The 144,179-nt window shown below is 39.0% G+C and overlaps 1 long non-coding RNA gene across 1 annotated transcript; it reads left to right on the top strand.

Annotated features, from left to right (window-relative positions):
- The first annotated feature begins 24,091 nt into the window (after positions 1-24,091).
- LOC148776181 (uncharacterized) lies at positions 24,092-138,058 on the top strand. Its single transcript, XR_016038694.1, has 3 exons — positions 24,092-24,152; positions 32,669-32,704; positions 137,660-138,058. It is a non-coding gene; the product is annotated as an uncharacterized LOC148776181 (long non-coding RNA).
- The last annotated feature ends 6,121 nt before the right edge of the window (positions 138,059-144,179 follow it).

Here is a 144,179-nt window from a genome sequence, read left to right as displayed (position 1 = left end):
TCATTTCCCAACACTTCATAATATGAAAAGACCTGATATGGCATGAAAGTGGATTTGTTTAGCATTGTCTCTTCTTTAAAAATTATTCAATTAGACTAAGTGATGTAGCTTATCTGTGAAATAGGTCAGGGACTGAGATGCAGGAAGTCCACACTTGCAGGTCTACAGTGCTTTACCCAAAGCCCCAGAGGGCAGATGTACTTCTACATTCAGAAATGTTGTTTTAGAAAGGTAATATGGTGTCTGTACTGCAGATTCTGCAATACCTCTAGCTGGGTCTGGGGCAGCACCCTGTAATCAAACAGTTCATATTTCTGCATTGCAATGTATGAATATTCCACACTGAGTGGAATAAATAAAGACTGGAAATAATCTCCTTAAAATTAGTTCAGGTCTAGTTTTGCCACCATGTGAGTTATGAAAAACCTTTCAGAGTTGCAAACGGGAGATTGTGGGCCAGTATTTCTATACTCACTTGAGCATCGCAGTTATTTTTGCATGTCAGAGTTTTAATTTTCATTTCACTTGGGTCATAACATATTTGCTATAATGAAACAAGCAAATAGGGACAAATATGGTGAGAACCTTACTAGTAGATCGAATGTTTTATTTGTCATAAAAAGTCAACAAATATGTATTGATTAATAAATATGAGTTAAGCACTGTGCTGGGTGCTCAGGTTTATGCTAGAGGTAGGTTTATGCATAAACCTAGGTTTATGCTAGGTTTATGCTAGAAGCTTGGTTCTTGCCCTCAAAGACTTTGTAATGAGTTTAGTCACCTGTGACATTTTCTGTCTCTCTTACACACACACACACACATACACAAACTTACACATGTAATAATATCAGGAGGTATATTCTTGTTGTTTAGTTGCTAAATCATGTCCTACTCTTTTGTGACCCCAGGGACTATAGCCTACCAGGCTTCTCTGTCTATGGGATTTCCCAGGCAAGAATATGAGTGAGTTGCTATTTCCTTCTCCAGGGGATCTTCCCAACCCAATAATTGAATCTGCATCTCCTGCATGTCCAGGTAGATTCTTTACCAAAAAAAAATTTTTTTTTTTACCATTCTTTAGATTTAGAGCCACCAAGAAAGACCCTCAAGAGGTATATAAACAAGGACTGTACTGAATGTTCCAGAGAATGCATGCTTTAAATCTGAAATGGCAAATGGATTTCAAATCACCTGCCAGATCTGATTGATTGGCAGCGGCTGTGTCCCGTGGTATATGGAGACTTCCCAGATGAGTCTGGGATTAGCTGCAGAGTCTCCTTATTGATTATTGATATGTGCCATAGTAGTAGAAGCGTGGCATAACTACAGACATACCATATATTTGCCATCTCTTCACATCCAGGTCATCAAAACCAGGAAGGATTTTTTTAAATGGGATGTTTTGTTACTGTTATTGTTGTACAGATATAATAATAATAGTAATTATTATTATTTAATCATTTCATGAAAAATTTTTAAAGTGCCATGAGAATTATTTTCAAAAATTTAAGAGCATATTCATGGAGTCATGTGGTTGTAATCTGAAAACTCTTTAAATAATATCTTTACTTTTTTGTGCATAGTTCTGATGTAATTTTCTGTGAATATGGAACAATAAAATTTGATGTAACAAATTAGATTATAGTCATATTGATTATTAATTGAGAATCTCTTCAGCTTAAGTTTTAAAAAAAGTTTTGTTTTGTTGTAATATAAGTAATAAAAATGTAGTCATGCTGATTAAATGTAAACTTCTCTTCCAAGAAATAATCCATTTGTGGTTGTTGACCGTTTTTATTTCTTTTTCTCTTCCCTTTGTTTTTTTCAGGAGCCTTATTTGCACTTGCTGTGTTGGGATAGGAAGACTTTAGAATCTTATTGCTAAGATTTTTGGCTCCTTAGTTCACTTTCTGAAATGTTTAATTATGATGAGAGCAGAATATTGGAAAAGACCTTATTCCAATGTGATTATTATGAAATATACATATATGCATTTGTGTATATATGATGTATGTTGTGTATGTATAGGGGTATGTGTATAAAAATGGCAAACATTAATTAAAAGCAACGGTGTAACCTTCCATGGAACTTTCCTCTGCTTCCCTTACCCCAAGCAATCTCATATGACCTAATCATAGAAAAACGTGTCAGATTTCTCCTAGCTCTGGTGTTTGACCTCTTCCCTTAAGAATTGGGTTTTGACATAAGCTTTCTCCAGTTCTGACTGTAATATCTTGAGATCTACTTGAGAGATTTTTTTTTTTTCTCTTGAAATTGTATTCTCAGGTTGAGAAGGAAACGGATTCTTTTAGTCTTGTAAATTATTTCATTTTTCACAGGACCCTGGTAAAATCTGTGGTGATATAATTTTATATCATTAACAAATAGTGAACTGAATATTTTTAAATGAATTCTGAGAAGTTCAAAGTTCCCTGCTGCTTGTGTGAAAGGTTAGGCCATCACATTTAAAACAAGACAAAATGGAATAATAGAGGAGCCACAGGCATCTTTTATTTCTATATCTTTGGGAAACAGCAGCAGGGATCAAACAGTTTAGCTATGACAGTGCCCTCCTAACCTGCCATGTTCCTCCTTGGGGATGAGAATGGACAATCCAAGGGACCGAAAATGTGCTCATCTGGTGTCTTTTGAACATCAAACTGGGCAATCTTATCTATACGCTAGGGAAGCCGATTCATGGCTGGCCAGAGAATGGCAATGCAGGCAACTGAATGAAATGGATTATAAAATTTGATTGTTAAAACAAATTGAACTTAAATTTTCCCCTAGTGCATTTAATACTGAACTGGGAAATAGTGATCAGATAGTGTGGAATTGTGTATTATTTTTGCCAAAAATGTAGAATATTGACTCATGTACAAAAGACTTTTGGAAGAAATAGAAAAATAAAACTACCAAGTTTTGCTAGATATCAACTAACAAATAAATTTTATAATCAATGTAATGCATTGATTTTATTTTAAAGGTATGAAGTAGATACTATTCTCAAATTCACCCTGACTCAATGGTTGACAGTGGTAGATATGTATAAAGAAAATAACAAACAACTATGTTTCTTGTTTTTAAAATAGCGAGTAAAGTGATACTCATCTTAAATTCTTTCAGTTTTGAGTCTATTTGAGATTCATAAAAATTGTATTGGACAATTTAAAACATATGCAAATACAAGTAAAATAACACCTCTATAAGATAAACATAAGGAGTATAATCAACCTTATAGTTTAAATAATAAATCAAGTAAAACAAAGATTTGGAGTTAAGTAGTTAACTTGATTTAAGGGGTGTGTGTGTGTGTGTGTGTGTGTGTGTGTGTGTTTGGGGCTTCCCTGGTGGCTTAGACAGTAAAGAATCTGCCTGCCATGCATGAGACTCAGGTTCGATGCCTGGGTCAAGAAGACTCGCTTGAGAAGGGAATGGCTACCCACTCCAGTATTCTAGGCTGGAGAATTCCAAGGACAGAGGCGCCTGGCAGGCTACGGTGTGTTTTATTTTGCTAGATGCCTGTAATACCTAAAAACAGGATCCTGTCCAAAATAGGCTCATCTAGAAATAGTATCATGAATTTCAAATAATATAATTTAACTGAACAGAGGGATCTATTAAAATATAGCATGTGAAGTTAATATTCCCTTTACATTGAGGTACATGTGGTTTTATTGAATGTATTTACTATTCCGGGTATGTTTCATGATCTGATGACCATATTCTCACTACGTTTTGTGTGAGTGTCAAATTAGAACATTCTTTTTATTTACTCACATGGTGTTCCTGGGGCCCTTGGATCTCCTCTGATATTCAGTTTTGGCACTGGGGCTCCCCTAGGCTTGCTAAGCCTTCCTCGAAGGATGTTCTAGGAAGCTTCTACCTACAAAGAAGCTGTCCTCATGTTCAGAGTGCATCCTGGTCTAAGGGTTCTCCCAGCCTCTCCTATCATCCTGTCTCAGCATCTGTTTCTCAGAGAACCCAGACTAACACAGTCCTTTTAGTTTATCCTGTTCTTTTTGCATTTTAATTATGTGTCAGCCTTATTTCTATTGACTTCAACAGACAGTAAGCAATGAGGTGCTCAGTAAATATTTAATGAATTCATGAATGAATGGACGACTTATAAAGCAGGATTCGTAGATCATGAAATTCAAATATGATGTGGTTTTTGTCAACTATGTGCTGCCTGTTTTACATAGCTTCTGTTCTTAAAACGTTTTGACATCTAAAGGTTTTAATGAATTTCAAACCTGAATACTCTTTGGGAGTCACCAGGGCTAGGACCATATCCTTGCATTTTAGTTGTTGACTATTCATTTACAATCAACTCATATTTCTGAAACACTTGTAACTACTACTGGCTGGGAGATGTAGAGACTAACAAAAATGGATAAAAATAGTGCTTGCTTTCAAGATGCTTACTATCTGAATTGACCAAAGACAAAATTTGCAAACAGCTAAAACCAATTAGCAATTAGGCAGACTAAATATGTATGAGATTTGAGACTCTGAACCTTTAAACGTATAGCCAGGAGCATTCACAGACAATTGGTCCACCAGCAAGCAGAGACAATATGACTAGGTTCCACAATTTCCTCAATGAAATGAAACTCTGCGAGCTGCCCACTTGGTTTCCCGAGCTGTGGACTTCCAATTAGCAATGTAGAATACTTGTGTCTTGAATAGAGAGTGCAGATGCAGTCATTACTATCCATTCTTGCTGTTCACAGTTTTGTCCACAGTCTAGTAGCCTTAACATCTTCTTGGAGGTTGTTATTAATGCTGAATCTCAGACCTAACTTCAGAATCCTTATTTTTAACAAGGGATGCACATGTGTGTCAAAGTTTGAAAAGCAATGCCTTGGAGTCTAATCCTTAGACTATTATATCTCTAGGGTGAATTTAGATCATGGCAGTTCACAAATTACCAGGAATCTCAGACGGGGTGTACTGGATTCCAAACCTTATGATCAATCCTTCTTCATTAAAAGCTTTTTATTTACTTTCTATATTCTGCATTGTTACCAAAAAGATTAAGGCAGTCTACAAAATATATGTAATATAGAACTTTAAAGAGAATAATAATAATAACAACAAAAATAATGGTATTATTGGACATAAAGGTAAAGGGAAAATATGATGAGAGAAAGAAGTCATGGGAGAAGGAGGTACACAAACTCCATGCACAGAGATCCAGTGTCCATGTCTTCTTTTACAATAAAAAAGATCATTGAATGAGGTGGGAATTATGCTAGTCAATACCACCTGTATAATATCCCCATGAGATAATATCTCTATGGGGATATAATATCCCCATGAGATAGTCTTCCAAAATTTAGTGCCAGGGAAATCTTCATCTAATTTGAAGAACTGCTGTATTCCTGTCTTTATGATGATAAAGCTTATATAAATTACCATGTTTCTTTCTTTCCTTAGCTGCCAGGGAGCACAGGGCCAAATTTTATGACAATCATGGAAGCTATTTTAACCTTCACAACTGGAATATTTCCATTTTCTTTCTTGTAATACTTAAGACCATTTAAATCTTATTGTACATATACAAAATATTTTAACTAATATTTAACTAATGTATATAATATTTTAACTCAGTTCAAATCACTTTTGGAAAGGATTTTTGGTAATGAATAATGACTATTGTTCAAAAAAAACAGAGACATTTCTTTGCCAACATTTTTTTTGGCATTTTGACATTTCTTTTCAAGGTTCATCTAGTCAAGGCCATGGTTTTTCCAGTAGTCATGTATGGATGTGAGAGTTGGACTATAAAGAAAGCTGAGTGCCAAAGAATTGGTGCTTTTGAACTGTGGTGTTGGAGAAGACTCTTGAGGGTCCCTTGGACTGCAAGGAGATCCAACCAGTCCATCCTAAAGAAGATAAGTCCTGAGTGTTCATTGGAAGGACAGATGTTGAAGCTGAGATTCTAATACTTTGGTCACTTGACGCAAAGAGCTGACTCATTTGATAAGACCCTGATGCTGGGAAAGATTGAAGGTGGGAGGAGAAGGGGATGACAGAGGATGAGATGGTTGAATGGCATCACCGACTCAATGGACGTGAGTTTGGGTGGACTCTGGGAGCTGGTAATGGACAGGGAGGCCTGGCATGCTTCAGTCCATGCAGTTGCAGAGTCAGACACAACTGAGTGACTGAACTGAAGAACTATTATATCAACATCTAATCAGTCAACATATTTTGTTTATATTCTGTGTGATGTAAGAAATGATGAACGATGACTTTTCTATACCACTAAGCCAAATGGGTTGCTCGCGTCCTGTTAACCAAACCCTAAGTCAGTTGGTTTGAGCACTGAGGCATGAGCCTTGAAAGGTGAGTTCTAAGAGAGAGGATATGATCAAGGAATGAAAATGTTGAAAGCTATATATAAAGAAATGAGTGAATATAAAGTTGAACAAATTCAGACATATAGTTGTGTACAATACCCAGTAATTAATCTCTATGGATCAACTCCCATGGTGTGCTTATGTCCAACCCACAGAGTTTGGATGCCACCAGCTGAGTCTGCCATTTTCAGTGTAAAAAAGGGGGTACATCCACCAACCAGATTTGAGTCCTACAAGTGGTTATCTCTCCTGCATAAAGATGTGTTCTTATGGGTGGCTGTGGCCATGGCCATGGGAAGAGGGAGTTAGACTACCAAGTACCGTGCCCAGTTGCAATCCCATCCATCTTAATACTTGAACACTGCCATTAAACTTCCATTCATTTAAGCATTTGGGTATAAATGAAATATAGATTGAGCAACGTCATTGTTTTCACTATTTTTCTGCATTCACTCTTTGGATGAATGAGATGTTTGTGACAGATTTTGTGGTATGGAGAGGGGATTAAGGTTGAAAAGCTTGAGGGCTTTGGAGAAAAAAGGAGGGTGGTAAAGGAGTTGGTCTTGAGAGATAGGAGGAGAAATGAGAATTTTGTTATTAATTTTCTTATTTTCTTATTATTTTATTATTTCTTAATTTTCTTATTAAGTGTTAGTTGGTTTCTCTTATTTACCTATTTCTTATTTATTTGTTTACGTTTCTTGTTTGCAAGGTGGTTGTTTGTCAGGTGGACAGAGGATTTTTCAGAAAGAATCTCAACAACCTCAATACAGATCTACTTTCCTTATATCCGTATATTTCCAACTCAGCTATGTAAGTTAAGTTCTGGGAAAAGGTCTTCATTTTAGATTTTTTTTTTTTTTGCTTGTTGCCAACTGTGTTAAACATTAATGTAATTTAAACTATTTTAAAACCTGTAAATAATTCAATTTTGTTTTCCAACCTGGTGGGCTGCCGTCTATGGGGTCACACAGAGTCGGACACGACTGAAGTGACAGCAGCAGCAGCAGTATTGCCCCTTAAAGAATACTAATTTCAAAATATTAATAATACAATACACAAAATAATAATAATGCAACACACATCAAAACCATGAGTTTAAGATCACATATGTGATCTGTGAAAAGGATACAGCATTTCCTATATACTTTTTATGTGAATAATTACGAGTGTGTCCCTGTGGACAGAGGAGCCTGGCAGGCTATTGTCCATGGGGTTGCAAGAGTCAGACATGACTTAGTGACTAAACCACCACCACCACATAATAAATACTGAGTAATTTGGCTTTATTTTTTTTCTATTACATTGTAATGATCTTTTATTTTCATTGTAGAATTTTCATTAAATGTCAGTATTTTACTAAAGTTCTAGTATTAACATGTTAATGCATGTTTCATGATGTTCAGGTTTCTTGAAAGTTGTAAATACAATTGTAAGTCAAATCTATATAGAAGTCTTACAACTATTGTTATTTCTACTGTTGAATAATATTTATTTTATAATTGATGGTTGTCAACCTGTCATATTTTGCCCTGTTATACCTTGAATGTTTTTCAGTTTTCATTAATTTTTGTAGTATTGACACCCTACTCTCTCATTTTATTTGTTAATGATGAAATAAGACAATCTTTATTTAATTATGTCTTATTGGACAAGAGCTTCTCAATCTGGGATGCACAGTAGAAACACCTGGGGGAGCTTTTAAAAATCCAATAGTCCATGCCACACCCCAGATTAAGTTAGAATCTCTGGGGTTTGGATCCAGGTATCAGAATCTTTTAAACTTCCCCAGCTGGTTTGGGGAACCAGTAGATGGGACAGAAAAGCACATTTGCTCTGAACCACTTCTGATGGCCCCTGGTAGATTCTGCAAAAAATTCCATGCCTCAGGCTTCATGCCCATTTGGTGTGTTTCTATCCTGCTTCCTAAATCAATTTCAAGCCAATAATTGTTTGAAACAGTGTAGAAGGCAGAGGATGTATTTTAGAACAAGTTTTACCTAACAGAGTCATTGGATTCTTACAGTACATGGAATTCCAAGCTTCAGGTCTGTTTGCAGGCATAATTGATTACATCTGAAGTTCATTATCAGAGCTCTGTTTATGAAATACCCAAATAAGCATTCCACTGAATTAACATTCAGCATTCAAATTGAGTCTGCTATTCAGAGATCATTTTTGTGAACCCACAGGGCAGGCATATATACAGGAAAGAAAATAGAAGCAGATACATAGATTTATATATAGCACTTTTCCTGGAAGCCCAGAAGAATTGGTTAGTCTAGGTTGGTGCTAAGAGCCCTCAAATTGGGGGTGGAAGCCTGAACTTTCCCTCTACCTCTGTGTCTGCTTCTGCCTGAAGATTCTGTCATCTTTATTGTGCAGACAGTTAAAAATGTAAAATCAGGTGAGATTGATTTCTCCTCTCTTCACCGCCCACATTTTTTTTTTTAAGTGCAGAATCTCTGGATAAATATCCTTAAGTAAGAAAGTTTAAGTGCCTCCCCTGACAGTTACAAATAATTTTATACAATAGGCAGACAGACAAATTGTGCTGATTGACTGTATTTCTTTAAAAAAAAAAAAAAGAGGAGAGAGGGAGAGAAAGTCTGGCCTGGAGACTAGAGTAAATCACAAAAGTGATCTCAAGTGAACAGAGATAGATTTCTGGAATACGGTGTGCAATGAAACCACTGACCTCTTATACACGGGTTCATGTCTTTTTCTACAGAAACAGATGGGTAATAGCATAATGCCGAAATCATGCTCTACATAATATGGACCTAGTGATTGCAGACCTGATTGCTTGCCATATGGTTGCTGAAGGGTTGAAGAGAAAATGGGATGATATGCAAACCCTTAAAAGCAACATTTTTATTGAATGGCCATTACATTAAAACCCAAACTCTACAAATGAAGGCAAGAACTGTGGTGAATAATGATGAAATAACGAAGTGATAAAAGCAGCAGCAGCGTCGTATGTATTTGGTTTTCGATATGCAAACTTAGGGCTGACTTATTTTTGTCCCTTTGCCTAGCATTATTATGAGCATTAGGAGGTGAGGTGGTGGGAAATAAATGCCTTTAGGGCAGAAATACTGTATCTGTGGAGCATTGCCGCATTCACTAGGTCAGAGAAAGAAGAAAATAATCACTTGTCCCAGAGGAACTGAATTCGACTCAAAAGCTACCTGCAGTACGTGCCTAACCTCTGTGAAGTTCAGTCTATCAGCAAGAGGCTTGTAGTAAAAGCCTGGTTGAGAGTCCAGTGTGATAATGCAAAATGAAGATGCTTGTTTACTTTTTGCCTTTGAATTTCCTCCTGCAGATTTTGCTGCCGCTTCACTGTTGGCAAGCAGGTTGACGAGGAAAGGTGGATGCGGTTTCCCCGAGTGTGTTACAGTTCAGCTGAGCAGCTGTGATCTGTTTTGCTCTGAGTTTTGTTTTTATTGGGTTACCAGGAACAGATAGGATTTTTTTTTCTTCTTTAAAGAAATGTATTTTATTAGTTGGCTTCATATTTGCATACACTTCATTTCCTGTCTCCTTAATGAATGTTTTTCAATCATGTAAAAATCATAAGAATTTGCGTTCTTAGAAATGGAATTCAAATCCATTAAACTAAACCCACTAAGAGTGTATGGAGGGTAATGAGGTGAGAGGTAAAAATTCAGTCCTTCAGTGAGAAATCTGAAGCATCTAATTTTATTTTAGCATGTCAGAGCTACTGATCTGGACCAAACCACCAAACTTAGTATATATTATTTTGTTCATAAATATATGGGGATTTGGAGAATTATATTTCCCAGTGCTTACCTAAGAAGAGTTAGTCTTCAAGAAATGTGTGGGTTTTTTTAAAGCCCACAAATAGCAACTTGCTGTGAATTAACTTCCTTATTAAACTCTATTTTTTCAGTTCCTAAGTGGTAAACTGTAGAGTGAGCAGTCAGAGTAGTTGTTTTTGCTTTCCTTACATCTCATTTCTTCTGAACAAGTCTTCTGTTTTAATTCATATTTCCAGAAGCAGAAAAGTTCCATGAGAGTTTTCAAGTTCAAGTTGGAAAGGGTTTGAGGCCTGTTGTGTAAACATTGTACTTGCCCATTGTTTATAAAAAGTTTATTTGGAGGAAGAGATTGATGGCTAATATGAGGTTTCTGGCTGTTCTTTGGTTTACTTTGATTCTTGTCCTTAGTTGTAAATATTATTAAGAGTTGATTTGTCACGTTGGAACTGTTAGGTCCACTCTCAAGCTTAGTGATAGCTTAGTTCAGGGCTTCTCAAACTGGAGGGCCAGTTAAAGCACAAAACCCTGTACCCCTCCCCTAGAATTTCTGATTTAGTGGATCTCTACAGGGTCGATTGTAATTGGCATTTCTAACAATTTCCCAGTTGCTATTTTATGCTACTGATCCCTGAGATGATGCCTTGAGAACAACTGGTTATGTTTTTAGCATCTAGGGGTCATGCAGAAATCTTAGCACCATAAAAATTACTGATTTGAGCATGGAAAGAGTATCGTGTTCTTGTTTAGTTGCTAAGTCATGTCCGACTCTTTTGTTCTGACTCTTGTGACCCCACTGAACGTAGCCTGTCAGGCTTCTCTGTCCATGGGATTTTCCAGGCAAGAATACTGGAGTGGGTTGCCATTTCCCTCTCCAGGGGATCTTCCTGATCCAAGGATTGAACCTGTGTCTTCTGCATTGTAGGCAGATTCTTTACCAATGAACCACCAGGGAAGCCCAGAAAGAGTTTTGCAAAACTTCAATTTATTTGATGTTTTAAACCTAACAGCCTGTACACCTAAGGCAACTAATGAAGCCACACTGAGAAGGAACAAGATAACTTTGTCCCAAGTAGGAGTGGAGATAGAGGTAGAGTCATGTTAGCCCCCATGAGCTAGTTTCTTCACTGCTGAAAGCAATCAGCCAGGTCTGCATCCTGTGACAATAGCCATCGCTTAGGTTTGGTAGCTGAGACCTGTGCACCTTTGAAATCTCATTTGCTTTTGCAGGAAGAGTAAGAATTTCTATAGCAGTGCTCAAACTATTCCTATCCACTTAAATGAATCCTGGCATTTCATCAGCCTCATTGTTTTTATTGCTTTCTGTGTCCTAAAGACATATGACAAGCATAGTATAGTATTTAAGACATTTTATGTATGGCAAAAGAGTCTCCCTCCCACCCAGTGATGAGAAGCATTTTCTTCCTGCCCAAAAAGCTGATTTTTATACAGCTTGACTAGTGTCATATCTCCCGTGTGGCAGAAATAAGTTTTGCATAACTTTTAAGAGCCCAGGCTGACCTATTTAACAGACACCCGGTGCTACATAATGTATTTAGGTCAAGTATTGTGTTTGAGCTCGTCATCACTCTTGTACCAGGCTTGCTCTCTGTGAAAACCTCAGGTATATCACAGATACAGATGTAGGCCAAGAGATGTTGCCTGATATCAAAATGTAATAAATCTCTATATAACGTAATTATCATGTCACCCAATCCTACCACTAGAGTTAAAAAGGAATCTAAGATTTTAATGAAATATCTGCCCTACTGGTTTTACTTGAAGGCATTTATGATGCTGCTATTAACACGGTGCTGTGACTGGAACCTGGAAAGCTTCGGTGCAGTTAAAATGCTTTTGAAATGTCATTTCTATTTGGAATGCTTTTCTTTAAAAATTAAAAGAAAATGGTGGTCTGCTATCATTTGGAGGTAACTTCTTACTGAAGTGGAATGATTAAGTTTTGACACATGTCTCAGGGTTGGGTTTTTTTTCCCTAGCAGAGATTTCTCAGGTAAAGGTTGAAGCCTGAATATGGGCAGTGTGATTATCCTAATATGTAGGAAGATGAATCCATCCATCTTATAACAATACCTCATTGCCTCCGAGGATCTTAAATTGTATAAAAGTACATGGAAATTTGAAATGAGATGTTGAGAAAATGCAATTCAAAAAATTTTCAAAGCTAGCTTTTAACATGTATTTATCTGATACATTCCCTCTGTATAAATGGAGAGTGTTGATGATATATTTTTTTAAAGAATTGGTGTGAATAATATCTTTTTTTGTTTGTTTTCACACTGCTCTTCCTGTCCTCTGAGATACTTAAACACGTGTTTTAAGCTTCAGGTCAACCACATCTGGAGAGGATAAGAAGGAAAGCTTCTAATTGAATTCTTTAGCTTTGGTATGTAAGACACTGTTATTCCCATTTTCTTGCTCACAAACTAAGATCCACTTGCCTCTGAGTGTAAATCCATTATCTACCATAGGTTGGAAATCAGCTCTCCTGCCTCACCCGGTAGTTATACCTTGGCTGTAGTACCAAGGCTGTAAAATCAGTGGGTCTCAACCCTGGCTGCACATTAGAGTCACCTGGGGAGCTGTTGAAAAAAAAAAAATACCAGTGCCTGGGCCCCACCCCACACCATTAACTCAGCATCCCTGGGGACGAAGCCTCGGCAAGGATTTTTTTTAAAGCTCCCAAGGTGATTCCAATTGTGCAGCCAGGGTTGAGAACCACAGTTTAAAATTAAACAACATATAAGATCACATATGTTGTTTAAACAATGCATGCTGCTACTGCTGCTAAGTCACTTCAGTTGTGTCCGACTCTGTGCGACCCCATAGACAGCAGCCCACCAGGCTCCCCCATCCCTCTGATTCTCCAGGCAAGAACAGTGGAGTGGGTTGCCATTTCCTTCTCCAATGCATGAAAGTGAAAAGTGAAAGTGAAGTCGCTCAGTCGTGTCCGATCCTTAGCGACCCTATGGACTGCATCTTAGCAGGCTCCTCTGCCTATGAGATTTTCCAGGCAAGAGTACTGGAGTGGGTTGCCATTGCCTTCTCCAAAACAATGCATATGTTGTTTAAAATTAAACAACATACACGTTATTAGTGACTGACCAACAACAGCAACACAAGATCACCCTCGTCTATATAGGAATCCCCTTTCAGCATCCACAACTCTAGTCACAAATGGCTATTCTTAAACAAGTGAAAATTCATTATATACATGGAAGGAAAGAGAATCCATGGTATGAAATTCCTTTTTGTAACCTACTTAACACAGAGAATAAGGTGCTTGGCCAAGGCTTGAGAGCAGTAGCTCTGACCAAGAGTTATGAATATGAAAACCATGACTGCACTGCTTTCCCTTGCCTTTGATTTAGAACGAGAACCAGTGAGACAGGCTGAAACTCCAATACTTTGGCCACCTCATGCGAAGAGTTGACTCACTGGAAAAGACTCTGATGCTGGGAGGGATTGGGGGCAGGAGGAGAAGGGGACGACAGAGAATGAGATGGCTGGATGGCATCACCGACTCAATGGAGGTGAGTTTGAGTGAACTCCGGGAGTTGGTGATGGACAAGGAGGCCTGGCGTGCTGTGATTCATGGGGTCGCAAAGAGTTGGAAACGACTGAGTGACTGAACTGAACTGAACTTTTGTTTCTGTCTACCAAAGGGATAGATTAAAATGGATTTCAATAGGTATTTTATGCATCTTAAAACTAAATGTAAGTGACCTTTAAATGAGCTGTTCCTGAGATTATTGGGGTGTCTCAATTATCACAGCTACTTGAGAAATGAATTCCTCCTCATTTTTCACTTTCTAGTACTATTTTTCATGGGTGAATATGATGTTATTACAGCTTAATATTGTATTGCAGTAATTGTGGGAGAAGACCCTTTTGGGAATAGGGCACGTATCTAAGAATTTTCCCCTGGAGAAGGGCATGTCAACCCACTCCAGCATTCTTACCTGGAGAACCCAATGGACAGAGAAGTCTGGCAGGCTACAATCCATAGGGTAGCAAAGAGTCAAACATGACTGAGCAACTGAGCATGCACATCAAGAGTTTTACTTTGTGACTAGTGGTCTTGGTCTAGTGAATGAGGGATTCTTTGTGAGAGAGACTCCTCCCAATCCTATCCACTGCTCTTGATCATCTTACTTTGGTTTTAGAAGCCTGTACATTTTTGTCTGTAGAAAGTACATACATTTATTCTGTGTATTTTTTCTTTACTGTGTTTTTTTGTTATTAAAATTTGAGCACATTACTTATTAAATGTTATTAATTACATAATTATTTAACCATCATTTATCAACCCTTGGTGTTATTGTTGCTCTGTTGCTAAGTTGTGTCTGCCTCTTTGGGGACCACATGGATTGCTGCACATCAGGCTTCTCTGTCCTTCATTATCTCCTGGGATTTGCTCAAATTCATGTCCATTGTGTCAGTGATTCTATCTCACCATTTCATCCTCTGCCACTCCCTTCTCCTTTTGCCTTCAAGCTTTCCGGAAACAGGGTCTTTTCCAATGAGTTGACCTGAATCATTAATAATTTATCACCTGCATATTTTACTTTACTGGTAATTTATCATCTTTTCTCTTCAAAGTACTAGTAAATTTACTGGCACTTTCAAAATAAAAGAGATCTAGCAAATTTTATTGACCTTATTACATTATTAGTTTTGTGTGTGTGTGCATGTATAAAATTCAGCTTTTACTTGGCTTATTTCTAATGTCCTGGTCTACAGTCTGATAAATTGGTAGATTTATTATTTTTAAAAGTGCAGTTAAATGGCGCATACAATTTTTTTCTTTAAAGAATGAGGTTTAATTTTCCTTTATGATCATGACAAGATTTTTACAAATACAGATGCTTTTACATCATTTCATTTAGATAATTTATAGTAATATGCTCCTTTACTCTATAATCTTTCAATTTGGAAGAAAAAGCTACATCTAAGTGAAATGGGTACTTTGAGACTTAGCCATTCAAAAGCATTCCCTAAATATCAAACTTGTTTTTATGTAACTGTACTAACGACCCCAGTCTGAGGATCCATATAGTAATTTATGGGATGCTATTGCATTAAACCTTTCAGGCTCAGAGTAGGAAAAAACCCTACCGATACAGGAGAAAAGTCATTCCACGTGATACTCCTTCCTACTCATCTCTTTGTCCTATTCCCAAGGCTGCATCTAGGAGTCTTCATTTTGATTAACAGCCTTTCTTAGGAAGTGGGAGGCAGAGACTAAGATGCTAAAGTCTCTCTGAAGTGTGTGCTAAATGATTCACAGCAGTGTGAATGAATCAATTTCTGCAAGCATTCCTAACCTTTTAAATATGTAGTCTGCCAAATCTTTGTTGGGTTACATTCAATAAATTAAAAAAGCACCTTTCTCCCTGGCACCTCTTTCTACACAACCCCCCAGCATGCAAGTATTCCTTTGTGTATTGGGTTCATTTTACTTGCCCCGGAGATAAACAATGTTTTGGAGGATGATCTAACTTTAATTTGTCTTTATATTTAAATATCTTGAGGTCTGCCTCTTTTATTTTTATCATCACTATTACTATTTGGGTTAATTTTAGTGGCCCAAATATTTATTTTAAGAAAGTGCCAGAAATGAGAGAAATTGAGTCTGGGCTCATCTCTGTTGGTGCACAAATATGTGTGATGCTAAGAGGGATTACCTTGCCTCAAATGGAAGTGAATTATCTTTTTCTGAGGGAAAATAAGTCAACAACAAATTTATAGTTTACATTTAGCTAATTGTGTACTTAGTGCTTCCTTGGTGGCTTAGCAGTAAAGAATCCTCCTGTCAATACAGGAGACAGGGGTTCAGTCCCTGGGTTGAGAAGATCCTCTGGAGAAGAGATTTGCAACCCATTCCATTATTCTTGCCTGGGAAAAGCCATGGACAGAGGAGCCTGGCAGGCTACAGATCATGGGGTTGCAAAAGAGTTGGACATGACTTAGCGACTAAACAACAAAACTGTACATTTAGGCAAAGGTTACATTTTTAAATGAGTAAAGGATGAGAGTCCATTCTCAAAACTTAGCTGAGACCCATGTCTCATCTCCAGAGGGTATGATTTAATGGACGTGTTAATTGCTCAGTCATGTCTGACTATGACCCCATAGACTGTAACCTGCCTGTCTCCTTTTTCTGTGGGATTTCCCAGGCAAGAATACTGGAGTGGGTTGCCATTTCCTTCTCCGGGGGATCTTCCCAACTCAGGAACTAAGCCCACATCTCCTGTGTCTCTTGCACTGCAGGTGGATTCTGTACCATCTGAGCCACCAGGGAATGCCTAGAGGGTCCCTGTCTATGTAAAGGCAGTTGATGGCTGTATTTCAAGGACAGCAACATCAATGCTGAGGCGTTGTCTTTTATTCTGACTGGTGATGTTTTCCCCTCATGTGGGAGTACCTTTCAAGATAGGCATTATGGTTTTAAATCAAGGAATTGGGTGATAACTTATGTATAAGTTAGGAACAGTCAAGCCTGCCATAATCCAGTTGTCTAGGCTAGAAAAGAGGTTTAGTAGAAGGGAGATTATAAACAACATATAAAAATGGTTCAAAGACTAGTGTTCACCAGAACTGATGGTTTCAAGGTCTGGTCTGCAGACGCCTGCATCAGAATTACCTAGAGTACTTCCTAAACAGAGATTCCTGGCCTGTCCTCAGATCTACTGAATCCAAGATTCCCGGTGGTGAGGCCCAGAAACTATATTCACCAGGCTCCCTGGGTTAAACTATTTTCACAGTTGAAAACACTGTTGTTGCATTTGCCCATTCTCTTTGCTGTCTCTATTAATTTTTGCAAATAATCATTTAGTCCCATTGCACAAGAAGGATATTTGTTCTGAGGAAGGGAAGATGAGCTATTAGGTAGTTATCTTTATAGGGAAAGAGCAATAAAGATTGAATATTAAATGCAAATATTTTTAAAAAATTATTCATGAAAATGAAAGGATGTTCATTAAGAAAAAAAATTAAAGCCATATTAACTCATGAAGGTTTGTGGTTTGAACCTGATATCTTCATATTCTCCCCAAGGTCATCCCTCTCTCTCTTTCCTCCCCCTTCTTCTGTATCAAGCTATCGTGAAGTGTCTTAGAATTTGTGCTCTGAAAGTTACTGAAGAAAAGTTTTCTTTTTCTGGCAAGTAGTCATCATATTAAGTAGCACCAGGGAGTTTTAGAGAGAAGACTCAGGGAATCTCACTTAGACATAAACAATGGAGAATATCAATGAGTTGTATAAGAATACAAGATACCATGGTATTTATGTTGGAGTGCAAGAGGAATCCGATTATATTTTGAAAAGAAACCTGAAAGTTTGTTGGTTTCTCAATAATATACAGTTTTCTTTTTCATTTCACAACTTCAGTTCAGTTCAGTCGCTCAGTCGTGTCCGACTCTTTGTAACCCCATGAATCACAGCACACCAGGCCTCCCTGTCCATCACCAACTCCCAGAGTTCACTCAAACTCATGTCCATCGAGTTGGTGATGCCATCCAGCCGTCTCATTCTCTGTCATCCCCGTCTCCTCCCGCCCCCAATCACTCCCAGCATCAGAGTCTTTTCCAGTGAGTCAACTCTTTGCATGAGGTGGCCAAAGTATTGTAGTTTCAGCTTTAGCATCAGTCCTTCCAATGAACACCCAGGACTGATCTCCTTTAGAATGGACTGGTTGGATCTCCTTGCAGTCCAAGGGACTCTCAAGAGTCTTCTCCAGCACCACAGTTCAAAAGCATCAATTCTTTGGCGATCAGCTTTCTTCACAGTCCAACTCTCACATCCATACATGACCACGGGAAAAACCATAGCCTTGACTAGACAGACCTTTGTTGGCAAAGTAATGTCTCTGCTTACACAGATATAAATTTAGAGTTGTTTTCTTGCCGTTAGCATGGATATTTCCTATTGGATGAGAAATGCAAATTAGTGTTTGGCTAAGCTGTGACACTCTGATGGGGTTTGGAAGGGAATGTCTGAATTGCTGGTAGGTTCAGTTCAGTGCAGTTCAGTTCAGTCGCTCAGTCGTGTCCGACTCTCCGTGACCCCATGAATTACAGCACGCCAGGCCTCCCTGTCCTTCACTGATTCCTAGAATGTCGACGTTCACTCTTGCCATCTCCCGTTTGACCACTTCCAATTTGCCTTGATTCATGGACCTAACATTCCAGGTTCCTATGCAATATTGCTCTTTACAGCACCGGACCTTGCTTCTATCACTGGTCACATCCACAGCTGGGTATTGTTTTTGCTTTTGCTCCATCCCTTCATTCTTTCTGGAGTTATTTCTCCACTGAGCTCCAGTAGCATACTGGGCACCTACCGACCTGGGGAATTCCTCATTCAGTATCCTATCATTTTGCCCTTTGATACTGTTCATGGGGTTCTCAAGGCAAGTATACTGAAGTGGTTTGCCATTCCCTTCTCCAGTGGACCACATTCGGCTGTGGTCCATGTGATCAGATCGACTAGTTTCCTGTGATTACAATTTCAGTTTGTCTGCCCTCTGATGCCCCCTAGCAATACCTACCGTCTTATTTGGGTTTCTCTTACCTTGGTCGTGGAAAATCTCTTCACAGCCGCTCCAGCAAAGTGCAGCCGCTGTACCTTACCTTGGACGAGGGATATCTCCTCAAGGCCGCCCCTCCTGACCTTGAACGCGGAGTAGCTCCTGTCGGCCCTCCTGCACCCAAGCAGCCACCGCCTGTTGGATGTGGGGTAGCTGCTCTCGGCCGCCGGCCCTGGCCTCAGGTGTGGGGGTAGCTCCTCATGGCCGCGCCTCTTTGCGTGGTTCGTTGCGCCGGGGCGGCGTCTCTCGCATCGCGTCTGCGCCGCCGGGGCCGGCGTCTCTCACTATTCATATAATAAGAGAGTATTCTGTTTTGTTTTTTTTCCCACATCCACACCAGGTGAAGGCTTCTTTGTATCTCCTATGCAGACTACTGTGGTCAAATTATAAACTACCCCCATCAATGCTGTACAGATTTTATTCTTTGAACAATCAAGGCCAAGAAGCCCAGAAAGTGCATCTAGGTGGCCTCCATGTGTGTCCTGGTTACTTTTCCTATGCACTGATCATTTTATGGGTGAGACTGGGTGAAGTTGCTGTCACTTATCTGTTAGCAGCATGAGTCATCCTTCCGTTAAAAGAGAGGAAGGCAGTGGCAGTTTGAAATCTTGGGTCAGATTTCCTAGCCGCAGAGCCCAAGACCAGGATGCGCTGAAGAGGAGAAAGAAATGTGGAAGTGGCACAGGGCATGTGGCTTCAGCTAGAGGGTAGCTTGAACTTACCCTGCAAAGTTGATGTCCCTCACTTCAAAGGAGCTGGCTTTTGTACCCCCGTGTCAGGGGTACCCCCTAGTCCTTGTGTGGGTTGGAAGGGAGGAGGTTCGAACCTCTCTGGTTAAGTGGATCCTGAAGACTGAGGACAGTTCTGCAGAAAAGAGGGCAGCTGAGGATCTTGAGCAGCTAATATTCCCAGCAGCTGGGGGAGGCTGCCCCCAGGGGCAGGGGTCTGGGTGGAGTAACAACAGCATCCATCTTTTGGTTTTTGTCTCTTACCTTTCCAATTCCTGCTTTACTCTGCATTCACCATGCTAACGTTCTCTTCAGAAACCATCTAAGATTCCTCTGCCCAGAGAACACACTCCCAGTTTTCTGTTGTTCCCATCTTTTTTATTTCCAGTCTGTCTTATGGCTCTTGCTACTCTCCCTAGAAAAACAATCCACCTTGTCCTGCACATGTTTCATGAATCCTTCCTTTCCTTTCTACCTGATATATTTCCTTGCTCATCTCATCTCTAATGCTTTCTTACTTATACCTAGAAGTGAGAGTCAGCAGAACTGTAGAGTCCCATTCGAATACGTTTTTCTTTGGGTGAGTTATTTTGCATTTTTGACTCTTCACCTTTACATGGGGCTTTTTGGTTCATAAACTGAAGTGTGATTTTGCATTTTAAAGCTTTATAGTGTGTTCATGCTCAGTTGTTCAGTCGTGTCCAACTCTTCGCAATGCCGTGGGCTGTAACCCGCCAGGCTCCTCTGTCCATTTTCCAGGCAAGAATACTGGAGTAGGTTGCCATTTCCTTTTCCAGGGGGTTTTTTAACCCAGGATCAAACCCACATCTCCTTAATTGGTGGGCAGAGTCTTTACCACTGTGCCACCTGGGAAGCCCCTCTTGCCCACTCGCCCATAGTACCCACTTACTTAATAAAGGGATCTACCCATAAAGACTACTGTGCTCCCTCTGGCTTATGAACTTTCTTGTATTTATTGTGTCAACTGTTTGGTATTTAGCATAACTACACTTGAATTATGATGCAATGTTACCTTTGACACACCATCTTCTTTACTAGCCTGTAAGCTTTCCACAGGCAGGTACTGTTGCTTGACCTTCCTCTACAATGGCTGACACAGGGAGTTCCCTGGAGGTTTGTAAATTAACATGCTTGATAATGACAACTTGTATCTGGGCCACAAAAGTGTAGAAAGCAAGAGAGTTTTAAGCCTGTATGATTACAGTTGAAAAATCCAAGTAAGTTTAGGTCTATAGTTCAAACAGAAACTTAGAAGCTGATTGTGATATATAATGAATAGTGATGAAAAGCTCACCAGAAAATGGAACTTTTTATGGATGCAAGGGACCTCTAATCCAACTATGTGTAAGAAATGAATGGTTTTAGTAACTGATATATTAGGCAAGAAGTCCCAAAAAAGTAATCTCCCAAATACTTGCTCTGTTCACATTTTTCAAATTACAGCCACATAAAATATGCTTTTAAAAACATTTTCAATTTCCTTAGAATCTCACTTTGAGTTAGTATTGTATACCCTTCTTTCACAACTGGAATATTTAGTTAAGATATCTGATTGAAACTATATGCCAAAATGATTAGAATCAGTAGCCTAATTATAAAAGGCAGCGGTATTAGGAATTATTGTTTATTCTGTTCCTGGTAGCTAGAGTTTATTGTTTTCTAAGTGTATTCCATCATGCCCTAAGGATTTTTATAGACAACACTTCTTAGTAAGTCTGACTTTCATGATCTCACTCCATGCACTGGGCTTGTACAAGTGGCTATTGAATACCAGCCAAAATGATCCACTTTTTATCACAAGATGGTAAACTTCATTCAATATGGTTCTATCTTGAAATATCTGTTTTCTGCTACTGGTAAAATACCAATGACATATGAGGTAGTAAGCATTCATTGAACACTTTAAGATAAGTAGTTCAGACTTTAAAAATCTGAAACTTGGGATGGTGCTGAAAAAAATACAAGTGGACCGTATCACAGTAAACTAAACTTACTCATTTTTCTCCTTTACCTCACACCATAGCTCTAAATACAGAGATGAGGAGAAAAAGAAATTGTGAGCCCTAGAGGAATGTCTAATTAGCCCGACTATTCCTACTATAGTTGACAATTTAATCTCCTTTTAAAACAATCCATGGTTTATGTGTGTTTCTCAGCTGAAACTTGGAGATGAGAAAAGATAGAATATTTGGAATGTCATACACAAGAAAGCATTTCTGTCAAACACATTATTGAAGCTGAAAAAAAAAAGTGAAATTGAAACAAAGAACACCTGCTACTTTAACTTATTTTAAAAAAACATAATGCTCTTTACTTGCTGACTGGAAATATTGTATTTTCAGAGAAGAGAAAGTACTAATCTAAATGGGAAAAAAATATAATGATTCACTGTGCAATGAAATGAAATCAGAAATATTTTATATTGAGTATTTCAGTTTGTGGAAGGTTAGCTAGTTTGTATAAAAATGGTTTTACTCATCAGGTGGTGAATATTTCTCACAAATTGCAGTAAAGAGAATAAAATCAGCTTGTCACTAAAGATTTTTTTTTTATTGACATCTTTAGCTTGTCTTCATGCCAGTAATTAAATTGCTAATTATGTGTTTCTGTTACTGTGGTCATGCTTTTATTGCATAATTGCTTCAAGTTTTGCTCAAATCACTAACAATATTTATTTAACCTTTTTGTGCGTTAGATAAATTTTAATATATAAAAGCTTTGGAATGAGTTCATTGACTCTGTTTTGATTAGCAAAATCAAAGGAATTCTAACCTTTCTTATAGTTACATGGGTTGGGTCACATTTTCAATGAGTTGCTGATAATTATTAATTCAAGCAGTAGCAATCGCTGAAAGACCAACTGAAATAGAAGAGAAAAAAATACAAAGAAAACTTTTCAAAAACCCAGTGTCCATTCCAGAGAAATAAAATAATCTTTCTTACAGTAATCAGAAGTATAAAATTAATAATTTGATCCTTCATATGTGCCTGGAGTTTTACAACAAATATTTGATTAAATTGTGGCTAATTCCGTTACCGAACTCCCCCTCTCCTTTTGAATGTAGGCATCATTTTTGTCAGTGTTTCAATGTATTCATAATTTTTCCCATTTGTTTATTTTATGCAAACCATAAGAGACATTTTTCTCAGTGAAGATTGCCTCTTTATTTTATTTTGAAATATTTGTATATTTATTTCATTAAATGAGATAATGCTTTTTCTTATTAACATAATTTCCAGTACATTAAACATATTTCTCCACAGACAGAAGAGAGGAATCAAATTAAATGACAGCTAAATCACTTGCAGCAATTTCAACTGTTAAAAGAAATAAGTGTCTCTGTTTTCTTTGTGATCACAAGATGTGCTGTAAAGGGAAATGAAATACTAAAGAAAGAAGGGAAAACATAAAGAAATAATGACTGACTTATTGCAGTAATACCACTGAGAGAAGAAAAATTCACTACAAATAAAAGGAAAAATAATATAGTGGATTTGAAAGTTACCAAAATTCATTTCTTATTGATGAGTTCAGTGGAAGCCTAATACTAAGTAAACTGATGAAAAAAAAATCAATGCAATAAACTGTGAATGATGAAAGTTGAAATAAATACTTTGCGTATAGAGGACCATTATTCTAAATGTCTTTAATTTTTTAATAATTCATATCCTTATGTTTATAAAAAAGGAGGAGTTACTGCTGGTGGACTCAAAAGCCATGTAAAAAGCATCTACCAGAATCTCATATTTAGTTATAATTCCAAGTTATATTGGTGACCTTATCGTTTTTAGTCTCATGTCCTGACTTTGACAGAAGTGCATTAGGAGTGGTAAACCTGACTTTTAAAAAATGGTGCTGATAAACGTTGCTGGTGCATTTATGCAGCATACTTTCTCCATCAGCGATAAACTGCTTTCCAAAAAGACAATTTTTGAGATATTTAGTTCACAAACATACTGTACAGTATGCTTGTGAATATGTTGGGAAACAGCAATGACACTTGGAAAAAATTCATTCTTGCCCCTCACATAACCATATGCATGCATATGTTTGTCTTGTCTTTATGTATGTGATTTTATACTGGCCAATTTGTTAATGTGTTCAAATCAGAGTATACAGGTTACCTGGATCTGTGTATTTGCAAGTGAGACTATCCATTTGTTTTCTCACATTTCATACATCATTTAAAAAAAAAATAGTTAATTTGATGAATTCAATCAGAAGGCAGTCAGTTCAGCATGGGGGAGAAAAATCACTGGAGCCACTTCTCCTGAACTGATTTAGACTGAATTAGCCTTCTCATACAGTTGATCTTAAAGCCTTCTCAGACTCCTCTCTCCTCGTTGTCGCGTCCCCCAGTCAGTTTGCACCCTGATCCCTCCCTCTCTCTCTTCCCTTTTGGGCCTCCCCTGTCTTCCTTCTTCCTTTCCCTTTTCTTCTTCCCTCAGTGGTGCTGAGAAAAGCCTCTCCACTTGCCCCCTGCCCTCTGTCCCCTCCCACCACACACAAAGCTTCCCCTGTCCCACTGGTGGGGAGGAAGATACAGATTCTAAGGCTAGTTTTTCTGTTTTTGAATTGCAGAGATTTGGAACTATTGCTTTGCTGAAAACATCTGACTGCCGGTCTAGAACGTGACTCCAGGTAATAATTGTGATTTTTCCACTCCTAGAGACCTCTTCTTCCCAAAGGTTCTCGGGTCTCTCTGCTCAGTATACACTTTCCGACCATCCCTGGGATTGTTTTCGAGTTCTCAACGCTGCATCCTTGTGAGGGTGTAGCATCCTTATGCGAATCAGAAGCTGGTACTTAGTCTCTATAGCTGAGAATGCGTTTGTGAGGCCGGGTCTATATACACTATGCATATATACGCACCAACAAATTAAAATTGGATCTGGGAAAACACCCTTCTCCTCAGAGCCATATCAAGCAGTGTGGAGCTGCAGAGCCAGCGGTCTTCTAAGGGATAGGGGAGGGCTGGCATAGGGACGGGGCTCTGTGGATGTTCAGGAATCCTTTTGTGTGCCTACTTTGGAAATACTTCTTCTTATCTTTCATTTAGAATGCAGGGGAAAAGGCAAAAGTGCAGGCCACATGCACGAGATTTTGAATTATGCATTAAGCTGATAATGCCCCAGAATGCAAGCTTATGTCAATAAATAGCTAGGCTGGTGGGAGGAAGGAGGTCACTTCACCTGTGCTGAGGGTACCACACAGGGAGAGCTCTACAGGAGGCCTGGGCAAAGGGTGAAAGGAAGTTCACGTGCTTTTAGCTTGCTCCGATGAAGAAGCAAGAAGAGTAAGTTAATATTGAAATTATTGTTTAATGCTTATTTACTTTTAAATTGGTTTAGCCAGGATAACAAGACTGTTTCCAGTGTGGGCCCTATGTGTGCATGTATGCATTTGTGGCAGGGTTAGTCCTTCTGTGGAATCTTACATAAAGAGATTCTGTCTAGGGGAGAAATTCATTTGGATGCTTTAATGGGACCTATAAACTCTTTAAAAAGGCAAGATTTTTCTAGATGAAATTTGGCAAAATACATAATAAAACACTCAGGGTTTTGTTTCAGCGGATATCCCTTCCTGATTAATATGTAGCCAGAAAGCAAAAGTTAAGCTAGTGGAAGAAGCAGAAGGATTAAAAGAATGCTATAAATTACTCTCTGACCCATGATGCAGCACTTCCCAATGCTGGTGGAGATGAATTCATTCATCTTTGCATTGCTCCTTGTGCTTTAGTAAAATGCATCCACAGATATGACCATTTTCTACTATGAGAAATTAGTATATGTGGTCAATGTACACAGACACACACGCGATTATCTAAAAAATATTTAGCTTTATCTCCCAAGTGTCTGGGAGCAGGGACTTTAGGATATGAACAACTGAACCTTTGCATTTTTCCTCACCAAAAAAGAGAGAAGAAATTACATGTGAATTTCATCATGTTCCTACTTTTAAACAGTAATTTGCAGCCCTGAGTTCTGCTAATCAGAAGCTGGTGCTTAGTCTCTGTAGCTGTGAATGCGTTTGTGAGGCTGGTTCTATATGCACACATGCATATATACACACACCAACAAATTAAAAACGGATCTGGGAAAACACCCTTCTCCTCAGAGAGTCATATCAAGCAGTGTTTAAATTAAATAATTTGCAGAGTGTGGGGAATAAAGCTTTTGTAGCAGTATCTGGAGATTATCTTCCCTTGGGAAATTCTTGCCATTTAGTCCAATCTGGTGCATGCCAATGAGACGCACAGGCTGCATACACACAGTGGTAGATAGACTTTATTTTCCATCTAAATTATATTCATTTCTTTGAGTTATCTGCCATTTTGTGTTCCTGTTGAAAAAAAAAAAAAAAAAAGGGAGACAAACCTCTTGTGAAAGGTTGAGGTCATTAAGATCCAAACAAAAGCGAAGAAAGGTTATTAGTAAGCAGCAATGAGGGGAGGCTGACTTCTGGAGTAAAGCCAGTTTTCCCACAGCTCCTAGGGGAACATGGCTGTGATCCAGAGGAGAACGTTCCAGCACAGGTCAGTGTTTGATTTTGCTCCCAGCACCATTGACTGATGGCAAAAGAGGAGACATTGCTGTGATGAGGTAATGTGAGTGGGGAAACCACAAGTAGAAGAAATGAGTTGATTTCTTGTTACTTATCCTGTTCAACCAATATGTAATCTGAACTGGATGCTAAGGAGAAGTTCACCATTTAGAACCTCGTACTGTGTCTCTAGTTAACTCATTTCTCTATGGTTAGATATTTATAGCCTAATCAGCACACCTATCCAACCTATGGAGAAGTAAAACAAAGGATGATGAAGGAAATCTTAACAGAAGGGGAGAGAGAGAGAGAGAGAGGCAGAAAGGGAGAAAAATATCTGCCTATCTATGTATCTATGTCCGGGGAATTTAAAAAATCCTGGTTATGAAAATTAAAGTATTTTCAAGTGAAAATAGTTATTTTCCCCAGGCTTAAGATTGTTTTGTATCCTTCAGATTTTCACTTTACTCCTTTAAATTCTTGCAACTTATTAGTAGCCTCTGTAGAAGCCATGAGTTAAATTCGCAGTGAATCCTACATTCTGGTCCACTCTGTTTCTTTGACAAAAATACTGGTGTTAGTTTTCTAGGGCTGCCGTAACAAAATACCACACAAACTGGGTGGTTTCAACAGTGAAGATTTATTTTCTCACCAGCTTTGGAGGCTGGAGATCTGAGATCAAGGAGTCGGCAGACTTGTTTTCTTCTGAGGCCTCCCTCCTTGGCTTGCAGACAGCCGTCTTCTCCCTGGGTCCTCATGTGATTGTCCCTCTGATTGTGCATGTGTGTGTTATCATTTTGTGTCTAAATTTCATTTTCTTAAAAGGACACCAGACATACTGGATTAGTACTCAGTCCTGTCCAACTGGACGACAGGATGACTCTAGACTTGGACTATATCCTGCCAGTCTGCTCTGTCCTTGGCTTTTCCAGGCAAGAATACTGGAGTGGGTTGTCATTTCCTACTCCAAGGGATCTTCCTGACCCAGAGACCGAACCTATGTCTCCTGCATCTACTGCATTGGCAGGCAGATTCTTTACCACTGCGCTACCTGGGCTTCTTCTATTGGATCAGTGCCCACCTTAAAGTATTCATTTTAGCTTAATCACTCTTTTAAAGACCTTGTTTCCAAATATGAGTATATTCTGAAAACTTTAGGACTTAGATGTATTAATTTGGGACCACTCTGTTCAGTGTATGACAACTAGACTCCCAGAACATTTGATATTTAAATGATCATTTTTTTCATTTATTTCTGTGAGCTTATTTAGAGATTAGTTTCCCCAACCTTCATTGTCTTATGCATTTTTATTATAACTGATTGAAAGTAATTTATTACAACTAACATAATGGACTGTATTTTGTTGTTTTAAGAAGTGAGGGCTGGAGAGAGAGAAAAGCTTATTTAAGAAAACAAATCTTGCTTGAGTTTTTTAAAAAAGGGAAGTCCTCTCTTTTCCATGCTAGAACAGCATCAGGGCAGACCTGGAGGTTAAGAGGGCAGGTTTTTGAGTCTGCTGCACTATGTACTAACTGTGACATTCATTCTGGTACTTAGCCACCCTGTGCCTCCCACTTATTTCTCCTCTGTATGTTGTGGATAATAAATAGAACTGTCTTAAAGGATGGGAGGATAACTGAGATAATGCATGCAAAGTGCTTAGCATGTCGCCTGTCTCAGCGTAACTATAGTTATGAACTGAATAGTTTTGTCTTTCCCAAATTCATATGTTGAGACCCTAATCCCCAATATGATGGTGTTAAGAGGTGGAGACTTTGGGAGGTAGTTAGGTTTAGATTAGATCATGAGTTGAACCTTTATGATAGGATTAGTGCCCTTAAGAGAACAGAGATTTCTCTCTCAAAGAGAGTCACAGAGGAAAGACCGTATGAAGACATAAGCTAGAAAGTGGTTCTTTACTATCCAGGAACTGGGTCCTCACTAGATAATGAATCTGCCAGGACTTTGGTCTCCAACTTCTAGCCTCCAGAACTATGAGAAATAAATTTCTGTTTATTAATCCACCCAGTCTATAACGGAGAAGGCAATGGCAACCCACTCCAGTAGTCTTGCCTGGAAAATCCCATGGACGGAGGAGCCTGGTGGGCTGCAGTCCAGGGGGTTGCTAAGAGTCGGACTCAACTGAGTGACTTCATTTTCACTTTTCATTTTCATACATTGGAGAAGGAAATGGCAACCCACTCCAATGTTCTTGCCTGGAGAATCTCAGGGATGGCGGAGCCTGGTGGGCTGCCGTCTATGGGGTCGCACGGAGTTGGACATGACTGAAGCGATTTAGCAGCAGCAGCAAGAGACTAAAACTGTTCAATAAATATTTATCTAGTAAAGAATCTGCCTGCAATGCAAGAGACCTGGGTTCGATCCCTGGGTTGGGACGATCCCCTGGAGAAGGGAATGGCTACCCATTCCAGTATTCTGGCCTGGAGAATTCCATGGACTGTATATTCCATGTGGTTGCAAAGAGTCAGACATGACTAAGCAACTTTCACTAATAAGATTATTTATATATAAATATTTAATATTCTATATCTGATAATCATAATAACCACAGATACTTATAAAATGCTACACTGAGCACTGTTACTGGACAAATTTAATACCTTTCTTGAATCTTCTCAGATTACACACTTTGATCCTGCTTTTAGAGGTGGAACTAGGAGCAATTCTTTGTAACAATTTTTAAGTGGACTTTGATAGAGAGTTGGACTCAAAAAGTGTGGATAAAGCATGAGCAGGCTTTAATGTCACCTTTTGTGCTCCGAAAGATCCTTGGCAGAAAAGGAGAGTAATGAATCAGAAGGACAATGGAAAAAGGGGACTGGCTCTTCCAACAGCATGAGGCTTCTCAGGATCCTGGCCTTTTTTCCCCTGGAGAGACTCTGCATGTGCAACATGAGTGACACAGACCAGGGGTATGTCCTCTGGTCTCTCCGAGGGACAAGCCACCAGACCCTCCATCTGTCTATTGGAGATAGTGGCTCAGCCTCCCTATGCAAGAGTTCTGGACACGTCAAGGGCCACCAGACATTCATGACTAGGCTGTGTGACAGACGTTACCCACAAGTCTTTTATAAATACATAGTTACATGCCAGACATGTTCTTTGATTCTGCAAAGTATGGCCAGCAGCACTCGAAATTTTATACTGCAATCCATATGCATCAGCCAGCACTTGGCTCTTACAGCCCTCGGGACTCAACTACTTTAGAAATTGCATGTTGACCAACAAAATCAAAGTACCTGTCATTTCAAATTGGCATTTCCTTAAGAAACTCTTGACTCCATGAAGGAAATTGTCCTATGAAAACACTGATCATACACAGCCCTTAGTTTTGAGGGAAATTTGGGAAGTAGAATGACACTTTGAATTGAATACAAAAACCAGGTGTTTGAGCTGTGTTAAAGTAATAATGCTAATAAAACTAACAGCTGATGTTGATTGAGCATTTTCTCTGTGTGCGACACCATGCTAGGCTCTTGCCTTTCTTGTCATTTAATTTTCCCACAATTCTTGAGATGTTTTATTATCTAAAGTTTACAGATAAATAATGCAGTGAAAAGGATTGCCAGGATGCAAACCATGACTCCATTGAAATCTATGGCAGTGGTTGCTGTATTTGGATGGTATGAAAAATCATGGGGGAGTTTTTTTTTTTTTTAATAAAAGGCTATTTTCAGATTGTACATAAAAATAAATTCCATAGATATTCAAAATCTAAACTTTAGAAATCATAAAAATATGAGATAATTTTTTATATTTCAGTTCAGTTCAGTTCCGTTCAGTCGCTCAGTCGTGTCCAACTCTTTGCTACCCCATCAGTTGGGAAAGAATATTCTAAGGAATAAAAAAGCCTTTGTGTATTTACATTATACAAAATTGAAAGTTAGCTTTTTAGAAAGTCATAAGAAAAAGATAAATCTCACAGTATAAAAGTACATATAGGATATAAACAGGCAATTCTTAGAAGAAATGAGCATGGCTAATAAACATGTGGGGCTTCCCTGGTGGCTCAGAGGTTAAAGCGTCTGCCTCCAATGCGGGAGACCCAGGTTCGATCCCTGGGTCGGGAAGATCCCCTGGAGAAGGAAACGGTAACCCACTCCAGTATTCTTGCCTGGAGAATCCCATGGACGGAGAAGCCTGGTAGGCTACAGTCCACGGGGTCGCATAGAGTCGGACACGACTGAGCGACGGAACGGAACGGAACGGAACGGAATAAACATGTGAAATGAAGCTGAGAATGAAAATTAAAAGTGAGATATCATTTTAAACACAATATATTGGTAAAATATTAAGTTATGAAAAATATTTAGCATCAGTGAGTTGTGAGAAATGGGCCCTCTTGTAATTTCTGTGGATGAGAGTAGAAAATGATATAGTTTTTTGGAAGGACAAATTTTCAGGATCCATGAAAATTTTAAGTTCACATACCTTTGATACAGAAATTCCATTTCTAATCTATAGTGCAAAACAACTTGATGTAAATGAAAATACATATTTATATGTGTATGTGCTTAGTCACTCAGTTGTGTCTGACTCTTTGTGACCCCATGGACTGTAGCTCGCCAGGCTCCTCTGTCCATGGGGATTCTCCAGGCAAGAATACTGGAGTGGGATGGATGCCAAGCCCTCCTCCAGGGGATCTTCCCAGCCTAGGGATCAAATCCAGGTCTCCCACAGTGCAGGCGGATTCTTTATCATTTTGGTAAAACTAATAAGTTAGGAGCAATAGTAGAAGTACAGTAAAGGCTACAATAATTATGATAATTTATACTATGATATACTATATAGCTATTACAAACAATAAGAAAAATAGATTTGGATAAATCTAGATAGCCTTTTGAGAAACCTGTATGCAGGTCAGGAAGCAACAGTCAGAACTGTACATGGAACAACAGACTGGTTCCAAATAGGAAAAGGAGTACATCAAGGTTGTATATTGTCACCTTGCTTATTTAACTTATATGCAGAGTACATCATGAGGAACACTGGGCTAGAAGAAGCACAAGTTGGAATCAAGATTGCCGGGAGAAATATCGATAACCTCAGATATGCAGATGACACTACCCTTATGGCAGAAAGTGAAGAGGAACTCAAAAGCCTCTTGATGAAAGTGAAAGAGGAGAGTGAAAAGGTTGGCTTGAAACTCAACATTCAGAAAACAAAGATCATGGCATCTGGTCCCATCACTTCATGGGAAATAGATGGAAAAACAGTGGAAACAGTGTCAGACTTTATTTTTTTGGGCTCCAAAATCACTGCAGATGCTGATTTCAGCCATGAAATTAAAAGATGCTTACTCCTTGGAAGGAAAGTCATGACCAACCTAGATAGCATATTAAAAAACAGAGACATTACTTTGCCAACCAAGGTCCGTCTAGTCAAGGCTATGGTTTTTCCCGTGGTCATGTATGGATGTGAGAGTTGGACTGTGAAGAAAGCTGATCGCCGAAGAATTGATGCTTTTGAACTGTGGTGCTGGAGAAGACTCTTGAGAGTCCCTTGGACTGCGAGGAGATCCAACCAGTCCATTCTAAAGGAGATCAATCCTGGGTGTTCATTGGAAGGACTGATGCTGAAGCTGAAACTCCAATACTTTGGCCACCTCATGCGACGAGTTGACTCACTGGAAAAGACTCTGATACTGGGAAAGGTTGGGGGCGGGAGGAGAAATGGACGACAGAGAATGAGATGGCTGGATGGCATCACCAACTCTGTGGACATGAGTTTGAGTGAACTCTGGGAGTTGGTGATGGACAGGGAGGCCTGGCGTGCTGTGATTCATGTCGCAAAGAGTCGGACACGACTGAGCGACTGAACTGAACTGAACTGATGAAACAATTCCCTCTTAAAAAAAACAAAAACCTTAAAGGCTGGCTGAGTGATGACTCCACATTGGGCAAATGACAAGAAAACCACATGAAAGGGTGGGAGAGGCCGGGACACAATCTCACTGTAAATGATGTGGTAAAGACTAAAATAAAGATTGTAAAGACACATCTGTATTTAACAATAACTCTGTGAGAACAGATACTGAAGGATAGCAGGAACATTCCTTCATATTTTTATTTGCATTGATACATCATGTACTGATTTTTAGCTATAAACATAGGTTTTTTAATTTATATTTTTGTAAAGTGACCCCCTAAAGTTATTGAAAATATTATTGACTTGAAAAATTCTACATTCATAGATGAAAAGATAGACATGAATAGAAAGATGGGTCACAGAAATGGTGGCTTTACAGATGATAGGTTTTCTTTAAGCTTTTTCATACTTTGCTTTCCATATGTTCTGTAGTGAGTACATTATGCTCCACCCAAAGTGTATTGAATAAAAATCTCAAAGATTGGGACCCAGAGATGTGCACTTTACAAAGCTCCTGAGATAAACCTGGTAGTCAACTCCATTTGAGAATAACCCACAAAGGTTACGTATCTCTAGACAGTTTCAAGGAAACATGGACCTTAGAATTTAAATGTGCTCAGAAAGACTGATTTCACTTAGATTTTGCTTCCAAGTAAATTCTGGAGAACATAATTGTTTCCTTTACATTTCATGAATACTGATTCAGTTGCTTTTTCACTTCCAGATTCTCCATCTACCGTGTGGTGATGCTATTGCTTTGGTGAGTTTTCCACACTTGCTGAATATCCTATACCTCATGCTGCTATTTATATTAACTACATATGTTTGCTGCTCTAATTCTAAACTCAACGCTTCTGACTATGTGTTTCATTGCTTACAGAATAACCAGTTAGAAAACCCGTGACTCGTTCTCCACCTCTTTTCTCTTACCCCTTCTTATTTTCTTTTTTGTTTGAAATATGTCACTTTCTCTTAGAAAAGAGACAAGATTACTTTTCGTATATGAGCGCCCTCTTTTCCTTTATCTCTCATTGGAAAGGAAGAGCCAGATGTGTGTCTTTTTCAAAGAATGTTGAATTAATCTACATAACTTACAATCATGTCTGCCTGCCCTCATGTCTTTCTGACATGCCAGTGTGCACACCAAATGTTTGTCCACTTAGCAATGAGACACTTATTTTTGTAATCCCAGATCTATTGAAGTTTGCTTAAGGATGCAGTTTCGTCCTGTCTCAACTATGGCTTAGGATCAATTTTCCCTTGTGTGCTCACTAGTTCCATTGCCTTTTTCCTTTGTGTATTTCTTATCTTGGAGGTCAAATGATGACTGGACTGTTATATCCTCCAATGGCTACTACAGGAGTACTCTTTGGAGAAAAAATAAAGTATAACTTTGTGGCTTGTCTGTATCTATCTTGAGATAGTTTTTCACATTCCAAATTTCGGAAGCTCGTGAAGCTGAAGTTCCTAACCTCTTGCTTACAACATGTACCCCTGGCTAAGTTTCTCTTGCTATAAGAATAGCTACAAGAATGAGAATTATCATAAAGGAGAAGAAAGCGATTCAATAATTAGGATTCATCTACAACTTGAGCATTTTATTAATTACACACTGTAATCACATGGCTAGTCACAAAACCAATCGTGCAAGTCTGTATTTAGAGATTTGTAGACAGAAGACTTAACGTAAACATAGAAATGTTAAGCCTACTCAACTGTAACCTGCAAAGAAGATAACAAGAAGGATTCTGTTCTCTGTATGATTTGTGAACAATGCTAAGTAAATATTCATCATTAATATATAATAACTGTTGCTTTTGGCAGTTCACTTTTCATTTAATTTGATAATGTGTCCAGTAAATGAAGTAGTACAGGCTACAGTGTTTTACCAACACAATTGCATATTTTCAATCATTGTTAAATGAAGGCAGCTCAAGGCAAAGCTTTAACCCCCACTAGTTTTGTGTGTGATAAAAAGAGAAGGCGCTATCAATCTTTATTGTCTGTCTCGCTTACTGTAATTGCATTCAATAGTCCACTGATTCTGTTGTCTGTGCTAATGTCAGGAACAGAGGAGAGCCAGATGCTCAGACTTGATCATATGCATCCAGTGGCCACTTTGATAAGTTGGCAGCAAGTCGCTGGGTTTGATGATAAATTGTTAACGCTATAGATTATGAACAGCTGAACACTGCAAGTGTACATGGAGGAAACTTCTTACCTTGTTTTAAATCTGGCACCATGATGCTAGCTAAAGGGCATGTCATGTATTATTCAAATGCATCTTGCACTGGAAATGTGCCAATGACTCATTGTATCCCTATGAATAGTAAAAACAACAACAACAACAACAAAAATCCTCAGTGATTTGAACATGACATTAATGGTCCCAGGATTATGAAAAGCATTTTGAAATGCTGTTTAATAGTTTTGATTATCTAATTCAACAAGAAGAAAGCTTCTGAGTTTTATTCATGTTTAATCCATATTAAATCATGCTCTTCCTGGTCATTTCTGTTATATTAGCCGATAATGAGGATGTTTTCTAAAAACAAACTGGTTTTTCATTAGTTAAAACCCATGGCAGTTTGCTTGTGAAGGGACCTAAATTGGAGCTGGGGGCAAGCAGTGTGTTGAAATTTTTGCCAAGATTCTGTTTCACAGAGATGCTGCTACCTCTGAAAAATGTGATATAGGCCATTTATACAGAATATATAATAGATCTTGTTTCTCTTGAGCCCATATGACAGATATAAAAGTTCAGGTCATGGTTCTTAAGTCATTGGATACCTATTAAAGTTTTAAAAAGCTGAGATGACTGGGAACCATACAAAAGTATTATACTGGAGAATGCTGAGGTGTTTACCACATTTTAATGAAAACTTCTAAGTACAACCAGATGAAGACTATTTCTTTATCTTTGGAGGAGTTGCTCTTGAAGTCTCTGATCTTATATGGTTCATTTTTCCCTAAAATAAACACATGTAAGAAATGCTGTTGGATTTAAGGATGGGGACCAAAAAGGTCTCTCGGCTAATTGGTATGTTTCCTTTTATTAGATACTGGAAATTTTGTAATCTAAGGTGTCTTCCTTTTTGCTCCTGCTGCCAGTAAACTAAACAATTCAATTATAGTCACCCTTTTAGCTGAGTTTTCAGCCATGATGATATGTGACTATCTCCTTAATTTTTTCTTGGTACTTTTACCTTGGTTTTCACATCTGTCTCTAATAGCAGGATGAGTATGGATAGAAGAGAAAAGAAAGGAGGGAACATACTTTAATAAGAGGTTTAAAGGAGTCCAGAGGTATTTAACTGTGTCACCAGTATAAGGACCGAAGTTTCTAGGAATGACCAGTGTGGAATTCTAGCTGATACTGGGAAAGTCACTTCTACCTGTCTTATGGTCAGAATTCCTCATCTTTAAAAAATAAACATGGATATAATAAAAGTGTTTAATTCACAAGATCTGGTGAGGGTTAAATTAACATAAAGCAAGCATTTGATTAATAGCAACTATTGTGGTGATAATCTTTATGTGAACTCTAGAAGGTAAATATAGTCCTTTGCTGTTCAGTTACTAAGCCATGTCTGACTCTTTGCAACCCCATGGATTGCAGCACACCAGGCTTCCCTGCCCTCCACTGTCTCCCAGAGTTTGCTCAAATTCATATACACTGAGTCAGTGATGCTATCTAATATAACCCAAATAGAGTTTATTTTTGATGGCATCTGAAATTGAGTTCAAGCCTTAAGGTAATCTTCCCCATGATTTGGTATACTACATATTAAATCCTGCCTTAAGCAAGCTAATGTATGAGAATTTTGGTTTACTCATTTGATTAAAAAATGTATTCTTCATTCAGAAAAGATGTTTATCTTTGTAAAATTATTTTAATGTTCTTTGAGGGATCAGGCTTTTCTGTGAGAATAAGTTATTTAAATTTATACAAGTTGCAAGAACATATTATTAGTCTAAAGTAAGATACTGCTCCCCTTAGCTCATCACTTGAGAAAGAGTTCCACCCACATGAACCCTCTCTTTCCTTGTGTGTCTCTAGAATTATCACTCATCTTTGGCTGATCGCTCCTCTCAATTTGCTCCAGTCACTGGGACTACTACTTCCTGGGTTTCCCTCCTTCAGCTCTCCCCTGCTGAGTTCTGTTTGTCAGCATGCCCAGGATCATGGTCTTCCAGCTCCCTGATTGTTCTACCTACACTCCCTTGTGGATTCGTCCAGTCCAGAGGCCCTAGAGTCCATTCTAGACACTGATGGCTCCTGACTTCTCATCTTCATTGTGGCTCCTTTCCTGGCCCTTCTGCTTACTTATCCAACTACCTATTTGACATCTTACCTTCCATGTAAGTTCAGTTCAGTTCAGTCACTCACTTGTGTCCAATTCTTTGTGACTCCGTGGACTGCAGCACGCCAGGCTTCCCTGTCCATCACCAGCTCCCAGAGCTTACTCAAACTCATGTCCGTTGAGTCAGTGATGCCATCCAACCATCTCATCCTCTGTCATCCCCTTCTCCTCCCACCTTCAGTCTTTCCCAGCATCAGGGTCTTTTCCAGTGAGTCAGTTCTTCGCATCAGGTAGTCAAATGATTGGTGTTTCAGCTTCAGTATCAGTCCTTCCAATGAATATTCAGGACTGATTTTCTTTAGGATGGACTGGTTGGATCTCCTTGCAGTCCAAGGGACTCTCAAGAGTCTTCTCCAGCACCACAGTTCAAAAGCATCAATTCTTCGGTGCTCAGCTTTCTTCACAGTCCAACTCTCACATCCATACATGACTACTGGAAAAACCATAGCTTTGACTAGATGGACCTTTGTTGGTAAAGTAATGTCTCTGCTTTTTAATATGCTTTCTAGGTTGGTCACAGCTTTTCTTCCAAAGGAGCAAATGTCTTTCAATTTCACGGCTTGTTTAATTTCCATGTAAACAAGCATCCAAATCCTAGCTTGATTTTTTTTTCCCCCTGAGGCCATCTTGTTCTCCAGGCCTTCCTATTTCAGTAAATATCACCACCAAGTGAAATTGCCTAAGCCAAAATTTAATTATCATCCTTGCTTCCTCTCTTTCTTCACCCATCACAGTCAAAGAGGAAGTCCTGTTGGGTATGTCTCTCGAACATACCTGATTCCTTCCCCACCTTAGCCCCTAAGCCTCAATAAGCTGCCACCCTCACTTATCCCACTGCAGAAACCCTCTGGTCTCTCTGCTTCCGTTTTTTCCTCCACTGATTGTCATTATCTGATTACTTTATTCTTTATTTGCTGATTTTCTGTATTCCACTGGCAACATGTAAACTTCATGAGAACACAAATATTTTTATCTCATTTACCCTTGAGCATTGTGTTCAGCATGGTGGTTCAGACTGTAGGCTCTGGGATCAGATTCACTGGGTTTGGATCCTGCCACTGATGCCCACTGCTCTGGGATTTCACAATTGCTTCATCCTGTGTGGCTCAGTTTTTCCAAGTGATAATGGAGACTGTGTTAATGTCAGCTCAGACTATCTTGTGGGCAATAAAGGATACCATACGTGTGAAATATTTATGACAGACCTGGCACTCAATTTTCCTACTGAGAATAATACTTCTATACTGTTGATACATAATAAGTATGTGAATAACATAGGAAAATATACACACTGATATTCTAACATTTAATTGATTAATATTTTGAATATTGTCTCCTTTACTATTAATTTATGAAAAGATCATATAACAATATTTTTGACCTCAGAGAGTATTTAAAATATTTGTAATGTTTAACCCAACAACCTATGATTAACAATTATGTTGTCATTTAAATTTCTCAAGTTGATATACTGAATCTTGATACATTAATCAATAATTTGGGGAAATAATCTTCAGGTCAGCTTCATGATAAATGATGAAATCACTTGGCTGTTTTGATTATTAGAATTTTGAAGATTGATAACTACTTTCTCATCATATGTGTTACTTGTTTGTGAAAACTAGAAAATATAGTTGAAGAAAATGAAAAAAAATAGTTTATAATTCCTTATTTTTTATATCTACTTGTACTTCCAGATTTCTCTCTATACTATCATTGTATTATGTTTGATGCTAGCTGTTGGAAAAGGAAATGGCAGCCCACTCCAGTGTTGCTGCCTGGAGAATCCCAGGGATGGGGGAGCCTGGTGGGCTGCCGTCTATGGGGTCACAAAGAGTCGGACATGACTGAAGTGACTTAGCAGGAGCATCAGCAACTGTTGGAAAAGAATTAATCTGAGGAGTAATCCTAGCGGAATCACTTGTATTGCTATTATAACTGCATTGCTTTTTTGAAATTGATTTTATTACTGTTTGCTGTATGTACATAGAAAAATTAATTTTTAGACTATATCCTAAGACCTTGTTAAACTTACTTAGTAGCTGTATTATAGAATTTTCTATGTGTACAATTATGTTATCTAGATAATGACCATTTTACCTAGCTCATTCAATTTTATGCTTTTTATTTCTTTATCTTGTCTTATTACACTATATAGATCCTCAAGTAAAATGCAGTAGTAAGATGAGAAACCTTTGTCTTTTGTTCCAGTCTTAGAAAGTGTTCAGTACTTCTTATGAAATGTGATCCTAGTTGTGAGTTTTTAGCTGTTACCCAGTCTCAGATTGAGATAGTTCGCTTTTCTCCATAGTTCCCTGAGAGTTTTTGTTGTGAACAGATGTTATGTTTTGCCAGTTTTTTTCTCCCTACATATTGGATGATGGTATGTTTTTTCTTTCTTGTTCTGTTAATATGATGAATTTTATTGACTTATTTTCAAACTTAAAACTAGCCTTCAGTGTGTTACTTACGTGCTGCTGCTGCTGCTAAGTCGCTTCAGTCGTGTCCAACTCTGTGCAACCCCATAGATGGCAGCCCACCAGGCTCTCCCGTCCCTGGGATTCTCCAGGCAAGAAGTTACTTATGTGCATGTGTGCTTAATCATGTCCAGATCTTTGTGGCCCCATTCTCTGTAGCTGGCCAGGCTCTTCTGTCCATGGGATTTTCCAGGCAAGAACACTGGAGTGGGTTTCCATTTCCTTCTCCAAGGATTTTTCTGACCCAAGGATTAAACTCATGTCTCTTGCATCTCCTGCCTTGACAGGCAGATTCTACCATTGCACCACCTTATGAGATATTATCATACACACTTGATTATGATGTTTCTTTTTAATATATTTGTTGGATTCAGTTTGCTAATGTGTTGTAATAGATTCTTGTGTATTTATTCATGATAAGTATCAGTCTGGAGTGTTTTGGTTTTTTGTTTTTTTCCTGAGAATATCCTTATCAGGTTTTGATATAAGAATTCTGTTGGTTCGTAAAATGAGTTAGAATATCTCTTCTCTTATTTATAAAAAGAACTTGTATAAGATACTTGTAATTTCTTATAAAAATATTTGGCACTATGCACCATTTAAATCAGCTGGGTTTGGAGTCCTCTTTGTTGGAAAGGTTTCAGTAAAAATATTAATTTATTTAGTTACTATGGGGCTATGCAGATTTTATTTCGTTAGTGTCACTTTTGGCATTGTATTTTATAAGAAATTTAACCAATTTTATATAAATTCTTAAATTTATAAGCATATATTCATACATAATATTTCCTTATATTCAGTTCAGTTCAGTCGCTCAGTTGTGTCTGACTCTTTGCGAACCCATGGACTGCAGCATGCCATGTCTCCCTGTCCATCACCAACTCTCAGAGTTCACTCAAACTCATGTCCATCGAGACGGTGATGCCATCCAACCATCTCGTTCTCTGTCATCCCCTTCTCCTCCCACCTTCAATCTTTCCCAGCACAAGGGTCTCTTCAAACGAGTCAGCTCTTCGCATGAGGTGACCAAAGTATTGGAGTTTCAGCTTTAGCATCTGTCCTTCCAATGAACACTCAGGACTAATCTCCTTTAGGATGGACTGGTTGGGTCTCCTTTCAGTCCAAGGGACTCTCAAGAGTCTTCTCCAGCACCACAGTTCAAAAGCATCAATTCTTTGGCACTCAACTTTCTTTATTGTTCAATTCTCACATCTATACATGACCACTGGAAAAACCATAGCCCTGACTTTTGTTGGCAAAGTAACATCTCTGCTTTTTATTTTTTTTTATTTTTATTTTTTAGGTAATTAATTTATTTTTTATTGGAGGCAAATTATTTTACAATATTATATTGGTTGGTTTTGCCATACATTGATATGAATTTGCCCCGGGTTTACATAAGTTCCCCTTCCTGAATCCCCCTCCCACCTCCCTCCTCCCTTTATCCTCCCTCTGGGTCACCCCCGCATGCCAGCCCCGAGCATCCTATAACATGCATTGACCCTGAACTAGTGATTCGTTTCACATATGACAACATACGTGTTTCAATGCCATTCTCCCAAATCATCCCACCCTCACCCGCTCCCATAGAGTCCCAAAGACTGTTCTATACATCTGTGTCTCTTTTGCTGTCTCATATACAGGGTTATCATTTGCATCTTTCTAAATTCCATATATATGTGTTAGTATACTGTATTGGTGTTTTTCTTTCTGGCTTACTTCACTCTGGATAATAGGCTCCAGTTTCATCCACATCATTAGAACTGATTCAAATGTATTCTTTTTAATGGCTGAATAATACTCCATTGTGTATATGTACCAAAGCTTTCTTATCCATTCGTCTGCAGATGGACATCTAGGTTGCTTCCATGTCCTGGCTATTATAAACAGTGCTGCAATGAACATTGGAGTACATGTGTCTCTTTCAATTCTGGTTTCCTCGGTGTGTATGCCCAGGAGTGCGATTGCTGGATCATATGGCAGTTCTATTTCCAATTTTTTGAGGAATCTCCACACTGTTCTCCATAGTGGCTGTACTAGTTTGCATTCCCACCAACAGTGTAAGAGGGTTCCTTTCTCTCCACATCCTCTCCAGCATTTATTGCATGTAGACTTTTGGATAGCAGCCTTTCTGACTGGTGTGAAATGGTATCTCATTGTGGTTTTGATTTGCATTTCTCTGATTATGAGGGATGTTGAGCATTTTTTCATGTGTTTGTTAGCCATCTGTATGTCTTCTTTGGAGAAGTGTCTGTTTAGTTCTTTGGCCCATTTTTTGATTGGGTCATTTATTTTTCTGGAATTGAGCTGCAGGAGCTGCTTGTATAATTTGGAGATTAATCCTTTATCAGTTGCTTCATTTGCTATGATTTTATCCCATTCTGAAGGCTGTCTTTTCACCTTACTTATAGTTTCCTTTGCTGTGCAGAAGGTTTTGATTTTAATTAGGTCCCATTTGTTTATTTTTGCTTTTATTTCCAATATTCTGGGAGGTGGGTCATGGAGGATCCTGCTGTGATTTATGTCGGAGAGTGTTTTGCCTACGTTCTCCTCTAGGAGTTTTATAGTTTCTGGTCTTACATTTAGCTCTCTAATCCATTTTGAGTTTATTTTGGTGTATGGTGTTAGGAAGTGTTCTAGTTTCATTCTTTTACAAGTGGCTGACCAGTTTTCCCAGCACCACTTGTTAAAGAGACTGTCTTTTCTCCATTTTATATTCTTGCCTCCTTTGTCAAAGATGAGGTGTCCATAGATGCGTGGATTTATCTCTGGGCTTTCTATTTTGTTCCATTGATCTATATTTCTGTCTTTATTCCAGTACCATACTGTCTTGATGATTGTGGCTTTGTAGTAGAGCCTGAAGTCCGGCAGGTTAATTCCCCCAGTTCCATTTTTCTTCCTCAAGATTGCTTTGGCTATTCGAGGTTTTTTGTATTTCCATACAAATTGTGAGATTATTTGTTCTAGTTCTGTGAAAAATATCCTTGGTAGCTTGATAGGGATTGCATTGAATGTATAAATTACTTTGGGTAGTATACTCATTTTTACAATATTTATTCTTCCAATCCATGAACATGGTATATTTCTCCGTCTATTAGTGTCCTGTTTGATTGCTTTCAGTAGTGTTTTATAGTTTTCTATGTACAAGTCTTTTGTTTCCTTAGGTAGATATATTCCTAAGTATTTAATTCTTTTCATTGCAACAGTGAATGGAATAGTTTCCTTAATTTCTCTTTCTATTTTCTCATTATTAGTGTATAGGAATGCAAGGGATTTCTGTGTGTTGATTTTATATCCTGCAATGTTACTGTAATCATTGATTAGCTCTAGTAGTTTTCTGGTAGAGTCTCTAGGGTTTTCTGTGTAGAGGATCATGTCATCAGCGAACAGTGAAAGTTTTACTTCTTCTTTTCCAATTTGTATTCCTTTTATGTCTTTTTCTGCTCTGATTGCTGTGGCCAAAACTTCCAGAACTATGTTGAATAGTAGTGGTGAGAGTGGGCACCCTTGTCTTGTTCCTGACTTTAGGGGAAATGCTTTCAGTTTTTCACCATTGAGGATAATGTTTGCTGTGGGTTTGTCATATATAGCTTTTATTATGTTGAGGTATGTCCCTTCTATTCCCACTTTCTGGAGGGTTTTTATCATAAATGGATGTTGAATTTTGTCGAAGGCTTTCTCTGCATCTATTGAGATAATCATATGATTTTTATTTTTCAGTTTGTTAATGTGGTGTATTACGTTGACTGATTTGCGGATATTGAAGAATCCTTGCATTCCTGGGATAAAGCCCACTTGGTCATGATGTATGATCTTCTTAATATGCTGTTGGATTCTGATTGCTAGATTTTGTTAAGGATTTTTGCATCTATGTTCATCAGTGATATTGGCCTGTAGTTTTCTTTTTTTGTGGGGGCTTTACCAGGTTTTGGGATTAGGGTGATGGTGGCCTCATAGAATGAGTTTGGAAGTTTCCCTTCCTCAGCTATTTTCTGGAAGAGTTTGAGTAGAATAGGTGTTAGCTCTTCTCTAAATTTTTGGTAGAATTCAGCTGTGAAGCCGTCTGGACCTGGGCTTTTGTTTGCTGGGAGATTTTTGATTACAGTTTCAATTTCCGTGCTTGTGATGGGTCTGTTCAGATTTTCTCTTTCTTCCTGGTTCAGTTTTGGAAAGTTGTATTTTTCTAGGAATTTGTCCATTTCTTCCAGGTTATTCATTTTATTGCCATATAATTCCTGATAGTATTCTCTAATAATCCTTTGTATTTCTGTGTTGTCGGTTGTGATCTCTCCATTTTCATTTCTAATTTTATTGATTTGGTTCTTCTCCCTTTGTTTCTTGATGAGTCTGGCTAGTGGTTTGTCAATTTTATTTACCTTCTCAAAGAACCAGCTTTTGGCTTTGTTGATTTTTGCTATAGTCTCTTTTGTTTCTTTTGCGTTTATCTCTGCCCTAATTTTTACGATTTCTTTCCTTCTACTAACCCTGGGGTTCTTCATTTCTTCCTTTTCTAGTTGCTTTAGATGTAGAGTTAGTTTATTTAGTTGACTTTTTTCTTGTTTCTTGAGGTGTGCCTGTATTGCTATGATCTTCCTCCTTCCCCCACTGCTTTTACAGTGTCCCAGAGGTTTTGGGTTGTTGTGTTTTCATTTTCATTCATTTCTATGCATATTTTGATTTCTGTTTTGATTTCTTCCAAAATTTGTTCGTTGTTCAGCAGCGTGTTGTTCAGCCTCCATATGTTGGCATGTTTAATAGTTTTTCTCCCATAATTGAGATCTAATCTTACTGCATTGTGGTCAGAAAAGATGCTTGGAATGATTTCAACTTTTTTGAATTTACCAAGGCTAGATTTATGGCCCAGGATGTGATCTATCCTGGAAAAGGTTCCATGTGCACTTGAGAAAAAGGTGAAATTCATTGTTTTGGGGTGAAATGTCCTATAGATGTCAATTAGGTCTAACTGGTCTATTGTATCATTTAAAGATTGTGTTTCCTTGTTAATTTTCTGTTTAGTTGTTCTATCCATAGATGTAAGTGGGGTATTAAAATCTCCCACTATTATTGCATTATTGTTAATTTCCCCTTTCATATTTGTTAGTAATTGTCTTACATATTGCGGTGCTCCTATGTTGGGTGCATAAATATTTATAATTGTTATATCTTCTTCTTGGATTGATCCTTTGATCATTATGTAGTTTCCTTCTTTGTCTCTTTTCACAGCCTTTGTTTTAAAGTCTATTTTATCTGATATGAGTATTGCTACTCCTGCTTTCTTTTGGTCTCTATTTGCATGGAATATCTTTTTCCAGCCCTTCACTTTCAGTCTGTATGTGTCCCTCGTTTTGAGGTGGGTCTCTTTCAGACAACATATATGGGGGTCTTGTTTTTGTATCCATTCAGCCAGCCTTTGTCTTTTGGTTGGGGCATTCAACCCATTTACGTTTAAGGTAATTATTGATAAGTACGATCCCATAGCCATTTTCTTTATTGCTTTGGGTTCGAGTTTATACACCCTTTCTGTGTTTCCTGTCTAGAAAAGATCCTTTAGCATTTGTTGGAGAGCTGGTTTGGTAATGCTGAATTCTCTCAGCTTTTGCTTGTCTGTAAAGCTTTTGATTTCTCCTTCATATTTGAATGAGATCCTTGCTGGGTACAGTAGTCTGGGCTGTAGGTTATTTTCTTTCATCACTTTAAGTATGTCTTGCCATTCCCTCCTGGCCTGAAGAGTTTCTGTTGAAAGATCAGCTGTTATCCTTATGGGAATCCCCTTGTGTGTTATTTGCTGTTTTTCCCCTGCTGCTTTTAATATTTGTTCTTTGTGTTTGATCTTTGTTAATTTGATTAATATGTGTCTAGGAGTATTTCGCCTTGGGTTTATCCTGTTGGGGACTCTCTGGGTTTCTTGGACTTGGGTGATTATTTCTTTCCCTATTTTAGGGAAGTTTTCAACTATTATCTTCTCAAGTATTCTCTCATGGTCTTTCTTTTTGTCTTCTTTTTCTGGGATTCCTATGATTCGAATGTTGGAGCGTTTAACATTGTCCCAGAGGTCTCTAATATTGTTCTCATTTCTTTTAATTTGTTTTTCTTTATTCCTCTCTGTTTCATTTATTTCTACAATTCTATCTTCTAGTTCGCTTATCCTGTCTTCTGCCTCTGTTATTCTACTGTTTGTTCCCTCCAGAGTGTTTCTGATCTCATCTATTGCATTATTCATTGTATATTGACTCTTTTTTATTTCCTCTAAGTCCTTATTAAACCTTTCTTCCATCTTCTCAATCCTTTTCTCCAGGTTATTTATCTGTAACTCCATTTTGCTTTCAAGATTTTGAATCATTTTCACCACCAAAATTCGAAATTCTTTTTCATGTAGATTCCCTATATCTTCCTCTTTTGCTTGTGTTGGTGGGCATTTATCTTGTTCCTTTACTTGCTGGGTATTTCTCTGCTTCTTCATCTTGCTTATAATGCTTTGCTTGGGGTGGCCTTTCCCTCTTCTGGCCGTTTGTGGCGTTCTCTTTTTTATGTAGTTTCCTCGCTGTGTGTGGGGTTGGACAGGTGACTTGTCAAGGTTCCCTGGTTATGGAAGACTGTGTCGGTGTTCTGGTGGGTGGAGCTGGATTTCTTTTCTCTGGAGTGCAATGAAGTGTCCAGTAATGAGTTATGAGATGACAGTGGGTTTGGAGTGACTTTGGGCAGCCTGTATATTGAAGCTCAGGGCTAGTTTCCTGTTACTGGAGAATTGGCGTGGTATGTCTTGCTCTGGAACTTATTGACCCTTGGGTTTAGCGTAGGTATGGAGACGTTTGATGAGCTCCTATCGATTAATGTTCCCTGGAGTCAGGACTTCTCTGTTGTTCTCAGGATTCAGGCTTAAGCCTCTTGCCTCTGGTTTTTGGTCTTATTCTTGGAGTAGTCTCTAGACGTCTCTATCTGTCATTTCCAAGGTGGTTCCCTCTGTTTTAGCTTCTGTCTGCTGGTCTCTTCAGTGTCTAATTTCTGCCCTGATACTAGGGGTTGGGTGGACACTTTTTAAGGCTCAGTTGTTCAGTCCTGTTCTAGGAAGGGAGGAACGCTGCAGACGAATATCTCTGGCGTCTGTGGGGAGTGCTCGCAGCGTCTCGGCCACACTGGGTTTGCCCCCGCTCACAGCGTGTGTGTTGTCCCAGTCTACACTGCGCAGGCTCTAGGTTGCTCTGCCGGGAATGGTCTAAGGCCGGCACCGGGTTGTATGCACTTCCAAGGTCTGAGCGGCTCAAGTTCAGGTTCTCAGGTACTCCACAAAGGCGCAGACTTGGTTGGGCCTGCGTTTTGTGCCTTCCCCGGTCCGAGCAGCTCAGGGGACCAGGTGTTTGGCGAGCGCGGTCTCTGTGGCTTATCGCCTCCCCAGTCCCCGCCACTCAGTTTTCTGGGTGTACAACCGGTGCACCTTCTCAGGGGGATATCGACCGGCCCGAGCCCAAGAAGTCCTGAATAGCAACAAGCCTGTGTGCAGTTTGTATCAGATGCTTTTCTGGGGCCGCGGTTGCCCGCTCCAGCTCTGGCTGCGCTCCCTGCCTGTCTCGGCGGGGGATGGGGGATGGGCCAGCCACAGCCGGCTCACTCTGCTCAGTCCTTTATTCTGTGAGCGGGGCTGGCCTAGTCATAGGTTAGAGCTTTCCGCCTTTTCATGGGGAAGCTATCCCACAGTCTGCTTTGCTCTCCCCAGTTCTCTCAAATTGTTCTTGCGGCATTCAAGCCCAGTCCTCTCTCTAAGCAGTTCAGACGGCTCCTCCCTGCCCAGCCCCTGCTTGCTAATGGCGTATGCAGGCGTCTGCGCTGCTTCTCCACTGGGAGTTACCGTTTGGCGGGTAATCTGTGGGTTTTAAAAAAATCTTAAAAAAAAAAGAGGGTTATGTGGCCCTCTGAGCTTCCAAGGCTCGCCACAGATTCGCCAGTGAGAATGTTTCCTGGTGTTTGGAAACTTCTCTCTTTTTAAAGCCTCCCTTCCCGGGACAGAGCTCCATCCTTACTTCTTTTGTCTCGCTTTTTATCTTTTATATTTTTTCCTACCTCCTTTCGAAGACAATGGGCTGCTTTTCTGGGTGCCTGACGTCCTCTGCCAGCATTCAGAAGTTGTTTTGTGGACTTTACTCACGTTCAAATGTTCTTTTGATGAATTTGTGGGGGAGAGAGTGGTCTCGCCGTCCTATTCCTCCGCCATTTTGTTCCTTTGTCCCATCTCTGCTTTTTAATATGCTGTCTAGGTTGGTCATAACTTTCCTTCCAAGGAGTAAGCGTCTTTTAATTTCCTGGCTACAATCACCACCTGCAGTGATTCTGGAACCCCCAAAAATAAAGTCGGCCACTCTTTCCACTGTTTCCCCATCTATTTGCCATGAAGTGATGGGATCAGATGCCATGATCTTTGTTTTCTGAATGTTGAGTTTTAAGCTAACCTTTTCACTCTCCTCTTTCACTTTCATCAAGAAGCTTTTGAGTTCCTCTTCACTTTCTGCCATAAGGGTGGTGTCATCTGAATATCTGAGGTTATTGATATTTCTCCTGGCCATCTTGATTCTAGGTTGTGCTTCTTCCAGCCCAGTGTTTCTCATGATGTACTCTGCATATAAGTTAAATTAGCAGGGTGACAATATACAGCCTTGATGAACTCCTTTTCCTATTTGTAACCAGTCTGTTGTTCCATGTCCAGTTCTAACTGTTGCTTATTGACCTGCATACAGGTTTCTCAAGAGGCAGACAAAGAGGTCTGGTATTCCCATCTCTTTCAGAATTTTCCACAGTTTATTGTGATCCACACAGTCAAAGGCTTTGGCATAGTCAATAAAGCAGAGATAGATGTTTTTCTGGAACTCTTTTGCTTTTTTGATGATCCAGAGGATGTTGGCAATTTGATCTCTGGCTCCTCTGCCTTTTCTAAACGCAGCTTGAACATCTGGAATTTACGGTTCATATATTGCTGAAGCCTGGCTTGGAGAATTTTGAACATGACTTTACTAGCATGTGAGATGTGCACAATTGTGCGGTTTGAACATTCTTTGGCACTGCCTTTCTTTGAGATTGGAATGAAGACTGACCTTTTCCAGTCCTGTGGCCACTGCTGAGTTTTCCAAATTTGCTGGCATATTGATGCATCACTTTCACAGCATCATGTTTCAGGATTTGAAATAGCTCAACTGGAAGTTCATCACCTCCTTAATAAACATCTATTATCTGTAGAATCTATAGAGATATTCCCACTTTCCCTTCTGATATTGGTATTTTGTATTCTCTTTTTCTTGATCAGTTTTGGTAGGTTTATCAATTTTATTATCTTTTAGAAATTAAATTTGAGTTTGTCACTTTTTTCTATTACTTGTTACTTTTCTATTTTATTAATTATTGCCTTCCTCTTTTAAAATTTTCTTCTTTCTACTTGGGTTTAATTCAATTCTCTTCTTTTTCTAACATGACTGATTAGCTAAGCACAAGCACAGCAAGATTGAAACTTAGATCACTAATTTCATAACTATTTTTGTGCCTTTCTAAATACTTTGTTTCTTTTTAACCACTGCCTAAACCATGTACTATGGACTTCCCTGGTCTTTCAGATGGTAAGGAGTCTGCCTGCAATGCAGGAGACCTGGGTTCAATCCCTGGGTTGTGAAGGTCTCCTGGAGAAGGAAATGTTAACCCCCTCCAGTATTCTTGCCTGAAAAATCCCATGGACACAGGAGTGTGTCAGGCTACAGTCCATGGGGGTCACAAAGAATTGGACATGGAGGAGCCTGGTGGGCTGCAGTCCATGGGGTTGCTAGGGGTCGAACACGACTGAGCGACTTCACTTTCACTTTTCACTTTCACACATTGGAGAAGGAAATGGCAACCCACTCCAGTGTTCTTGCTTGGAGAATCCCAGGGATGGGGGAGCCTGGTGGGCTTCTGTCTATGGGGTCACACAGAGTTGGACACGACTGAAGTGACTTAGTGGCAGCAGCAGCAGCAGCAGCAAACAATTTCACTTTCAGTTTCAAGCCATGTACTACAACTATTGATATGTTGGATTGTCATTAGTATAGAGTTTGAATATTTCTAAATTTCTTTTCGTGATTTTTTTCTTTGATCCACAGGTCAAATAATTGTATTATTTAATTTTTAAATATTTAGCGAGTTTTTGGCTACTTTACTTTTACTGATTCCAGGTTTTAATCCCAATGTCAGAAAAACTGCTCTGTAAGATTTCAATACTTTAAAATTTATTTAGATTTATTTATATTTTTTGGGCTCCAAAATGACTGCAGATGCTGATTGCAGCCATGAAATTAAAAGACGCTTACTCCTTGGAAGGAAAGTTATGTCCAACCTAGATAACATATTAAAAAGCAGAGATATTACTTTCTAACCAAGGTCCGTGTAGTCAGGGCTATGGTTTTTCCCGTGGTCATGTATGGATGTGAGAGTTGGACTGTGAAGAAAGCTGATCGCCGAAGAATTGATGCTTTTGAACTGTGGTGCTGGAGAAGACTCTTGAGAGTCCCTTGGACTGTAGGGAGATCCAGCCAGTCCATTCTAAAGGAGATCAATCCTGGGTGTTCATTGGAAGGACTGATGCTAAAGCTGAAACTGCAATACTTTGGCCACCTCGTGCAACAAGTTGACTCACTGGAAAAGACTCTGATGCTGGCAGTGATTTGTGGTGGGAGGAAACGGGGATGACAGAGAATGAGATGGCTGGATGGCATCACCGACTCTGTGGACATGAGTTTGAGTGAACTCCGGGAGTTGGTGATGGACAGGGAGGCCTGGCGTGCTGTGATTCATGGGGTCGCAAAGAATCGGACACGACTGAGTGACTGAACTGAACTGAACTGATGATCCACTGTACACATGAAAAGAATGATATTCTACAAATGTTAGTTGCATCAACTATGGAAGAGCTAAATTACATATCCTTATAGAATTTTATCTACATGCTCTATCAGTTATTGAAAGAGGAGTCAAAATCTACAATTTAAAACCATGTATATTTCACTTAGTTTTTGTCAGAGTTTGTTGTTGGTATTTCAAAGCTCTGCTTATTAGGTACATACAATTTGTCATGTCATGACACCTTGATAAATTGATCTTTGGTTCATTATATAGTGTCCCTTTTTACTTCTGGTAATATTTTTTCAATTGAAGTCTTAACTTACCTAGTATTGTTGTAGATACAGCCTTTCTTCTGAAGCTTAGGGCCCTTTCTCCTCTTTCTGTCAGTGTGTGTTAAAAACCAAGGCCCCATATTTCCAAGAAACAGCTCCATGCTGACCTCCATATAACCCTTCCCAGGGTTGGGCATGAGCTTTCTGTTCTAGTTTTTAGGTTTTTCTCCATTTCTGGCACTGCATACTTAGTTAACTTTCTTGCTCAATTATGTCTTAAAAGGATGTTTGGGGAATTCACTGGCGATCTAGTGGTTAGGACTCTGCACTTCCACTTCAGGGGGGCATGGGTTCAATCCCTAGTCAGGCAGCTAAGATCCTACCTGCAGTGGCACAGCTGAAAAAAAAAAAAAAAAAGGGTTGTTTGGGGTTGTTTGTTGTTTTTCATACAGTATTTCTAGACATTTGTAGCAGAAAGAGCTTATCTTGTCTGCTATATTGATGAAATTAGGAGGTTCACTGCACCTTTAATTGCACAATTACTTTTTTTAATATTTGAATTTAATTTTCAGTTGTTTAAAAGTAAATGTAAAGAACAGTAAGAACTATAGCTCTTATTATATTGAGGTTTCTGATAATGAAGATTGTAATGGAAGCTCATGAAGTATTTTCAGTATTTCAAAGTTGCAGGTATAATTTATTTTATCTGACAAAATTAGACAAAAATGCTTGGATGTTAACTAGCATGTCTTGTCTCCTGCTTTTCACTAAGATTAAATTATCTCAGCATGATAACAATTGTTATATAGTGTTGGTCAGAAACTCTGCCTCCTGATGACATTTGAGACTGAGACATTTTCATTACACTAAATACTGATGAGAGTATTTCAGATATTCTCATTATTCATAGAGGTGAGAATTTAGCACAATCCCTTTCTCAACATTTCTCACATTTTCTCCATACTTTCCATTTAGTAATTCAGCACAATAATTTGTAATTTTTGGAGAGAAGGAACAAGATGGCGGAGGAATAGGACAGTGAGACCACTCTCTCCCCCACAAATTCATCAAAAGAACATTTGAACGTGGAGTCAAGTCCACAAAACAACTTCTGAATGCTGGCAGAGCGCATCAGGCACCCAGAAAAGCAGCCCATTGTCTTCGAAAGGAGGTAGCAAAAAACATAAAAGATAAAAAGAGAGACAAAAGAGGTAAGGACGGAGCTCCGTCCCAGGAAGGGAGGCTTTAAAAAGAGAGAAGTTTCCAAACACCAGGAAACACTCTCACTGCTAGTCTGTGGCGAGCCTTGGAACCTCAGAGGGCCACATAACCGGGAGGAAAAAAGAAAGAAATAATTCAAACCCACAGCTGCTGCTGCTGCTAAGTCACTTCAGTCGTGTCCGACTCTGTGTGACCCCACAGATTACCTACCAAACGATAACTCCCAGCGGAGAAGCAGCACAGACGCCTGCATACGCCATTAGCAAGCAGGGGCTGGGCAGGGAGGAGCCGGCTGAACTGCTTAGAGAGAGTACTGGGCTTGAATGCTGCGAGAACAATCTGAGAGATCTAACAGGGGATAGCAAAGCAGACAGGGATAGCTTCCCCATGGAAAGGCGGAAAGCTCTAACCTAAGACTCCACCAGCCCCGCTCACAGAACAAAGGTCTGAACAGAGCGAGCCGGTTGCAGTCGGCCCATCCCTCATCTCCCACAGAGACAGGCAGGGAGGTCAGCCAGAGCTGGAAGGGGCAACCATGGCCCCAGAAAGTCATCCGATACAAACTGCAGGCAGGCTTGTTGCTAATCAAGACTTCTTGGGCTCAGGCCGGTCGATATCCACCTGAGAAGGTACGCTGGTTGTACACCCAGAAAACTGAGTGGCAGGGACTGGGGAGGCGATAAGTCGCAACGACTGCGCTTGCCAAACACCTGATCACCTGAGCTGCTCGGCCCGGGGAAGGCACAAAATGCAGACCCAGCCAAGTCTGCGCCTTTGAGGAGTACCTGAGAAACTGAACTTGAGACGCTCAGACCTGGGAAGTGCATACAACCCAGCACAGGCCTTGAATAGTGCCCGGCAGAGCAACCTAGAGCCTGTGCAGTGTAGACTGGGACAGCACACGTGCTATGAGCAGGGGCAAACCCAGTGTGGCCGAGACGCTGCGAGCACTCCCCACAGACGCAAGAGATATTTGTCTGCCTCAAACAGTGCCCGGCAGAGGAACCTAGAGCCTGTGCAGTGTAGACTGGGACAGCACATGTGCTGTGAGCGGCGGCAAACCCAGTATGGCCAAGACGCTGCGAGCACTCCCCACAGACGCCAGAGATATTTGTTTGCAGTGTTCCTCCCTTCCCAGAACAGGACTGAACAACTGAGCCTTTAAAGTGTCCACCTGCCCCCTAGTTGCAGGGCGGAAATTAGACACCAAAGAGACCAGAAAACAGAAGCTAAAACAGAGGGAACAACCTTGGAAATGACAGAGAAGTCTAGAGACTACTCCAAGAATAAGACCAAAAACCAGAGGCAAGAGGCTTAAGCCTGAATACTGAGAACACCAGAGAACTCCTGACTCCAGGGAACATTAATCGATAGAAGTTCATCAAACACCTCCATACCTACACTAAAACCAAGCACCACCCAAGGGTCAACAAGTTCCAGAGCAAGACATACCATGCAAATTCTCTAGCAACACAGGAAAATAGCCCTGAGCTTCAATATACAGGCTGCCCAAAGTCACTCCAAACCCACTGACATCTCATAACTCATTACTGGACACTTCATTGCACTCCAGAGAGAAGCAATCCAGCGCCACCCACCAGAACACCGACACAAGCTTCCCTAACCAGGGAACCTTGACAAGTCACCCATCCAACCCCACACACAGCGAGGAAACTACATAATAAAGAGAACTCCACAAACTGCAAGAAGAGGGAAAGGCCACCCCAAGCAGAGCAATATAAGCAAGATGAAGAGGCAGAGAAATAAATACCCAGCAAGTAAAGGAACAAGATAAATGCCCACCAACACAAACAAAAGAAGAAGATATAGGGAATCTACCTGATAAAGAATTTCAAATTTTGATGGTGAAAATGATTCAAAATCTTGAAAGCAAAATGGAGTTACAGATAAATAACCTGGAGAAAAGGATTGAGAAGATGGAAGAAACGTTTCATAAGGACTTAGAGGAAATAAAAAAGAGTCAGTATACAATGAATAATGCAATAGATGAGATCAGAAACACTCTGGAGGGAACAAACAGTAGAATAACAGAGGCAGAAGACAGGATAAGCGAGCTAGAAGATAGAATTGTAGAAATAAATGAAACACAGAGGAAAAAAGAAAAATGAATTAAAAGAAATGAGGACAATATTAGAGACCTCTGGAACAATGGTAAACGCTCAAACATTCAAATCATAGGTGTCCCAGAAGAAGAAGACAAAAAGAAAGACCATGAGAGAATACTTGAAGAGATAATGGTTGAAAACTTCCCTAAAATGGGGAAAGAAATAATCACCCAAGTCCAAGAAACCCAGAGAGTCCCCAACAGGATAAACCCAAGGCGAAATACTCCAAGACACATATTAATCAAATTAACAAAGAGCAAACACAAAGAACAAATCTTAAAAGCAGCAAGGGAAAAGCAGCAAATAACACACAAGGGGATTCCCATAAGGATAACAGCTGATCTTTCAACAGAAACTCTTCAGGCCAGGAGGGAATGGCAAGACATACTTAAAGTGATGAAAGAAAATAACCTACAGCCCAGATTACTGTACCCAGCAAGGATCTCATTCAAATATGAAGGAGAAATCAAAAACTTTTACAGAGAAGCAAAAGCTGAGAGAATTCAGCATCACCAAACCAGCTCTTCAACAAATGCTAAAGGATCTTCTCTAGACAGGAAACACAGAAAGGTTGTATAAACTCGAACCCAAGGCAATAAAGAAAATGGCAATGGGATCATACTTATCAATAATTACCTTAAACGTAAATGGGTTGAATGCCCCAACCAAAAGACAAAGGCTGGCTGAATGGATACAAAAACAAGACCCCCATATATGTTGTCTACAAGAGACCCACCTCAAAATGAGGGACACATACAGACTGAAAGTGAAGGGGTGGAAAAAGATATTCCATGCAAATAGAGACCAAAAGAAAGCAGGGGTAGCAATACTCATATCAGATAAAATAGACTGTAAAACAAAGGCTGTGAAAAGAGACAAAGAAGGAAACTACATAATGATCAAAGGATAAATCCAAGAAGAAGATATAACAATTATAAATATTTATGCACCCAACATAGGAGCACCACAATATGTAAGACAATTACTAACAAGTATGAAAGGGGAAATTAACAACAATGCAATAATAGTAGGAGATTTTAATACCCCACTTACATATATGGATAGATCAACTAAACAGAAAATTAACAAGGAAACACAAACTTTAAATGATACAATTGACCAGTTAGACCTAATAGATATCTATAGGACATTTTACCCCAAAACAATGAATTTCACCTTTTTCTCAAGCGCACACGGAACCTTTTCCAGGATAGATCACATCCTGGGCCATAAATCTAGCCTTGGTAAATTCAAAAAATTGAAATCATTCCAAGCATCTTTTTTGACCAAATGCAGTAAGACTAGATCTCAATTACGGGAGAAAAACCATTAAACATGCCAACATATGGAGGCTGTACAACATGCTGCTAAATAATGAACAAATCATAGAGGAAATCAAAAGAGAAATCAAAATATGCATAGAAATGAATGAAAATGAAAACACAACAACCCAAAACCTCTGGGACACTGTAAAAGCAGTGCTAAGGGGGAAGATCATAGCAGTACAGGCACACCTCAAGAAACAAGAAACAAGTCAACTAAATAACCTAACTTTACATCTAAAGAAACTAGAAAAGGAAGAAATGAAGAACCCCAGGGTTAGTAGAAGGAAAGAAATCGTAAAAATTAGGGCAGAGATAAATGCAAAAGAAACAAAAGAGACCATAGCAAAAATCAACGAAGCCAGAAGCTGGTTCTTTGAGAAGGTAAATAAAATTGACAAACCACTAGCCAGACTCATCAAGAAACAAAGGGAGAAGAACCAATTCAATAAAATTAGAAATGAAACTGGAGAGATCACAACCGACAACACAGAAATACAAAGGATTATTAGAGAATACTATCAGCAATTATATGTAAATGAAATGAATAACCTGGAAGAAATGGACAAATTCCTAGAAAAGTACAACTTTCCAAAACTGAACCAGGAAGAAATAGAAAATCTGAACAGACCCATCACAAGCACGGAACTAGAGGCTATAATCAGAAATCTTCCAGCAAACAAAAGCCCAGAATTCACAGCTGAATTCTACCAAAAATTTAGAGAAGAGCTAACACCTATTCTACTCAAACTCTTCCAGAAAATAGCTGAGGAAGGGAAACTTCCAAACTCATTCTATGAGGCCACCATCACCCTAATCCCAAAACCTGGAAAATACCCCACAAAAAAAGAAAACTACAGGCCAATATCACTGATGAACATAGATGCAAAAATCCTTAACAAAATTCTAGTAATCCGAATCCAACAACACATTAAGAAGATCATACATCATGACGAAGTGGGCTTTATCCCAGGAATGCAAGGATTCTTCAATATCCGCAAATCAATCAACGTAATACACCACATTAACAAACTGAAAAATAAAAATCATATGATTATCTCAATAGATGCAGAGAAAGCCTTCAACAAAATTCAACATCCATTTATGATAAAAACCCTCCAGAAAGTGGGAATAGAAGGGATATAAACCCACAGCAAACATTATCCTCAACGGTGAAAAATTGAAAGCATTTCCCCTAAAGTCAGGAACAAAGGTGCCCACTCTCACCACTACTATTCAACATAGTTCTGGAAGTTTTGGCCACAGCAATCAGAGCAGAAAAAGACATAAAAGGAATCCAGATTGGAAAAGAAGAAGTAAAACTTTCACTGTTTGCTGAAGACATGATCCTCTACACAGAAAACCCTAAAGACTCTACCAGAAAACTACTAGAGCTAATCAATGATTACAGTAAAGTTGCAGGATATAAAATCAACACATATTCAATGCAATCCCTATCAAGCTACCAATGACATTTTTCACAGAGCTAGAACAAATAATCTCACAATTTGTATGGAAATACAAAAAACCTCGAATAGCTAAAGCAATCTTGAGGAAGAAGAATGGAACTGGGGGAATTAACCTGCTGGACTTCAGGCTCTACTACAAAGCCACAATCATCAAGACAGTATGGTACTGGCATAAAGACAGAAATATCGATCAATGGAACAAAATAGAAAGCCCAGAGATAAATCCACGCACCTATGGACACCTTATCTTTGACAAAGGAGGCAAGAATATAAAATGGAGAGAAGACAGTCTCTTTAACAAGTGGTGCTGGGAAAACTGGTCAACCACTTGTAAAAGAATGAAACTAGAACACTCCCTAACACCATACACCAAAATAAACTCAAAATGGATTAGAGAGCTAAATGTAAGACCAGAAACTATAAAACTCTTAGAGGAGAACATAGGCAAAACACTCTCCGACATGAATCACAGTGGGATCCTCCAAGACCCACCTCCCAGAATATTGGAAAATAAAAGCAAAAATAAACAAATGGGACCTAATTAAAATCAAAAGCTTCTGCACAGCAAAGGAAATTATAAGCAAGGTGAAAAGACATCCTTCAGAATGGGAGAAAATAATAGCAAATGAAGCAACTGATAAAGGATTAATCTCCAAAATATACAAGCAGCTCCTGCAGCTCAATGCCAGAAAAATAAATGACCCCATCAAAAAATGGGCCAAAGAACTAAACAGACATTTCTCCAAAGAAGACATACAGATGGCTAACAAACACATGAAAAAATGCTCAACATCCCTCATAATCAGAGAGATGCAAATCAAAACCACAATGAGATACCATTTCACACCAGTCAGAATGGCTGCTATCCAAAAGTCTACATGCAGTAAATGCTGGAGAGGGTGTGGAGAGAAGGGAACCCTCTTACACTGTTGGTGGGAATGCAAACTAGTACAGCCACTATGGAGAACAGTGTGGAGATTCCTCAAAAAACTGGAAATAGAACTGCCATATGATACAGCAATCGCACTCCTGGGCATACACACCGAGGAAACCAGAATTGAAAGAGACACATGTACTCCAATGTTCATCGCAGCACTGTTTATAATAGCTAGGACATGGAAGCAACCTAGATGTCCATCTGTAGACTAATGGATAAGAAAGCCTTGGTACATATATACAATGGAGTATTACTCAGCCATTAAAAAGAATGCATTTGAACCAGTTCTAATGAGGTGGATGAAACTAGAGCCTGTTACACAGAGTGAAGTAAGCCAGAAAGAATAATACCAATACAATATACTAACGCATATATATGGAATTTAGAAAGATGGAAATGATAACCCTGTATACGAGACAGCAAAAGAGACACAGATGTATAAAACAGTCTTTGCGACTCTGTGGGAGAGGGTGAGGGTGGGATGGTTTGGGAGAATGGCATTGAAACATGTATATTATCATATGTGAAATGAATCGCCAGTTCAGGGTCGATGCATGTTACAGGATGCTTGGGGCTGGTATGCGGTGATGACCCAGAGGGAGGATAAGGGGAGGAGGGAGTTGGGAGGGGGGTTCAGGAGGGGGAACTGATGTACACCCGGTGCGGATTCATGTCAATGTATGGCAAAACCAACCAATATAATATTGTAAAATAATTAGCCTCCAATAAAAATTAAAAAAAATAATTTGTAATTTTTGTTTTTAATATTACTAACCTTTTATTTATACTACATTTTGTTCTGTTTCCCTCTCCATATATTTTCATGCTAAAATTCCATATTTTATAAAATGTAAACACATAACCACTGGGAAAAGTGAAATAACAGTTGTCTTTGATTATGTGAATATTGTGATCCTATAGCTTTCAGGATCTAAGATGGGAACGAGATGTGCTTATTGCCAAAATTCACTTGGGAATGTGGATCTCCATCCTTCCATTCTAGACTTTAATAAGATTATACTTGGTAATTATGCAGTGTGTCAGAGATGAAATTCTCATAGTCACAGCTATGAAGCACAGATAGGGAGTGTTTGCATTTTATAAGATTTTGTTCTAGATCAAGAAGGCAAAATAATGAGTATCTTTCTGTAAAGTGAGCCTTGATCTAAGCATTTGGATTTGAGAATCCCATGGACAGAGGAGCCTGGCAGGCTACAGTCTGTAGGGTCGCACAGAGTTGGACACGTCTGAAACGACTTAGCACAGCACAGTGCCGCAATTTGCTTAGTACTAAAGTATAATTAGAAGGCTAATTTGCTAATCATGTTTCTCAACTACAGATATAGTTGTAGAGACATAAGCTTTCTGCTCTGGAAAATTCGTGAGGGCTGGTTCCTATTTGAAAGTTCAATCTCCTCTACAGTATTCCTGCCAAGTACTCGTTAAGTCTGGAATTCAGCTGTTGTTCTGTAGCTATGTAGTCAGTGAGGTAAGGTATCCTGACTCATGGAGACCAGTTGCACCTCCTGGGATAATAAATAACCTTCTCTGCACGTGGTGCATTCTTGTGTCTCACTGTCTCTGAATCTTCATGTTCCTGACTCTGAGTTGCTGGCCCATGCAGCCCAGGACAATCGAAACCAAACCCCAGTGCTTCTTCGGTTTTCATGCACACAAAAAACATCCATTGCTTTTAAGCATTTCATCATTTTGTGCATGTACGTGTATGTGTTATCGTGGAGAAGTCACATCATGTAGTCTTTAGGGTCTGTTGACAGTTTCTTTTCTACACTTTAATTCTCTCCCCATTCAGCTGAGGTAAAGGCAGGTTTCTATAAGAAAACTTGTGTTCACATTCACTGTCATTCTTGTCTCTAGTTCTGTTCTAGTTTATTAAAGAGTTACTTTCAACAAAGACCATGCTCATCCTGAAAGAAATTCTGGTGAATAGTTTTCTCTCTCATCACAGGTAATTATCTTTAAAAATGATATTGAATGTCTATCTGTGTGAAAGTTTTAGTCCCTCAGTAGTGTCTAACTCTTTGTGACCCCCTGGACTGTAGCCCACGAGGCTTCTCTGTCCATGGAATTCTCCCACTGGAGTGGGTAGCCATTTCCTTCTCCAGGAGAGTTTCCCAATCCAGGAATGAAACCCAGGTCTTCCGCACTGGGGGTGGATTCTTTACCATCTGAGCCACTAAGTTGCCTACTGGTATGAATTCTTAAAAAATTGTGGTAAGAATTGATAAATGTGTTTAATAATAAAAATGCTGGGAATGTGGATTGAGGTCCAGGATGGGGGGTTTACATAGGGATAATCATAGTAGGGATACCAACAAGTAAAAGAAAATAATTTGTTTGCAGGTTAGGTTGTGATGGACTATTGTGAGGTGAATACTTTTGTGTTATACTCAAGTAAGTAGAGAATCAGTAGCTAAAACATATTGCCAGATACCTGGTGATTATTTCCTTCCTTAATGGATGGATTAGACTAACGTATGAGCACATTCACCTTCTAGATAGGAAGTACTCAAAGTACTTTTAGACATTAAGTGAAAGGAGTACGTCAAGGTTGTATACTGTCACCCTGCTTATTTAACTTATATGCAGAGTACATCATGAGGAACGCTGGGCTGGAAGAAGCAGAAGCTGGAATCAAGATTGCCGGGAGAAATACCAATAACCTCAGATATGCAGATGATACCACCCTTATGGCAGAAAGTGAAGAGGAACTCAAAAGCCTCTTGATGAACGTGAAAGAGGAGAGTGAAAAGGTTGGCTTGAAGCTCAACATTCAGAAAACAAAGATCATGGCATCTGGTCCCATCACTTCATGGGAAATAGATGCGGAAACAGTGGAAACAGTGTCAGACTTTATTTTTTTGGGCTCCAAAATCACTGCGAATGCTGATTGCAGCCATGAAATTAAAAGACGCTTACTCCTTGGAAGGAAAGTTATGACCAACCTAGACAGCATATTAAAAAGCAGAGACATTACTTTGCCAACCAAGGTCCATCTAGTCAAGGCTATGGTTTTTTCAGTGCTCATGTATGGATATGAGAGTTGGACTGTGAAGAAAGCTGATTGCCGAAAAATTGATGCTTTTGAACTGTGGTGTTGGAGAAGACTGTTGAGAGTCCCTTGGACTGCAAGGAGATCCAGCCAGTCCATCCTAAAAGAGACCAGTCCTGGGTGTTCACAGGAAGGACAGATGCTAAAGCTGAAACTCCGATACTTTGGCCACCTGATGCAAAGAGTTGACTCATTGGAAAAGACCCTGATGCTGGGAAAGATTGAAGGCAGGAAGAGAAGGGGACGACAGAGGATGAGATTGTTGGATGGCATCACCAAATCAATGGACATGGGTTTGGGTGGACTCTGGGAGTTGGTGATGGACAGGGAGGCCTGGCATGCTGTGGTTCATGGGGTCGCAAAGAGTCAGACACGACTGAGCGACTGAACTGAACTGATGAATACACTATTAAATCTTACACAATTAGTATTTTTATTCAGAGTTGTGCAGAATTTTTAGAACTTCTACATTTGAAAAGAAAAGAGACATTTGTGGTTGTTTCATCTCTTGACAATGCTTTTCTTTCACCTATCTGTGCATCTGTTTTCTTCATCCTTTCTTTTGATTTTTGAATGTTGTTGATAAAAATATCTTTAGATCTTACTTAAAAGTACAATTCCCAATAGTTAATAGCAATGATAACTGGGAACATAATCGCCCCAGTGATTCTTAAGACCCAGTGTCTACAAGAATTGTGTAGTTATTTTACCTGGATAGGCTTTTCTTAGTTCTTTTCATAGTTAGTATATTGTTCTGGAGCCACCTTCTCTCGAAATACTGGAAAACAAGCAGACAAATGAAAAATAAACAAAACAAATGAACAAAAACCAGGTAAATCCAAAGCTATGCCATGCCTGAAAAACTAAATTTTCATAGTGAAAGGTGATGTATTAAAAAAAAAATAGGAGTTAATAAGAAAGCAATACATTTGTAAGAGAAAAGAAATACTGGGAAGGGTGAACTTTTGGTGCTGCAAAAATGAGTGAAATATCCCCAGCTCTATTTATCCTTAAGTGTCTGATAGTGGCAGCAGTGGTGGTTGGGGTTTTAGAGAATTTTTACGTCATTCAGTCAGTTCAGTGCAGTTCAGTCGTGTCCGACTCTTTGCGACCCCATGAATCATAGCACACCAGGCCTCCCTGTCCGTCACCAACTCCCGGGGTTCACTCAAACTCATGTCCATCGAGTCGGTGATGCCATCCAGTCATCTCTTCCTCTGTTGTCCCCTTCTTCTCCTGCCCTCAATCCCTCCCAGCAGCAGAATCTTTTCCAGTGAGTCAACTCTTCACATGAGGTGGCCAAAGTATTGGAGTTTAAGCTTTAGCATCAGTCCTTCCAATGAATAGCCAGGACCTATCTCCTTTTGAATGGATTGGTTGGATCTCCTTGCAGTCAAAGGGACTCCCAAGAGTCTTCTCCAGCACCACAGTTCAAAAGCAGCAATTCTTTGGCGATCAGCTTTCTTCACAGTCCAACTCTCACATCCATACATGACCACTGGAAAAACCATAGCCTTGACTAGACGGACCTTTGTTGGCAAAGTAATGTCTCTGCTTTTTAATATGCTGTCTAGGTTGGTCATAACTTTCCTTCCAAGGAGTAAGCATCTGTTAATTTCATGGCTGCAATCAGCATCCGCAGTGATTTGGAGCCCCCCAAAATAAAGTCTGACACTTTTTCCACTGTTTCCCCATCTATTTGCCATGAAGTGATGGGACCAGATGCCATGATCTTAATTTACATCATTCCGTTCCGTTCCGTTCCATCGCTCAGTCGTGTCCGACTCTCTGCGACCCCGTGGACTGTAGCCTACCAGGCTTCTCCGTCCATGGGATTCTCCAGGCAAGAATACTGGAGTGGGTTACCATTTCCTTCTCCAGGGGATCTTCCCAACCCAGGGATCGAACCCGAGTCTCCTGCATTGGAGGCAGACGCTTTAACCTCTGAGCCACCAGGGAAGCCCATTAGGATGTTGTAAATGCCTTGCCGCAGCATGTTGACAGGGACAGGAACCTAATAAACACTTTATATATTCACATATGTATCCCTGTCCATCTTTTTGATTGAAAACAATCCTACTGTAAAATACTAGTGTACTCTGCTCAATCAGTATGAATATAGTTATAGTCATGGGAATTATTTAATTTGTTTGATAATCTCGTGTTTTGTTTATACTGAAAAATCATTAACTAAGAGACAGAGAAAACAGAAAAGTGGTTTGTTAAATTCATATTACCTACTGTTCTTTCTTTTCTCCTGTATTTTCTTCAAATTAATCAATTAAAATGCACAGATGTTCAATTAAAACTATAAAAATTTTCCATGACTACAGATGTTTTGAAGCCGCATTGTTGAAAATTTAACATATCAAGTAATGATTCCCTCTCAGAAGAAATTAAATTAATGACTCTTTGCTAGATTATTTTCCATTTGATAAATTAAACAAAATTGGGGAAAAAAAAACCCAAGACTTACACTGTATGCTACATTTATTAATTAGCATGATAGGCTAGCAGATATTAATATGAAAAGATGACAAAATGGAAAATGTGTCTTATTTTTCAAGTGAAATACCTTCAGGAGTGCAGTTTATCTTATCAGCAAATGGTTATATGGTATAAATTATTAAAATTTACACCTGTAAATAGCAGACAAGTGACACATTTCGTCATCCCACATAATAGAGATGGTGGAGATGTGATTATTCAGGACTAATATAACATTTTTCTTCAGATCTTTGTCCACTGCATGCATGATAGACAGTGACCCTTAAATAATTAAGTAAAAAAATAAGATTTTTTCTTGGCTGTGTTGCTTTATCTACAAGAGAATTTATTTCTTCTTTTCCTTTTTTCCCACTTGTTTAATTTTTAAAGATCTGCCTACTTATTTATTTATTTTTCTTATGTTAAAAGTAGTGCGTGCTTATTACATTGGTCCGGGTTCTCTGGAGAAACAGACTAATAGGGGACACACACACACACGCGCGCGCGCGCATATATATAGAGAGAGAGTCGGGGAGAAGAGAGATTTACTTTATGGAATTGGCTCACATGATTGTAGGTACTGGAACTTCTGAAACTTGTACGGTGAACTAGCAGGCTGAAAACTCAGGCAGGAACTGTTGTTGCTACCTTGAGTCCAAAGTCCACAGGGCAGGCCAGGCAGACTGGTAAGTCAGGCAAGTTTTCTACATTTCAGTGTTGAGAAAGAAGTTTTTTCTTTGAGAAACCATAGTCTTTGCTCTTCAGCTGATTGGATGAGGCCCACACACATTATGGAGAGTAATCTGCTTTATTTGATACCTATGAATTATAATTATTAATCATATTTAAAAAGTACCCTCACAGCAATATATAGACTAGTATTTGACCCAAACTGGGCACAGTAGCCTAGCTCAGTTGACATATAAAATTGCCCATCACACTCTTTAAAGAAATTCTAAAAAAGAAATTTTAAAGGAATTAGGGAAAAAAAAAAAAGACCTGAAAATGATGTTAGAAAAGCACTTAAAATCAAACCCCTACAAAGAATTTCTGCTACATTTCAATGAACACCCTGAGTCTTCCTCTTGTGTTTGTATACCTTTTGTTCTTCCAAAGTTGAGAAAATAGTGCTTATTCTACTTCATAACTTTTTATTCTCTTAAGAGAACAAACATTTTCTTAGTACATTAAGATTATTTATTCTGGAATTCACATTTAATAGCTGTAGTATTATTAATTTAAGGACTCATTGGACCCTTAGGTCTTTCATTTTAGAAGGACATTATATCTTTTCACACTTATCCTTTGAACATATTGCTAAGCATGTATTTGCTAGATAAAAATATGTACATTTTAGAACCAGGGACGGGGGAGCCTGGTGGGCTGCCGTCTGTGGGATCACACAGAGTCGGACACGACTGAAGTGACTTAGCAGCAGCAGCAGCAGCAGCAGCATGCTTTGCTAAATTACCTTCCAGAAATGTTATACCAGTTTGCATTCCTAATGGCAATATTTCAGAGGTCTCTTTCTCTCCCTCTTTTAAATATTAGGTGTTGGAATGAAAAATATCCCAATCCAAAAGATTTAAAAAAGACATTTGATTGTTTTGTAACTTGAACTTTCTTGATTTCTGGTGATGTTGAATGAGTTTCTTAAATTTATTGAAATTTGTATTTCTTTGTGAATTGTCTGAAACGTGAAAGTCGCTCAGTCGTGTCCAAATCTTTGAGATCTCATAGGCTATACAGTCCATGGAATTCTCCAGGCCAGAATTGCCTTTCAATTTTTATTAAAATTTTTTCATATACTGAAATTTTTGTTTTTCTTTTGTGGAGCAGATCCACCAGTATTTTCTCTTATGGTATGCTTTTTGTTTCATATATTATAGTTTTTCTAGTCCCGGAATGTATGCCTTTTGGGTTACTATCTTGTTTCCCTTTTTTTAAATGCTGAAACTTACTTTGATATATGGTGTGAGACAGGGATTTTTTTTAAAGTTTATGATTGTGTTTAAAATGCAACTTTTAATGTCCTTTTAAACATGACAGATATTTAGACTGAAAAAGTAGGAAAGGAACAGCTTATACACTTCACATCTGGTAGATCCAACATAGATCACAATGGTTCTGTGACATTATTTGGTTTTCTGTCAAAAAGCAGAGTTAAATGTAACAGTACTTGCCTGAGACTTTCATATGTATGAATGTATATGTACAGGAGCATGCAAAAAACATGCCTACAGGATGACAATTATGATTCTAGGAACCATTTCTGGTGTGGAAATGGTTAGCTCATTAGCCACAAAGTTTTCACAGACTTGAAAATTTTTCTTCATGAACAATCCTGTATCTTTTAGTCAGTGATCATACTTGGAGGAAGAAATGGCAACCCACTGGAGTATTCTTGCGTGAAGAATCTCATGGACACAGGGGCCTGGAGGGCTACAATCCATGGGGTCAGAAAGAGTTGAATGCAACTGAGCAACTGAGCACATGCAATAATCACACTATCTCATTGAATACTAGGCTACATGTTTTTTTCTTTAATTTTTATTTAATAAATGGTACAAAGCACAATGCCAAAAACATTAACAGTTAAAATTTCACCAAATTAAAAAAATACTATAGAATACACAGTTGTAGAAAGCTACATTAAGTTGTTTTACAACTGCCTCAAGCTGCAAAAAGAAAAAAAACCCAATGCCATACCTAAGTTATCCCTCTCTCAAAATAATGCCATTTATGTTATAAACCATGAGCTCCCCATCAAAAGACGGGAACTGCTTTTCTTAATTCATATATATATATATGACTGTATCACTTTGCTATACACCTAAAACAAACACAACACTGTAAATAAAATATAGTACAATATAAAATAAAAATAAGTAACAGACCTTTGGGGCTTTACACTGAGTTAGAGTTCCTATCAGAGGGACAACAGCCGCACTGAATCCTCATGAAGGAGGCACACGAATGACTGGGTTACAAGAGTTACAGGAATGAGAGCTGCTCATTTCCCAGAAACTACAGCTCACAGAAAACCAACAAAGGCACGAGATACAGACCATTCACTTATGAATGTGTAAAACTCAAGAAAGTCCACATTATTCCTACAACATGTTGAAAGTGCTTCAGAATTCACACAATACTAATTTTCTTTTGGTTCTGGTTAAATTATATATACCAGTTTATAACAAATGGTAAAATCTGTAACTCTGTTCAAAGTTTTAAAAGATTACTTAAGAATATATTCTTGTATTTCTTTGCCACCTTTATAGTTCTGGGTTCTCATTTCTTAATTAATAAATTCAGCATGCAGGTTCTATCCCAGGCTAATTTATACACTTCTGGAATGAACGGCCTCTTCAATCCACAGAGTGTTGAGGTGGGGAGCCCCCAACCACGTCAGATTCATTTCACATATGATAATATACATGTTTCAATACATTCTCCCAAATTATCCCACCCTTGCCATCTCCCACAGAGTCCGAAAGATTGCTCCACACATCCATGTCTCTCCTGCTGTCTCGTATACAGGGTTATCGTTATCCTCTTGCTATATTCCCTATATCTGTGTTAATATACTGTATTGGTGTTTTTCTTTCTGGCTTACTTCACTCTGTATAATAGGCTCCAGTTTCATCCACCTCATTAGAACTAATTCAAATGTATTCTTTTTAATTGCTGAGTAGTAAAGATCATGGCATCTGCTCCCATCACTTTATGGGAAATAGATGGAAAAACAGTGGAAACAGTGTCAGACTTTATTTTTTTGGGCTCCAAAATCACTGCGGATGCTGATTGCAGCCATGAAATTAAAAGACGCTTACTCCTTGGAAGGAAAGTTATGACCAACCTAGATAGCATATTAAAAAGCAGAGACATTACTTTGCCAACCAAGGTCCATCTAGTCAAGGCTATGGTTTTTCCTGTGGTCATGTATGGATGTGAGAGTTGGACTGTGAAGAAAGCTGATCGCCAAGGAATTGATGTTTTTGAACTGTGGTGCTGGAGAAGACTCTTGAGAGTCCCTTGGACTTCAAGGAGATCCAACCAGTCCATTCTAAAGGAGATCGGTCCTGGGTGTTCATTGGAAGGACTGATGCTAAGGCTGAAACTGCAATACTTTGGCCACCTCATGCGATGAGTTGACTCGCTGGAAAAGACTCTGATGCTGAGAAGGATTAGGGGCGGGAGGAGAAGGGACGACCGAGAATGAGATGGCTGGATGGCATCACGGACTCGATGGACAAGAGTTTCAGTGAACTGTGGTTGGTGATGGACAGGGAGGCCTGGTGTGCTGTGATTCATGGGGTTGCAAAGAGTCGGACACGACTGAGCAACTGAACTGACCTGAACTCCATTGTGTAAATGTACCACAGCTTTCTTATCCATTCATCTGCAGATGGACATCTAGGTTGCTTCCATGTCCTGGGTATAATAAACAGTGCTGCAATGAACATTGGAGTACATGTGTCTCTTTCAATTCTGGTTTCCTCGGTGTGTATGCCCAGGAGTGTGATTGCTGGGTCGTATGGCAGTTCTATTTCCAGTTTTTAAAGGAATCTCCACACTGTTCTCCATAGTGGTTGTACTAGTTTGCATTCCCACCAACAGTGTAAGAGGGTTCCCTTTTCTCCACACCCTCTCCAGCATTTATTGCTTGTAGACTTTTGGATAGCAGCCATTCTGACTGGTGTGAAATGGTACCTCATTGTGGTTTTAATTTGCATTTCTCTGATAATGAGAGATGTTGAGCATCTTTTCATGTGTTTGTTAGCCATCTGTATGTCTTCTTTGGAGAAGTGTCTGTTTAGTTCTTTGGCCCATTTTTTGATTGGGTCGTTTATTTTTATGGAATTGAGCTTCAGGAGCTGCTTGTATATTTTGGAGATTAATCCTTTATCAGTTGCTTCATTTGCTATTATTTTCTCCCATTCTGAAGGCTGTCTTTTCACCTTGCTTATAGTTTCCTTTGCTGTGCAGAAGCTTTTGATTTCAATTAGGTCCCATTTGTTTATTTTTGCTTTCATTTCTTATATTCTGGGAGGTGGGTCATGGAAGATCCTGCTGTGCTTTATGTCGGAGAGTGTTTTGCCTATGTTCTCCTCTAAGAGTTTTATAGTTTCTGGTCTTACATTTAGATCTTTCATCCATTTTGAGTTTATTTTGGTGTGTGGTGTTAGGGAGTGTTCTAGTTTCATTCTTGTACAAGTGGCTGACCAGTTTTCCCAGCACCACTTGTTAAAGAGACTGTCTTTTCTCCATTTTATATTCTTGCCTCCTTTGTCAAAGATAAGGTGTCCATAGGTGCGTGGATTTATCTCTAGGTTTTCTATTTTGTTCCATTGATCTATATTTCTAGACTACATGTTTTAACTGCAGGGATATGTATCAAGGCAGGATATATCCAGGGGCAATAGACTACCAATGAGCAAATCTTGTAATCAATGAATAATTTGAGGCAGAGGGTTTATGACAACACTCCCTAGTAGTGTTCTTTGTGACCCAAATATAGTTATCACTGTTGCGTGCATGTTTGTGTATGTTCCCATAGGAAATGTCTTCCATTTATTCTTTACAAAATTGTACATAATTGGGTAAACTGTCTGTAAGACACCATAGTGCCTGAGATAAATATAATAGATATTTTTTTCCACATCTTAAAAACTCTCATCACTCACATTTTCAATTTTTCACCACTAGATGTGGGAAAAGAAATAGTGACAGGAAATTTCAAATGAGCCATTTTAAGAGTCATCCTTTTCATGATTTCCAGAAACAGACTTAGTATTTTACCAATAAATTTCATGGATTCACCAATTTAAATTAAATAAGTAGTCTCCTTTTTGAGATTACTTTTTCAGAGTTATCTTACAGTTTCTTTTTTTCTTTAAAATTTTTTAAATTTAAGTATAGTTAATTTATAATATTGTGTTGTCTTAGGTGTACAGCGAAGTGACTCAGTTATATGGATAAATATGTATATAATTATTTTCTTTTTTCTTTGATTATTTTCCATTATAGTTTATTATAAGATATTGGATATGTTAATAGTTCTCTATGCTATACAGTAAATCCTTGTTGTTTATCAGTTTATTTTTAATGTAGTGGAATTCCTTACTTATATTTGTATATTTTGATTGTATATTGCATTGTTTTAGACTTGAAGTTTCTAGGAGATGGGGCTTGGGATTTTACATTTTCTTAAGCTCCCCATATGATTTATTTTATTGAAAATTTGAGAAGCATTAGACTATTGGTTTGAGGTTTAGAATTAGTTTCTTCAGGAAGTTTGTCATGAATTTTTTTTTTTTATTGGAGGCTAATATCAATCCTGGGTGTTCATTGGAGGGACTGATGATAAAGCTGAAACTGCAATACTTTGGCCACCATGCGACGAGTTGACTCACTGGACTCACTGGAAAAGACTCTGATGCTGGGAAAGGTTGGGGGCGGGAGGAGAAGGGGACGACCGAGAATGAGATGGCTGGATGGCATCACCGACTCTGTGGACATGAGTTTGAGTGTACTCCGGGAGTTGGTGATGGACAGGGAGGCCTGGCGTGCTGTGGTTCATGGGGTCGCGGAGAGTCGGACACGACTGAGCGACTGAACTGAATTGAACTGAATTATTTTACAATATTATATTGGTTGGTTTTGCCATACATTGACATGAATCTGCCCTGGGTGTACATGAGTTCCCCTTCCTGAATCCCTCTCCCACCTCCCACCTCCCTCCTCCCCTTATCCTCCCTCTGGGTCATCCCCATGCACCAGCCCTGAGCATCCTGTATCCTGTCGAACCTGGACTGGTGATTCGTTTCACATATGATAATATACATGTTTCAATGCCATTCTCCCAAATCGTGCCACCCTCGCCCTCTCCCACAGAGTCCAAAAGACTGTTCTATACACCTGTGTCTCTTTTGCTGTCTCGTGTACAGGGTTATCATTACCATCTTTCTAATCAATATATATGAGTTAGTATACTGTATTGGTGTTTTTCTTTCTGGCTTACTTCACTGTGTATAATAGGCTCCAGTTTCATCCACCTTATTAGAACTGATTCAAATGCATGAAATTTTATGAAAAGGTATATAAAAGGGCCTAGCATAGTGGCGACCATGGTGTAGTCATTACGTATATATGTATTAAATTAAATTATGTATTTAATCTGAGTATCAAAAATATTAGTAAACTGATGCGTACTTGGTTCCAGATTTTTGGCTGTTTCCCAGGAAGCTTTCATTTAAATACACGTATTTTGCAGTGTATGCTTTGTGTTACTAATCTCTATGAACATAACATTTAGAGGACAATGTTTATTGACTTTTTAGTGTGAACAGCTCATCAGTCTGTTAAAGATTCAATATTCTGAATATCCCAGGCACATTAATATCCACAAGTACTACTTGCATTAAGTAACTGAATCGCCATATATTTGCACAGCTGCTAAGTGGTTGTCTTAAAATTAAAAAAAAATAGTTCAGGTGTATGGAATTATTCAAATTATGTTAATATTCAGAGGTTTATACCAAAATAAGAAGATGCCACCTTGTGGTATAAAAAGATTATTTAGCATGTATGTAATATGTAGTTGACAAATCTTTCAAATGACATGTGGTTGATAAACCTATTTGAATAAATGTGAAAAGAAGCTAAAATGCTCATGCTCATAATCAAATGTTTTAATTCAGTAACTGCATCACAAATAGAAAGATCACATGGGGAAAATTATGTGGAAGTGTATTGTTTTATAAAAGCAGTGTCTATCAGCAGTGTACAATAGCCACATATAAATTAAAAAGGAGCATATCAGTAATATTTAATATGATAAAATAAACTCAGAACATATATGTTTAAGTTTGTGTTCCTTTTTTAAGAACAACTGCTATATTTTGTTCCTTTAGGTATAAACAGTAACATTATGATTTAATTTTAATGAGTTTAAAGATAATGTTTTGATTCTGAATAATGTTTATGCATGTTGTGATGATGATTTGCTAAAAAGACAAAGATTATTTGAGATGAATTATGGTCTATGGCATTTGCCTAGACGGTAATTCATTATATCAAATTATCCTCGAATTTTTGGGGTGAATCAATCTTGGAAACCATGTAATCCAATAGCCCCTATTTTATAGGTTGTAAACTGAGGTACAGAGAAGCTATTTGAGCTATCCAGGAGCCTCTTCTTCCTCAGAGAATGACTTTCTTTATCCTGTGCTCTTTGTACTTCCCATTTTGCATTGGAATTGGTGTCTTATATTGAGCAGCTTTGTTTCTCAGAGAAAGAATAGAAGAGAACACATTTCTCCCCTCCGAACCTTTCATTAAATGTTTATTCTGTTGCATTTTTCTATAAGCATTTTTATATTGCCATTTTCTCCTCTTATTAGAATACTTAATATAGTTCCAAATAGTGCATAATTGAAAACAGTTTATCATATCCATTTTTATTTATTAGTGTAATAGTATGCCTGCAATCTGGTGGCAGGAAAGTACTGCACTATTTTACTGTAATTTATCCCATTTTAAATGTTCATTTGGGTCTATGAAATTGTATAATACTTTTCAGAAATAAGTTCTCAGAGTGTGTGCTGGGAAAAACCTCAAACATCAGAATTGATTTAGAAAATTTTGTGGGATATTCCAAATTTCAAAGTTAAATGGATCAATCAGCCGGTCATTTTAAAGATTCTGAAAATTTGTTCATATGTGGGAGTTCACCAAGATCGTGTCCACAGACAGTTATTCATGACAAATGACAATGGAAGGTACCAGAGATTCTTGCTATTGAAATTTTAGAGGAGCAAGAACAACTGGGTTTCTGGATTTATAAAGAAAAGCATCAAAGGTAGAATTATATTTAAATGAAATATTGAGGACGAATAATTCAGATAATTGGGTTGTAGAGGGGTGGACATTTTAGGGAAAAAATGGTGTGCCCTAAAACTCTTTTTCTTTGGGACATAGGGAATAGAAATTGTCTTAGAGATTTAAGGTGGAGGGGCTTTTTAAAAGCTAAGATAATTGAGGATATTAAATGATGAACTAAAAATATTTAGCATTTTTTTCTGTATATGTTGAAAGCCATGGTAATTTTGGTAAGACCCAGTTTCCCCCACAGTAAGTCTCTTCCATCAGGAAGCTTCCATAAGCCATTTATCATTATCCCTCAAAGGGTATACGGAATGAAACCATAGTCACAGAAAGCTAATCAAACTGATCACATGGACCACAGCCTTGTCTAACTCAATGAAACTATGAGCCATGTCATGTATGGCCACCCAGAACTGATGGGTCATGGTGAAGAGTGCTGACAAAATGTGGTCCACTGGAGAAGGTAATGGCAAACAGTATTCTTGCCTTGAGAACCCCACGAACAATATGAAAAGGCAAAAAGATATGACACTGAAAGATGAACTCGGCGGGGGGGGGGAGTGCCCAATATACCACTGGAAAAGAATGGAGAAATAACACCGGGAAGAATTAAGAGACAGAGCCAAAGTGAAAACAACACCCAGTTGTGGATGTGACTGGTTATGGAAGTAAAGTCTGATGCTGTAAGAACAGTATTGCATAGGAACCTGGAATGTTAGGTCCGTGAATCAAGGTAAGTTGAAAGTGGTCAAACAGGAGATGGCAAGAGTGAACATCGACATTTTAGGATCAGTGAACTAAAATGGACTGGAATGGGAAAATTTAACTCAGATGACTTATATTTACTACTGTGGGCAAGAATCCCTTAGAAGAAGTGAAGTAGCCCTCATAGTCCACATGAGTCCAAAATGCAGTACTTGGATGCAATATCAAAAATGACAGAATGATCTCTGTTCGTTTCCAAGGCAAACCATTCAATATCACAGTAATCCAAGTCTATGCCCAATCACTAATGCCAAAGAAGCTGAAGCTGAATGGTTCTATGAAGACCTACAAGACCTTCTAGAATAAATACCCAAAAAAGATGTCCTTTTCATTATAGGAGACTGGAATACAGAAGTAGGAAGTCAAGAGATAGCTTGAGTATCAGGCAAATTTGGCCTTGGAGTACAAAACGAAGCAGGTCAAAGGCTAACAGAGTTTTGCCAAGAGAACTCACTGGTCATAGCAAACATCCTCTTCCATCAACACAAGAGAAGACTACACATGGATGTCACCAGATGGTCAATACCAAAATAAGACTGATTGTGTTCTTTGAAGCCAAAGATGGAGAAGCTCTATAAAGTCAGCAAAAACAAGACCGGGAGCTGACTGTAGCTCAGATCATGAACTCCTTATTGCCAAATTCAGACTTAAGTTGAAGAAAGAAAGTAGGGAAAACCACTCAACCATTCAGGTATGACCTAAATCAAATCACTTACAATTATACAGTGGAAGTGAGAAATAGATTCAAGGGATTAGATCTGATAGACTGCCTGAAGAACTATGGATGGAGATTCGTGAGATTATACAGGACGCAGTGATCAAGACCATTGCCAAGAAAAAGAAATGCAAAAAGACAAAATGGTTGTCTGAGGAGGTCTTACAAATAGCTGTGAAATAAGAGAAGTTAAAAGCATAGGATAAAAGGAAGATATACCCATATGAATGCAGAGTTCCAAAGAATAGCACGGAGAGAAAGCCTTCCTCAGTAATCAATGCAAAGAGATGAGGAAAACAATAGAATGGGAAAGACTAGGGATCTCTTCAAGAAAATTAGTGATACCAAGGGAAGATTTCATGCAAAGATGGGCTCAATTAAGGACAGAAATGGTATGGACCGATGAGAAGTAGAAGATATCAAGAAGAGGTGGTGAGAATACACAGAAGAAGTATACAAAAAAAGATCTTCATGACCCAGATAATCACGATGACGTGATCACCCACCTAGAGCCAGACATCCTGGAATGTGAAGTCAAGTGGGCCTTAGAAACAAATCTAGTGGAGGTGATGGAATTCCAGTTGAGTTCTTTCAGATCCTAAAAAATGATGCTCTGAAAGTGCTGCACTCAATATGCCAGCAAATCTGGAAAACTTAGCAGTGTCCACAGGACTGGAAAAGGTCAGTTTTCATTCCAATCCCAAACTAAGGCAGTGCCAAAGAATGTTCAAAATTTGTTTGTTCTCATCTCACACTCTAGCAAAGTAATGCTCAAAATTCTCCGAACCAGGCTTCAACCGTACGTGAACTGTGAACTTCCAGATGTTCAAGCTGGACTTAGAAAAGGCAGAGGAGTCAGAGATCAAATTGCCAACATCTGCTGGATCATCAAAAAAGCAAGAGAGTTCCAGAAAAACATCTATTTCTGCTTTATTGACTACACCAAAATCTTTGACTGTATGGATTACCACAAACTGTGGAAAATTCTGAAAGAGATGGGAATACTAGACCACCTGACCTGCCTCCCGAGAAGTCTGTATGCAGGTCAGGAAGCAACAATTAGAACTGGACATGGAACAACAGACTGGTTCCAAATAGGAAAAGGAGTACGTCAAAGCTGTACATTGTCACCCTAGTTATTTAACTTATATGCCGAGTACATCATGAGAAACGCTGGGCTGGAAGAAGTACAAGCTGGAATCAAGATTGCAGGGAGAAATATCAATAACTTCAGATATGCAGGTGACACCATGCTTATGGCAGAAAGCGAAGAACTAAAGAGCCTCTTGATGAAAGTGAAAGAGGAGCGTGAAAAGGTTAGCTTAAAACTCAACATTCAGAAAACTAAGATCATGGCATCTGGTTTCATCACTTCATGGCAAATAGATGGGGAAACAATGGAAACAGTGAGAGACTTTATTTTGGGGGGCTCCAAAATCATCGCAGCTGTGAAATTAAAAAGACACGTACTCCTTGGAAGAAAAGTTATAACCAACTTAGATAGCATATTAAAAAGCAGAGACATTACCAACAAAGGTCTGTCTAGTCAAAGCTATGGTTTTTCCATTTGTCATGTATGGATGTGAGAGTTGGACTATAAAGAAAGCTGAGTGCTGAAGAACTGATGCTTCTCAACTGTAGTGTTGGAGCAAACTCTCGAGAGTCCCTTGGACTGCAAGGAGATCCAACCTGTCAATCCTAAGGAAAATCAGTCCTAAATATTCATTGGAAGGACTAAGGCTGAAGTTAAACCTCCAATACTTTGGCCACCTGATGCGAAGAACTGACTCACTGGAAAAGACCCTGATACTGGGAAGGATTGGTGGCGGGAGGAGAAGGGGATGACAGAGGATGAGATGGTTGGATGGCATCACTGACATGATGGACATGAGTTCGAGTAGGCTACCGAAGTTGGTGATGGACATGGAAGCCTGGTATGCTGTAGTCCATGGGGTCACAATGAGTTGGACATGACTGAGCGACTGAACTGCACTCATAAGACATTATGAAATGAAGTAATATTTATATTTTAGGATATATATGTGTGTGAGTATGTGTTTGTATGTGTGTATGTATATATACAGATATACTCTTAGCTACACTTTTCTGTATTATTTCTGCTTCTAATAATTTTTTGAGCTTCCCCCTATGAATTAGTATCATCAATTTTTAAATATGCTATACATGGATCCTTCAAAAGCAAACTCTGCTTTTAGAGTAGACAACTCAATATATATATCTATCAACTATTCTATGAATTCTTCATGTTACTATTGTTTTAATAATAGTCCAGTTCTCCATTGTTAAATTTTTCATGATCAGCCAAGAGCTATTAAAATCTATTATGACAACTTGTTTCTTTCCCTTTTTCTTCTTATGTTCGTCTCCTATTTTTACATTTGAATGTTTTATTATTTGACATGTAAAATTTCGTGGCTGCTATCATAACTTTTATCAATATAAAACACTGTACTCTTATCCCATTTTATGTTTCTTACCTTAATAGCTGCGTTGTCCTATGTTAGCACTGCCACATTTGCTTTCATTTAATTTGTATTTGCTTGAGAAATCTCTACTCACTTTTTTATTTTTAGCATTTACCTGCACTTCCAAATTAGATCTATCATAGTAGCAGCACACAGAGTGTGTCTTTTCAGTCAAACTGGTCCTTTTCCAGCTATTTCCAATTTTTTTCAAAACTGATAAATTGGTCTTTTTTATGACTATCTTCCTTTTTATGTTTTATTTCCTTCAACTTTTGTATTTCTGTACTTTTTGTTGCCTTTATTTTGTTTGCTATTATTTTAATAAATTATGCTTTCATCTTCTCTAATTATTAGTGAAATGGATATCTTGATACTTTTCCTACTCGTTTTTTCAAAATATCCAACTTGCATTTTTCTAAGTATTACAGTGAAGAAAGAGGGACTTTCCCAGCAATCCAGTGGTTAAAATTATGTGCTTCCAATGAAGGGGTTGCAGATTCAAACCCTGATGGGGGAACTAAGATCCCATGTCCTGTGTGGTATGGCAAGAAAAAAGTATAGAAAGAAACAATATCTTGTGTTTATCCATAGCAAATGCTTTTATTTATTTATCTTTTGTTTGTTTTTTTATTTTATTTTTTAATTTTCTATTGGAGGCTAATTATTTTACAATATTATATTGGTTGGTTTTGCCATACATTGACATGAATCTGCCCCGGGTGTACATGAGTTCCCCTTCCTGAACCCCCCTCCCACCTCCCTCCTCCCTTTATCCTCCCTCTGGGTCATCCCAGTGCACCAGCCCTGAGCATCCTGTATCATGCGTCGAACCTGGACTGGTGATTCGTTTCACATATGATAATATACATGTTTCAATGCCATTTTCCCAAATCATGCCACCCTTGCCCTCTCCCACAGAGTCCAAAAGACTGTTCTATACACCTGTGTCTCTTTTGCTGTCTCGTATACAGGGTTATCATTACCATCTTTCTTAATTCCATATATATGCGTTAGTATACTGTATTGGTGCTTTTCTTTCTGGCTTACTTCACTCTGTATAATAGGCTCCAGTTTCATCCACCTCATTAGAACTGGTTCAAATGCATTCTTTTTAATGGCTGAGTAATACTCCACTGTGTATATGTACCACCCTTCCCCATCTTCCCTTGTGGCTCACTCGGTAAAGAATCTGCCTGCAGTGCAGGAGACCCGGGTTCAATCCCTGGGTTGGGATGATCCCCTGGAGAAGGAAATGGCAACCCACTCCAGTATCCTTGTCTGGAGAATCTCATGGACAGAGGAGCCTGGTGGGCTGCACTCCATGGGGTTGCAAAGAGTCGGGCACGACTGAGTGACTAACAAACTCCCTATCCCCTATTCTCTCTTTGTTCCTATCCAAAGGAATGTTGGACTTTGCCATTTAGTATTAAATTATTTTTATATCAGATATATTCTTTTGTGAGTATTCTTTTTTAATTTGCATTCAGATTTGAAAATATATTTGCAACAGAAATGTAAGGCTAACAGATTTTTAAATTGTTTCAGAACTCATTGCTAGATAGTATATCCTAGCTTTCCTATTCATGAGGTTTTTAATTTTAATTCAAGTTTTAGTAGTCTTTTCATCCCACTTTCTTTTCCTTTTGCCTCAAATATTCTTTATTTTTATGGTATATTGAGGCTGGCTTACAATCCTAAAATTGTTTCCTGGTTTTTATAAGAGAGAGAAATATCTAAAACATGAGTGATATTTTCTTGTTCTACCATATTTAATCACAGGTCCTTTGTTGTTTTATTTCTCTTCAGTTCAGTTCAATTCAGTCGCTCAGTCATGTCTGACTCTTTGCGACCCCATGAATCGCAGCACGCCAGGCTTCCCTGTCCATCACCAGCTCCCGGAGTTCACCCAGACTCGTGTGCATCGAGTCGGTGATGCCATCCAACCATTTCATTCTCTGTCGTCCCCTTCTCCTCCTGTCCCCAATCCCTGCCAATATCAGGGTCTTTTCCGATGAGTCAGCTCTTTGCATGAGGTGGCCAAAGTATTGGAGTTTCAGCTTCAGCATCAGTCCTTCCAATGAACACCCAGGATTGATCTCCTTTAGGATGGACTGGTTGGATCTCCTTACAGTCCAAGGGACTCTCAAGAGTCTTCTCCAGCACCACAGTTCAAAAGCATCAATTCTTCGGCGCTCAGCTTTCTTCATAGTCCAACTCTTACATTTACTCAAATGAGAGCTTTTTTCCTAATTCATTACCTTCATTCCCCCCCACCCCTTGCACCTTTATCCATACTATTGGATAACTTAACATGTTCTTTTTGCTTCCTAATTTCTAATGTCCGTGAACATTTACATAGTGTGTTCCTGCTGCCTTCTACTGACTGCACCACCCACCCAAAATAATGGAGTTAACTGAAACTATAACCTTCAGGATTCATCGAGGGCAGTATTCTTCCAGTTCTTTCTAGCACGCTTCATTTGTGAATACAGTATCTCCCAGGATGCAATGTGCTGTAATTATCCTCCCACCACTTTTCCTCAGCTATTATTTTCTGAGAGTTTTTCCTATCTGGATAGCATAAAAAAACATGAGTGAACAGGAAGGGAGTATAATATTCTATCTGCCTAAAAATCAGCACCCATTTTTAACAGAATGGCTGTTCAGTTTCCTGTTTATTAAGGGATCTGAATCTCTGAGCTGAGCTGTGCAACAGACAATGAGAACCTAAAAAAAATTACTCATTGCTCTTTCAAGGTGGTAGACTTTTCTGTTCTATGAGGAGATGCTTGGATAGGCTACTAGCTGTTTTCTCACTCTTGCTGCATCAGCCTTATAATCACTCTGAATTTTTCCCAGATTTCTGGCACTGAGTTTCCTGTCAGTCTTGTTAGAGTTTTTCATTTTCATATGTATGTTATTGACAATTGGGAGAGGCAGTGCCAGGGGATGGTGGCCAGATGCCATTTTATACCAGAAGTCTTCTATTATCTACTTTTAATAGTTATAAATAATGAGTGCATTTGTTGAAAGTACTTTCACTCATTCCAGCAAACGCTGGGACCAATTTTCTCAGCAATTGATTAAATTCAACACCTACTATGTGCATTTTCAAAAATATGCCCAATAGTTAGTAGAAATATGAAATAGGTTTTGCTCCAGAGTATTTTGATTAGGACTTATAATCTACTCAGGTGGCACAGTCGTGAAGAATCTGCTTGCAGTGTGGGAGACCAGGGTTCAGTCTCTGGTTCGAGACGATCCCTTAGCGAAGGGAATGGCAACCCACTCCAGTATTCTTCCTGGAGAATTCCATGGACAGAGGAACCTGGTAGGCTACAGTCCATGGGGTCACAGAGTCGGACACAACTGAATGACTAACATACACATACATATAATAGAGTTAAGTTGAAAGGTCTGTAGTACAACAGAGTCAAAATGACTTTTCACCTTGGGAAATTGGAAAAGCTATTCAGAGAAGATGGCTACAGAGAAGTGAATCTTGGGAGGTATGAATAGATAGTCAGAGGGTGGGTAGAAAAGTCAGGCATCCTGAGCAAAAGAAGAAATAGGAAGTGAAGATACTGTGCAGGTGATGAAGCTGAAGAGGTTTGTGAGACCTCCGTCTGTGTGGATGGTGGATTGAATGAAGATGCCTCGACGATGGGAAAACTGATATTAGAGCAGTTAAAGTCAGCTGGGCAGATAAAGATGGAAGAATGAAATCAAACCACAGCAGCAGAATTGGAGAGGAAATGGCCAATTTACAAGTCTGAAGTGGAGAGGGAGAGAAGGAGGAAGGAGTGCGTAGTTTGAAGACGGGGTCTTCTGGTCTGCCAATCATGTACAGGCACATGTGTGATGCAGTGGCTAAAATGATTGTATGTATGAATTAACCATTTCTGTTTTCATCATTTACTGATCAACATTTTGCTTGCTATAGGTTATCACTCGTGTTTGTGTTGTGATCAAGTAAACCTACTTATTTTAACATGCTCTTTTTGCAGTAGTACTAATATCTTTCTTATTGTGCCAAATAGTTTACATTTCCAGTGATGGGAAAACTAAAGCATGAATTGGATTTGGCATAAATCTTGAGGAATCCCTGAGAAGCCTAGCTGGGTAACTAATCCTATTTTTATTTCCCAACTAACACCTTTTTCATCAGAATTATCTACTTTCATGCTCAAAAGTCCTATAACTCTGTGAAAGCTTGTGATAATTTACAAAATAAAGTCGATGGCATTTTGTACCTTTGTTATATTTTCAATGAGTCCTAATTTCAATGAATACATTTCTTTATCTACTTCATATAGGTGTGATTAAAATGAATCATGAGAGACAACATAGAATTATTTCCCTAAAGTTTTCGGGAAGCTAATAATCTATTCAGAGAACCAAATGGTATTATCCAAGTGAAAATACTATTTATCCCCCAAAGGAATTTCTACTTATTACCCACAATTCAGTTAGATTTGATTTTCATGTTTGAGTTTCTTCCCCAATATCATTTCTCTTTTATTCAAGTGAAAAAAATTCTTAAGCTATATTACTGAGAACTTTACTACTAATGGGAAAGTAAACAGTAAAATAAAAATCCTTAATATATATTAGAATTATTCCAACGACTTAAAGTACTCATTTGATAAACTTGTGATACATTTGTAGGTGTCTGAAGCTAAGAACGAAATCTCCATTTGCCCCAGTCAAATAATTTTTATTAAGGTACTAGAATGGCATTGAAACATGTATATTATCATATGTGAAACAAATCACCAGTCCAGGTTTGATGCATAATACAGGATGCTCGGGGCTGGTGCAATGGGATGACCCAGAGGGATAATATGGGGAAGGAGGTGGGAGGGGGGTTCAAGATGGGGAACACAGGTACACCAGGGGCGGATTCATGTCAGTGTATGGCAAAACCAGTACTATATTGTAAAGTAATTAGCCTCCAATTAAAATAAATTAATTTAAAAAAAGAAAAAAAAAGAAATTATATATATATATAAACCAGATTTAATAGTATGGTAGTGTGCATCATGAGAAATGACATTCTTCTTACATTCTCACTAGAGGGATAAAAATTTTTAGAAAATACTTGAACTGTGATATTCAGTCCAGAAATTAACACTAAAATGTTTAATGTTTCACTTGTATTAATTTAAAAACATAAGTTTTTATCCATCATATAGTCTTTGTTTTCAAACATTTAAAAACTCTAATAAAGATTCTAACCCAGTTGTAATCAGCTACCATCGATATGCAGAGGATGGCTTGCATTTTCCCGTTTGCATTGAGAGGCAATCCTTAAAGCACTGAAGACCAAGCTGTACTTGGAAATGGCTGAGATTTACTTGTGCTTAGATCTTTTCTGTTCCTCCTCAATTTTCAAGACATACTTTCATTTGGTAAGGATTCATTGGAATCTGATTTTTAACGTGTAGTTGTGTGCATTTAGGCATGCAAATATACACATGTATATTATTTTGCTTTTACAGTAATTATTTTCACTTATGAAATTCCAAATTCAATGTTAAATATTGAATATTTTGGTTAAGTGACAGCTTGTGCTAGCTTTAGGATATTCCTGCTTGATAATTATTCATGAGAAGAACAGCTGAAAACAAACTAGTTATACACCTTGGCAAATTACTGTGATTGTAATTCTGTGAAATTTCCCCATGGCCATGTGACTTTATTATAAGTACTCTAACAGTGCAGATGTCCAGAATGTTGTCGTTGTCACAAACGTTATTCCTGTATTCAAAGTTTTTGAATTACTCTTTACTGCTTTGGAGAAAACGTGAGGGAGGAGATGAGACATGCAATATGTATGATAGAGCATATGCAACTCTTTTCAGCGCCCACCCTCCCTTGGTTTGGAGTGGGCATGGTGCTTATATACCACGTTCCTGTAAAATACAGAAACAGTGGCATTTTTGTGAAATATAGATATGATGAAAACATTTCCTATTAAATGTTAAGAAAAAAGAAAAATAGCCCCAATTTATCATCCTTCAAAAAAAATTCAGCCGAAAATCAAATGTTATTTCCCTGCTCTCCTTCTCCCTTTCAGTTCCTTCCCCATATGGTTCCTGAAATGTTCCTCCATTTAAACGGATTTTAAAGCTCATTCCTTATAGTTCCTAGAGCATTCATTGCTTTTGAGAAAAAAAAAAAAGAAAAACATTTTAGCATGTGCTATTTTTGTTATTCTAATTAGCAAAAACAGCTGGTCCTGTGCAGCTCAGACTGTAGTCTTTTTCAACACATTGTTCAGATTTTTTTTTTCTCCTCTTCTGTCAAGCTACAGGCTACCACCTCTCCTCTTCCCACACAAATCAACCCCCAAAACACCTGCACACACAACCTTAAATATCACCTACATCTGCCGTGAAAGGAAAAGGGAAACAGCTTCTTCTTCCTGGTGGCTTGGCAGGGCCCACAGACCAGCTCATACAGAAGGTGAACCAAAGTCATTCTCAAGGTACTCACTTCCTCATCGATTTTTACATTCCCTAAGCACTTTGTTGTCTCAAAAGTACAGCTGTCTTATAGTATTTTTTTTTTGGTTTTGTTTCTTTTTTTCCCCTCAACTCCTTCTGGCGAATGGAAGTAGCCTCTTACAGAATCAGAGGTTGAAAAATTGAATAATCAAACCTTACTCACAATTTGGTATCTATCAAAGGCATGTGACTGCCAATGATCATTGAAGCTGATCAAAGTCACACTCTGTTGCCATGGCAACGAATCCCCATTTTGTTTATGTGGCGGGGTACGCACCACAGGAGAATCATGCTGAGACGAATTAAATTCGTGTTGTTGAGAAATTAACATGTGGGATGCTTAGGAGTGAGTTGAGTGGGTGCTTATCAATGTGATTTTTTTCTTCACAAGGGAGGTGATGAGGACAAAACATTATCTATGGAGGGTGTCATTTTGGAAGATTCCAACAAAACACTGGAATGTTTCAATAGTGCATTTCTAAGGTGAAGTCCAGATATGAGGTGATAGTTTTTATTTGGTTTTGTCACTGACACATTTTGTGAGCTTAAGTATTTCCAGGCTGTTTGGTTCATCTTCTGTTTTCCAAATTAAAAAAAAAAAAGATTGCAAGAAGATGCCTCTTTCAAGGTTTAAATTTGTTTATTCTGTGATCTGGAAACAATTATTAATCCAATACCATTAATCTGCAAAGGAAATTCTAGTATGATTAGTCTGTTTTAATTTTCACTGATTCCAGAACCTACCTTAGCCAAACTTGGGGGTTGAATTAAACTCTTTGAGTTGTAGTTTGGAAGATATTACGTAGTCACGAAGTTGATATGTCATTAAAAAAGTTTTCCCCTGATTTTTTTTGGCACTTCATGCTGTTTCAAAATTTTTTTTAAATTCTTATTGATGTATTTATTTATTTAATTATAGTTGATTTACAATATTGTGTGAGATTCAGGTGTACAACAAAGTGATTTAGTTATATATATGTGTGTATATATACACACACATATGTATATTCATTTTCAGGTTCTTTACCATTGTAAGATATTGAATATAAATCCCCATGCTATAAAGTAGGTCCTTACTGGTTATCTATTTTATATATAGTGTTATCTGTCTGTTAATCCCATACTCTTATTTTATCCGTCCCCCTCCTTTTCTCCTTTCATAGCTGTAAGTTTGTTTTCTATGTCCCCGGGTCTGTTTCTAATTTTTTATAACAAATTATAGTCTGGTTTTTGAAGGAAACACAATAGGGGTGGGCTATTTTAACTTTTATCACCCTGCAACACTAGCATTCCCTGCCACTTGACCCGTGGAGAATCCATGCCTGATTCTCCTGCCATTTCCTCTTACTCAACCTTCTGCTTCATGTAGCCTCCATGTCAAAAGCTCGCCCCATAATCCTTATCCGTGTGAAGCTATCATTTTCCTCGTCTCCTCCAGAAGCCACTGGGAACTGTTCACTAATATTTTCTGAAACAAACAAGAATATCATGTGTCCAAATACTGGTTTCTTTCAGTTGCACTTGCTGTTTTGGCTTTCTGCCTCTTTATATTTCTCTCATTATTATTCAAAATATGAATTCCACAAATATTTGAAGTCACTGCCTCTTTCAAGGCTGTTCTGACATGTAAGATGCAATCCCAGTCTGGGAGTTTATAATCTTGTTACAAGAAAGGGAAAGAAACCAACACTCACTGATAGTCTCTTTCCTGTCAGCACCCTTGCTCAGCACTTGATGCATTTATACCTTGTTGAATCTTTACAGACACTGGTGATGAGCAATACAGCTTGCATAGGGACATGTAATGGCAGATCGCCCCTCAGGTCTAGAGTACCTCAGTTCACGATACATGGTTTTTGTTTTGTTTTTTCCACTTTGAGTGTTAAGACAGATATACATCAGTACCATACAAGATGCAAAGAAATAAAGATATGAGTGTTAATGACAGTTCCTGCTTCAGAAGTGAAAAATAAGAAGAGACCTTTTCTATCCAGGATGGTTAGTGAGGGTATAATTCTGAGAAAGTGGAAGCTTTTGAGTAAGGCCTTGAGAAATGCAGCATTTACTGGGTGAAGAGAGCAGAGAAGCTGTGTCACTTGCCCTCTGTGACCCTGGGTCCAGCCTCAGAACAAACAGGGATAAAATCTTCATGGGTTTTTGTTTTTGTGTTCCTCTGGCTTCCCCGTGAATAATGTTCATTCATAATTTCCAGCTGGGGGGTTGCTGCTTTTTTATTTTTAATACCTGAATTGCTTATCCAAAAAAAAAAAAAAGGTATTCTAGAATAGGATATGGTGGATGGTGTATTCCTATTTTATTGAGCTATAAGGCCCTTGGAACACAGAAGCGTTGTTGATCAAATTAGAGTCAATAAAGAACTGGTACAGCCAGCCTTCTACAACTCTGTATTGTATATGCTAATCAAGGATACTGAGAAATGAGATTCAGACAGAATCGTTAACCATCATTTTACTATTTGCTTCAAATCTTTCTCCTACCAAGTTTGGATGAGCCGCTAACATTACAGTGAGTCTCTTTTCTGATTGCTGGAGGTATTATTTAGAAAAAACAGAATCTGGAATTAGAAAATATGCCAAATTATCTGTTAGAGATGTTTAAGGCAGGAACTGAGGGATCATAGGTTTCTATACGAGCTACTTAGGGGTGTACCTCTTTGAAGGCAGTGAGGGGTCTTTTTAATTCCTCATCTCTACACAAGGAATGATAACAACGTGATTATCACTAGAGTAATGACGTATTGAATCGTTCCATGTCATCTTTAACTGAGTTCATATTAATTCACTACAAGAGCTTTACTGAGGTCATTGTGTTAAGAAAATCATCTTGCTCCCCAAAGAGGTCCAATCTGCATTCCTCTCCTTGGAGAAGCAAGAGGCTTCACACTTCCTATTTCTTCCACTCAGTGGTGTGTGGAGGCCTCCCGCGGAGAGCTTTGCGCATGTCCAGACTCTATCATCTGGTGGGAACCTTTCTCCCACAGGAAGTTTTTTTCTTTTTTGTTTTGCATAAGACTTCAGGGAAAATATATTCAGGATTTTTTTCCTCTTTTTTTTTTAAAAAAAAAAACCAAACAATATTTATTTATTTATTTGGCTTCACTGGGTCTTAGTTGAAGCATGCGTGATCTTCATTGTGGCACGTGGAATCTTTAGTCATGGCGTGTGGGCTCTAGTTCCCTGACCAGGGATTGAACCCACGCCCCAAGAGTCTTTACCCCCTGGGCCACCAAGGTAATCCCTGGAGATTTTTTTTCTTGAAGTATATCCTCAGAGGCGTCTTCCCTTCCCCTGCTGCCCTCCCACTCCCACCCTAAATCTCATCCTCAGAATAAAAGCAAAACCACTAAACTGAGAAATATGGAATTATTTAATCAAAGGTGTTATATAACCTTATTATGTGCTGGTCAAATGTGTTTAAAATACTTAACTCATTTATTTGGTTAAGAGGAAAAGACAATCTGGTCAGTGCCTCCCAGGAAATGAGTTAAGCAGCTGGCAAACAATGCCTGTGTTGTTATTATGGTTGACGGGTTATCTGACTAGTAAGAAAAGGTTTTCACAGCACAGTCCAAACCACATATGAGTGGGATTCAGGCTGTTTCAACCTTATCTAAAGAAGCTAGAAGAATGTCTCCCACTACTTCAGTGTGCTTTTTTTTGCACACTTTGGGGAATTTTGAAAATGTTCCTGTCAAAAGCTTCAAGAGGCTGTTGCAGGGTCAAGCCTTTAGAAACTACAGCTCTACAGTTGCTAGTTAACTTCATCCCCACCTAATACCCTCCACCCCCATTCTCCCCAAAGAGCTTTGTGGAATTTTGAGGTTTCAAAACGGACCTGCAGGCTGGATGGCAAGGTGAGGGGGATTCAGGAGCAGGGGGCTCTAGCTTAGCCCCCTTGTGTGTTATTTGGACCTGAGGAGTGTGCAGGGATATGACAATAGAATTGTGACTCTAGCACTTAGCTTTGGCACCATACTGTTCCTTCCTGCAGTGGGTCATCTAATTAACAGAGGCATCAGCCCTTCTCTGTTCTTGCTAGGAGACCTGCCACAAATTTCAGCTTAATCAACTTTCACTCAGTTGGTGCACATCCGAATTGTATTGGGACTTCAATAATTGCTCAATTGTTAAGGAATTGTTAAATATATTGTGTGTGGAAATGAAGTTTCTAGAAATGCATTTACCTGATCAGAATCTAAGCTTATGTTCCTGGGCAATTCTATCTACCCCTAAGTTTCTGAGTGACTTTTTCACCCAGTGCTGTTTTTATCCAGTGTAGAGGAACAAATACATAAAAGAAATCTCAATTTGTTAAAGCCTCATATTATGGTGTAATGACTGGATTCGACAATGAACCAACTTTTGAATTTTAGTGAGTGGTAAATGAACGGATTGGAAGCTGCTGCTTTTAAAAATGGGCTCCTTCTGTTCCTCTGTTCTAAATTTTATACTTAGAAGGAAAGTTATTTTGCAGGTATAGTCCTTTGCCTGGAGGTTGTTTTTATTTTAGTTGAAATGGTGGTTTCTTTTCCCTCTTTCCATTAAAGCTTTCTTTCTATTCAAGTCTAGAGCATTGAAAAACCATAGCAAGTATTTAGATCCTTTGTGACTTTTAGGTTTTATGTATATATTCACCCTGTAGTAAGCCAGCAAGTATTTCCCTTCCCAGGATAGGAGTAATATTGTCTAAAAGTAAATGAAAACTTCAGTGGGGTTTAATGAATTTTATTAAGCCTTGGGAAAACAAGAGACCACAGATGACTTTCCCTTCTCTTCTGTTCTTTTCTCTTCCCTTCCTTTCTTTCTTTTTCCAATGCAAGAAAACAGATTAACTATTTGCTATATCAGAACCTCAGCAGAAGATTCTGGTTTCACTAATCAAAGCAGCAAGGTACACAGACAAGATGACATGAAAGACAGATGACAAAAAACAAAGTCAAAAGCCCAAATGAAACCTGCTTGTTCTAACCCTACTCTACAAACTACAGTGATGCACCCTCTCCATTGGTTTTCCTGGGGGATGAGAAGCAGACAGGGTTAACTTTTCCCAGCCTTTTTATAAAGCAGTAGTAGCCGCCCTCTGCCTTCCTGGCTGCAAATTTGAGGGATGGAAATAACAGTACATAGGCCTGGAGACATGACATTGATGTCGCTCAGGCGTGTCCGACTCTTTGCGACCACATGGACTGTAGCCTACCAGACTCCTCCGTCTTTGGAATTTTCCAGGCAAGAGTACTGGAGTGGGTTGCCATTTCCTTTTCCGGGAGATCTTCCCGACCCAGAGATCGAACCCAGGTCTCCCACATTGTAGGCAGACGCTTTACCGTCTGAGCCACCAGGTCTGGAGAAGAGGAGATAATTCACACGAATTGATTTTATTTGATTTATTAGAAAAATACGAAAGTTCACATTCTTATTTACATAGTGTGACTATCACTTTTCTTTCTGTTGAGAGGTAGTATCATTAGAGAAAAACTTACAAGAAAGAAAGTGGCCTTGGAATTTAGTCCTTGGTTCCTTAGTAGTTGTATAACCTGATGAGATTCTGATTCCTCTGGCCTTCACTCGTCTGATCTATGTGATGGGGATAATATTATATGGACCAGAAAGTAGAAACTGAGAAAAGACAAGGCCTTAATGTTCCTTCCAGATATGTGTGCTGTTTTTATGATGAATAAGTACCACTAATATTCTCATGTCTTAGCTAAGAGTCAGAATTTCTCATGTGTGTGATGATAAAATGGGGCTTGGTGCTAGGAAGTGAAATAAGAGGAGTGGGAAAAGCCCTAATGATTATCCAGCCTTATCTCAAAAGGTATTTCAAAACTCTTAAAAAAGCAAAAAGGGACTTTTTTTTGGACAGTTGCTAAATTATTGAGGGTACCAGATTAACTCTGTATGTTGCTGGTTTACTGGGTTGGTTACTGTTGTCTGTTTGTCTCTTTCTGGCTTCCTGTAAGTATATATGTAGAGCAAAGCCTCAATTATTTCTCCAGTTATTATAGCTAACTTTTAACTATCTAGCATGGACTTGACATATTTTTGATATGCTAATCAATTGTACTAAGGGTTTAAAATAACTTGTTCACCTCACTTGTTGTTTCTTTGCATTTTTTCCCTGCTCATGAAACATACAATCCAGCCGGACACTTAGGAAACAAGATACCTAATTACCATTCCAGTTACTATGACTGCATAACAAATTATCCATGAATTTACTGGCATAAAACAATTATTTATTAGGCTTATTGATTCTGTGGGTCAGAGATTTAATCAGGGCACAGTGGGGACAGTTCGCCTCCACTCCATATGTCTAGCAGTTGGTGGTTACTGTAGGCTGAAACTTTGCTGAAACAGTTGATCAGAACACCTATGTGTGACCTGTCCATGTGGTATGTATTGTTGTTCAGTTGTTAAGTTGTTTCCGACCCTTTTTGATCCATGGATTGCTGCACGCCAGCCTCCTCTGTCCTCCACTGTCCTCCAGAGTTTGCTCAGATTCATGTCCATTGAGTCCGTGATGGTATCTAACCATCTCAATCCACTGCTACCCCCTTTCTCCTGTTGCCTTCAATCTTTCCCAGCATCAGGGTCTTTTCCAAGGAGTTGGCTCATTGCATTAGGTGGCCAAAGTATAGGAGTTTCAGTTTCAGTATCAGTCCTTCCATTGAATATTCAGGGTTGATTTCCTTTAGGACTGACTGGTTTGAAATCCTTAAAGCCCGAGGGATTCTCGAGTCTTCTCTCTAGCAACACGATTTGAAAGCATCAATCCTTCGGTGCTCAGGCTTTCTTTATGGTCCAGCTCTCACATCCATACATGACTACTGGACAAACCATATGTGTGCTGCTGCTGCTGCTGCTAAGTCGCTTCAGTTGTATCTGACTCTTCGCGACCCCATGGACTGTAGCCTACCAGGCTCCTCAGTCCATAGGATTTTCCAGGCAAGAGTACTGGAGTGGGGTGCCATTGCCTTCTCCGAACCGTATGTGTAGGCCTCCTGAAAACATGCTAAGAGAAACCTGGGCAGAAGCTGTATCCTTCTGAGTTGGGTGGTCATATAACATCTCTTCTTCCCACTAGGTTGGTCTGAGCAGTCATAAGCCTAACAAGTTACAGGGAAGGGGAAACAGACTCCATCTCTTCATAAGGAGTGAAAAGATTCTGAAAGAGAATGTATGACTTCAAATATTGCTGTTGTCACTTCTGGAAAAAGCAATCTGCTATAGTTACTGTCCCCTCAACATTGAAAGTTGTAAAATATATACAGTCAAGTAAATATCCAAAGCAAAAAATAAACTCCCTTTAAAGCTAGAGCCTTGTTTCATCTCATGGGTTGGAGAGGTTTCTCTTGGAGAGAAAGGAAGAGGAAAAAGTTATAAGCTGAGATTCATCTGGAACAGTTAGATGGCTTGTAAATTCTGAAGTAAATTATTACCAAAATTCAGTACACATAGCAAAACCATGTTGCAACACCAAATTTAAATGCTTTTGGATGGATTCTCCTTCTGGATTATTCAGTATGTCAATTTTACTCTATGGAACTGGATACTCTAGTTGCTGACTTGTCTTCATCTAGCTGCAGATGGTCCTGGAAATGGTGTTTTGAAAGGAAAGGAACAGGGTAACCATCTTGCACCTCTAGTCAGGCTTCTAACTCTCTGCTAACTTTTGATAGTCTTCACTGAGCTCAGAAATAATCTTTGAATTATTCACTCACTCATTCGTTCTTTCATTCAACACACATTTGTTGAATACCTAGTACTGTCAGTTCAGTTCAGTTCAGTCGCTCGGTCGTGTCCGACTCTCTGCTACCCCATGAATCACAGCACACCAGGCCTCCCTGTCCATCACCAACTCCCGGAGTACACTCAAACTCATGTCCACAGAGTTGGTGATGCCATCCAGCCATCTCATTCTCCGTCGTCCCCTTCTCCTCCCGCCCCCAACCTTTCCCAGCATCAGACTCTTTTCCAGTGAGTCAAGTCGTCGCATGAGGTGACCAAAGTATTGCAGCTTCAGCTTTAGCATCAGTCCTTCCAATGAACATCCAGGATTGATCTCCTCTAGAATGGACTGGTTGGATCTCCTTGCAGTATAAGGGACTCTCAAGAGTCTTCTCCAACACCACAGCTCAAAGCAGGCTAAATATTATTTGTTCTGTCAAACACAAAGATTGATAATAAATAGTGTCCATTTTCAATAGTAATCATAGCCATCATTTATTCAGCACTTATTATATGCCTCTCACTGTGTCAACACTACATACAATGTTATTCATCCCCATTGCATGAATTAAGGCAGGCATAATTATCACCCATTTTACAGGTGAGCAAAGAATTTTGCAAAGCCAATTTCTTGCTTAAGTTTGTACAGCTAATTGGTAAAAGATCTTGATATCACACTCGGCTTTTTTGGACTGAAAAGCCTGTTTTTCTTCAGTTAGACTAAACTGCATCTTCCAGGGACTTATCTTGGTGGGGTGGGGGAAAGGAAATTGACTATATTTATAAATAATTACGGGCTTCCCTGTGGCTCAGATGATAAAGAATCTGCCTGCAGTGCGGGAGACCTAGGTTCGATGCCTGGGTTGGGAAGATGCCCTGGAGGAGGGCACGGCAACCCACCCCACTATTCTTGCCTGGAGAATCCCCATGGACAGAGGAGCCTGGCAGTCTACACCCCCTGGGGTCTCAAGGAGTTGGACACAACTGAGCAACTAAGCACACATAAATAATTACAATCCAAGGTGAAATTTGATAAGTATCACAAAAGCTGTGGGAGTTAGGAGAACCTTTTTTTGTTTGTTTGTTTGTTTTGAGGAATAATTAGTGGGAACATCATGGAAACGGTGGCAATAGGACTTGAACGACTGCTGCTGCTGCTAAGTCGCTTCAGTCGTGTCCAACTCTGCGCGACCCCATAGATGGCAGCCCACCAGGCTCCCCTAGTAGGCTTTTAATACATAGAGATAGGGATTAAGGAAAAAACCCGTTGGGAAAATGTAATTGAGTATATAGAGCATGGAGACATTTGGGGAACAGCAAATCATGTAATTTAGAGAAATCCATGTTTGATTATTAAGGAGTTAGAAGACTGTAAGTGTAGATTGAGGTTTTGATGTAAAATCATACATGGCAGCTAATGGAAGTTGGACTATCAGTTCAGTAAATAATGGTGAACAGGTGAAAGCATTACAAAGCATGAACAGAGTGGGGTGTTAGGAGAAGGAATAGGACTGGTTTACCTAGGATGGCTGGAAAGAGTTTGGAGACAGCAGTGCTAGGAGATGTGCAATAATCCGGAAGATGGTGATGAAAGCAAAGATGATATCAGTGATGGGAGTTATAGAGAAAGAGTAAAATGTATTGGCATTTCCCCGAAAAACTATCTAAAATTCTCAAACCAAGAGAAAAGCCATCTGTTATACCTGTATTTCTCACCAACTGACCAGTTGCTCAATTAAAGCACTTTTGCCTCTTCTCTTGAATTATCCCTTTTTATTTTATGAATTCATAGTCTCCAGGGGCCCCCACTGAGTACCTGCCTCTGATTTGGAAATGTGTTGTCATGGCTCCTGTTGAGACTGTTCTGCATTTGGAAGTTCGTTTTCTATTCTGTTTCTTTTGATTAAATGCTTTTCTGTCACACTTCTTACAAGTCATATGCCCTGAATACAAAGTCAGAAAATAATATGAGCAGCCCTGTAATCACAGAATAGCTGGTCAGTGTTGTTTGGAGCAAGAAGCATGAAGGGATAACAGTGAACATTGCAAGCAATTTTGTAGAAGAGGTTTATCCAATTTTTGCCCCTGAAAGAGTTCAGAATTTTTTTTTCTAAAGAAATGATGTGCCTGGTTCATTCTGTTAACATTTCCCTGTCCCTATACCCCTCAAGGTAGGTCTGTGCACATTGAGAGGTTAATATTAATATTGCCTTTTTACAGCTGAATTATCTGGCTCTAGAACCATTCACAGATTCTATTAAAGACCCCTATGGAGGATTGCTTCCTCAAATAGGCATTTTAATTCACCCGGGTACAATAAGGTGTTACCTTGCTTTCATTAATAAAATGGGAACTCATAAAGAAAACCAGATTATCTTGAATTTATGATCAAGTAATTTTGTTTCTCTTAGCCTGGATAATAATTGTGAAACATCATTTTCCCCTTTCTTTCCCTTTCCCTTCATACACTTCGACATTCTTAATTTCTCATGTTTATTTATCTTTTTTATTTTAATTTGACAGGGAAAGCTATCTAGGACCCCAGGAGGCAAACGCTGTGACTCAAGAATTGGCCCTTTCCATCTTCAATTTAATGAAATAATAAGTCAGTAATTGATTTATATTTATATTTACATTTGCCTTACAAATTCTGAGATTTTTGTCACCTTTATTGTAATTCCATAAGTAGTCACTAAATTACTTGCAATCAACTCTATTTCTGCTTTACTTACCCAGTGACTGAAGTCTTTTATTGTTGTCTGAAGGCTTTGTTCCTCCTTTTGGTTTCTCACGTCATTGTTGCTCACCTCAACTTTTTGTTTTCATTTTAAACTGTTAATGAATTATTATTATTATTTTTTTTTGCCTGAAATCCTTTGTAGCTGTATCAACAGATAATGTACTCCAAACAATCTAGCTTTGCGGCTTTCTACTTTCTCTATAATCACATCTCAGGTATTGCAGGGATAATAGGCTTCTGTTGTTATTAATATTTATCACTTAGGATACAATTTGGAACTGGAAAGTAAGCAAGCTAGGCTTCTGAGCTTCCTAGTTGGCTTTCATAAAACGTTTTCACCCATACTGTGATCTTCCTGGTCCTTCCTTCATTCAGATACTTTTGTTTTATCCATGCTTATGAAGGGGCATACATTATCTAGGTAATCCCTAAAGAAAATTAGAAATAGCTTATTAGGAGGACTGAAGAAAGAAGCATCTGTTAGACACAGACAGATGACATCAGAAATGATAGCTGATAGCCTGATATTTGGGGAAAATACAAAGGTGAAGAATTCATAACTGCATTAATATTGATAAAGATAGCCTCGGAATCACCTACTATGTGTCAGGTGCTTTGTCACACAGCATCTAACTTAATTCCACAATTTAGGTATCAGTGTTCCCATTTTACAGATGAGAAAATTCAAGCCGAAGTTGTAAATGGTTAAAACCACTATAGCTCATAAGTGGCAATACCAGAGTTTTTCCAGATTCTGATGTCATTGTGCTTTACCATGTCACCTCAGTGTGCTGCAGTGGATTTCTATGAGCTTGAGTCTTTTAAGAAAAAGAAAATAAATTCTATGGCTTCTACTGGAAAGAAAAAAGTGTGCCTTGAAAGAATACAATTGGAATTTAAAAACAAACTTTTGGTGCTAGGAAATAAATACTTAAGCTATTTGAAAAATTAGTAACCACTCATGTGAAGCACTTGATTCCATAATGAGGTGAGATAAATTATTTCAACATAACCTCGAAATCACAGTTTCAAAAAACTTGACTCTTGGATTAGAGTTTCTTCAAATTAAAAAAAAAAAAAATCCCCATCCTCCTGAGATATGTGTTTTCATTCATTCATTCACTCATATCATTTAACAAATATCGAGTGACTGTTATTAACAGGGAAACACTATCATGTCTTTTGAGAATTCTACTAGATCAATAAAACAAAACAAAATGAAATACAAAATACAAGCTTAAATTTCAGTACAATTTGGGTCTGTGTTTCATCTCATCCTGTGCATTGCCATCAGAGTTCTTTTTTCTAAAACCCTCATTTCCTAGTGTTACTTCCTGGTTTTAAGCCTAGTAAATAATTCTTGGCCCTTCAAAACTTTGCCACCTGCCTTTCTGACCCCCAGCAGAGCTCAGCCATCCTGTACTGCTCACTCTCCCCTGCAGTTGTCAGGCACCTCCGAGTCACCTCCCTGTCCTCTTCCTCTTCCTGTTTTCTCCTGGAGCATGTTCTTCCCTTTCTCATTCACTGAGTCTCCATTCATCCTCTAGATCCAACTCAAATGTCCCTCCTCTGCTGCTTTTCCTGATAACCTGCTCCCCCAGCAGAAAAGAAAAAGAAAATCCATCTTCCCAGAGCACTTCATGTTACAGCATTTTACATAGCAATAGCATATTTTGATCTGGCTCTGACTGGAGTACAAATTCTGCCAGACCACAATTGTATTTTATTCATCTTCATACTTTAGTCCCAAGATTTTAGCACGTGCTTGGCCATTTAGAAAAATTGGATGAAGAGAACAGAATGAGAGTAGGTGAGTAGGTACATGCTATGGTAAGAGGAGCCAAATTTTCAGGAGTGGTGGGTGGAGGCTTCCCAGAGGAGTTGTATGTAACGGGTTTGAGGAATGAGTGGGAATCTGTAGATGGCTATAAGCAGGGCTTGTGTGGGTGGAGAGAAGACATCACAGCAGAGAGAACTGATGTGTCAGAAGGCTCGGCAGGGCCTGGTTGGAAGTTGCAAATACACTAGTGCCTTTAGAGTTGAGCATGCACAAGAATGGAGCAGAGTATGGACTTCCTTGGTGATCCAGTGGCTAAGATTCCACACTCCCAATGCAGTTGTGTGCGGTTTGGTGTCTGAACAGGGAACTAGATCTCACATGCTGCAACTAAGAGTTTGCATGCCAGAATTAAAGATCCTGCATGCCGCAATTATGACCTGCTGCTGCTGCTGCTGCTAAGTCACTTCAGTCATGTCCGACTCTGTGTGACCCCATAGACGGAAGCCCACCAGGCTCCCCCGTCCCTGGGATTCTCCAGGCAAGAACACTGGAGTGGGTTGCCATTTCCTTCTCCAATGTGTGAAAGTGAAAAGTGAAAGTGAAGTCGCTCAGTCGTGTCCAACCCTTAGCGACCCCACGGACTGCAGCCTACCAGGCTCCTCCATCCATGGGATTTTCTAGGCAAGAGTACTGGAGTGGCTTGCCATTGCCTTCTCCGATGACCTGGTGCAGCCAAATAATTAAATACATCAATAATTTTTTTTTTTTTTAAAGCATGGAGCAGAGCAGGCTCAGAGCATGGAATGGCTTTATATGGCCATGGGCCCATAGGTGTGGTGATGTTATTCTCCGAGCCAGTCCCTGGGGAGTCATGGGAGGTGTGGCAGTCACCCAGCTGGGTGTGGTTGGATGGACAATGAAAGGACTTGGAAGGGCCTATTGTGAGATGCTGGGAAAAGAGACTGAGGGCTGTCTAAGCAGGATGCAGGGATTTCATGCCCTGCTACAGTTCCTGGGCTGTACTGGAAGTTATCTGGCTTAGCTTGCTCCTTAGTGAGCTTTTTTTTTTTTTTGGTACTAACTGTTTGTTTGCATCTCCTATAATCTGATTTTATGCCCTATACATTCTCCCTTGTTCTCTCAACTCTAGCTACCCTGGCCTCTTTGCTGTTTGAACAACCAAGAAAATCTCCATTCAGGTACAGTGAGCATTTTGCTCCCACTGCCTGCACACACATACTCCATTCCAGCCTCCTTCACTCTATCCTTGTTGATTCTACCTCACATAGCACCTCTGGTGGCCACTCCTTCACTTCTGAACCTGCTGTAATGTATCTTCAATCTTAGTACTAACAGCTACCCTTCATTACTTATGTGTGGTTTCACTGCCCTATTTCCTTTATTCAGAATTTAAACCCCATGAGATTAAGTATTTTGTCTTGTTCTATGTTGTATCTCAGCATCTAAAGCTAGCCTGTCACATAACAGGTGTTCCATAGATATGATTTAATCATTTAATAAATGAATGAATATCACGAATCCCCCTGGTTCCTCCAATGAATTGTTGCAACTGCATGAGGACTGATGACGATCTCTAAGCCAATGTTTTCCAAAGTTTATCATCTTATAGGAAATACAATAATATTTGCATGGTCTAAGGGCATATTGAAAGGGATTTGGAGAAGTCTATATAGTGCTTGTGACTAGGAAACTAAATACACTTTCTTTTTTATTTAATTCTAGTGAGAAAAAAGGAAACCAAGTATTAGGGAAAACATTAAATATTAAATTTGCATAAAAGTTCCAGGTAAAAATTCAGTATTTTTACAAAAATTTCTACCCATTATTACCGTGGGGCAAGCTGTCATCTATTTTCCACACACAAGTAGGTGTTGGTCCCCCATTGCCTTTTTTTTTTCTTTTGTGTTAAAAGTGAAATTTATTACAATAAAGTAAGTGTAAGTGTTATTAAAAATGCTGGTTAAAGTTATAAGGTATCTAAAAAAGACTCCGATGCTGGGAGGGATTGGGGGCAGGAGGAGAAGGGGATGACAGAGGATGAGATGGCTGGATGGCATCACTGACTCGATGGACATGAGTTTGAGTGAACTCCGGGAGCTGGTGATGGACAGGGATTCCTGGCGTGCTGTGATTCATGGGGTTGCAAAGAGTCGGGCATGACTGAGTGACTGAACTGAACTGAACTGTACATAAATATTGGAAATAACAAATTTAATGATTCTATATATGTACATAGTAGTTGAAAACATAAAACCATGCACAAGGCTAAAATATCACTTTTCACATTATCCTTTTAGGTATTACTCTTATCTTATCCTGATCCCTGCATCATTCTCGAATATGAAAGGGTTATAAACATTAAGGATTCAGTGTTTTGAATGTTTGTCAGTTGAGTTTCCCGTGCTGTCTGGATTTGGGGGTTTGCCTTTGGGGTAGGACTTGGTGGCAGTGCTGTGTCCCTGGCCATATTCTGTACCCTCCTCTTCTATACGTGAACTGGCCAGATCCTTAAGGACAGTGAGCAGGATTGTGGCCATGCGATGAGAATAGGGACTCTGCATGTGAGTTGTGTGCTTTCTACCAGCATGAGAAAATAGTAAGTCATGTCTGTGAAAGTTGGGCCTGTTGGAGGCCTCCTGGCTTAACCACAGCTGAGCAGCACCATCTGCTTGGGAACAGCCAATTTGTTGTTTGTTTTACACTGACTTTATTAAAGTTACCCAAGGGAGAGTAGGAAGGGCCTTATTTGGAAATTGTTTCCTTGAAAACCCACATGATTTAGTGAAAAGAATACTAGAAAAGGCCTCCAAGGCCCAGGTTCTAGTCCCACCCATGGTCTGAGCTATATAGTCTTATAAACTGGTAATTCCTCTGAGCTCTGGTGATCTCAACTGCAAAATAGGAATAATGCCTCTCCTGCTCGTGTGTCAGAGCTGTTGTGAGAATCACATCAAATCACATCATGGCTAATGATAAGTGCACTGTGTAACTTGGTATGTTAGTTTTTTTTAAAGGGCTGTTTTTCGTCTTGGATTTAAATGGTTTAACAGTTTCTGCATCTGTAGAGCTCTGCTGAGTGAAAATTAGATATCCCATTGTAGATTAACCCACTGAGGTTGTGGCCAGGGCAATTCTTGTGCCCGAGAATGTGTATCGAGAATCAGTCTTTAAAAACATTGGTCCAGGCTTTCTTATCTGGAATCTTCGAAAGCCACTACATCACTTACTCATTAGAAATGAAAGACTCATGAGTAAGATGTATCCTATTTTAGACCTAACAATGTGTTAAGTTTTGTGTTCCTGAAATGAACTCATCCGCATAAACTCAAAAACAGTGTTAAAAGGAGGATATAGTTCTACATAGATGAACAGATTTTTATTAAAGGTTCAGTTCACTTCAGTCGCTCAGTCGTGTCCGATTCTTTGCGACCCATGAATCGCAGTACACCAGGCCTCCCTGTCCATCACCAACTCCTGGAGTTTACGCAAACTCATGTTCATCGAGTCGGTGATGCCATCCAGCCATCTTATCCTCTGTAGTCCCCTTCTCCTCCTGCCCCCGATCTCTCCCAGCATCAGGGTCTTTTCCAGTGAGTCAGCTCTTTGCATGAGGTGGCCAAAGTATTGGAGTTTCAGCTTTAGCATCAGTCCTTCCAATGAACACCCAGGACTGATCTCCTTTAGAATGGACTGGTTGGATCTCCTTGCAGTCCAAGGGACTCTCAAGAGTCTTCTCCAGCACCACAGTTCAAAAGCATCAATTCTTTGGCGCTTAGCTTTCTTCACAGTCCAACTCTCACATCCATACATGACCACTGGAAAAACAGCCTTGACTAGACGTACCTTGGTTGCAAAGTAATGTCTCTGCTTTTTAATATGCTCTCTAGGTTGGTCATAACTTTCCTTCCAAGGAGTAAGCGTCTTTTAATCTCATGGCTGCAGTCACCATCTGCAGTGATTTTGGAGCCCAAAAAATAAAGTCTGACACTGTTTCCACTGTTTCCCCATCTATTTGCCATGAAGTGATGGGACCGGATGCCATGATCTTAGTTTTCTGAATGTTGAGCTTTAAGCCAACTTTTTCACTCTCCTCTTTCACTTTCTTCAAGAGACTTTTTAGTTCCTCTTCACTTTCTGCCATAAGGGTGGTGTCATCTGCATATCTGAGGTTATTGATATATCTCCCAGCAATCTTGATTCCAGCTTGTGCTTCTTCCAGCCCAGCGTTTGTCATGATGTACTCTGCATATCAGTTAAATAAGCAGGGTGACAATATACAACCTTGACGTACTCCTTTCCCTATTTGAAACCAGTCTTTTTTCCATGTCCAGTTCTAACTGTTGCTTCCTGACCTGCATATAGGTTTCTCAAGAGGCAGGTCAGGTGGTCTGGTATTCCCATCTCTTTCAGAATTTTCCACAGTTTATTGTGATCCACACAGTCAAAGGCTTTGGCATAGTCAATGAAGCAGAAATAGATGTTTTTCTGGAAATATCTTGCTTTTTCCATGATCCAACGGATGTTGGCAGGCCTTTATTGAGACTATGGCACCTAGTTCTCTTTTCTTCTAAGGGTTTAGAATATATAATCCAAGTCATTTATTCTCTTGCTAAAAATTCCAGAAAAAGCGGAAACTTATTTTGTCAGTTTCTTTTCTTACACACTGATCTTTTCTAAAGGTGATTCAATTTAATTAGTGAAATGATTTTTAGTTTAACTTTGGCAAGGTATGGGTTCCAGTGAGAAGCCTCTGCTGTAATTTTTAGATATCTTTGTTATTATTTTAACTATTAAGGAGCATCAATGGCAATAAAAATAAACTATCTTTTCCAAGCATTGTATTGCTAATTAGTGTTTTTATTGTTTTGATTATCTTGTTGTTTAGAAGTTGTTTGATTACTATTTTTTTTTAATGTCTCTGTGTATTTCCTGGACATTTTTCCTCCTTTTTATCTCAATCAAAACTTTCTTTCTTATATCCACAACAAAAGTATTGAGAGAATGGCTATTTTTTAAAATTACCTTAAATTGCTCACATTTTTGAAAAAAATACAAATATTTTCAACTTCATGTTTTGAGTTTCAGGTGAAGAGTGTAGGAGAGACTGTAGAAAACATTACTTTTGGAGAGAGTTCCTCTTTTGGTTCCACAGATTGGAAATCACATTTTCCCTAGGATTTGACAGCATATGGAAATCGACATCTCCTAAAATTTGGAGACACCAAAATAGAAAGTAAGGCCAGATTTATTTTCACTTTTAGTATTCTGGCTCTATTATCTTGAATAAACTAGTCTTTAGAGATTATTTTTTCCTCATCCAAGAATTAAGTAAACTTGTTATAGAAAATATATAAAATCTAAAAATATCTAAATAATAAAATAAAATTTAATGGGCCATTCTACAACCCATTATATATGGTTATGTTTGATGTTATATAATGGTTGATGTTTCAAGATATTTTTTGCTTATATTGTTTTCAGTGTTTCTCACACATCTCTCTATATACATCTGTATGTATGTGTGTGTGTGTGTGTGTATATGTAAAATCAGGCCTTTGTTTATACCCTTATAGTTTACTTTTTCTTTTACTCTTCAATTATAAGCATTTGTAGAAGAATAAACTGAAAAAGTCATTAAATATTCAATAGTATATTAAAAGGCTGTATATTATTCTTTATATGGGCATCATATAATTAATTTTACTGCTCTATTATCATTACGTAAGGACAAATTTTTTACTATTATTAATAACCCTTGAATGAATACTCCCTAAACAAATTATTTTTAATTGTTTCCTTGGAACTATCAAAGACTTTTTGTATTCCTCTTATCAAATTGGATTTTTTTCTCTATCAAAGATATTAACCTTTGTTGAAGGAAGTTTTCACTTACTAGTTAGAGTGTTAGAAACATTAGTTTCATTTAGTTAAAAACATTAATTAGAATATTTTTCAAAATGTTCTTAGCTATTTTTCACTCCATAAATATTTATGGAGTTCCTCCTCTGGGCTAGGGATGCTAGGCAGCAAGATAAATACATCTCAGCCCTCACCAGACACACAGCATAAGTCTAGAGAAGGTCTTACAATTTTTCTTAAACTAAATTCTAAAATCACTTTGCAAGTTAACAAAGACACAGAGATTTTAATTGTAATAACTCTAAACCCAGAAATAGAGAAGAAATGACACTTAAAAAATTAAGTCTTCTATATCTGAGACACAAAAGGCCTATTTGGGTATTCTTTTATTATTTTATCAGTGAAGAACTGTACTAGTCTTCATTTGTTCCTGAGTATTTTTTTTTAAATTTGTTTCGTTTTGTTTTCTGTTTGTCCACTAAGTTGTGTTTGACTTTCTGAGGCACCATGGGCTGTCCAGAAGATTTTCCAGGCAAGGATACTGGAGTGGGTTACTATTTTCTTCTCCAGAGATCTTCCCAACCCAGGGAATCTTCCTGACCTGGAAATGGAAACTGCAGCTCCTGCCACGTCTCCTGCATTGCAGGTGGGTTCTTTACCACTGAGCCACTGGGGAGGCGCTTGTTTTTAATTACAGTTTTCCCTGGGGAGAATTCAATGTTTTTGTAGCACTTTGAAAAATCTTTTCTTTTTTTTTTTCTACTTCATTTTCTGTTAAATGATAATAGAATCCACCTGCCAGTGCAAGAGATGCAAGTTCCATCCCTGGTCGGGAAAATCCCCTGGAGAAGGACATGGAAACCTGCTCCAGTATTCCTGTTTAGGAAATTCCATGAATAGGGGAGCCTGGCGGGCTGCAGTCCATGGGGTCGCAAAAGACTTAGACACTACTGATTGACTAAACAAGAAACATATGTAGTGCGTCTTTGAAATTACCAATTGTATGAAGCTCAGCAAGTTATGAAAATCTTGGTCTTGGTTTCTCAGTGTGTGAGAAAGGTCATAAGCCCACCTTATGGAGTTGTTATGGTATCTACCTTATGGTGGCTTCCCTGGTGGGTCAGGTGGTAAAGAATCTGCCTGCAGTGCGAGAGACCGGGCTTCCATTCCTGGGTTGGGCAGATCCCCTGGAGAAGGGAATGGCTACCAACCCCAATATTCTTGCCTGGAGAATTCCATGGAGTCTGGCAGGCACAGTCCATGTGGTCACAAACAGTCTGACATGACTGAGCGACTTTCACTTTACCCATGGAGTTGTTAAGATCTGATGAGCTGTGTAGTAAGGAATTTACCACAATGCCTTGCACATAGTAAGCACTTAATAAGTGACAGATTATTAACATTTCTTTCAGTTCAGTTCAGTCACTCAGTCGTGTCCGACTCTTTGCAACCCCATGAATCACAGCACACCAGGCCTCCCTGTACATCACCAACTCCCAGAGTTTACTCAGATTCATGTGCATCGAGTCGGTGATGCCATCCAGCCATCTCATTCTCCGTCATCCCCTACTCTTCCTGCCACCAGTCCCTCCCAGCATCAGAGTCTTTTCCAGTGAGTCAGCTCTTCAAATGAGGTGGCCAAAGTATTGGAGCTTCAGCTTTAGCATCAGTCCTTCCGATGAACACCCAAACTGATCTCCTTTAAAATGGACTGGTTGGATCTCCTTGCAGTCCAAGGGACTCTCAAGAGTCTTCTCCAGCACCACAGTTCAAAAGCATCAATTCTTCGGTGATCAGCTTTCCTCACTGTCCAACTCACATCCATACATGAAAACTGGAAAAACCATAGCCTTGACTAGACGGACCTTTGTTGGCAAAGTAATGTCTCTGCTTTTTAATATACAATCTAGGCTGGTCATAACTTTCCTTCCAAGGAGTAAGTGTCTTTAATTTCATGGCTGCAATCAGCATCTGCAGTGATTTTGGAGCCCAAGAAAATAAACTCTGACACTGTTTCCACTGTTTCCCCATCTATTTCTCATGAAGTGATGGGACCAGATGCCGTGATCTTAGTTTTCTGAATGTTGAGCTTCAAGCCACCTTTTTCACTCTCCTCTTTCACTTTCATCAAGAGGCTTTTAAGTTCCTCTTTACTTTCTGCCATAACAGTGGTGTTATCTGCATATCTGAGGTTATTGATATATCTCCCAGCAATCTTGATTCCAGCTTGTGCTTCTTCCAGCCCAGCATTCTTCATGGTGTACTCTGCATATAAGTTAAATAAGCAGGGTGACAATATACAACCTTGACGTACTCCTTTTCCTATTTGGAACCAGTCTGCTGTTCCATGTCCAGTTCTAACTGTTGCTTCCTGACCTGCATACAGGTTTCTCAAGAGGCAGGTCAGGTGGTCTGGTATTCCCATCTCTTTTAGAATTTTCCACAGTTTCTTGTGATCCACACAGTCAAAGGTTTTGACATAGTCAATAAAGCAGAAATAGATGTTTTTCTGGAACTCTCTTACTTTTCCCATGATCCAGTGTATGTTGGCAATTTGATATCTGGTTCCTCTGCCTTTTCTAAAACCAGCTTGAACATCTGGAAGTTCACAGTTCACGTATTTCTGAAGCCTGGCTTGGAGAATTTTGAGCATGTCTTTACTAGCGTGTGAGATGGGTGCAACTCTGTGGTTGTTTGAGCATTCTTTGGCATTGCCTTTCTTTGGAATTTAGATGAATACTGACCTTTTCCAGTCCTGTGGCCACTGCTGAGTGTTCCAAATTTGCTGGCATATTGAGTGCAGCACTTTCACAGCATCATCTTCCAGGATTTGAAATAGCTCAACTGGAATTCCATCACCTCCACTAGCTTTGTTCATAGTGATGCTTTCTAAGGCCCACTTGACTTCACATTCCCGGTTGTCTGGCTCTAGGTGAGTGATCACACCATCATGATTATCTTGGTCGTGAAGATCTTTTTTGTACAGTTCTTCTGTGTATTCTTGCCACCTCTTCTTAATATCTTCTGCTTCTGTTAGGTCCACACCATTTCTGTCCTTATTGTGCCCATCTTTGCATGAAATGTTCCCTTGGTATCTCTAAGTTTCTTGGAGAGATCTCTAGTCTTTTCTATTCTGTTGTTTTCCTCTATTTCTTTGCATTGATCACTGAGGAAGGCTTTCTTATCTCTCCTTGCTGTTCTTTGGAACTCTGCATTCAGATGCTTATATCGTTCCTTTTCTCCTTTGCTTTTCGCTTCTCTTCTTTTCACAGCTATTTGTAAGGCCTCCTCAGACAGCCATTTTGCTTTTTTGCATTTCTTTTCCATGGGGATGTTCTTGGTCCCTGTCTCCTGTACAGTGTCATGAACCTCTGTTCATAGTTCATCAGGCACTCTTTATCTATCAGATCCAGTCCCTTAAATCTGTTTCTCACTTCCACTGTATAATCATAAGGGATTTGATTTAGGTCATATCTGAGTTGTCTAGTGGTTTTCCCTACTTTCTTCAATTTATATCTGAATTTGGCAATAAGGAGTTCATGATCTGAGCCACAGTCAGCTCCTGGTCTTGTTTTTGCTAACTGTATAGAGCTTCTCCATCTTTGGCTGCAAAGAATATAATCAATCTGATTTCAGTGTTGACCATCTGGGGACGTCCATGTTTAGAGTCTTCTCTTGTGTTGTTGAAAGAGGGTGTTTGCTATGACCAGTGTGTTCTCTTGGCAAAACTCTATTAGCCTTTGCCTTGCTTCATTCCGTCCTCCAAGGCCAAATTTGCTTTTAAGTTTTTTAAATCATTTACTTATTTATTTCAATTTAGATGTCTCCCACTAAAAGAATCATTTTTCCTTTGTAAACTTAGATACTGTTATTCAAAGTATAAAACTTTATTGTTGGAGTTGTTATTATAATTACCTGACAGATTTTACCTATTATTATTATTCTTGTTCCGTTTAAATGTTCAATTCTAATTCTTCCATGTCTAGAATTATTTTTGTGACCCCAGCTTGTTTTTATTGTGATTGTGTGATATTGAAGGATATCTTTTCTTTTTAATATTTCTTTGTCCTTTTAATTTAATGGTGTTTCTGTTAGCAGCATACATCTAAAATGGTTTATCCCAATCTTAAATATTTTGTTTAAAATAGCTCTCTGTATTAATATTTTGTGTGGGAATTATATCTTACATGTGTTGGAAACATTTTTATGCTTCATGATTCTTTTGTTTTCTCTGTTGCTTTAAAGATTGTTTCTTTTTTCTTTCCTAGCATCCTTTCTCCCTTTCTTCTTTTTGCTTTTACTCCTTCAGTTGTTTATAAGATATACAATTGTTTTTAACACTAGTAACTACCTTTACATTAAAATGAAACAAAATGAATCTTCTGAAACCTATATTTCTCTAATTACCAGCAGGGAGAAAAGCTGCTTTTGATTAACCACTATGTAAGATGAAGAAATGGCTTTTTACTACTTTCCTTTCGTTAAATCACTCCAGTTTGTGTTACTATATCTCAGGTATTAGATCTGGATAATAAATATGATAATGATTTTTAAAAAACACTGTGATTCTTTTCTCATAAGAAGTTTTTGGGAAAAAAATCATCTTAATAATTACATTAAAAATTTAGATTTAATATTGCATTCATTTATTTCATATCAATGCTTTATTTTTAAAATTTTTGAGTATTCTCTCAGCTTAAATATGCCTCCCAAGTATTTTCTTTTTTTAACAAACAAAAAAAAAGGATTATGCTTTCTGAGTCCTTATGTATCTGAGAACATCTTTTTGTTGCCTTTGTGGATGTACCACAGTTGCTTGTATATAGAGTTTTGGGGTCACAAACTTTTCCCCATAAAATTGTGTAGACATTGTTTTACTGTCAAATACTATTTAATGAAGCCCAATAGAAGCGTATGACCAGCTTGACTTTTTCAGTTTGTAACTAACCTGTATTTCTTTTAAGATACAAATAGGATCGTCTTATGTTTTTAGAGCCCCTTCCTCCCTTTTTGTATAGGTGTCCACATGTGGGCGCTCCATTTTCTGTCTTCCATAGCCTTTGTTTCCTGACTCGTTTTGTTGTTCTTTTTCTCTGGCCTCTCCAGAAAGGAACCTAATACTGTAAGTGACCATATTTTTTCTATATATCCTGTGCATTTAAAAAAATTTTTTTTTTAAATTATTTAAGTTTTGGCTGTCTTAGGTGCTGGTTCTTTGTTGCTGTGTGGGCCTTCCTCTAGGTTCAGTGAGGGAGGGCTGCTCTCTGACTGTGTTGCACAGCCTTCTCACTGCAGTGGCTTGTCTTGTTGGGCTCTAGGCTGCACGGGCTTCAGCAATTGTGATTCCTGGGCTCCAGAGCACAGTCAGTAGTTTGGTGCATAGGCACAGCCGCTCTGCGTCATGTGGGATCTTCCTGGATCAGGGATAGAACCAGTGTTTCCTGCCTTGGCAGGTGGATTCTTTTTTTTAATCACTGAGCCACCAGGGAAGCCTTGTGCATTTCCTCTTTAATGAAGATTCATTCATAGTAACAGAATTCTGGATCACTTTCAGTCTTTTGTTAATTCGTTCAACTCCTTTATCACCTGCACGTGTGTCTCAACTAACTCTTTTCAAGCTAGTCTATTTCCTGATCATTTTATCATTGATCTCTTGCTTTTGAGGACAGATTTTCTAAAGTTTTACTGAGAACATTAAGGAGGTGCTTTTTTCCCTTCTTTAATTAAGGGGAAAACCCCTTTATTGTGCTTTTCCTCTGCTTTTTGTGTGTCGTTGTCCTCTGAGTTCATGTTGGAGAATCTTCTGTTAAACTGTTTTGCATTGGTTTACCTATCCAAGAGTGAGACGTGATCATCCAGACCAAATTTTGTGCCTGAACCATGTTGATCAGTGAATTCTTCTTGGAGTACCACTGTTTGCTTTGTTATTAGAATTCTTCTCAAATTTTAAGCTTATAGCTAACAGTTCAATATCAGACAACCATCCATCTTGTGCATCTTGTGACATTCGAGTTTTCTCTTCTGTTTTGGTTATCTCAAACTGAGAAGTTTTGAGCATCCTTCAGACCTTCTTATTCCACAAGTAATACATAAAATCTATAATGTCCCAACAGCATCTCTTCCAGGCCAGGCCTCTTTTTGATTGAGACACTTTTATCTCAGATTCATTATGTCACTGCCTATTTCACCTCTTTGTGTGATGTCTTACTAAAATTGAAGCCTATGGTACTGTACAGCACACAGAAACTGTTCAATGTTATGTGGCAGCCTGGATGGGAGGGGAGTTTAGGGGAGAATGGATACATGTATATGTATGGTTGAGTCCTTTTGCTGTTCACCTTAAGCTGTCACAACATGGTTAATCAGCTATACTCCAGTATAAAATAAAAAGTTAAAAATAAATTAATTAAAATAAAATTGAAGCCTATGAAAGAATGCAGGACAGGAGGGACTGAAAGGGATTGAGAGTGGGGTGGCACAGTGAAAATGGGTTAGCCCTGGTGACGTCATAAAACAGTTTCTACTCACTTCCTTGTTCTGTGGTCATCAAGGCCACCATATTACTGGAAAGAAGTATACAGTGAAGGTGACTGGAACATCTCAACTTTTTTACCCTCTAAACTCCCTGTCTTATGTTAGGGCTCCATTCAATTTTGCATGACATGAAATTTCTCCTGGAATATTTCAGATTATTTGTTAACATATCTGGTTTCCACAGCTATAGCAACTTCTCTTTTTTTCCCCTCGGTGTTTCAAGGATATGAAGAGAAAAGTGAAACAGGTACTCCTGAATAAACCCCTACCTTAACACAGAAACATACATAGTATGATCCATAAAGAGAAGTGTCCCAAGGACTAAAGGTAAAACAGTGAGCCAAAAGTACACCTTCAGTAGTCATTTGAGGATCAGAACCAAGGCTTCTCTGAGGATCCAAGGGTGATTGCTCTAGTACCATTCATGTGAGAATAGTGGATACAATTATTATGTTCATATTAGAGAATCCAGAGGACTTACCACACATAATGAATAAAAGGAATATATGAGGGAATTGGTAAAGAGCTTTAAGAAGCTGAGGATCTGGCATTTTGGGTCCGCTGATGATATTTAGAAGATCTTTGCAATTCTATTTATTAACCTGCTTATTTAATAAATTAAATGATCTATTCATTGAGATCTCAGCTGTGTGTTGAAGGTAACATTTCAGGAAAACTGTCTTTAGATTCTCAAGTTTTGGGCACCCCAGGGGAGTCATTTTTAAGGATATCTCTCATTCATGCATGCAGCTTTTGAATTCACATTCTTGTCCCTGTTAAGACTAGAGCAGCTGTTTCTGCAACTGCAGGAGACTCTTCCACTTAGATTGAGGTCTGTCACTGTCATTTTATGGCATATTGAACATAGAGTTAGTTGTCAGAAAGAATTAAATATTGCCTGCTGTTGTACATCTTTAATCTGGAGCTCCTTTTCAAAGCACAATTGGGACCCCTCCTCTGAACCTCCCTCCTACCTCTTAATCCTTGGGCTCCCTGATTGGGAGAAATCTGGAGGCATCTTAGTGTCTTCCAACCTTGAGATGACCACACTAAAATGGTAGGAAACATGAAGCCAAATCTAGAATCAAGAGGAAGATTTGGGAAGTGGTATGTAAATAAGGGTTGGTGTATGGTCGATTCCCCCAAGATGGAAGTTCTCTTGCTCTCTGGATATCCTCTGCTCCTCCAGGCCTGCTTCAGTGACACCCAGCTCACATGACTAACTTTCCTGCATACTTGCTCTGGCCCCAGCTAGTGATTATTCTAGCCCTGAGTCAGAACATCTCTACCATGGAAGCTTACCAAAGGGGTGGTGATGGACATGCTCCATCTTCTAGTTTCCATGGTAACTGATAAGGCAAGCTGCCTTCAATTCCCCCTAAAACTGCTAACCTTCCTCTTGCCCTAGGAGTGAGGACTCGTGGGGTTTCACTCCAGGACCTTGCTTCAGACATGTAAGGTCCTCTGAGCCATTCAACCAAGGATGTCATTGATTGCTGACTCTGGGCTCTCTCTTCAGTCTTGAGGATGGCAAGTACAGGGCATGTAGTCCTGTGGTGTGCAACCCAATAGGGGCCAGGGGTTAGACCACCCAATTAACCTGTCCTGCTCACATAGGTGGCTTCCTCTGTCTCAGGGGCTGAGTTAAGGTTGAAGGACACTAAGGGCTAGAAGGACTACTTAAAAGTCACCCAGAAAACTGAGCCCAGAGAGCAGGACAGATGGCCCAGGAGACTGGAGAAAAGAAATCTGGTTGAGAGAGGCAGTCTACGGCTGTGCCAGACCATTAAACCCTATGAAAATAAGACTTATGGATGAGTCATTTTGAAAGTTCTGTATTTGGCAGAAACACTTTGCAGTCAATAACCTTATGATTAAAATAAGGTCTTTGTTCAATAAGAGAGTTGGCTGAACACTTTATCTTTTCAAATGCCCTCCCATTTATTCTGAATTAGCTTGTTCACACTTTAATGGATAAAAACTTCCATTTTAGGTTTTTATATATGATTATGCATTGCAGTTAAAGCGTCTTTTTGGGAAAGGTTTTACAATGTGGTTTTATTTGTTTGCTAGTAAAATTTATTACTGTAATACTTTTACCATCCTCATTTAATCTTTAGATTTCTCTTTAAAAAAAAGTCAATTCACCATTATGTTTTGCTACTCAGCCGAGGTGGCTGGGGTAAGGATGGGGTCCAGTTTCACTGTGTATACACTCTTATTGGCTTTGTCTTGAATGTTTTATTATGAGGACAGTGAAATCGGATTTTACAGAAATAAATCATTTAGCCATATTAAGATTTGAAAGAGTTGTAAATGGTTTACTGTCAGCCATTATCATGGAAATAGAAAAAGGGGGAAATAACACCCCACGATATCATTTAAAACATGTCAAGTCTTCAAAATTTTGTTGAGGAAAAGCTTCTTTTTCTTATTTTGAAACAATAAGATTGGATGAATAAGTTATGTCTGGTTATTTCCTCATCAACCTTTCTCTCAGAATCACTTTTAATATGAAAATACGAAACAATAATTGTTACTTCTAGGAAGTATACTCCCTGCAGGAGGGCCTGGCAGCCCACTCCAGAATTCTTGCCTGGAGAGTCCCCATGGACAGAGGAGCCTGGTGGGCTACAGTCCATGGGGTCACAAAGACTTGGACACAACTGAGCAACTCAGCACAGCACAGCACAGGGAGTATACTAGGAAACAGTATATCTTGTATATGTATAAGTATAAAATAAATATTCCTTTATGTGATTTTATATAGAGATTATATATAGATGGACTTCTGAATTTATTATTTATTTTAAAGTTTAAAATATTTCTGTGGTTCTCAGAAATAGAGCATATAGTCCATCTCCATATTTTTCTTTTTATAAAACCTCATATTAAGACCTATATAGTTGTTGCTCCTTTTGCCTATGAATATATCTTTTTCACATATTTATGTGGATTTGTTTTAACATTCGTGACATGACAGTTTAAACCCTGGGAAGTCACTGAACTTCATGTAGTTCAAATGTTTCACACCAAACTCAAGTGCACCTAGAAAAGACTCTCTCACAGCCCAGGAAAAATGAGTCCATCACTGTTGACTCATTGGTCATTGATTTTATAGAAAATTTTAATTAATTTAACTTTTCAATTTTTAGAATTATTTTTTATGAAGTGATGATCAATCTAATTGTGTTTTAGAGTTGTCCTTAAAAAGAGAAGGAATGATAATTTATCTAATGCTCAAACCCTGTCAAAGTACCTTTGTACTTCCTGTCCAACTTAGACTTCTTTAAATTCTTGATAGATGCTGAAGTTTTATTTTTATGTTATTAATGCACAGCAGATATTTTAAACAAGTTTTTATGATTGTGCTTGAAGATGTAGTTGATAGGAAAGGTACTATACAAATAAAATCAAATTCTATATACCACCATATATCCATATACAAATCATCAGTCCAAATTTATATTCTTTAAAAATATTTGTAAATGTTACTCCAAATACTCATTTGGTAGATTCATTATTGAAACTTTATATAAAATTCATCTTCTATAGAAAGAAAGCTGTTCAGGATCTTTAGAATTCTTCAACATGCCTTAATAATTGTGTTTGAGTAATGTTTTACATTTACAGGAGTTTTAAAAAGGCAGGTGCAATGTGACATATCAGAAGAAGCAAATTAAACTCTTGTAAAGCACAGCTGGAATGCTAAAAATGTGTATTTGTAATTTAAATATGTGACACCATCACACTGTAAAATCAGTTCATAATTAGAAAACATCTGTTTTTTCCAATATGATGCCTAATAGTATATTTAAATAATTTAGAATGCAATAAGAAAAAAGTCAAGGAACAATAAGTGATCCATGGACCTTTTATGCCTTTGTGTTAATGCTGTATATAAGATCTTGGATGAACATAGCCCTTTGGCATAACCTATAACTGTGCAGCTACTTTTTGTATAGAGTATAATCATCAGTGATGAAATGCATATGCCAAACATATGTGGTGTTGTGACCTTAGTGTGTTAGTCAAAAAAATAAATATATGACTGAAACCAGGTTGTGTAGATTATAGTGTTAAAAAGGATTTACACACTGCTATTTTTCTCTCACGCCATTCCTTTTTGTTGTTGTTTGTTTGTTTTAATTAAAAGATATTGAAACAAACGCAAGTTGATTATTTTAACAGAAAATGTATGTGGATGTGTTGCAGATACAGGAGAGCTGTTGAGTTGTATGAATTCTGGAAATATACTTGAACCGGGTAAAATATGGAGTTAAAATTTAGCAGGATCAATTTGAGTTTAGCTAATAAAGTTTGAACAAAACCACAATTTCTCAAATGAAGTTAACATGGTAGATTAGCCACACATCTGTCATCAGTGTTCACATAGGAAGGTATTTATATATGTGTGATGAAAACTCGAATGGGTATTTTTATTCTAACTGAAATGTGCACGCTGAATAGTCTCTTGGTTTATTGGCAGTAAATTGTGTACCTTTTTTTTTTTGGAACCACAGTCCAAGTATTTGTTTCAGATATGGACAAACCAAATGTGTCTTGGAAGGTTCTGTTTTTGGTATTACCAGCCTGTGTCTGGGAAGGTTTGCAAATGCAAAAAATAAATAAAAAAGCAAAAAAAAAAAGCAGTTGCAGCAGCTAAGAAACTGAATAAAAGCAGTTAGTAATACAGGTCAAGAATACTTTTTAAGCTCAGTCACCAGGCTGTGGTGAGTAAATTAAATACAGCAAGACCTGCCTGACAAGGAAATTTGCTGGAGGGAGGCGGTATATTATAAAGCACAGACTTACCTTTCTTTTTCAATGCAGTTTTAGCACTTTCATTCTTGGGTGGGTTGTGGGGGGGTGAAAATTCACTTTTTTTGCTGGGTTAGAGTGCACAAAGTTAGTCTGCTACTATTTATGCTCATCTACTTTGAATCGCCTCATATCCACCTTTGCTGCTGCAGCCCACCACTCTCCATTCATCAGTTTACGCATTGTGCGCCAGGGCAAATAATGACAGAATATCTAGCTAAAGAAGGGGTACTTAATCAGCAATCAAGATTCAATTTGTTTTAATTTTAGCAGGTGTTTGTGAGGTACATTGATGGGAGAGATAATATGTGCTGCTTTCATTAGCTCTCTTGTTTTTTTGCTTGAACATTTAAGAGCCAGATGTTCGGAGGTGAGCTGATCAGAATATTAAGTCTCCAGAGGTTGGTTTCCATAGTGTTTTACATTCCTTTCTTTATCTCCCTCTATTCACCCTGAGCTCTGAGGTGCAAGTGCTTGCAATGACAGACTCTATCTCTGCATCCTGCTCAACTAAGGCTTTAAATTACTGGCTAATTCTCTACATAAAATACTTTGGTTTAATAATCTGTCATTAATTCTTGGACTCTAGGTCAAGCCTTGTTTCTCGTTCAGAACTCTTTCCCCTGAAAATCTGTTTTAGAAATTATTTGTGTAAGCAGCTAGTATTTCATCAGGATATTTTCCTAAAGCAAAAACACAAGCACTACATAAGCTACAAAGGTAATGAACCCATCATCTTGTTAAATCAATATCCAAACTTGATCAGTGCTCTGTCATCAACTAGTCAAAACACAACAGTGATGACAACATCATGGCATGAACATTAACAGCAGGGTCATTTGAAGTTGGTAGCTTTGTTGAGTCTGAAAGTTATTAATTACTTCTTTTGAGGAAGTGTGAGTATTCCTATATGAAAAATATTTTATAATGAAATTTAAAATTACTATGTTACAGTTTGCAATAAACCATTAATAGGACTTGGAGAAGATCTAATCAGTAGTTAGGCTTTGTTTTACAGTTTTAACTCAATTGTAACTGAATTTAGCTTTTATTTGAGAGCTTTTCTAGTTATGTTTTGATAATCTGCACTTTTTTTTTTTTTGGTTCTCCCATATGTTAGGAACATGAGTTCCCTTTCTGTTGAAAAACAAGCCTACCAATAAAGAGTTAATTGAGTTGGCATTGGCAAGATATTTTCTCCCACTATTAATTGTTCTCTGTTTACTTTGATGCTCAAGGATTGTAGTGTTTTACAAGCATATTTTCTTAATTGTGTCACCTTGTACTATAAGTATGTCAGAGGGGAAACATTTGCAAGTGATTAGATATGGACCTGTGTGTCACCAAATGTATGAGGTACATACCCTTATAGGATATAATTGTGATCTTTTAATATGCGGCCATTGACCCAGACTTGTTATTATCTATTATAGTTTATAATAATGTATCTCTTTATGATTAAATGATGATGCCCGGCAGAACACTATGATTAGCATTTCAGTTATTTATAGATTATGTCAGAGCAGTAATAAACATAAAATGCTGTTAATGTGTGGCTAATGAAATCTGGACATGAACAAGTTTATGAATTGATATAATTCATTTGAGTGTTCTAACTGAGCCGCCGGTTCTCGTCATAATTCAAAAGCTTAGCAGGGTTCACCGATTAGGTGGTAGACTAATTTGCTACAAAAAGTCAATGGGTTTTCATCGTCTTGGGCCATCATACCCAGCATGGCTGATTGCATAAGGACTATACAAAGTAATTCTCATAAATATATTTATTAAGCTTAACGTGTTTTGTAAGGGTAGGACAGACTCAACTATTACACACCATATGTAGATCAAAAATCACAGTGTTAATTAAATATCCAAAAAGATGTATATGGAAAAAATCATGAAAGGCTACAGAATTATTTGATTATTAAAAGAGGAAAACTGGAGTGATTCAGAAACAAATGCTGATGACGGCTGTAAAACGAAGGTGCCTTTTTCTTCCCTCAGGGTGCTCGTCAAGCTCACATTAAATTCTGTTTGACCAGCAATGACTGGAAACTGCAAGCTGCATTTCTCAGGCTGTTAGTACAAGTTTTGTGTCTGGGGCTCAGTTCCAGCCACCAAAGAAAGTTTGTGCTTTGTTCTAATGATGTTGATATATCTGTTGGAAAAGGCTGTTTTTAAGACCAAATGTGAATTTCTTCTCAGAAAACAAAATCTGAAGGTGTCTTGTAGGTTCCCAGAGATCAGTCTTTATGGCTAGAAAGAGACCACTCATCTTCAGCTTATGGAAAATAGTTCCTGAGCTCTCAGGCAGCGAGGTCTATCTCCCTTGCATATAGTACTTCCACACTTGGAGAGAGTACTGCTAAGTAAATGTATCTAAAAAGTCATTTTTGAATGTTATAATGTAAAGTGAAACAATGTATCGATTTTCCAGCTTCAGCTTGAATGTAAAATATCTGGCTTCTTCACTGTGTTAGTCTGTTTAGTTTAGGCACCATTTCCATAATACCAGATCTTGCTTTTTAGTAACTCATCAAGGTTAGGAGGCAAAACTAGGACAAAGGAAAGGATGATTCAAGGTGGCAGATTTGGGGTCAGGACAGTAGTAATAATAATAATAAGTACTATTATTATCTCAACCAACACTAACCATAACAGTGGCTTTTCAGTAGTGATGATCAGTGGTTTCTGGCCATGGAATAAGTTGCCTCTGATGATGCAAACTAGCCTTGGGGATGTTCAAGTGGAGGCTGAAAAATTAGATTAATGAGAGAAATCCAGACTTGATCAGAATTTTCCAGTGTGTGTTCCATGGATAATTAGCACCTCAAGATGCTCTGTTGGAAAAAAAAAAAAAAATATATATATATATATTCCAATTACTATGGGAAAACAATCTACTTTGTGCACCTACTCCAATAATTAATCTAAAATTAATATGACTACTTAATCCATATAACAGACAAGAAATAGTTAATGGACATAGTAGATGTTCAATAATTTGTGTGTGTTTGGAATGAATGTATTCGCTAATTACAATTTCCTGGGAAGTTCTTTGTCCCTGAGATTATAGCAGTTTTAATGCAAGCCAAGCTTTTGCATATTAAATACAGTTGATTTTGTTACTTGTCCTGCAGCTGTGGCATAAGGGTAAATTTTTTATTTTATTTCTTTAAAGGAACCAGGAAAACATCCAGGAAGATGGAATCTTTTATTCTTGTTGACAGTTTTTTCACCCTAAGGATATTCTGTCCTCAGAGTATACATTTATCCTAAATCTCTGGGGGCAGCATACAAAGGCCTTCTCAGAGTTCTGTGGATGGACAAAAGGGAGTAAAGGGCTCCTTGGGGCTGCACAGCTAGGCAGAAAGGGAAGGACCAGTGAGACCTGAGATGGAGAGCACGTCATGAAGACCCAGGTGAGGGATGAGGAAGCTGGTGTTGGCTGGGAGGCCATGCTCTGCAGGTGACTTTGTCTTCTTTCATGTTATTCCTTCTGCTTAAAATCCACACCCTCCTCTTTTTCACTCTAAGCTTTTCTCTTCCTCATTTCATCTTAGGAAATACCTGTTTTCCACAAAACTAATATTACTGCTTCTGTGGAGTTCCCAAACTTGCATTCCTACCTGTAACATTATATATTTACCTCTATTGTTGACTGTTCATGTTGTATTAGAAGTATATTTATCTGTCTATAACTATTGCTTGAGTTTATCAAGGTTCTGTGTCCCGTCCTGCTTTCTGTGTGTTCCAGTGCCAATCTTTTGAGTCTGACAGCATGAAATTACCTAGAATTTTTAAAAAGTGTTTGAGATCAGAACCCATTCTTGGACAGTCAGTTCATTTCACCTGGGTAAAGACCATAACCTTGTATTTGGAAAACAAACATACAGAAAGAACATGAAACAAATACCTCCCCAGGGAACTCCTTACTTTGGCCACCTCATGCGACGAGTTGACTCACTGGAAAAGATTCTGATGCTGGGAAAGGTTGGGGGCGGGAGGAGAAGGGGACGACAGAGAATGAGATGGCTGGATGGCATCACTGACTCTGTGGACATGAGTTTGGGTGTACTCCGGGACTTGGTGATGGACAGGGAGGCCTGGCATGCTGTGATTCATGGGGTCGCAGAGAGTCGGACACGACTGAGCGACTGAACTGAACTGAACTGAACTGAAGTTGCTTCGGTCGTGTCCGACTCTGTACGACCCCATAGACAGCAGCCCACCAGGCTCCTCTGTCCCTGGGATTCTCCAGGCAAGAATACTGGAGTGGGCTGCCATTTCCTTCTCCAATGCGTGCATGCATGCTAAGTCACTTCAGTTGTGTCCGACTCCGTGTGACCCCATGGACAGCAGCCCACCAGGCTCCTCTGTCCACAGGATTCTCTAGGCAAGAATACTGGAGTGGGTTGCCATTTCCTTCTCCTGCTGCTGCTGCTAAGTCACTTCAGTCGTGTCCAACTCTGTGTGACCCCACAGACGGAAGCCCACCAGGCTCCCAGGGATGCTGTCCAATATTAATTTTAAGGCCCAGTGCCTTACCAGGAAGTATAGTCCTGCGGAGTATATGAAAACCTGGAAGGAACTGGAGCTCACCCAGTATTGAGGTTTTGCTTCTTTTCAACTGTGGATGGAAGATTTTACCAAACTCTTAAAAAAGAGATGATTGAAAAAGAAATATACCTGGGAAGGCTATACATACAGATACATATATATGGTATATGTCTGTGTATATATACTATATGTGTATGTATTATATGTAACGTTTATATGCAAACATATCTTTATTTATTGCTTGATAAAACTTTATAATGTTTACCCTAGGGTTTTGCTATGCTAAAGTAGTAAATCAGTAGAGCTAAGTTGGAAATTTCCCTAGTACCAAACTATAGATATCTACAGGACCTCAAAGGTAGTAATGACAGTTCTTGAGCTTTTTACAATATTTTGAAGAGCTTAACTACCATGACAAGGCTGCCTATGCTGACTTAAACAAGTCTGTGGCTTTTTCCAATAAAAGCAGCTTAAGGTGATGCTCCTGATTTGCTCCTGATGTTCTACATTGAAGACAGAAACATCTATACATATATGTACAGTAAATGTCTTCTCATCTGACTAGCTGGTACTGGTAGTTGTTCAATTTACTGATAAAGCTAATAAAAGAGTCATAAAAATAGTATCTATATGTAGGAAGCATTTTAACTTAGAACTTTGAATATGAGCCAAATAGTTGCAATTGCAGTCTTTTTTTGCATAAAGTATGCTAATACTCTAGCCTTTATGATCTTCAATTATAATATCTTTAAAGTAGAATAAAAATTACAGATGCTTCTCAAGAAATCTGAAAGCAGAATCCTTCAGTGTTTTTTTTTTAAATATATATATATTTTTTCATGGTGGCTTTCCCCAAAGCTAATATCATGCACATATATGTGTGTGGGGTCTTGGGGTAGTATGGGGGTAGCTTGGCTTTATCTATTTTTCTAAAACATTGAATGAAGTTTCATGAGCACAATTGATTCTTTATTTTGGCCTCATGTCTCATTAGTTTGTGGGCTATTAAAAGTGCTTTTACTCATACATAAGTACACATACAAACATATATTTGATTTACAAAATATTTAAAATTGTTTTAATGCAACTTATTTACCTGTTAGAATTTTTGAAAAAAAAAGAAGTCTTTGGCAAATAAAATTAAAATTATTTTTCAATGATTTCCTTGATTCCAAAGTTACAGTTTAAAGACACACTTTCTTAGATTTTTGAGTAGAAATGGCTGAGCAATAGGTTATGACCTGAGGGTAAAGGTGAGACTAAACTCTTCTCTAACATTCAAATTTCTGCTAGAGATATGCTGTTAATGCAGCTAATGTTACAAGAAAGGTCTTTTTCTAACTGGGATAGACAGGAATCCAGCTCTTATAAAATTATGTCTCAGTGTATGCTTCTCTTATAGTAATATTTTGCATTTATAGAATAAAATGCTTCCAACTTTTTATTAGATTCTTCATAAAATTCTTTTTTTTTCTCTTATAACATTTGTTATCAAGTCATTGAGGTCCTTTACTAAAGGTCTTTATTGAAGGTATTTTCTCTATCCTGGAATCTACTCATGAAAATGTTTCAATTCTGTGCCCTTTGCTTGAGGAATATACATTTGCCATAAGTACGGCCAAACACTGAGGTCTCCGTGGACCTTGAATTGCCTCATCTGTTACAGTTCACAAATTTTAAACTACAAACCTAGCGATTAGGCTGGGATATTACACAGATGCTTGCTCCTTGGAAGAAAGGCTATGACCAACCTAGATAGCATATTAAAAAGCAGAGACATTACTTGACCAACAAAGGTCTGTCTAGTCAAAGCTATGGTTTTTCCATTAGTCTTGTATGGATGTGAGAGTTGGACTATAAAGAAAGCTGAGCACTGAAGAACTGATGCTTTTGAACTGTGGTGTTGGACAAGACTCTTGAGAGTCCTTTGGACTGCAAGGAGATCCAACCAGTCCATCCTAAAGGAAATCAGTCCTGAATATTCATTGGAAAGATTGATGCTAAAGCTGAAACTTCAATACCTCGGCCACCTGATGCAAAGAACTGACTCATTTGAAAAGACCCTGATGCTGGGAAAGATTGAAGGCGGGAGGAGAAGGGGATGCCAGAGGATGAAATAGTTGGATGGCGTCACCGACGCGATGGACATGAGTTTGAGTAGGCTCTGGGAATTGGTGATGGACAGGGAAACCTGGCGTGTTGCAGGCCATGGGGGTCACAAAGAGTCGTACATGACTGAGCGACTGAACTGAACTGATTACACCTTAAGGGGATGTTAATGATCAGCTATTCACGTCCTCTTCATTTCCCAGCCTCTGCCTATTTAGGTAGGTTGATGTGACTCATTCTTAACCATATATCTTTTGTTGTTGTTTAGTCATTAAGTTCTGTCTGACTCTTTGTGACCCCATAGCCTGTAGCCCAACAGCCTCCTCTGTCCATGGGATTTCTTGGATAGGAATACAGGAATAGGTTGCCATTTCCTTCTCCAGGGGATCTTTCTAATCCAGGGATCAAACTTGCATCTCCTGCATTGGCAGGTGGATTCTTTACCACTGAGTTACCAGGGAAGCCCTACCCATAAGTAGGTTGAGTAAAGCAGTTAAAGGTGGGTAGACTGTCCACATTCTTGCTGTATGTCTTTCTGCCTTTCTCTGTCCTTTCTTCTGCCTTTCTTCCATCCCTCCCTCACTGTCTCCAGTGGTGTATTAGATGTGAAGGACAGTAGATGGAAGATTGCATGATAAAAGTGGCCCACATCTAGGTCACCTAGTAGAGAATGAGCCCAGTCAGAAACGGTGTATACAGGATGGGGGAGATGGAGTGTTAAGTCATTGAAATCTCAGGGGTTGTTACTACAGCATATATTAGCCTGTTCTGAATGATCTAGTGTTTCCTGTAGCATAAAGTTCATTAAAGGAACCAGAAGAATTTCAGTTTAATATGTTCTAACCTAGAACATATTTCTATAAAATGCTGTCAACTATACTGATGAATCACATCCAGCAAAAACAGTTGTGAATAGGTATTTTTGCATGTACAAAGTCTGATTATGGGTATGTGCGTGCTTTCTACGTTGCTTCAGTCATGTCTGACCCTATGAACTAGAGCCTTCCTCTGTTCATGGGATTCTCCAGGCAAGAACACTGGCATGCATTGCCATGCCCTCCTTCAGGGGATCCTCTTGACCCAGGGATTGAACCCGCTTCTCTTATGTCTCCTGCATTGGCAGGTGGGTTCTTTGCTACTAGCATCACCTGGGAAACCCTGTTGTGAGTATACAGGTAATCAAAGAAGAAATTGAAATGGGTCAGTTATAGTAGTAGGACCAACAAACAGCAGCAGAGGCCCTGGTTTCTCCCTCCTCTCCTCCTCATTCTTGATGTTTATGAGGTACCTTCTAGCTTCTGGGTATTTTCTAAAAGCTTTACTTGGAAAGTCTAAATTAATCCTCACAATAGCCCTGTTATTTAGGTAGTATTATTTCCTGCATTTTACAAATCAGGAAACTGAAGGCCAATGAGGAGCATTGCCCAAGGTCACATAGCTGGTAAGTGAGAGGATGAGATATGAAACCCAGGGACTGCCTCCAGAGCCCATGAAATTAGCGCCTTCATTGTGTTACTTAAGCCAGAGTTTCTTCAATGATGTCCACCATTGTGGGTTTGTAGATTTACATGCACAGTGCTGGGGCTTTCCAGGAGGCGCTAGTGGTAAAGAACCCACCTGCCAATGCAGGAGACATAAGAGACATGGTTTTGATCCCTGGGTTGGGAGGATCTCCTGGAGGAGGGCATGTAACCCACTCCAGTATTCTTGCCAGGAGAATCCCTTAGATAGAGGAGCCTGGAAAGCTATGGTCCTTAGGGTCAAAAATAGTTGGACATGACTGAAGCAACTTAGCACACATGCACGCGTACATAGTGCTGGGCATGCAGCCAATACTCCAAAAACAAGAAAAAAATATTGGTTAATTTCTAGATGCTGGGCTTCCAGAAGCCAGCTCATTCTGGTCTCTGAATTGATAAGGCTGAGGGTGCACTGCCTCATTCAGGACTACTGAGGCACCTGTGTTTGCAGCCCACCTTCATTTGGCTTCTTTCTTGGCCAGAAATTCTGGTGGCTCCTTAAACCCAGAGAGACACCAATTGTTCAGAGCTCCTTTGGGAGAAGAAGATTATGTGTGGATTGATTTGAAGAGCTGTGTACCACAGAGAAATGCTTGGCCTGGGGCATACAAATTATCTTAAAGTACCCTCTGGCCATCTCCAAAGCTTGAGTACCTTCCTTTGCCCTATTTGCACGATTCTGCTGATCTGACCATTTTTTATACTCTCCTTGGACCACAGGCTCTGTAAAACAAAGGAATTGGTATAAACGGCATCCAGGATGCTTTGCCAGCCGGCCAGATCATCTCTACCACCTCTACTTCTTATTCCTCCTAATATTCCTTTTCCCATGTAGTGAAGGGTATTCAACCATTGGGTTAGACAGACCTGGATTTGAATCCAAACTGTACCACTTAATAGAGGTTTGTTCCTGGGAAACTTTTTACTAAATCTCTGTAAATCTCTTCCATCCCATTTTTCTCAATTTTGAAATGAGTATAATTGCACTGATTTAGTAGAGGTTGGCCCATAATTGGTTCTCAATGAGTGGTAACTTCCTTCACCATTTACTTTCTGTCCATCTATACCTGTATCATATTACAAAGCCTAACTTTTACTGTATCTCTTCCATGAAGTCTTCTCTGATGAATTTAACCCACATCTATGATTTTTCCTCAAATTGCTTTTGCACTTATTTTCCTGTGCTCCACAAATAATCCTTCATTATATGTGACATCTGAGTTGACATCCATAATCAAATATTGTTTAGTCCTTCTTCCTTGTCTTGATTGTCCAACTGGTGTTTGGGTTAAGGGATAAGAGACTTTTTTGTCTGGCATTTCCCACAGAGCTGGGCACATGGTAGGTGGCCAGTACATATTTCTTTTAATTGTCAATTCATTTATCTTTGCTATAAACCAGCACAAGAAGATGGGGACAACTCAACAATTGCTTAATTTACTTTTGTAAGACACTGCATGGGGAAATGTGTGTGTGTGTGTGTGCTCAGTTGTGTCCAGCTCTTTGTGATCCCATGGACTGTAGCCCACTCCTAAATGGGGAAAAAGTTGAAAAAAAAAGAAATGAGTGCAAAGTAAATAGTCTAATGCAACTGAGAAACAGAAACACTGATATCCAAGAGATGGAAAAAGTATATCTTGTTTGGAAAATTAGGATGAATGATATGGTTTCCATTGCAATGGGCATGGTCTATTATTACATTCTATCCATCTCTAGTCCAACTGCTTTATCATCAAATATGAAAAACTGCTCCAAATTCCTTTGGAATTGAACTGGAGGGCCTCTGCCTTGGGTGCAAATAGGAGAGCATTCCTTCTGTCTCACTTGGAATCCAGGTACTTATTCTAATGGACCCTAATGATGTAGACCTCCCCTCACCCAACATATTTCTTTAAAAGTAAATCTTCTAATGCAAGGATATTTGTACATAAATTTGGAAGTACATGTGTTTTAATTTTTTAAAAGCTAAACAGATATGTAAAGTGGAAAAGTAAAGTGTACACTTATGAAAAAATCATCTGTAATCATTCCAGGACCCGTGCAGAGGCTTTAACATTCTTCCTTCTATGTCTGTGACCCAGCATATTAACTGTGAGCATTTGTACCCTTATCTTCTGCATCAGCCTCTGTTCGGTTACCTGTCTGTATCATTCACACTACACACATTCTTTTCCAGTGGAACATAAATCTTTTTCCTGCCTCAACAAAAAAAGTGCTTGGTGTAATCACACACCATCAGTTCCAGCCATATTTTGCCGGTTCTTTCTTTCCTTTTCTTTTTTTAAATTTTAAACTTCTCAGGATTATTAGTTTTTGTCATATTGTTCCCATGAATAATGCTTGCCTCCCCCTTGAAAATAAACCATACCTTCTTCCTTTTCTTTATTGAGTTAAGCGGGATGCAGAGGGAAGATTTGAAAAAATTTGTAGTTAAACTTACTACTTGCTTCAATAAAGTAATCTATCATGAGTCACTCTTTAACAAATTTGACATCTGTAATAAAACTTCACTTTTACATACCTCTTGATGTCAGCCCAGATCTTTTAATATTCTTAGCAAGGGAACCAAAATAATCATAGACTCTTTGTCAGTACAATTAGCATAAATGCCCTGAATAATTTGGAAACATCTACACTTTAAACTTCACTGTGGCCTACTTTGTCTTAACATTTCAAATTTTCTTTGCAGGGGAGGAAATAAGCCAGTATGTTACCCTTTTCTTGATCCTAATGTGAAATTCTCTTTCTGCATATCTAAATACATATCTGACTCAACCCCTTAGAAACCTTACCCACATCTTTATCTCATTCCCCACTCACTAGCTGGCCCATTCTGTTAAAGTTAAAAAGAATTATGAGTATAAGCCAAGAGAATGCTGAACTGCGGAAGTGTGTGATTTGAAGATGTTGGTGATAAGCATGGAGAATTACAACTACCCTCTTTAACTAGAATGTCATGTGTTTTCCTCACCACCCACAGAATCCCACTGGCAACTTAGAGGAACAGTATCTTATTTGGGTCTGTGTCTCACTGTTGCAACTGTAATTGTAATTGAGCAAGCCTATTTCATATATGAGGCAATTAATTTAAAAAATATTTAGCCCATGTACTTTGGAAAAAAAAAAACGACTCACTTTAGCAATACTAAAGAATTTTTGTAATCTCACTATTTAAGACAAAAGAGGACTAATGTGGAATCTGGAGGACAAGGCTTGTTAGGATCTGGATTACCTAAAATACAGGGGAGATAAAATTCTTTAACAATTTTCAGGATGCTTGGAGTATAGGCAGGCTTTATACAAATAAATATAAGTGCTGCTTTGCATAATAGGTAGTTATTATATAAAACCCAGTACCTAAAGTAAAGAAAAATAGCTTCAAAATAAATTTAATTATATTCACTGATTTGAGGCTGATACCATTAGGGACCACTACTCCCTTCTATAAAATTATCTCTCTTCCCTCCCTCTTCAAGTCTTATTGTGAGAAAGAGTATGCTGGACTGAATTGACAATCATTGAATCCCACAGTTTGCTTTTTCTATTTTCAGTTAGTTATTAAAAGATTTGCTAATCATTCTTGTCCCATTTATTCTATCTTTATGGAATATTCCTTGGAGTAAAAATAGGTATTTAATTCTTCATAAGAATCTTTGAATTCATAAACAAAACATTTTTAAGATCTCTCTAAAATAAGGATGCCTTTAAATTCTATCACAGCAGTACAATATTGATATTATAGTCTGTAAACAAAGTCAGCTCCATGTACCATTTAGAGTTTGGGTTATACAGGAAGCATGGGTGGTATTCAGATGTTTTCTTCTTGCTTCAAAATATAATGGTCAGCAACCATGCACTAAGAACACTGCTAGATACTTAGGGACAAAGAAAATGGTTGGAAGATACAGTTTATCCCCCATAAGAGTTTCCAGTCTGATTAGGGAGAAGACTTGGAGCACACACCAGAGGATGATCCTGCTATAGATCATACATACAAACAGAATTGGTAGGGGAATGTTCTGGTGTAAAGTAGTCAAAAGGATATTCTGGAAGAGAGAGCATGTGAACCAGGTCTTGGAGAAAGAAAAAAGGAAGCGCGGCAGGCAGGGTGGAGGGGAGCAGACTAGAGCAAAGCTATGAACAGCATAGAGGGAACAACATGTCAGCCCACACTCTTATGAATATGGGGATGGTGAAAAGAACCCTGGACTGAAAGTCAGAAGAAGTATGAAATATTTAATGTTTCTGACATTCTGCTTCTTCATCTGTAAAGTAGAATAATTATACCTACTTGGCTTATCTTATAGGGTAGTTAATGGCTCACAAATAATATTTGTGGAAGTTGTAAATCCAAGTTGTGTTCACCATTGTTGTACTTGCGATTGTGTACGTGGGGGTCAGTGTCAGAGAGAAGCAGAGGAGGACACCGAAGAAGGTCATTGCTAGTGGAGAGGAGGTCGGGTTTGCTTTAGGAGCTAGAACTAGCTGCAGGAGAACTTACATGGTACAATTAGATTTTAAAAATATTTCCTGATACTGTAATAGGTGATAATAATGAAAATTCAGTGACAGAGAAGACAGACGTAGGCTCTGCTCTCCTTGATCTTATGATCTTTTTCTTTCCAGAACTTTGACCTTATGCCAAAACTGCAGAATCTTAATCATGACCACACTATTACCTCTTTCAAAAATATCATTTTAATTATGGCCTCTTGAAGACTTAAACACATTGGGAAAAAATGACTAAATGTTAAGTCATATAAAAATGCCAGGTGCTGTGAAAATCTTCCTAAGCTTTTTATAGAGGAAAGAATAGGATAAAAATAGTTTTTGAGGAATATTACTTTGCTGTGGCTGTGAAGAATGTATTAAGTGTAGCAAAGACATTTACTGTTTCCTGAGTATCTGAGAGCTCTTCTTTATATCCCAGGCCTTTCCCAACTAGCAGTGAAGCATTACTAATTTTTGCCTGTGGGCTATGAACCGACATGTTTTTCTCTTTAGGCCAGGGGTTCCCAAACTTCGAGACCTAATGCCTGATAATCTGAGGTGGAGCTGATGTAATAATAATAGAACTAAAGCACACAGTAGATGTAATGTGCTTGAGTCATCCCGAAACCATCCCCTCTACCATCTGTGGAAAAATTGTCTTCCACAAAACCGGTCCCTGGTGCCCAAAGGTTGGGTCCGCTGTTATAAGCAATGCATTCGGGAGTCAGTGTGTGACCCTCCAGTTCTCTTTCCCTGGTTAGAGTAATCCTGGAGGCCCCTGGTTAGGATGGAGAAACCCCAGATGGAAGCAACTTGTATCTCTGAGTCACTTTGTGCTGGTCGCTGCTTTGGAAAGGTGTTAGAAACTGCAGCAGACTGTGTGTGAGCGTGAAATAAAGTCTTTTGGCTCAAACGGTGAGTCCTAGCCTGACTCTTATAGTGAATTAGGCTGGTGACAATCAGACCTGCTAAATGACAAGATTCTTCCAGAGATGAGATGATGTAGAGTTGGGAAAGGCCTTGAATGCTCTGCTATAGTTCACGGTCTGGGTGTAATGTCATTCAACCTTTCGCCCATTAATAAAAGGCTGCAGATTGAAAACCAATGAAACACATTTTTGTTAGTCTTTTCAAGGTTATATAAAAAATAAATTAAAAAAGACATAGCAAAAAACTGAGGGCTAAATCCTAATGGTGGTAGTTAGGGCCACATGATGATATTCGCTGAGGGGAGACAGAAATGTGGGATAATATCTACCCTGGGATATGCTGCTGTAGTTTTTCTCATGCTCACATTCTCTACCGATGATAGAGCAAGGCAGAAATGACTGCATATCTACTGCCATGTCTTGTGGGCTTTGTTTACTGTATGGGCAGTTTTTCAATGAAGAGAGGCATTTCAATTATTCCCAGTAGCCATGTGCCTGTTGACATCTTGATGCTGTGTAGGAATGAGTTAGTGAGCTTTAGCCTCTGGAGCTAAATACATTTTATCAGGAAACAATTTCAGCAATTGACTCTCATCTGGTCATGTTACTTATATCTTGTTATCTCTCAAGGGCTCTGTAATTAAAGCAGGTGTGTGTCCTCTTAAATTAAAGATGTGGCAACTGTAGATATTGGAGTAAGTTGTAACAGGAGACCCTAATGACTGCTGGATTCAGTAACTATAATGAAGCTGGTGGGAGTGTTTGACCAGGGAAAGTGTCAAAATAGGCAAATATTAATATATCCCCAAGTGATGGGATTAGAGGATACACCAGAACGACCCAGGAAACATTGCAAAGAAGGTCTCAAAGACCCCTTCTTTCACTGCCTCCTCCCTCCCGCCCTCCCATACTTCCTTCCGTTCTTCCTACCTTCTTTCATTCTTCCTTTGCCTTCTTCCCTCCCTCCTCCTTCTTCCTTTCTTTCTGCTTTTCCTCGTTTCCTTCCTTCCCCGCTTCCTCCCTCTCTATAAATAGACCAAAGAAGATTTTTTTAGATGCTTTTCCATTATTAAACATGACAAATAAGACAGATCTGCTTGCTTTTTTATTAGCTCATATTCTAATAATCAAATGACCCAAAACAACTTTCGTGGCAGTTTATGGAATCGAGGCGAAAGAAACACTATTGAGGTAAGAAGAAAGCAAGAAAAATAGAACAAAGAAGACACGAGAAAGAAAATCAGGAAAGGAGAGTGGTGGTATTTGTCTTGAGGCACATGGAATGGGGGATAATAAAGACTTATTCTGAATATATGTGTTTTGCAAAGGTAATCCCACATAAATAATCTTTACTGTGTTTTACTGTATTTATATATTTACTGTTAATTACTGTACTCAGTGCTCTTACATTTACTTTTTAAAATTACTTTTGTTTTTTATTTTTTAAGAGCACTTTAGGTTCATAGTGAAGTTGAGAAGGTACAGAGATTTCCCATGTACTCCCTCCCCACCATGCACAGGGCCCCCTGTTCCCCTGCCCCCACAACTTGAAGTCAACAGCTTCTACTAGTGTGGTTGATGCACTTCTTAAGACTGATGAACCTATTGATACATTGACACATCATAGTAACCTAAAGTCCACAGCTTCCATTACAGTTCACTTTTGGTGTACATTCTATGGATGGGGACAAATGTAAAATGAAATATCTGTCATTATAATATCAGTTCAGTCATTCAGTCATGTCTGACTCTTTGCAACCCCACGGACTGCAGCCTGCCAGGCCTCCCTGTCTATCACCAACTCCCGGAGTTTACTCAAACTCATGTCCGTTGAGTCGGTGATGCCATTCAGCCATCTCACCCTCTGTCATCCCCTTCTCATCCCGCCTTCAATCTTTCCCAGCATCAGGGTCTTTTCCAATGAGTCAGTTCTTCGCCTCAGGTGGCCAAAGGATTGGAGTTTCAGCTTCAGCATCAGTCCCTTCAATGAATATTCAGGACTGATCTCCTTTAGGATGGACTGGTTGGATCTCCTTGCTGTCCAAGGGACTCTCAAGAGTCTTTTCCAACACCACAGTTCAAAAGCATAAATACTTCAGCACTCAGCTGTCTTTATAGTCCAACTCTCACATCCATACATGACTACTGGAGAAGCCATAGCCTTGACTAGACAGACCTTTGTTGGCAAAGTGATGTCTCTGCTTTTTAATATGCTATCTAGGTTGGTCATAACTTTCCTTCCAAGGAGTAAGCGTCTTTTAATTTCATGGCTGTAGTCACCATCTGCAGTGATTTTGGAGCCCCCCAAAATAAAGTCTGTCACTATTTCCATTGCTTCCCCATCTATTTGCCATGAAGTGATGGGACCAGATGCCATGATCTTAGTTTTCTTAATGTCGAATTTCAAGCCAACTTTTTCAGGCTCCTCTTTCACCATCATCATCAAGAAGCTCTTTAGTTCTTCTTCGCTTATATCTGAGGTTATTGATATTTCTCCCGGCAGTCTTGATTCCAGCTTGTTCTTTATCCAGCCCAGTGTTTCTCATGATGTACTCTGCATAGAAGTTAAATAAGCAGGGTGACAATGTACAGCCTTGATGTACTCCTTTCCCAATTTAGAACCAGTCTGTTGTTCTATGTCCAGTTCTAACTGGACATTATATTATCATAGAGTGTATTTTCCCCTATTCACTTTCCCTGACCTACAACCTCCCACATCTCCTGACAACCTCTGATCCTTTTTACTGTCTCCATAGTTTTGCCTTTTCCAGAATATCATGTAATTGAAATTATAGTGTATGTGGCCATTTAAGATTAGCTTCTTTCACTTAGTAATACACATTTACATTTCCTCCATGTCTTTTCATGGCTTGATAGCTTAAACTTAGTTTTTGAGAGGAATCTTAAATGATCTCTTTAAGTGATTCTACAGCAAGAAATTTGTAGGTGCCCCCATCCTCCTTCCCTTGTTGCCCCCAGCCCCAGGAAGCAATCCCTGTGCTTGTATTTGGCTCCCTACCTCCAGCTGCCCTCAGCTTCTCTACTGCAGGGTTTTCTCCTAAGCCTTCGTATAAGGTGGAGCCATGAAAGATGGGGACCCAGAGCTCCCGGATCAGGGCGACTCAGCTGTGAACTGGATCAGAGGGTAGATGCCCCACCTTCTAATCCTGCAGAGGAACAGTTCTGAGCTTCATTTCTTCCCAGTTCCTTAGGGGTCGCAAAGGGAATAAGCCTCAGGTGCCCACAGTGATAATCAGCTTAAAACTTACCCTGACATTTCTTTCCCTCCTCTTCTGACTCATTCACCCCATTCCTTCACCCCAGCTTCCTGGACTCAGAACCAAGTAACTGCAGTTCACCAAGCTCTGGTCTGTTTTTGCTTTTAAGGCAATGGCAAGCCACTCCAGTACTCTTGCCTAGAAAATCGCATGGACAGAGGAGCCTGGTGGGCTGCAGTCCATGGGGTCGCTACTAGTCAGACGCGACTGAGCGACTTCACTTTCACTTTTCACTTTCACACATTGGAGAAGGAAATGGCAACCCACTCCAGTGTTCTTGCCTGGAGAATCCCAGGGACGGGGGAGCCTGGTCGGCTGTCGTCTATGGGGTCGCACAGAGTCGGACACGACTGAAGCGACTTAGCAGCAGCAGCAGCAGACTCCAAATTAAGATACATTATTGCCACCATAAAATGTGTTTCAAACTTGACTCCTTTATTCTTTTGATCAGATTTTCAACTGTTTGGGGAATAAGTTGTATTGAAATATGTTTACATAGACACACAGCTCCTGAAAGGATGAAAAGCAGAATCATGGGACAGTTTCTTCCCTCCTCAAAAAAATTTCACTGGTCAGGCTAGATGCTTAACTGGTGCTTTCAGGGTTATTATCGGAGGTGCTAATTGGTTAGTACACAACACAGCTTGTTATGGCATTACAAGGGGAAAATGTTAAAAGTAATGTATTATTTTTATTACCTTTTTCTCAGTCCCCACAACTATTGAAAACCATTTAACCTCTCAGTTATTAAGGATTTTTTTTTTTCCTTTAGAGATGACAAATGCCTGATGATTTCTCTGTCCTTAGGGCAAGGCTAAATCTTGGTGTGCAGCCTGAACCAAACCGATAAATATAATTATTATTTCTGTATATTTGATGATGAAAGGGTTTCAGGCTCCACAGACCGATCTTTCTGTTGCCAACTGCGTGCTGCCGAAATTTTGATTAAAGGCTCACTGAAGTAGTTTATCAGTATTTGTTTGGTTTCAGGAAGTAAAATATGTGAGCTCAATATGAATGGCAGAGTACATCCAGCGAGAGCATTTGTTTCATCAGCTTGGGAAACTCAGAATCCTTGCTGTAGATAATGTATGAGGAAGATATTTTCCCTTCTCAGATTTGCATAGTGCTCAATAGTCCTCTGATTCCAGACATATTATGTTCTGTGGTAGCTTTCCTTGCCTCCATCTTCCTCTTGCAAATGTGAATGTGCTAGAATACAGACATCATTAAAAAAAATAATAATTTAAACCCTTCAAATTCCCCTGTCTGGAAAATGTTTATACAATTTGTAACAGAGAAGCCCAAAGCACTGCTGAAGACAGCCAAAATATTTTGCTGACTTTTTGAAGGGATCGTTTCTAGGCAGGGAAAAAAAAAATATACTGATCCTGATAAAAGGGGAAAGAAGGAGTGAAAAAGCAGGTTCTGAGTTTGGTGCTTTCATAAAATAGTAAGAAAAATATATGAAGACATTCTTTGAAAAATCCTAAAATGGATGGGGATAGGCTCTGCAATGCCTTTTGGTCTCCTGAATCAAAGCAAACAAAAAAAGTTAGGGGCAACTGTAATTAGTCTACTGGTTTCTCTATGTGTGTAAGAGAAAGAGAGGGCATGACTGCAAGGTGAGGGGAGAGGCGGAGAGAGGGAGCCCAGGAAAAGGAGAGCGGAGAGGGAGGGAGAGAGAGTGTGAGACGCAGAGGAAGAAAAGAGAGGGGACATCTTGGTGAAGGAGGTGAGAAACACACACACACACACACAGCCATCATCTGTGTATTTCCAGGGTTTACTTGGATTATAGAATGGAGGCTTCATTTTTAGTGCATACTCTCCTACCCTTAAATGGAAAACTTTAATTCATACAAATAAACTTTTGATACATTGCAGCTATTTACAGCTTATGAAATTTGAACTATTTATCCTAATCAAGCCTTTTAACATTAAGAATTTTGAGTCATTTTCTCCTGATTCTCATGAACCTGAGCCTCTGTCGTGCTGTATGTACACACCATGTGCAGGAGTGATTACGAAAACAAAATAAGACAGACATCAAAGAGGGATACCTTCATTTCTTTCTGTGGAGCGAAACTGCAAGAAGCAAAGATATTCACTGTCTATTGTAACTTTAGTAGTTTTCCAAATTGCCTGCAATACAGCAAGCTCTTTGTTCAGACCTTTTAAAATAACACAAACAGAAAACATGAAGAACATTGAGAGTGAAGGCTGACAGTGTCTTTTCAGCTGATGAGACTTGAGGGGTAAAAAAAAAAAAAAAAAAAAGGTAATAATAATAAAAACAACCTGCACAATATGGATTAGAAAGAAATACCTGTCTTTACCTTTTAGATTTCGGGGCTTCTCTACATTTGTAATATAATCTTTATATTTTGAAATGGTGGTTTATGTCCTTTTCCCCCCTTTTATTTTCTTTCATTTAAAAAAAAAGCCCTTCTATGTGTGGGATAAGCACACAGTGAGGTGTATGATAAGCACTACAGTAATTTTGAAAATGTGTATTATTTGGCAAAATAGTCTATAATAATTTCAGCCCATTGTGTACGTCTGTATTTGAACACTTTTTTAAAAGTGAATTTTTGATCTGATGGACCATAATAACTTCTTCTACAGCAGATCCCTCTCAGATGCTGAGTTATTGGGCCTCCACTGCAGTTATAGTTTATTGGGTAAATAATAGTCTGACTGTACCAAGGCAAGAGTTATGGATGGGCCAATGTACATGTTGGCTGCCTATGAATCTTGCCATAGTTTCATTGAAAAGAATTACTAGAGTATACAGGCCAATGGGAAGGGCAGGATTCCCTTTGGATAATCATGGTGCTGTGCCCACTATACTCTTCAAGGTCTTTTGTTCTTCCTTTCTCATTAGAACATGACAGCAGCTCTGAGGGGTCAGTGTTGGGAGCCAATGAGAAAACTGAATTTAAGTGACTCACCGGGACCCTTGGGACTCTTCAGATGGAGAACTTGGCTGTGAAGGCGGGTCTCCCTGTGTGTGTGCAGGGCAGCTGCTTCCTTCTCCTGAGAGTCGGTAGCAGGTGTAGAGCAAGGAGTTTCAGATGTAGCATTTCACTTGGAAGTAAAAAAAGAAGATTAATATGATGTTTAAATGTCAACAGTGTTCAAGTCTGGTCATATTTTGAGATCAAAAGAGAGAAAAACCATTTTAAGAAATTAGCAGGAAGAGAGTGGTCATGTTGAAGGGAAGAATTAGTCATTTTATTTAAAAGCTGAAGTTCTAGGTTTGGAAATGCAGATGGCAAGGACCTTCACTGTAGTCATAGGTATATGGAACGAGGTGCCAGTTGAGTAATGTCACCAGGAATGTTTTTCAGCAAATGGCCAAAATTGTGTATTTCTTAAAAAAAAAAAAAACACAGATTTTCAGAACTGAGTTTATTCTAGGGACTTACATTCAGGAATTTCAAAATGTACTCCAAGGTGGCCTTATCAGAGTTGATAAATTAAGAATTTCCTAAATTCTCCTTAGTAAAAGACAAAAAGACTTCATCCTTTTTGCCTTTTACTTAGCCTGTTTGTTCTGGCTGATGGGATTATATCTCAAGTATTTTTTTTTTTTTTTGCAGTTGAAAGGTAAATATTTATTGCTACACTCTTCTATACAACTCACTCAGCTTAGCATTGTTGGATATAATAACATGAGTAAGATATTATGCCTGCTGTATTAGTTTTTATTGCTGTTTTATAAATTACCACAAATGCATCAGAGCTTAAATCAACACCCACTCATTAGCTTTTGTAGGTCAGAAGTTTAGCACACTGTGGCTGGGTTCTCTGCTCAGAGTTTCACTAGGGTAAAATCAAGCCGTCAGCTAGGTCATATTTCTGTACAGGGCCTCTGGGAAAGGACCCACTTCCAGGTCATTCTTGGTAGAATTCATTTCTTTGTGGTTGCAGGACTGAGGTCCCTATATTCTCTCTGACTTTTTGACTGAAGGCTGCTCATGATTCCTAGACACTTGCTGCATTCCTTGCCATGTAGCCCCCTCTGTCTTAAAACCAGCAATGAGAATTTCTCAGGTCTTAAATTCCCTGTGTACCTGGACACTCTGACTTTCCTTTCTAATGAAGAAAGTTTTGTGCCTTTAAAGGGCTCAGGTGATTATTTTATGCCCACCCAGATAATCTGTCTTAATGTCAACTGATTTGGGGCCTTAATTCCATTTGCAAAATCTTCACAGCAGTACTTAGATTAATGCTTGATTGAATAACTTGGAGCTGTATGTATACCAGTCACCAGGAATCATTTTATAATTTTGCCTATCTTATCTGCCTTAAGGGAGATTAAAGCCCTTCATGATGGATAAAACTAGGATGTAAAGAGATAGGATGCAGGAAGAATTCTAAGAGCTATAGAAGAGGTATAAATCAGATGTTACAGGAGTTTAAAAGCAGGAGTAATCACTTTTGCTTAAGAAAATCTAGAGAGATTTCATATAAAGAACCTGGAAGGATAGGCAGTATCTTTATTAATGGAGATGAGGATATTCCAGGCAGAGATAACAGTTCAAGCAGTGGCACAGAGATGGGAAAGAGAGCAGGTTAGGGAAAGGTTGGTTAGCAGCACTATTTGAACTGAGCATGAAATATGTTTGGAGTATTTGGGAAAGACTTCAAATGCCAGGCATATTAATTTTTTTCTAAATGGATAAGAATGGGCTACCTCTAAAAGTTATTAAATATGACATAGATGTGATGGGAACTATACTTTAGAAAGATTGGAAGCAGAACAGGAAAAAAGTTGTAGTTGGTGGGAGGTGTCTAGGAATGGTCTTTGCCAATAGCCTGCAAGGTAATGTGGACCCCAACTCTACTAGGGAGAGTGAGAATGTAGGAAAGAGAATGGTTGAATGTGATGAGGGAGAATGTAAACTTGAAAACAGGCTGGAAATATGGAGGGAAAGGAATGGGAAGCTGACTCCATTTTGAGCCAACTCTCATAAATAGAGACAGGGACATCAGGATAATTTGCTTTGGAAAGAAAATGCAGTGAGGTAGGTTATATATAGCACAGTTCAGATGCCGCCATTGTTGAGAGTGTTCTTGGACCTCAGCAATCAATAGAAGGGCTTCCCTTGTGGCTCAGCTGGTAAAGAATCTGCCTGCAATTTGGAGACCTGGGTTTAATTCCTGGGTTGGGAAGATCCCCTGGGGAAGGGAAAGGCTATGCACTCCAGTATTCTGGCCTGGAGAATTGCACGGACTGTATAGTCCATGGGGTCACAAAGAGTCAGACATGACTGAGCAACTTCCCTAATCAATAGAAAGAGGGAGCCAAGGCCATATTAGTCAAAGGGCTAGTGGAATGGAACCACCTGAGCTGTAAGGCTGCCATGAATGAACAAATACAGAATGAAAATGAATCCAGTCACAGAAGCACAAGTATGCTGATCATTGGTAGTAAAGATGCATGGGATCTTGACTTGATCATTTTGGAGAAGTCAGTGGTGATAGACATGGGATGTATAGTCTCGTCCCCAAATGGAAGCAGTTATTAAAAATTAATTAGAACAAAGGGACTCAGCCACCTCTAAGAAAACCAATGCACTATTCAGATACTATTCATATAAGTTGTCTAGTCATTTAGGCTACAGAAGCTGGAGGAGGCAACTCATAGTCCAAGGGCTTGCAGTAAGCACATTGGGAACAGGACTAATGCCTGTGCTTTGGGCTAGATTGTATTAATGCAATGATCAGCACAGTCTGTAAGATGAGGATATTACTATCATATTTACAATCAGAAGGTATAGACAAGGCTAACACTATTATTTAATATACTAATTTTCAGAGGATAATCAATCAGTTTCCTGGTAGGCAGGTGGAAATGTGGTTCCCTTAGAAAAGTGATAGTGATTCTATATTCCATCGACTTTTGAGGAAGGACAGAAATCAAAGTTTTGATGTATGAAAAAGACAGGGAGGAAATTATTATTAACTACTCTTCATTAAGCGCCCCCCCCCCCGACAAATGACTCAGACAGTAAAGAATCTGCCTGCAATGCAGGAGACCTTGGTTCAATCCCTGGGTCAGGTAGATCCCCTGGAAAAGGGAATGGCTACCCACTCCAGTATTCTTGCTGGAGAAAAAAACTGCTCATGAAGGGTCAGAGTTGTTTGCTTATTTTAAAGAATCTGGTAGCTTTATGCTTATTTGTGGATGGAGGAAAAGGAGCCAGGAGAACTACTAAAGATGAGCAGTGAGGAGTGATGGTGTGACGACTTAAAGGGGAGAGAGAAAGGGATGAGGTCAGAGCAGTGGTGAAGTTAGTGGGATTCTCTCTCTGGTGGGAGGAAGGGTTAGGTTATGAAAAAATGTAGAACACATCATCCTTAATCAGCGATGTTGTCCAGCTAAAAATCATTAATTTCTCCTTCCTAAAATCTGTTTTTGAAAGTAATTAATTGGTGAGTATGCTTATATCCTCCCATTTGTGTACTTCATATTGAGACAGATTTTCAAACTTTTCCTTGAAGTTTTCCATTGACCCATCCATGTCTATGGGACAGTGAAGGTAGGAATATCCTTGGAATATCTCAACCAGCCCATGTAGCAGAGTAAGACAAAGGGCCCGGCACCAAGTCAAGAATATCAGAATCCAAAATGTCCCACAGGAATCTATGTTAGCAGTGCCAAGCGAGGCAGGAAGAGGGGAGGTGCCAGCCAGAAGATGAAACAGAGGGTCAGCTTCCCAAGGAGACTACAGAGCTGAGGATGGAGTACCTGGGGAGGAGAGAAGGAGTCAGGAGTGAAGGGCCAGAGCAAAGCCAAAGACATAGGGAAGGAGATGTGGACCAATTGTTGGATCAGTTTAAGACAAGTGTGCAACTGCAGGACTTAACAATGAATGAAAAACATTTTTTTTCATAGTAGGACATCTAAGATGTTTCTATCAAACTACAGAAGGTCTTAAAATGGCAGGTTCTTTGAACAGTCTCCAAGCCCGTTCATGCCCCAGTCTCTCCTCCCTGGTCTTTATGGGCATCCTTGCTTATTTGTCTCAGAAGACCAGTTTTACCTCAACTTTTCCATTCAGCTTTCATTTTTGCAAGGGATAGCTTCCTAGTACTTCCTGCCAAAAGCATTCCGTTTAGGCCATAAGTGTCTGAAATCCCAACCTCTCTAGGTAAATATATTGGCATAATTATGGAATTTCTTCCAACTAGCTCTTCCAAGCAAGAGACCATGCCATCCCTTCCACCCTGTGTCTTCCAAGAGGCACTTCCTCTGTTGTTATACTTGGTGATAAAAAACTCCTTGTGCATATAACTTGTAAAGAAGATGTTCCAACCTTACCTGTCTTCCTCAAAGGGTCATTTTAACTTTTGAGTGCTTTGTACACATCTAAATTTCTTGATCTCAGGTGAACCCAGGATAATGTAATATTTTATTTGTTTTATTTAACATGTATTTCCTGAGCGCCCAGTATCTTTCCAGAGTGGTGATGGTGTGGCGATGGTGCTGCTGGTGGTGTGTGTGCCTGTGTAGGACATGGGGATCCAGGTAAAGGAAATAGTGTTTGTGAGAGCAGAGACATGGCTGGAAACATTGCACTGGGTGCACTGTGGCCCGATGACAAAATGTACGGAGGCGTGAGGATGGGCAGTTCATGGGTTGGGCAATTCATCTGACAATGTCTGTTGAAAAGGAGCTGAGCTGTTGTTCCAAGGTGCTTGGAGTGTGTTCCAAAAGCAGTGAGGGAGCCACAGGTTTTCAAGCAGGGGAGTAAATTAACTGTGACCTCTGTGAAGAGATCTGAATCTTTTTCAGCAAAGTGAGATAATCAGTAAAAGATCTTGCTGAATTAAGCTACGTTTAATGCATGTGAAGTGAATGTAAGGCAGAGGCAATATTGTGGCTGCATGGTAGTGGGGAGAAGTTGGAATCTGGAAGAATCGATGGACCACTGTGTGCATTCAGATAAGACATGGCAGAGATCATAGAAATATGGGTGACATCTGGTTTTGTCTTTGGGTTTCAGATTATTTTACAGATTTCTTTTTTTTTAATTTGATTTTAATTGAAGGAAAATTGCTTTATAGTATTGTGTTGGTTTCTGCTGTACAACCACATGAGTTGACTACAAGTATACATATATCCCCTCCCTCGGAAGCCTCCCTCTCACCTCTGCCTGCCCCACCCCCCGCCCCAACCAGGCAAGTCATCACAGAGCACCGAGCTGAGCTCCCTGGCTTCCCATTAGCTATTTTACGCATGGTGGTGTATGCGTATCATGTTACTCTCACAACTCATCCCCCCTCCTTCCCTCACTGTGTCCACAAGCCCATTCTCTATGTCTTTGCAGATTTTTTGAAATGAACATGAATTACAATTTATCGTTTTAAAAAACCTCATAGACATTATTATGAAAGAAAATAGAAATGACTGACTTTGGGAGGATTGGTAGTGAGAAAAGGACAGAGTTGAGAGATATTTTGAAAATACTGGACTTGGATGAAGAACAGACCTCCTGCCACCACATATGTACAAACCCTGTGTTAGATTTATAGTGCTGGATTTTGACTGCTGAGTTCTTTTGAGACTGTAAGGTAATCTTAGGACTCTGTGAGTGTGGGAGGCTGCAGTGGTCTCCCGAACAGACATTTGGGAAGTTGAGGTCCTCACGTAGGGAGATGAAATTCGTAGGAAGGATTGCACCCGGCTAGAAGAAGAGGAGTCTCTCTCAGATCTCGTTCTTTCATGTCAGCCCTTTATGCGAGACCACTGTGCTGGGGAATTTTGGCCACTTTTCAGGGATGGGAAGGACCACCTACCGATGGCTGCAGTTTGGGAGCTAGGAAGCCTTAGTCATTCCCAGAGGACTCTATGCTAAAATTGACTGAGCTGTATTTCATACATTAGACTATCCAGTTGCTTGTTGTTCTTGTATTTATTTCCTTTCTATTATCTTTGCTTAGTGGAATCTTGTCTCAGCTGGGCTTTGAGGAATGGAAGAGAAAGTTGTTTCCATGTTGGGCTAAACCACTTCTTGGTAACTAATTAGCATGAGTTTTCCAAGGGAGGGTGAGTCTCAGGGTTGAGTGGGAGGCTATGAGTTCCAGACAGCCTTCACTAGGGGTGATGCTCCCTCTGTTACTGTGAAAGATTGGATCTGATCTTTTTAAGGGTATCTGCATATAACTTGGTGCTTACTAAGTCGAAGGTAAAATCGGGAAAGAGAGAGGTTTTGAGTATGACTTGATATTCTGTTTGCCAAGTGAGACAACAGTTGCCATGAAGTAAAAGGCACTCCCAAAGGACAGGTTTTATGGGGAATAATTGTGTGTGACACAGACATGTAAGGGTGAGGTGTCTTTGTTCTTAGCAGGTGCGATTATCCAGGAGGCGGCTGGAATCATATGTTCTCTATGCAAAGAAAGACGTTACACACCAGGACTAGAACTCAAGAAGCCATATCCAAACAGGGGATAAGACTGCTTTTACGGCCTCAAGACATTGCTGTAAGAACAAAATCAAATGCGACAAGGATGAGGATTGATTTTGGAAGCAGAGTGAGATAATGCATGCAAAAATACCAAAATATATGTTATTATTGACAATAATAACCAAGAACTCTATTTTTTTTCTGTCTGTCACCTTCACCTTTCTGCAGTGTATTATTACTCTTCCTGCTCTCAGAAGCACTTTTAATTATGGTATTGTCTGACCTAAAGCTAAGATCTATTTGGAGAACTCCTTTGTTCTCTATTGAGAAAGTTTTAGTTTTTCCTGGGAGAGTTGTATTTAAGATGTAATGATTAAAATTGAAATATAGCACGATCTCAATCTGACTAAAATCTGGTTCAATCTTTAAAAAAAAACATTGTTCTTTAAAGTCTGATAACTTTTGGTTTCATTCAGTCAAGACTAAGGTAGCTACTTACATTGAAGGAAGGAAATAATTTATTTCAAAACACTACAAAATCCAAGAATATTACTAATACTATAAGGTTGTTTTTCCCCCACTCAGTTTATCTGGAGAAACCCTGATTTGCATATGTTTGCATCTATTTACATGTGTAATTCAAGTGACTCTCAACTCCAAGTATGTAAGATGAAATAAATTAACTCTTTGTTTTAGCCTGCTGTGATTCTTATATAATACTATGTGGTAGGTGTGGACATTTTAAGTGTCTTTTAAAGGAGAAGAATTTGGGAAGTGAGGAGGTAGACTTTTAGGGTAGACTTGGCCTCAGGAGTAAGGATGAGAAGGGGAAAGAGTCCTGGGAGAGTGTCAGGATGAGCAGATGTGTCCTTGAGTGTGGGCTTACAGAGCATCTTCTAGCTGAACAAGGGAGGTCCCAGAGGAGGGTTTTGAGACACTTCCATCTGTAATCAGGGACTTAGATCAGAGCTTGTGGAGGCAAAGTTTGTCCATGGTCCCCTGCAGCTCACCAGTACTGCACTCCCCGTATTATTACCTTGCCTTCCTTTCAAAGACCCCCAGGCATGTCTTAATTTTATGCAAATCTATCTGATAAAAGGGCTTTCCAGGTGGCTCAGTGGTGAAGAATATGCCTGCCAATGCAGGAGACACAGGAGACAAGGGTTCTATCCCTTGTCTTCTATCCAAGGGGTTGGGAAGATCCCCTGGAGAAAGAAATGGCAAACCATGCCAGTACTCTCTCTAGGATAATCCCATGGATAGAGGAGCCTGGTGGGCTACAGTGCATGGGGTCACAAAAAGTCAGACACAACTTAGTGACTAAAATACAACTGACCACAAACGCATGCACACAAGTGGATTTTAGTTGAAACACGATTTCTCCTAATGAGTAGTAAAAACTAATTAGGTTTTGTCATTTATTCACTTGGAATTTTGTCTCACTGAAACCTTGATACTCTATTTAACCTACTTCTAGTTGGCAAATATCTGCTGCCATGTTAGGTTATGCTTTTTTGCTTAAATTAACTCTTAAATAATATCACATAGCAGATATAGGAGATTGGGTGGGGGAGAAAAAGTTTCCTTTATTATTATTTTTTTTAAATACAAGACTGATTTTATTATATTACCAGGGAAATAAGTTAGATTGCTCTGGCAGTCTCAATAAATCACACATGAAGTCGTCTTTTTTTCCCCCTAAATTAAATTTTTATTTAAATAAAAGTGTTATGTTTGTATTTGAGCTGACAGCTAAATCTGATAATTAGAGTGCATGAAGTTGGCTTTGATTGGCATTGTAATTGGATTGTCATTGGGCTGAGAACCTATTATCTTTGGATCATGCCCCATGAAATCTGTTGAAGAAACTTTGCTGCCAGTCATTAGAGCCACCATCTTGGCTTACAAATTAGGTTTGAAAGGCTTCTTACCACTGGGAATGTAATTTAAACCACTGCAATTGCACTCCCATTAATTAAAATTATATTAAAATTATGGTTCATTTTCTAAATATTTTTTTCGTATTTTATTAGACATACTTATTACTAAATGCTTTAACAAATTACATACCAGTGCTTCGTAAAATTATGTTTCGGAGATAATCCATCTCTTCAGCACATGCTACTCAGCACCAGTAGAATTAGTCGGTGCTAATCATTAAAAGATATACTATTTATGTTTTTCATTACAAGTTTCATAAGGAAGCATTTCCATTATTTTAACATAAATTGCAGGCCCAGCAATGTCTGCTGTAAATTAAGATTGGTCCTGCCGATAATGAAATATGCAGCTTTGCTATAAGGAGATGTCGTCTGTTATGGTCACAGTTCTTCCTCCTTTTTTTAATTTCTTTTCTGAAACAATATAAGCCTGTAAAAGAGAGAAGACTTTTTTTTTTGAGAGAAGATTAAGGGGGAGGGGGGAAGCGCACGCATGCCAAAAATCTACATGCTCTTTATTCCTATTATTGTCTGCTAAAAGCAGATCAGAGCTGATTAAGACAGAAGAGGAACTTGCAAGGGCTGAGAATACGAATGAGGTGGGAGTTGTGGTGAGGCTGGTCCGTCCGGTGGAGAATGGGCTGTGTGTGTCCAGGTCCCTGGTGCACCCTCTCTGGCCCCGACCCTTCTCTCTGGCCATGGAAGCCCACATATTCATGGGCAGATGCTGCCATCAACTATGTGGATGTGAAGGGCTCAGAGCCATACTATCTGAGATTCAGAACTAGGCAGAGGTTCTTAGGTGTGCTTCACTTATTTTATTTCCTTTTCTTTTATTTGATTATTGGTTAATATCCCCCCATCACTCAATTTGTTTCTAATCTTTGGATGATAGTTTGGCAACTTTGATGGGACTTGAAAGGATAAAACAAAGATTTCAAATTTGTCCTAATTTTATTTAGCTTGCATTAAATATGTGTAGCCTCCCATACCCTCCTAAGAAGTCCCTCTCAGCAACGGTTTTACCCGGCCCCTATTTCTATTGTTTCTGTCTCTAGCTTCAGAATTTTGTTCAGTATCTGACACATAATGAGTGCTCAGAAAATGTTAAATTGAATTGAACTGAATTAGAATTCTGTTTTCTAAAGATTCTAGGTTTAACTAGAGCCAGACCCCAGGTAAGTTAAAGTGCCTCGCATGGGGATGACTAGAAATAATTGATTAAATACTTTCATAATGTATTTTTTTGACTGTTATAAGGCCTTTTTGTGTGAACATGGCTACCTGCTTTCCCAGCCCCCTTTTCTTAGTAGATGAAAACACTGAGGGTCACAGGGCTGAGAGTTCAAGGTCACATGATTACTGAATACGCAACAAAGCTGAGACACCACCTCAGAGCTTCTATCTCCAAGTTCAGGGCCCTTTCGTTTCCCCCATGCTGCCTTCTGAAAAAAGGACCACATCCCAAAGTTAGGGAGGCAGGCTTTCGCTTCCTCTCTTACCAGTAGGAGAGGAGCTAGACACCAGCAATATGGATAAAACCCTCGAGAACGTTTGGGCCCCATGACCCTTTGATTCCCTTTCTAGAAATATGTTCTAAAGAGGTAATCATATGATGAGTTATTTAATCACAGCCAACTTTTATTGGCTGCTCAAAATGAGGCAGGCACAGTGCTCACCACTTTACATATATTTTCTTGCTTAAGGCTCAGAACAGGCCGACGAGCTATGTTCTTACAATTACTCTCCCCTGAAACAGATGGTGAAATGAGGCATGAGAGGATTTTATAAAATAGGTCCAAGTGTCCAAGTTACACAGCTATTTAGGACTTGGAGCCACTCTGAACCTAGAGCTCTTCCTCTCCACTGATCTGCTCATGGCTCATTCACTGCCATGATGCTTAAAGCAGAGAGAGCTCGGAAGCAATCTGAAAGCTTGGCAACAGGGAATTCTTTTAGGAAGAATAATCCCACAAACTGTAAAAATGATGCTTGAGATGTATATAATGGATATTGAAAGATGATTATGATAAAATTGAAATCCGTAAAATATTATTCTCCCACTTTGTAAGCATTTGTCTGTGCAAAAATATCTGGAGGAATTACAACTCTTTATTTTTTTTCTTCATCTATTTTCTATTTTTTTCTTACAATGAACATACTTAATTGTACAGTTTTTTTTCTTTTTTTTTGCTAAAGTACATAATTGGAGAATAGTTTAGAACTTCTGAAGCATTCAAATAGCGTCAATGCATTGTCAAAGAGGTGTGTCCCCAAGCAAGGAATGAGTTTCCTTTCCAAAAGTGGGAAGCTGCTTTATGGCACAGGGAGCTCAGCTTGGTGCTCTGTGATGACCTAGGTGGGTGGGATGGGGTTGGGAGGGAGGTCCCAGAGGGAAGGGATATTATACACACATATAGCTGATTCTCTTCATTGTATAGCAGAAACACAACACTGTAAAACAGCTATATCCCAATTGAAAAAAGAGAATTATTGTCTGTTCCTATTACTACCAGACAGGACCCGTCTGGTTTCCTCCTCACTTGACCTTGCCCTGGGCCTTTGACCTCAGTAGGGCATCAGGGCTTGTTGTGGGGCTGGCCTCAGTTTCTGCTGTTTCTGCAGCGGAACCTGTAAGGGAGTCCATCCCAGCTTCGGAGCAGGAATGTGGTCTTGGGAAAGGAGGTATGACAGCCACAGTTTGGGTAGCTCCACATGAGTCTGAGCTGAGACAGCTTGAAGGAGCAGTAGGAACATCAGAAAGGAAGCTGAGGGGCTAAGTTCAGAGAAATGACGAAAAGAGAAGAGAGCCACCTTCCTACTGGCTGGTAGAAAGTGCTTATCGTCCCTGGTAGGTAAACTGTGTATGAAAACTAAAGGCCCAGCTGAGGTGCCAGGACAATGGGGCTAAGGCAAGGATGAACTTTCTGGGTTGAAGTCAACCATGAGCAGGCTCTTTTTGGATACATGCCTTGAATATCCATGCATGTGCCATGATCTAAGCTCCACCCACAAACTGGGTGTTTACTTGAGTCAAAGCGGTGACTTAGGATCTATTCAGTGTCTCAATCTCTTTAGGGAATTATAGGGGAAAAAGCTCAGCAAAGAAGTGCCAAGTCTTCCACATTTCTATTCATACATCTGAGATGTGAGGTGTTCAATTCAGTTCACTTCAGTTCAGTCGCTCAGTTGTATCCGATTCTTTGCGACCCCGTGAATCACAGCACGCCAGGCCTCCCTGTCCATCACCAACTCCCGGAGTTCACCCAAACTCATCTCCATTGAGTTGGTGATGCCATCCAGCCATCTCATCCTCTGTCGTCCCCTTCTCCTCCTGCCCCCGATCTCTCCCAGCATCAGGGTCTTTTCCAATGAGTCAACTCTTCACATGAGGTGGCCAAAGGATTGGAGTTTCAGCCTCAGCATCAGTCCTTCCAATGAGCACCCAGGACTGGTCTCCTTTAGGATGGACTGGTTGGATCTCCTTGCAGTCCAAGGGACTCTCAAGAGTCTTCTCCAACACCACAGTTCAAAAGCATCCATTCTTCGGTGCTCAGCTTTCTTCACAGTCCAACTCTCACATCCATACATGACCACTGGAAAAACCATAGCCTTGACTAGACAGACCTTTGTTAGCAAAGTAATATCTCTGCTTTTTAATGTGCTGTCTAGGTTGGTCATAACTTTCCTTCCAAGGAGTAAGTGTCTTTTAATTTCGTGGCTGCAATCACCATCTGCAGTGATTTTGGAGCCCCCAAAATAAAGTCTGACACTGTTGCCACTGTTTTTCCATCTATTTCCCATGAAGTGATAGGACCAGATGCCATGATCGTAGTTTTCTGAATGTTGAGGTGTTCAATTAAATCTAATTTTTTTTAAAAAAAGCATTCCAGAGATAAAACATAGTCTACAAAAGCTCCCAGTGTTTGGGGAATGGGGCACATGATATGGAAATTGCCTTGAATGGTAAAATTGAAAAGAGAATGCAGGCTGGAATGGGACAGTTGGGTGTGGGAAGGGCTGAAGAGTTGGATCCTTAGAGAAAAGGCAAGAGGTAGACAAAAGACACGGCACATTCTCACAACTTTTATCCTTAACTGGTGATGTATCTACAGTTGAGAAATGTCTAGAAATGGTGCCACTATTTCAGTGGCCAAATAGATTCTAAAGCTTCAAAGAATTAAATTTCATCAGGGAACATCAGTAATTTTAACTTAACTGTGGCTGTAACATAGTCTCCATAAACTCCAGTGTGTGTGTATGTGTGTGTCTGTGTGTATTTTTTTGGTATTCTTAGAGTTTAGGTGTGACTTTTCAGTTTTGCATGCACTCCCATTTTCAGTATGAGACAATAGAATTCAGCTTCTCAATAAAACCATGAATTCTGTTCAGGAATTGTTATGCTGTATAATAAGAGGCAATTTAGCAAAGCCATTATGTGACTGGAATCTGGAGCCAGACCCTCTGAATATGAATTCCTTTTTCCATTGATTAGCTCTGTAGCATTGGTAAAGTTTCAT

The sequence above is a fragment of the Moschus berezovskii genome, chromosome 11 (genome assembly GCF_049115385.1).
Source record: "Moschus berezovskii isolate FMDL1 chromosome 11, NW_MosBer_1.0, whole genome shotgun sequence".
Classification (NCBI taxonomy): Eukaryota; Metazoa; Chordata; class Mammalia; order Artiodactyla; family Moschidae; genus Moschus; species Moschus berezovskii.
This window is presented reverse-complemented; position numbering and strand designations above follow the sequence as displayed.